Source organism: Oncorhynchus masou, chromosome 20 (assembly GCF_036934945.1).
Source record: "Oncorhynchus masou masou isolate Uvic2021 chromosome 20, UVic_Omas_1.1, whole genome shotgun sequence".
Taxonomy (NCBI): domain Eukaryota; kingdom Metazoa; phylum Chordata; class Actinopteri; order Salmoniformes; family Salmonidae; genus Oncorhynchus; species Oncorhynchus masou.
In genome coordinates this window covers 635,569-779,747 of record NC_088231.1, presented here as the reverse complement: position 1 = coordinate 779,747, position 144,179 = coordinate 635,569, and the positions used below count along the sequence as shown (strand labels likewise).

Here is a 144,179-nt window from a genome sequence, read left to right as displayed (position 1 = left end):
TTGTTTTGCTTCACTGTAAAATAAATACAAATGTAACTGTTAAATGTCTAAGTTTGCTGGACTAAAACATGTTGAGCTGACATGGAATACTTTACTAGCCAAGGCAGTTTGTTCACTTTAAGCTGAATTTAAAAAATTATGTTGTGTGAACTTACTGAACTTATTGAAGTTTGACTTTGCAACTACAGTAGCTGAGTCAACCACACAATGTGTTTCGTTTGCAGAACTAATTTAGACCCTCAACTTTGCTGCAACTGAAAATATTGTGTTTTGTTATCTAAAGTAATCATTTGCCATTTGACAAGACATGATTTTCATCTTTATTTCCACAGAACTGAGAAGTCATAGTAATTCTAAATTTGTTTTAATTAATCATGTTTTACCTAAGCTCTTTTGATGAAAAAAATTACTCAAAATATGAATAATTGATTGGTGTTTAGATATAATGATATTATAGTCTATAACAAAAAGGCTTTTAATCTGAACTTTTTTCCCGACAGAATAATACTATTCTTCAGGCAATGTCTTGGGAAATGACTCAAAATGCATTATATGCCCCCAGTTCCTGTGAGCATCTCTCAATGGTCTCACAGAGTTATGGAATGCATACTGCCTCTTTGTCTTACCACCGTGTCAAATCAACTGATTCATCTTTAGTACTTCTCAGATGTCACACAACCCTGTCTCTCCTCGTGACACAAGTGCCCCTTGTTGTGGCGCTACATGATAACCAAAGCCACCCTCGCGATACTCACACAGTCATACGCACTGATCTGAGGGTCGCTTTGGAGACCTTTTGTCCACAAAAACAATGGCCATCAGAAGCACCACTTTCTCCTGGCAAATGATGCCTTAATTGTGGGAGTTAACAAGCCTGCTCTTTTTTTCCCATGAATAACAAAGCGTTTACTGTGATTTTGTTTTTCTTGAGAGCACAGGCAGACCATTTTCTATGGCGTATTGCACGCTTGTTTTGGTGTTCCCATGTCATGCTCTGTTCTGCATTGGGCTCCATGTCTATCAGAATCCCACTACCAAAGAAGAGTGACAAAGACGGAGAGACTGGGGATACCTTTTCAAAGTTTGGGGAACATTTTGAAAAAATGCATTGTTCATTTATCTGAGTCTTCTTTTGACCCTTTCCCACTTGTTTTCTCCTTTATATCGTTTCCCTCCTTTATCTGTCTATTCATTTTTTGGCTGGAATATCCCAGTGGCTGCCCTAAATAGAGGTAGTGTTGAATAGAACATCTCCATGGATTTGCATAATCTCGGGCATTGGGGTTCTCAGTGCGGGTGAGTACATTGAGGGTCGTGCCAACTGCGAAAAGGTAAACCCTTCATCCCTTGGCAGGGGGGACACTCACCCTACCCTTCCAGAGTCTTAGTACAATAACTTAGTAGTCAGAATCCACCAGGTCCACAGCTAATATACCACATCTAGCCAGTTAAAACTTTCCCTTCTGAGATACTCCCGCTATCTGTAATATTTTCCACTCAATCCAGGTTTTTTTTGGATGTTATATATATATTTTAGGATTTGTCATTTGAAAACATTTTATATCTGACATATATCCATCTACATGGGTCATATAAAAATTTAATAACGAAAATAGTTAAATTATCAGGGTCAAATCTGTTTCTCTTCAAAGGACTTCTTTACTCATCAATGACATATTCTCAGGGTGCTGAGAGTCAGGCAGTATAACTGTGTAGATGTTTATTTTTGTATTTTTTTTTACATTTCTTACAGACCCATTCATGTCTGCTCTCTTACAGTGCTTCCCATTCTTTGGCCTCCGGTCGATGCCAACAAGGCCTAAGATAGCTGCTTGCTCTCTGATGGGAAACTGTTGCTTATGTGCTGGGTTGGCTGCCAAGTTTTGGCATTGTTATTGGTGAAGTGGGGATTGGGGGATGGGTGGGTGGGTGAGGGGGATTGGGCAAGCAAAAAGGGGGCCCTTAAACCCTGTGAGATAGTAGTTATTCATCTATATGTAGTGGGAATTGTCCCCCTCTTCTTTCTCCATCCCTTTCTCCCCCTTTTCTCACTCTCTTGTTCCTTCTCTCCCTCTCGCTCTGTCTCTCTCTTTTCATCTTTTCATCCTGCAGATTTGACATCCACCCCGAAGTGAGCCGGGGAGATCCGACATCTTTGGGTCACTTTGATTACCAACCAGGACAGGACGCTGGATTTCTTGCAGCTTGCGCGCCACTTTGGCTACTCTCCCAAGTCCTCGTGCTTTCCCAACGCCAAGCGCAGCCCCCCAAAGAAAGGGGATGAGAATCTCCGGCAGTGCTCCAGAAAGCTCCACTGTGTGTCTGACATACTTGCAGATGGAGTGCGTGCCAAGGTAGGGGTAAGGGGGCAGGGGTGGGAAGATAAGAGCGGGGGTAGAGGGGACTTACAAAGCAAACCAGGGTAAGCCCCTATCGCCTTCAACACACACACACAACACTGTGCTACCCACGTCTGTCTAATGGGACCTCAATTGCGAGTTTGTTTAAGGTTACAGCATAGTGTGTGTTAGGAGGGACTGTTGGCTGTTGGGAGGGTATGAGAACAGGGGGCCATGGAAGTTCACTAGGGGGACTTGCTGCTCACACTCACCCAGCAGAGAGAGCATTGTCCTTCACATGGGAGAACCAGAGGACCTCCACTGCTGTCTCCCTACCAACATATCCCCACTCATGTGAGTTTGGATGGGGAGGCCTCTCAGCTTTGGTGCAACTCTCAGAGAACCTCCCAACTGCCCCTTCCCCATCTTCCTTCCCTGTGATCATGATAATAATAATCATCCCACTTTAAACAAAGCACAACTTTTAAGGATTAATGAAGCCTTTATAACCCCTTATTTAAAGGATAGTGGAATTCCACTTATATATTTTCCAGATTTGACATTTTTATTTTATTTTACCTTTATTTACCAGGCAAGTCAGTTAAGAACACATTCTTATTTTCAATGACGGCCTGGGAACAGTGGGTTAACTGCCTGTTCAGGGGCAGAATGACAGATTTGTACCTTGTCAGCTTGGGGGTTTGAACTTGCAACCTTCCGCTACCCTGCCGCCCCAGAGGGGGATACAGATTGGACAAACAGATTGAAGGGTTGGAGCTGGGTTTGAACCTCGATCTCTGGTGGAGAGAGTGGTATAGCTGACATATGTGTCTTGAGCCAGGAGATTTACCACGAGACCACCGGCTCGTTACACTATAAACCATTTATAAGACCTACTGTATATAGATGCTTCCAAAATCTTTGGAAGCAAATATCATTCTGTATTGTCTCAGTTGGTACTAGATAGAACATGGCCCCCGTCCCAGTCTGTGGAGAAAACAACCTGTGGTTACCTATGTTACCTCATTGGCACCAGGAAAAAAATATATTGTTGTCTGCTTGTTTTAGTCAATTACAAAACTACATTTAAGAAAAGTACAGCATGTCTAAAGATTACTTTCCAACATTGCCTGCTCGCAGGCTTTAACACTACTTAGAAAAACATAATATTGTAGGGCTTCCCTCATGCACCTTTTAATACTTTTACTCAAGTATGACATTTGGGTATTTTTTCCATGACTGCAAAAACGACTTGGCTGTTATGGAGAACACTCTCCATTGAGCTAGAGATCAGTCAGTCTAGTAATTTAATCGAACTTTACTTTCTGGATCTTAGGGAAAAGGCGGCGAGCAATCTGGTACGCTCGAGTCCACAAAGTTTTGACTTTTCCTCATCCCATTTTGTTACTGTGATTAGCTACTGCCTGCTCTGCCTCCCCATCTTATGGGAGCGAGCAGGTGAGGAGCTATCTTCGCTCTTGACAACCCTCCTCCATGGAGCAGGGCCAAGACATACAGTACCAGTTACGTAGCTGTCCTACTGCCCAGGATTATATACAGTATATTCAGTACCAGTCCAAAGTCTGGACTCACCTACTCATTCAAGGGTTTTTCTTTATGTTTCCTATTTTCTACATTGTAGAATAATAGTGAAGACATCAGAACTATGAAATAACACATGGAATCATGTGGTAACCAAATAAGTGTTAAACAAATCCAAATATATTTCAGCCACCCTTTGCCTTGATGATAGCTTAATGCAGTCTTGTCATTCCGGTGAGGCAGCGTAGCCTAGTGGTTAGAGTGTTGGACTAGTAACCGGAAGGTTGTAAGTTCAAACCCCTGTTCTGCTATGTAACCCACTGTTCCTAGACCATCATTGAAAATAAGAATTTGTTTGTAACTGACTTGCCTAGTTGAATAAATAAAAATTCTCTCAACTCACTTCACCTGGAATGCTTTCCCAACAGTCTTGAAGGGGTTCCCACATATGCTGTGCATGTTTTGGTTGCTTTTCCTTTACTCTGCATTCCAACTCATCCCAAACCATCTCAATTGGGTTGAGGTAGGTGATTTTGGAGGCCAGGTCATCTAATGCGGCACTCCATCACTCTACTTTTCTTGGTCAAATAGCCCTTACACAGCCTGGAAGTGTGTTGGGTCATTGTCCTGTTGAAAAACAAATCACAGTCCCACTAAGCGCAAACCAGATGGGATGTTATATCGCTGCAGAATGCTGTGGTAGCCATGCTGATTTAGTGTGCATTGAATTCTAAATAAATCATAGACAGTGTCACCAGCAAAGCACCCCCACACCATCACACCTCTTCCTCCATGCGTCACGGTGGTAAACACACATGCGGAGATGATCCGTTCACCTACTCTGCGTCTCACAAAGAAATGGCAGTTGGAACCAAAAATGTATAGTCTGGACTCATCAGACCAAAGGAAAGATTTCCACTGGTCTAATGTCCAATGCTGCAAGTCTCTTCTTCTTATTGGTGTCCTTTTTATAGTGTTATTTTTTGCATCAATTTGACCATGAAGGACTGATTCACACAGTCTCCTCTGAAAAGTTGATGTTGAGATGTGTCTGTTACTTGAACTCTGTGAAACATTTATTTTACCTGCAATTTTTGAGGCTGGTAACTCTAACAAACTCTAACAAACAATCCTCTGCAGCAGAGGTAAGAAAGAAAGAAAGAGAGAAAGAAAGAACGAAAGAAAGAAAGAAAGAAAGAAAGAAAGACACTCTACTTGTCCTCTTGCTCAGTTGTGCACCGGGGCCTCCCACTTCTTTTTCTATTCTGGTTAGGGCCAGTTTGCTCTGTTTTGTGAAGGGAGTGGTACACAGCATTGTATGAGATCTTCAGTTTCTTGTCAATTTATCTTATGGAATTGCCTTCATTTCTCAGAACAAGCATAGACTGACAAGTTTTAGAACAAAGTTCTTTGTTTCTGGCCATTTTGAGCCTGTAATCGAACCCACAGATGTTGATGCTCAAGGTACTCAACTAGTCTAAAGAAGGACAGTTTTATTGCTTCATTAATCAGGACAACTGTTTTCAGCTGTGCTAACATAATTGCAAAATGGTTTTCTAATGATCAATTAACATTTTAAAATGATAAACTTGGATTAGCTAACACAACGTGCCATAGGAACACAGGAGTGATGGTTGCTGATAATGAGCCTCTGTACGCCTATGTAGATTTTCCATAAAAATCATCTGTTTTCCAGCTACAATAGTAATTTGCAACATTAACAATGTCTACACTGTATTTCTGATCAATTTGATCTTATTTGAATGGCCCAAAAAAATGTGCTTTTCTTTCAAAAACAAGGACATTTCTAAGTAACCCCAAACTTTCGAACAGTGGTGTACAATATATATTGCCTGACATCTTAGGTCATGGCGCTAGATGCTGATACTTTCAGAATCTATCCAGACAGACTTGCTGCAACCTGGTATAAGCGATGGCCCTATGAGAGCCCTGGGAGACCACATCCCAAAAGACCGTGCCCATGCCGTTTGGGGTGGACGAGCTGACACACCCAGGAAAAAATGGGTGATGCCATATACTTTCTCTCTTCCACCCCATTCTTTAGAAACTAAATCCACTACACTGGATCATTTACTAAGTGACAGAAGCCAATCCATTTATCTAAAAAATTGCGTTTCAAATGACTGACTTGCGTCATTAACTGCTCTCAACATGTGCAGGAAGTGGCTCAGGGATTAGCCACTACATACATAGAATTTCCCCATCAGCTGGTGTGCGTTTAAATTGGGGGACAGACTAATTGAGCCTTTCCTCTGATTTAAAGTCACACCCGACTTCTATGCTAACTTGGCTGAGTTTAGACATGCAGCCCAATTCTAGTCTTTTTTTCACAAATTGGTCTTTAGACTAATCAGATCTGAAAACTTTAGACTAATCAGATCTGAAAAAGATCTGATGTGATTGGTCAAAAGACCAATTAGTGGAAAGATCAGAATTGGCTGCATATTACATGACCAGTGACCCTTGACCCAGCAAATAGTGCCCTCCAGTTTACAAAACAAGTTCAAACATCCCTAGCCATACGACATATACCCAACACATAAGTCAAGCCAAAACGGTTCCAACAAGGTAGGCTATAAGATATTTGAAAACCATTGCATGTGGTATATACAGTACAGTGTAGAACTGGTATAAATAGATGACAGCTTTGCAGTTTATGGTGATCATATCAAAAACAAAAGTTTATTTGAATTGTCACTTCAGCAAACTACCCTGATTAAAAGACAGCAAAGGTATTTATAAGGAACTACTATGACATACAATATATATACAAAACTTTAAATGAGTGGTTTCGGCTATTTCAGCCACATCCGTTGCTGACAGGTGTATAAAATTGAGCACACAGCCATGCAATCTCCATAGACAAACATTGTCAGTAGAATGGCCTTACTGAATGCCACCTTTGCAACGAGGCAGGTCGTTACATTTCTGCCCTGCTTGAGCTGCCCCAGTCAACTGTAAGTGCTGTTATTGTGAAGTGTAAACGTCTAGGAGCAACGGTTCAGCCGCGAAATTGTAGGCCACACAAGCTCACAGAGCGGGGACCACCAAGTGCTGAAGCACGCAGCAATTAAAAATTGTCTGTCCTCGGTTGCAACACTCACTACCGAATTCCAAACTGCCTCTGGAAGCAATGTCGCCACAATAACTACTCGTCAAGAGCTTCGTGAAATGGTTTTCCATGGCTGAGCAGCTACACACATGCCTAAGATCACAATTCACAATGCCAAGCTACGTCTGGAGTGGTGTAAAGCTCGCCGCCATTGAACTCTGGAGTGGTGGAAGCTCGTTCTTTGGAGTGATGAATCATGCTTCACCCTCTGGCATCTGGCTTCACCATCGGACGAATTAGGGTTTGGCGTATGCCAGGAGAAAGCTATTTGCCCCAATGCATAGATGCAAATTATAACGTCTGGTGGAGTATGAATAATGGTCTGGGGCTGTTTTTCATGGGTTGGGCTCGGCCTCTTACTTCCAGTGAAGGGAAATCTTAATGCTACAGTATACAATGACATTCTAGACAATTCTGTGCTTCCAACTTTGTGGCAACAGTTTGGGGAAGGCCCTTTCCTGTTTCAGCATGACAATGCCTCTGTGCACAAAGCGAGGTCCAAAAATAAATGGTTTGTCAAGATTGATGTGGAAGAACTTGACTGGCCTGCACAGAGCCCTGACCTCAGCCCCAACATCAGTGCCCGACCTCACCAATGCACTTGTGGCTGAATGGAAGTAGGCCCCCTCAGCAATGTTCCAACATCTGGTGAAAAGCCTTCCCAGAAGAGTGGAGGCTGTTGTAGCAGTAAAGGGGGACCAACTCCATATTAATGCCCATGATTTTGGAATGAGATCATTAATGATAAATAAAATAAACAAGTTGAAAAAGAGTTCATCAAGTCATTTCAACACCAACTCAAAATATAAAATATATTTTATATCTTGTCATTCTGATATATTCAAATCATAAAGCCAATATTTTCATTTCACAGGCTAGAGTATACTGTGCACATACAGTTGAAGTCGGAAGTTTACATACACTTTAGTCGCAGTCATTAAAACTCGTTTTTTCAACCACTCCACAAATTTCTTGTTAACAAACTATAGTTTTGGCAAGTCGGTTAGGACATCTACTTTGTGCATGACACAAGTAATATTTATAACAATTGTTTACAGACAGATTATTTTACTTATAATTCACTGTATCACAATTTCAGTGGGTCAGAAGTTTACATACACTAAATTGACTGTGCCTTTAAACAGCTTGGAAAATTCCAGAAAATTATGTCATGATTTTAGAAGCTTCTGATAGGCTGATTGACATAATTTGAGTCAACTGGAGGTGTACCTGTGCATGTATTTCAAGGCCTCCCTTCAAACTCATGGTAAAATCAAAAGAAATCAGCCAAGACCTCAGGAAAAAAATTGTAGACCTCAACAAGTCTGGTTGATCCTTGTGAGCAATTTCCAAACGCCTCTGAAGGCACCACGTTCTGTACAAACAATAGTATGCAAGTATTAAACACCATGGGACCACGCAGCCGTCATACCACTCAGGAAGGAGACGCGTTCTGTCTCCTCGAGATGAACATACTTTTGTGTGAAAAGTGCAAATCAATCCCAGAACAACAGCAAAGGACCTGGTGAAGATGCTGGAGGAAACAGGTACAAAAGTATCTATATCCACAGTAAAACGAGTCCTATATCGACATAACCTGAAAGGCCACTCAGCCAGGAAGAAGCCACTGCTCCAAAACCGCAATTTAAAAAAAGACTACGGTTTGCAAATGCACATGGGGACAAAGATTGTCCTCTCAAAAAATGTTCTCTGGTCTGACGAAACAAATATAAGACTGTTTGGCCATAATGACCATCGTTATGTTTGGAGGAAAAAGAGGGAGGCTTGCAAGCCGAAGAACCCATCCCAACCGTGAAGCACGGGGGTGGCAGCATCATGTTGCGGGGGTGTTTTGCTGCAGGAGGGACTGGTGCACGTCACATCATGAGAAAGGAAAATTATGTGGATATATTGAAGCAACATCTCAAGACATCAATCAGGAATTTAAAGCTTGGTCGCAAATGGGTCTTCCAAATGGACAATGACTCCAAGCATACTTCCAAAGTTGTGGCAAAATGTCTTAAGGACGACAATGTCAAGGTATTGGAGTGGCCATCACAAAGCCCTGATCTCAATCTCATAGAAAATTTGTAGGCCAAAATTCACTCAACTTATTGTGGGAAGCTTGTGGAAGGTTACTCAAAACATTTGACCCAAGTTAAACAATTTAAAGGCAATGCTACCAAATACTAATTGAGTGTATGTACACTTCTGACCCACTGGGAATGTGATGAAAGAAATAAAAACTGAGAATTCATTCTCTCTACTATTATTCTGACATTTCACATTATTAAAATAAAGTAGTGATCCCAACTGACCTAAGACAGGACATTTTTACTAGGATTAAATGTCAGGAATTGGGAAAAACTGAGTTTAAATGTATTTGGCTAAGGTGTACTGTATGTAAACGTCCGACTTCAACTGTATAATATTGGCATTTCAAATCACATTACCAGCTTCAATTAAGCCATTTCATACCAGTTTGAATTGCTTGAAGAAGGTGAATGGATTGGTGTAGCTCTTATCAGAGATCAACTACAACGGGGTATGATTGCATTTCAGAAATACAGGTGCAGTGACCCTTCTATGACCTAAACGAGCGCAGTGGGGTCTCATGATGAGCCACCCTCTAGTAAAAACCCTCTCAACCAGTGCTGAGGAGACAGGGATTGATAAGACCTTCATTGCCCATGTGTATAGATTTGGCAATCTGTCTTTGAATTTAGCCCAGAAGATAAGTGCAGCATCTGTGTCAATGTCTTGGATGACATCAAAGTATTTGCTTATCTGAGTAGAGATGCTTGCATCCCGGGCTGAGTAGCACTGGTTCCTGTGAGTTTGATAACGGGTTAGGAGCCGAGGACATGTGATTGGGGGAGAATCCTTGGAACGATCGGTGCCAGCTACCAAATCCAGTGACGTTTCCCCATCCACCATGGTCTCGGGTTCAGTGATCAAGGTGTCTGGAAAACATAAAGGAACAAAACAAACATAATTGATTAGGCTACCACAGAACTTTCCCTAATCTCACTTCGCTTGTAAGATTTTATACACATTGATAGCTTGCAAGCAAACATCCTCGCCTATTGATTTATTATAGTAGCAGGCTAACAGGATGCAGCAGCAATCTAAATGATCAGACCCGAAACATGCTGTGAGAAGTGATCGGGTAGATTATGAAGTGAGTGAACTGAGACAGCTTGCGTGAAATATGAAGCGAGTGAATGGTGACAGCTTTGCTTTATCCAATCAGAGCAGCAGGACTCACGTACAGCCCGCTTGGGTACCAACGCCCAGCAGCGCATTTGTCTTGGCCCCTTAAATTAGGGGGGGGGGGAACAGGAAAAGCGGCTCTCAATACTTTGCTGTTTGTGTTTTTAAAATGCTAATAACTGGGCAATTAGGAAAAGTCAGGGAAGGAGAATGACTTTGATTTGAAAAAGGCAGATTTATCTTAATTACAAAATCAAACCTCATGGGGCGTTGGCCTATGGCGGTTCTAGTGTAAGGTCCTTTTATGGCCCAGAAAGTGATCGAGTTTATCCAGAACTGTTGTGTTGTCTTTAAGTGGAACACGTCACTTACGCCCAATCTCTAAGCCTTTAGTTCATCCTGAGACGTGTCTATTGTGCTTCAGATCCTTTCACAGCAGCTACTAGCCGCTGAAAAATGTGGAGATGTAATATTCCTACATCTTTAGCTTTGATAATGCCCTTGGCATCCCTAAGTGTATATGTGGATTGTGCTAGTCACTGTTCACATCTGCAGTCTGTCCAGGGTTTTTTCAGGTTAATGTACCTAACCCCATCTTTGGCCCAGGTCAACTTTTTCTCATTGTCGCCATTATTTCCCTCCCTCTACACTGGCCTAGGTGGAGCTGTCATTGGATGAGTTGCGAGCGGAGTTCGAGGAGTTGGATCCTTATAGGACGGGGTTTGTGAGCCAGGAGGAGTTCCAGGAAGTGCTGAAAGGTCTGTGTGTGCACCTCGATGGCTACGAGTGGGAGATGCTGGCTCGAAAGTTTGACATCAACAGGGATGGAAGGTGGGTGTATTGTCAGAAATTCTGACTAGTTGACATACAGGATGGCCTATCCCTGTTTAAGTTTTTTACACAAACCTAACATTTTTGCACAAACATAAAATTGCTTCTAGAGTCAGAGCGTGGATCTGGAACCATCAGACTGATGTTCCATCTGATTGTGCCTCAGCTACATTCCTCAAGCGGCTATGGCCAATGGTTTTGATCCTTATATTTTGAATGAGCAGCAACACTCCATCCTCAGGGTTTCCTTCGTTGAGTTCCTGAGGCCCTTTGGGAGACGGAAACAGCCGTGGAGGCATGGATCCAACATGGCCGGCATACTGCAGTTCCATAACGAAACAGAGGATCTGTCTGCAGAGAAAGGCTCTTCCTTGTGTGACCAAGTACCACTGAGCTCAAGACTAAGGAAGAAGGTACACTGACTAACTTTTAATCAGTGCGATCCACCATAGATTTAGGATATTTCAATCCACTTCCATATCCTCATAGACTGCAAGATCTAGTTAACCCCCATTCTGTATGATGAAAACCTTACACTGATTCAATTTCATAATGAGCTTTATTGAATAATTGCTGCTAAAAGAAAATTATAACACTCCTTTGGAAAAAGTTAGAGTTTTGCGAGACTTCTTGTATGAGAACCATATTATTATTGTTTTTTTTCAGAACAATTGTTTTTACTGAGTCACATAAGCAGAACGATTAATAAGAATTACACTCTAGTTTTATTAATGTTGCTTTGAGTTGAAAACCTCCCCATCTCCCCATGACACCCTCCACCCAGCTCCAGCGGCAGGGCAAGATTCTGCGTCGGGCCTTCCACAGGCTGGACAGCTCCGACAGTGGCTACCTCTCCCCAGGCGAGTTCCGAGCGGTTCTGCGGCTGTGTGACGTACCCTTGAACCCGGAGGAGTACTACCATGTCTTGGCCTGGCTGGACCGAGACCTGGCAGGCCGGGTGGCCTATCGCCGGCTGATCCAGGACATACGCAAGAGAAGAACCTCTGGGACTAGAGTAAAGTAAAGAGTCATCATCAACCATCATAATGACGTCATTTCCGGGTTGAAATATTTTTTTCTGGTTGATGTGACGTCAGATTATACAACAAATTTAAGACGTATTTTCCTGTTCACTAAAAAGATGTCTAAATAACGTCCTTTTACAATCGCCTTACAACCTGACTGTGATGTTACAAAATATGCCAGCTTGTCATTGCAACCAGATTTGCCTGCTGGGCAAATTAGCAGGGGCAATTTGCTTTGCATTAGGTTGTCAAAATGACATACAAACAACATTTAGACATCAAATCAAATGTATTGGTCACATACACATGTTTAGCAGATGTTATTGCGGGTGTGGCGAAATTCTGTACATGACTGTATTTATTTAGTGTCACTCCACAATAATACAACCCAGCTATCACATAATGTTTTGAGAAACACGTTTCTTAGAGCTTGGTGAAAGTGTGGTTGTCCTCTGGTTGTTTTGCATTTCCATTCTGGGAATGTTGCAGGATACCCAGCTAGCACATAACATTCTGAGAATTATGTTATAAATTAAGAAACAATGTTCTTCTGTGAGAGTGCCAGTACTTCAGCGTAACGTTTTCTATAGGTTTCCTCATTGTTCAATTAAAAATAATATTCTCAGGATGTTCAGAGAACTTCAAAAAACAATGTTCTTCTGTGGAAATTTCAGTACTTCAGCGTAACATTTTCCGCAAGTTTCTTCATGGTTCTATTTAATGTCATGTTCTCAGAACATTCAGAGAATGTTAAGAAACAATGTAGTTGCTAGGACTTTCTGGCAGTGGTCTGAGAGGAAGGGGGAAACTGAAAACTAGCTGTTATTGACAGAGAGGTTTGGAACTCTCGCTCTTAGTAGTCAATTAACTAATTTACCAATCTTTTCAAACACGTCTCACACTGAAAGGGCATTGTCATAATTTTCATGATTTCCCAATATTATTCCAACATCATAGTGTGAAAATATATACAGTGCCTTCTGATAGTATTCACACCCCTTGACTTTTTCCACATTTTGTTGTGTTACAGTCTGAATTAAAAATGATTTAAATTGAGATTTTGTTTCACTAGTCTACACACAATACCCCATAATGTCAAAGTGGGATTTTGTTTGTAGATTATTCTTTTTTTATATAAATCTGTAATGTCATGAGGCAATCAATCAATCAAGTATTCAACCCCTTTGTTATGGCAAGCTTAAATAAGTTTAGGAGTAAAAATGTGCTTAACAAATGGCAAAATAAATTGCATGGACTCATTCTGTGTTCAATAATAGTGGTTAACATTATTTATAACTACCCCATCGTTGTACCCCACACATACAATTATCTGTAAATGTCCCTCAATCGAGTAGTACATTTCAAGCACAAATTCAACCACAAAGACCAGGGAGATTTTTCAACACCTCGTAAAGGGCACCGATTGGTAGTGTAAAAATAAAAAAGCAGACGCTAAATATCCCTATGAGCATGGTGAAGTTATGAATTAGGATTTGGATAGTGTATCAACAGGCATCCTTCCTAACTCAGTTTACAGAGAAGAAGGAAACTGCTCAGGGATTTCACCATGAGGCCAATAGTCACTTTAAAACAGTTACAGAGTTAAAAGGCTCTGATAGGAGAAAATTGAGGATGGATCAACAACATTGTAGTTACTCCAAAATGCTAACCTAAATGACAGTGTGAAAAGAAGGAAGCCTGTGCAGAATTTTTTTTTTTTACAAAACATGCATCCTGTTTGCAATAAGGCACTAAAGTAAAACTGCAAAACTTGGCAAAGAGATACATTTTTCGTCCTGAATAGAAAGCGTTGTTTGGTGCAAATCCAACACAACACATCACTAAGTACCACTCTTCATATTTTCAAGCATAGTGATGGCTGCATCATGTTATGGGTATGCTTGTCATCGGTATGCTTGTCATCAAGTAATAGGACTTTTTGGGGGGGATAAAAATAAATGGAATAAAACTAAGCACATTTGGTCCCATATTCATAATTTGTTCATGATTATCCATACGTGTTCAGAAACATCTTCTATTCTTATTTACAATAAAAGTGACGCCAAAATGACACAATACATTATTCACCATTCAGTTCCTATTGGGAAAAACATTATCCAAAACACAATTAAAACAAACTTCAAATGGATCCAACAAGTTTGTAGAGTCAATTGTTTGATGTCGTCATTACGTGCTAGGAATATGGGACCAAATACTTAACTTTTGACTGCTTTAATACACTATTAGTGAATTTTTCCAAATACAAATAATTCTTCAAATGAGGGCACTAGATACATAGTGTTTTCATTTTCAGCGGTTAAACAGATATGTATGAAAATGTATGAAAGTACCCTCATATGAAACATTTGATCTCAAATTCAAAATGCTTGAGGAAAGAGCCAAATGTAAAAAAAAAAAAAAAAAAAACTGTTCAAATAAATGAGGAGGGGAGTGTATATATTTCAGCCGGATCACCCGTGATACAAGTCAGTATTTGACATCCATCCATGTCTGAGGACAATTGGGAGATGACGTGGAAACTGGCCACAAGGGGCAACAGTGTTTTCTTCAAGTAGGTTTCGATTTAGTTTTGGCGTTGTATCTGCCTCTGATTCCAAAGATTGCAAGTTTGAATCCAGTAATAGAAAGTTGTTTTTCATATTTTTTGTTTTAAGACTATCGCAAACCTTAACTCTTACCTTAAACATTCAGAGTTAATGCCTGAACTTAACACTAACCTTAACATTTTAGAGTTAATGCCTTAACTTATTCTTATACACTTTGAAATTTGACGTTTGGAACAACTTTGAAATTTGACGTTTGAGAAACATGAATGAACTTCTAATTCTGATGTGAGACTGTGAGAGCTAGAAGCTACATATATGAGTGAGAAAGTTAGACCAAAAAATTCCAACCTCCCATGCAAGAATCTGCCTCTGATTCCGAAGGTTGCAAGTTTGAATCCAGCGATAGAAAGTCGTTTTTTATATTTTTGTTTTAAGCCTATCCCAAACCTAAACTCTTACTTGTCTCCCGAGTGGTGCAGCAGTCTAAGGAGCTGTCTCAGTGCTAGAGGCATCACTACAGATCACAACCAGCCATGACCGGGAGTCCCATAGGGTGACGCACAATTGGCCCAGCGCTGTCCGGGTTAGGGGAGGGTTTGGCCGGGGTAGACCGTCATTGTAAATAAGAATTTGTTCCTAACTGACTTGCCTAGTGAAATAAAGGTTAAATAAAAATAATTTTAACGATTGAGACTGTGAGATCTGGTAGATATACAGTACCAGTCAAAAGTTTGTACACACCTACTCATTCAAGGGTTTTTCTTTATTTTTACTATTTTCTATATTGTGGAATAATAGTGAAGACATCAACACTTGTTGAGAGAATGCCAAGAGTGTGCAAAGCTGTCATCAAGGCAAAGAGTGGCTAATTTGAAGAATCTAAAATCTAAAATATATATGGATTTGTTTAACACTTTTTTGGTTATTATATAATTCCGTATCTGTTATTTCATAGTTTTGATGTCTTTACTATTATTCTACAATGTAGAAAATAGTAAAAAATAAAGAAAGACCCTTGACTGAGTAGGTGTATCCAAACTTTTGACTGGTACTGTACATGTGAGTGGGAAAGATATCAAATATCCCCCCCCCCAAAAAAACAATGCTAATCTTCCCTGTTATTGTAATGGTGAGAGGTTAGCATGTCTTGGGGGTATGATATTTCTGCATCTGTAGCTTTCTCACTCATCATTATTCACGATTCATTCAGGACTATCCGTAATCATGGTCTAGAAGTGTTTAGAAACATATTCAATTCTTGTTCATGATAAAAGTGACTCCAAAATGACATAATACATTATTTACTATTCGTTAGTATTCATTTGAAACACAATCAAAAAATACAGCAATTGTTTGTGGTACCAAATATTAAACATTTGACTACTTTAATACACATGGAAATGAATTTGCCCCAATACTTTTGGTCCCCTAAAGTGGGGGGACTATGCTATAATTTCTAAACAGTTAACCTGATATGGATGAAGAAAACACTCTCAAATTAAAGCTGACTGTCATTTCAAATCCAAAGTGCTGGAGTACAGAACCAAAACAACAAATAGTATGTCACTGTCCCAATGCCTTTGGTGCTCATATGTAACAAACACTCCATGTGCTTCAGTTTCAACATTCCTGTAAAGAGGTAACTCTGAAAGAGTGGATTGTGAAACTTCAGTGTGTGATATTAATACAAAAGATGAACATTCTCTAACCAGTGAGACATGCAAAGCTCACTCATTGAGAATCAGTTTACATAACAATAAATGTTTTTGGGGGGGATCCTTTGTTTCTGTGTTCAATTTATTATTATTCATGGTGAGTGCTGTTGCTAAATCTTACTCATCTGGCTGAAAAGGGAGTCTTTTTTTCTGCACTAAACTCTGTTTTTAGAGCACGGATTTAAACCAATATTGGGGCTGTTGGGACCAAGTATTCCTTCAAAAGCCCTCCTCTTTTATCTTATTATCACTTTTCCATCTGCGTGGGCACTTTGTCTTTCTTCCCCTTTTGGTCAGTAGCTGGCGAGGCGATGAACGTTGTCCATTTATCCATCCTCTAGTCCACACAAGGACACCTGCAGACTCCTCACTCTCTTTGGTTTAACTCGCACCCATGGGACACTCTGGCTAATTAGTGTGTGTGTGTGTGTGTGTGTGTGTGTGTGTGTGTGTGTGTGTGTGTGTGTGTGTGTGTGTGTGTGTGTGTGTGTGTGTGTGTGTGTGTGTGTGTGTGTGTGTGTGTGTGTGTGTGTGTGTGTGTGTGTGAAAGTGTACTTGTTGGTGGAAGCAGGAGAGGAGAATGGTAGCAGGGCTCCCTGACCTGGGCAGAAGAGGGGAGAGGGCCTGGGGGAGAGGGGCCTGGGGTGCCCAGCAAGCAGCTTTAGTCCTTCCCTTCTACAGAGAACACTTTGATTTCATGGGGGTGATTATTTTTCTTCCGAATCACTCAAGGATGAAGCCCAAGGAACCAAAGATTGTCCTCCCATTCAGGCCCACCACAATGGGGCAACCCTAGCAAAAACCACTATGAGTTTCTCACTTTCTTTTTTACCTCTCTTTTCTCACCGCTCTTTTGGAAAGCAATGCCATACAACTTACTTAAAGAAAGAGTGAAGGGACAGGGGTTGGGGAGGAGATTAGTTGAGTTATTGAGAGACAAGGGAAGAGCATTTAAGGCACAAGCTGGACAAAATCAGCTCCCTACTGGTTTGAAGACATTTTATTTTCTATGTGAGGGAAAGTCAGAGGCCCTGCCACAATTGAGTTCTCAGAGTCTAGCTAAAAGTTTTTCCAAATTGAAATGGGTCCAAATATTTTTAAAGCAGGGAAAGAAGGTTGAAATGGTCTAAATTTAAATTGAAGGTTCGAAGATTTTTTAAAGAATGGCAATAGGGCTGAAAATGTACAAAATTTTCATGGCAGGGTTGAAATATACATATATTTTCATGATGGCATAAGACGTGGACCATGGTCGAGGCAAGAGCACTTTTTTAGTTGGCTTGCAAATCCAAGGTTGATTTTATCTCTCTGCTGATAAAATGGTTGGGCTAGAGCACTGTCCTCCTCCAATGTTGGATCAACAATGCACACCATGGCTCACTGACAATTGTATGCAAATGAAGGGCAACTTTTAAACCAAGGTGGCCCTCATCTTGTTCTCGGAACTGCAAACCTTAATCCGACCCACAATGATGAATAGTCTACCCTAATTTGCCTAAATAAATGGAAATTATGCAACTTGCCTATGCCGAAAGTGTGTGAGAACTCTCATATTTCATCTGTAATCTTTGAAAATCCCATCATGAAGAATCCCCAAATCATAATCTTAAAAAACATTTGCATTACTGGTGTTGTGGAACATTTTCACTTCATTGTCAGAATACATCAAGAGACCTCTTTATTTCTTACTGGCATGAAGAACTGATCTTTTCCCTACTAACAATAGTTATAATCATGAATAACAGTGTAGATACAGACATGGATTGATATTTGTGGCAAAAGACTGTTGTTGGTAATTGAAAGCTCATTGATAAACTTTAGCTTGGCTGAGGGAGCGAGGGGTGAATGGGACCTAACATGCAAGCTTGTTTAAGTTAGGGGCTTAAAGCATGGAGTTGCCCCCCTTCCCAGAAACCCCTGTTTCTCATGATGTTAACGGACAGAGATGAACCCTTCCCTAGAAGAACCTCCTCTTTGAGAGGGAATGTCGACAAATCGTGTTTGTCATTTGAATTATATTTAAATATAGCTGGAAGTGCCCCAAGAAACCATTGCTTCTCTCTATGTTGAAAAAAGGAGATTAATCCTTTCCTTTAGCCCTCAACCCTCTCTGTGTGTGAGAGAGAGTGTCGCATATTTGTATTTGTTATAAGCAATCTATTTAAATATAGGTGGAGAAAACTAGGGAGAGTGCAACCTTGCATGATGGTAAAAGGCCAAGGGCCTCACCATATCCTACAATGCCATGCAAATTGGCCACTTGGTGGAGCTATAACAATTTATTTAAAATGCAAACTTTGAAAGGTCATGCACCTCACCTCATCTGTGTGACATAGTCCTGAAATTTGGTACTCAATTCCCTCTCCTCACAGTCAACAAATTTGCCTCATGTCACACCCTGACCTTAGTATTCTTTGTTTTCTTTATTATTTTGGTTTGGTCAGGGTGTGACAAGGGTGGTTTGTTTAGTTTTAGTCTTGTCTAGGGGTTTTTGTACATCTATGGGGTTTTGGTTTGTCTAGGTAAATGTATGTCTATGGTTGCCTAGATTGGTTCTCAATTAGCGGCAGCTGTTTATCGTTGTCTCTGATTGGGAACCATATTTAGGTAGCCATATTCTTTGGTTTATCTGTGGGTTATTGTCTATGTGTAGTTGCCTGTGTCAGCACTTAGTTTATATAGCGGCACATTTGTTAAGTGTTCTTCGTTTATTAAAAAGCAGTATGTATTCTCATCACGCTGCGCCTTGGTCTCCTCTATACGACGAACGTGACACCTCAAGGACCCATAATGTCCACCATGATGGATTTGGAGATGAAACTTTGTCTGTAGCATCTATGGACCAAGCTCTCTCAAGGCAATATTATATAGCACACATGCTAAGGGATATGAGTAGCTAATTTGTCAATTAAAGTATGGCTCAGTTTGGCTGCATGGTGACTTTATTGGACAGGGAAAAACATTCATGCAGATTCATTGGCTTATTGCTGCCATATTGTTTGAGCAAGAGTGTTGTAAAATGTTGTGTTTGAAGATGTGCATCCATAGTGCCTTCAGAAAGTATTCACACCCCTGGACTTTTTCCACATTTTGTTGTGTTACAGCCTGACTTTCAAATAGTTTTTTTATGCCACTGATCTACACACAATACCACATATCAAATGGAATTATGTTTTTAGTCAAATTAAAAACTGAAATGTCTTGAGTCAACAATTATTCACTACAAGAGTCGATACAAGAGTCCTTCCTAACTCGGAGAGGAAGGAAACCACTCGGGGATTTCACCATTGGGCCAATGGTGATTTTAAACCAGTTACAGAGTTAAATGCCTGTGATAGGAGAAAACTGAGGATGGATAAAGAACACTGTAGTTACTCCACAATACTAACCTAAATTACAGAGCGAAAAGACGAAAGCCTGCACATAATACAAATATTCCAAAACATGCATCCTGTTTGCAATGTCACTAAATACTGCAAAAAAATGTGGCAAAGTAATTAACTTTTTGTCCTGAACACAAAACATTATGTTTGGGGCAAATCCAACACAACACATCACTTAGTACCACTCTTCATATTTATAAGCATTGTTGACGCTGTGTCATGTTATGGGTATGCTTGTCGTTGGCAAGGACTAAGCATAAAAAGAAAAGGAATAGAGCTAAGCACAGGCAAAGTCCTAGAGGAAAACCTGGTTGAGTCTGCTTTCCAACAGAAACTGGGAGACAAATCCACTTTTCAGCAGTACAATAACCTAAAACACAAGCCAAAATGCACACTGGAGTTATTTACCAAGACAACATTGAATGTTCCTGTGGCTGAGTTACAGTTTTGACTTGAATTGTCTTGAAAATCTATGGCAATCTATGGCGACTTTTTAAAAATAATCATGGGAAAATATTGTACTATCCAGGTTTGCAAAAGTCTTAGAGACTTACCCAGAAAGACTCACAGCTGTAATCACTGCAAAAATGATTCTAACATGCAATGATTTAGGGGGTTGAATACTTATCTAATCAAAATATATTAGTGTTTTATTTTCCATTCATTAAAAAAAAAGTTCAAATTTTTCTTCCACTTTACATTACAAAGTATTTTGTGTAGATCATTGACCAAAAATACAATTAAATTCATTTTAATCCCACTTTGTAACACAACAAAATGTGGAAAAAATAAAGGGGTGTGAATACTTTCTGAAGGCACTGTACATACCAAATGTGGTGCTGACTGGTGTAGTGGTTCTGGAGAAGAAGACTTTTAAAGGAGTCAACATCATTAAAAATAGTCCAAAATGTGCATATTGCATGATCTGTTTAATTTGGAGTTTGGATATTTGGCAAGCGTGATAAGGAGCACAGATTTAGCTCATTTTAGGGCGGTGTGTCAAATTTGTCCTGATGGTGGCACATTGGGCCCACAACTTGAACCCCGGCATTGCTGCTTGCAGCTTTATTTTGTTATTTGCCTTTTATTTAAATATAGGTGGAGAAAACTAGGGATGGATGGATGGTGCACTGTGAATATGCACTGTTATTAATGGATCACCCAGGAAAGAAGCTTAATGTCAATCATGGTGTTGGAGTTCAACAGACCATTGCATAAAATGACACTTATTCCAATCACCTATTCTGATGGATAATATGATCAGCTTGTTAATTTGTGTTTAACCAAGAAGAAGTGCACAATACCTTATTGACCCCATCTTAAAAAATGTGTAGCCCAAATCTGGCAGAAGTATATGATGGAGCTTGTGTATGACCTAATATGTTGTCATCAATATTTTCATAATCATATTTCATAATGTGCTATTATTTTACTCAGTGATTTTAAATATATATATATATATATATATATATATATATATATATATATTATCCCATCACTTAACAAGACAACACCTCTCACTATAGCCATTGGTTGCACTGATGCACTGCCTTTAAATAACAGTAAAAGCATTGATAAATATGTAGGATCTTAATTTGAGCCAGTACGCTACAGCTGGAAAATAATACTGCAGCAACAGGAAATGTGAATTATTATGTGGATTATAATTCATGGAAATGTTGGTAGGGGTGATAGATTTTTGTAAGGAAAAATCAAGCCTGAAATTTAAAAGTGAAAATTACAAACTCAGAAGTGTTTTTAAATCTCACATACACTACAAGTTTTTGTAATCCTGCAACAGGGTAGTCAGTTTTAGGTCTTACATCTGTACTTCACCCAGAAGGGTGCCAAAACATTAGTTCAGCAATGAGTTATAATGAATGATATGTATTTTGGAGTGTGACTTTCTTTCTTTTTTTTCAACTTTCAATAGCCATTAAAAATCTTCAATTCATAGAAAAGCAACCTCCAGCATGTGTATGCTGGTACATATGCTTTAATAAGTAAGAGGAGTAACTGATGAGGAAGAGGAAAGAAACTGTCTGATGAGGAAGAGGAGAGTAGCCTAACTGTCAACCTCAACATATAATTCATATTTGACTTAACAAGAGTTCATCCTTCACAGAAGAAGAGAAGTCCCAGTTTAGTGAGTTAGTTCGGTGTTTATTTAATTGTAAGCTCCTAAGGTCCTATCGATACATGACACCTGCCTATAGAGGTTAAAGATAAGTGGACCACGGTTGCTTGTCAACAAGCATCTTACTGGCAATTAAATAGGGCACAATCCGTGTCCACTAACATTGCTATACGCTCCAAAAATGCTAGGATATTCTGGAACTTGCTAAATAACCTGTTAAGGACGTTATATATATTTCTTAATTCCATTATTTTACTTTTAGATGTTGATGTATTGTTGTGAATTATTATATGCTACTGCACTGTTGAAGCTTGTAACACAAGCATTTCGCTACACCCGCAATAAACACCTTCTAAATGTGTGCATGTGACCAATAAAATGTGATTTAATTTGATTAAAAACGGTTTGAATAAAAGCACCACATCCTTGGTTAGTTGAAAATAAGCTGTGAATAAAAGTTAACTAGCCTATCCCTTTAAGAAATAAAAATATATATTTGTGTAGAAATGGGCAGAGCTCTTCTGTAATAAATTATTTAGAAGAATTAACAATTAGGCCTATTCATAATCAATAGACCAACGCTATGATACCATCAGGTTTTTAGGGAGGTTTTCACGAATTGATGAACAATGTACGTTATAACTCCACAAGAAAACAACAAAGTGTGGGAAATAAACATTTACTTTTCTTTAAAAAAGAAAGATGTATTGTACAGTATACAATATCCACAATCTTTAAGTATTTATTATGAACACATATATAAATAAAGACAACACAAAATGGTAACCGGATTCTATTTACAACGCATGTTGCGTACTGTGCAAACTGAACGCATTCGCGTGCGGGTGGCCGTTGAAAAAGTTGAAGTAGTGATGGTCAAGTCCTTGCACTGGTGACAGGTAGCCACCATGGTGCTGTTGCGTCGGTGCGGAAAGCGGCACCGTTGGGTACGAGATGGTCGGGCTGCGCGCCGTGCTGTGCCACGAGAAGTGTCCGGGTGGGCTCTGCTGAAACACGGAGTCGTTGGGGCTGTGACTCTGGAGTGACTCCGGGGAGGAGTGCAACTGGCACAGATAATCTGCCTGGTCTGGAAACGCGCCCAGTGAGCCGAACACCGGCTCGGTGGCGACCCGGGACTTGGACTGAAGAAAGGCCAGGATCCTTGCGTACTTGATGTCTTTGGTCTCAACCCTCTCCTCCGTGGTCAGGTAGTGCACCAGGTTCTTCATGCACTCGTGGTAGCCGTAGTGGAAGTAGTTGGCGAACTCCCCCAGTAGCTCACCTAAAAGGAATCCGAAGAAGGTGACGATTAGAAAACACACAGAAACTCCAATATTCTTTACGCTATTACTTTCAAATGTGAGCATATATTTACGATATAGACTACAGTGATGATGATTGATATTACGACGATAAATATGTCAACGAGACAGCCGGAATGGAGTCAAGGAAGGTGGAACAGGATACGGATGCGCTCTGGGTGAGAGCCCCGAGTCTGTGCGCTTTGGAGCGGACAGGAAAACGCACCCTTTTCTCTGCCTCGGGGGAAGTCTGCAGAGTGGAGCGCTCGTAGATACTGAACTGTCATCTCCAGAATCTCGGCCTTCTCCAGCTTTCCAGAGTTCTATCATCATAAAAAAAATATTAGAGAAATAATATTACTTCGTTTAAATACACAAAATCAAACAGATGGCAGACATAATGTAGGCTACGCTATTTGTCACGCATAGCAAGGATTTAATACTGCAATAATAAGACATATTTTTAGCCAATATAAAACGTTGAATAAGATAATTTAGGCGATTGTTTATGAATTGTGAATAAGATTATTTAATTGTACAACTGCATGCTACCTGTTTCGCGCGCGCCATTGGCACGGTTTTCCCCAGTTCATTTAGGCAGCGGTTGATGCGATCTCGTCTTCTTTTTTCTATTACTTTATGGGAGATGGGAGTTCTCTGTTGAAAAATAACAACGCAAATGATTAGACAAACAAAAATAATCAACAGTAGGCCATGTCTAAAGTGTATAGCTCTGGAAACCTAGAACAAAAAGCTGATTGAAACTAGAATGAAGACGAAACTACTTGGAAACCAAACGGCAAAGAGACGTTGCCTTGCCTAGCCACCTTGGTGCGCTTTGGTGCACTAGAGCGCAACAGCGCTACTGAGCATCACATGGGCCAAGGCAGGTGCCAAAGCTCAAACACAACCATGGAGTATGGCACTAATGTGCTTCGAACCGTCAATTATACTATTGCAGTGACAACTTCAGCCACTTTTCTTCTTTAAAATAATTATTTACATTTTTTGTCGTTTTTGCTAACTCAAATGTGTACTATATTGGTTACGTTTTCGCTCAAGTGCGCAAAAGCATAGTAGGCTATCAGATCAATTTCCATGGAACCAAATTTCGCCTTTGACTACACATATACATAATGATTGTACATTATGAGTACCAAAGTAAAATATTGTAATAAATATTCAAATAACGACTAGAAAAGGCCACGGTTTCCGAGTAGGTTTCCATCCCAGAGCGCAGAAGGGGAGCGCCTACCTTGCGATCCTTCATCTTGGATGCCATCCTTTAGCAAAGTGCCGATAAAGTTCTAATTCAAAATAGTAATGCCGTGAGGCAGTTTGGATGTGTTCCTCAGCTTGTAGACTAGGTAGACTGAGAGGTGAGCTGAGAAGCTGCCCCTTATAAAGCGATCATCCGAGGGACTCCAGCATTCATGGTCTAAATTATTCCGTAGGATTAAAGAGCAAGCTTCTAGTAAATGTGTGCATTTAGGATCAGTTAAAGAACAAGTAAAAAGTCTGAAGCCAACGGCTAGCAGGGGGGCAGACTTGCTTTGTTCATCCACGTGGCTGTTCAAAAGACATGCACGTGATTGCTTTTAGAATATTATTTGCATAGTAACAACCCAGGCGGGAAATGTGAATTGAGCGTTGGGTTCGCCTGATCCGACCAGGCGCAGTGCGCGCACTGAAAACAAAGCCGCCGAAAAAAGACCCCTCTTTTTTCCAACTCGCGTTTCTCACACGATCGCCTGTTTACAAATCCCAGCAAGCGAACTTAACTTCCACCCAAGCCCTGTCTGAGTTTTAAGGCCTGTCCAGTGCCATTAGAGTAATTAAGTAAGCCTTTAATAGGCTGTTCCGCCAAGTTCAAGGGAGATCTCTTGGAGACGGAGTCCCCCGTTTGTTCTCCTCGTTTCTCACACGACTTGGTGACACGTCCATCTTTTATGAGAGATGGCAAGCTTTTTGTTTACATTCTTTTTTTCGTGTGAGTCCTAGGCAGGTGTGTGATGGGCCTGGCACACGAGCGTCGCCTGCGTACCGGCCGGCGTCTCCAGCAGTCTTTGGCACACGAGGGTTGCCCACCACTGAGGACTCTTTGGAGAGGCTCAATTTGTATCCTATTATCCTATAAGAAAATGTCTATTGAGTCGAGTGAATAATTTCATTGGCCTAAATTTTAATAATGCTGTGAAAGAAAAGGGAGAAATAAAGAAGAATGCAGCTGGTGTGAACGTGCATTATCCCCGTCACCTGCGTCAGGGGTAGCCTGGAGACCCCTATTCATTTGCCTAATTTCGGTCAACTTAACAAACTTTGGGAGAAATTATTCTGGTATTGTTGTGAAGGGTGAAGCTTTCTGATCGAATTAAGAGCATGTTTTGATCCGGTAAACGTCATTAGAAAGAAAGAAACAATCGCGTTTAAAGGGGCCTGGGTAATGCGCCAAGTGGAGACGCCAAAGCGCAAACTTCACAAAGGAGCCTAGTAAATACCACAGGGGACTTTTGTACCCTCACATTGCTCAAGTTTTCCCCAACAAAGGGCATTATTTTATACTTGAATACATTTCGTACAACAATTGTCTATTTTCTTCAAACATATTTTCACAGCAAGTTTAACAACAGGTTTATTGTGTACGCTCCGTCTCACAGATTCAGCCTTGGGTCTCATGCGCCAAAACCGTTTGCTCGTCTGCTTTTTTTCATCAGGACGTTTTAATCTTGAAAGTTTCGCCGTGTTTCATATAATTGATCCTGTGTGCAACTTTGGAGAGAAAAAAAGAAATAAAAGAAATGGAGATTAAATAAAATATAAAGGATCCCAGGACTTCTAAAGTGTTGGAGACTTTTATAGCACCACTAGAGAAAGGCGCCGTTGAACAGAACTGGGGCATTAAATCCCATTACTTATATTGTGGATTTTTTAACACGTCTTTATACATGTGGTCTTTGAAATAAGAACAACAACGTTTTTAAGACTTTTTATTCGGTTTTATAGTATGACTATTTTCTGTCGAAAGTCTAAAACGAGACTTTAGGAACAATAAACGTTGGTTAAAGACGATGCGTCAGAGAGTTTTCTTACCGATCATTGACACGTTTTATAACTACATTTTATTTTTTAAAACGTTAAATGACATGTTTTCTAATCACTGTGGTAAAAATCGAGTTATGAGTTTGCTTAATGATTTGTTATTGTCATTTGTACGATTTACATAGATGTAAAACAGGCATGGTGCACTGGTGGATGTTTGGGCACTAGGACTACTGCATCTCCATGCTGTATACTCCATATACCATAATGCTCCGTACTATACACATTTTAAATGTTCAGATCACGTGGGATGTTTAAAATAATGATAAATATCTTTTCATATGGCGTTATTTGTTCAGTATTCCAACCACAATAAAACAAATATCATATTCAGTCATCTGATGTATGAAGCCTAATTATTTATTAATACCATAAAATACAATAACTTAAGGGGAGCTCAGATTGTATATTAGGTTCTGCATTAAACAAAAATAATAAGTGCATAAGAGCAGATCAAGTCCATGACAAACTCTAATATTTTGCAATAAATAAATAAAATGTAAGCACCAAATGCCTTATATAGGTCATGTAAAATCTACCTGGTCTCAGAGCATTTCATTTGATTCTGTATGTAAATCAGAGACACACCATTTAGTATGATATGTTACATTTTGTATGGGATGTATTCATTTTTGGATGTCCATGATATGTTATGAATTACAATTCATATTATATGTTACAAATTTGAAAAATGTATATGTTAAGAATTTGCAAAACGTACAATATGTTTCAAATTTGGTTAGGTGGCTAACAATCATGTTAGCTAGGCTAGGCTAGGGGTCAGGGTTAGGGTTAAGGTTAGGGTTATTTTAGGAGTTTGGTTAAAGGGTTAAGGGAAGGGTTAGCTAAAAGGGTTATGGTTAGGGTTAGGGGAAGTGTTAGCTAAGGTTAGGGTTAGGGGAAGGGTTAGCTAAAAGGGTTAAGGTTAGGGGAAGGGGTAGCTAACATGCTAAGTAGTTTGAAAGTAGCTAAAAAGTAGTAAGTAGTCAAAAAGTTGCTAATATGCTAAAGTTGACCACAATGAGATTTGAACTTGCAACCTTTGGGTTGCTTGATGTTCACTATACATGCTCACCCATTCACCCTGACCAACCACCCTACTTTCATTTTGCATTAAGTAACCATCTGTTTTATGTAACCATTCAAAACATAACATATCATACTAATTTGAGTGTCCCAGATTTACATTCACTATGTTACGTCTAGTCTGTGAGACCAGGCTGGTAAAATATGCCAATAGATTATTATCTGAGCAACATAATACCACCAACAGCAAACACATAGTATTTTCTTAAGAAAATGCACAGTTATACATTAGGAGCTGAGTCATATTAATTTTCAATGCAAATAATGCAAATAATGCAAATAATCAGAGGCATAGTTGTGCTATTGACCAATCAAAGCTCACTATAGCTTCCAGCCCCTACTAGACTAAGTGGAGTTGCAATTTTAAACCTAGCTTCCTTTTCCTCTGAAAACCACATGTAGAAACTCTGCTCAGGCGTTTCTCTTACACCTGCTACATTAGGTTAAACCCCTACTGGATTAACTGTTGATACCTAACACTACCAAGTATACTTGCTAGCACCCACATGAGGGCAAAGCTATCATGGTTATCCAAATGTTCGCTGAAAGTTAACATGAGTAGGGTTGATCCAAGTGTAAACAATTTAGATGCAATGGCAGGTTAAAGTGGGTGAAAGGAAGAAAAGGTCTAGGCTACCTAACAGCCTGCATCCATGTAAAACAAAATCATATTGGCAGTGTTTGCATCCCACTGGGCACAAATGTCAGTTCAACATCCAGTTTTGATTTAAATTTGGTTGTTGTTAACTAATGTGAATTCAGCAACAAATGTCATCCTGTCATTGGATTTAGGTTAAATGTTGGGTGAATTTTTTTTGCATAAATCCCATAATAAATTGCATAGACTCATTCTGTCTGCAATAACAGTGTTTAACATGATTTTTTAATGAGTACCTCATCTCTGTACCCCACACATACAATTATCTTTAAGGTCCTTCAGTTGAGCAATGATTTCCAAACACAGATACAACCACAAGGACCAGGGGAGGTGTTCCAATGTGTCACAAAGAATGGTACCTATTGGTAAATGGGTAAAAAAAAGAAGGAAAAAAATATGAAATATCCCTTTAACCATGGTAAAGTTAATCAATACACCGAGTCACTACAAAGATACAGGCGTCCTTCATAATTCAGTTACCGGAGAAGAAGGAAACCACTCAGGGATTTCCTTCCTCTCCGGCAAACAGTTGCAGAGTTTAATAGCTGTGATAGAAGAAAACTGAGGATGCCTCAACAACATTGTAGTTTCTCCACAATACTAACCTAATTGAAAGAGTAAAAAGGATTAAGTCTGTACATAATACAAATATTCCAAAACATGCATCCTGTTTGCAACAAGGCACTAAAGTAATACTTCACAAAATGTGGTAAAGCAATATTTTTTTTCCTGAATACAGTGTTATGTTTTGGGCAAATCCAATGCAACACATTACTGATCACCACGCTCCATATTCTCAAGCATATTTTTCATAAATGTAATCGTTATGGACTGAAGAAATGGAATGGCTTCAAGCACAGGCAAAATCCTAGAGGAAAACCTGGTTCAGTCTGCTTTCCAGCAGACACTGGGAGATGAATTCACATTTCAACAGGACAATAACCTAAAACACAAGGCCAAATACACACTGAAGTTGCTTACTAAGAACAGTGAATATTCCTAAGCAGCAGAGTTACAGTTTTTACTTAAATCTGATTGAAAAGTTATGGCAAGACCTGAAAATGGTTGTCTAGCAATGATCAACAACCAATTTGACAGAGCTTGAAGAATTTTGAAAATAATAATGGGCAAATGTTGCACAATTCAGTTGTGAATAGTGCTTAGAGATTTACCCAGAAAGACTCACACCTGTAACAGCTGCCCAAGGTGATTCTAACATGTATTGACTCAGGGCGTCGAATACTTATCTAATGAAGATTAGTGTTTTATTTTTCATAAATGTTTAAGGCACTGTATCATAATCCCCCTGCATAATGTTATTATTGAATATTCCAGCAAGTACCATCACATAAAATGAGAATCAACCAATGTTTCTCCCTAAGTACAATTTAACATACTCATCAAACTAATGTACTAAACCATGCAATTTTTATTTTTATTTTCTTTCATTACAATAATATTCTACTCATATAGGTTAAAAACCTAATTCTAAGAACTGCGTAGGCATATGAGGTAGTCAATGTTTTTAACCTATTTCTGAAATTATTAGTTGTAGGTATAAGAATGATTCTTACAAAACTAAAAAAAATCCAGTCCTTATGGTAATGAAGTGTCAACCACTGGACGCTGCGTTGTCATGCGCTGCGCTGTGACCCGCAATGACCTATCCGTGAGTCCCAGACACCAATCCTTTAGCTTCTCGCGCCACCCTGAGTCTGATCTGCCTCAGTTCACACGCTCACCATTGTGTGTGAAAATCAAATAAATAAGGAATACAAACAGAAATAATACATGGTGAAAATAATGATGGTTGAATGTAAATCATCAATGTTATCATATTACCGTTTTTTTTTCAATCACTTTGGCACATTTTTTAGATGTATGTGGTACTATATAAAAAAAACTAAGTACAAAACTCTAAACTGATAACAATTATAATGCCCTATCTTTTGATTGCGCATTCTTTGCGTTTTTCACAGTTTTTTCCCTGAGTCATTCATGCAAAATCAAGTTATTCTGTGAAATACCATGAGAACATTTTGTTTAGTCACCAATTCATCAGATAATGAATGATAGGCTGACCATTTAGTCATTTTAACTAGGCTCCAATTTACAGTTTTTTTTCAATGGCTTTGGTGCTATTTTCAGAAGTATGCCTATGTGGGAATTTTCAAAACTCCAAACTGGTAACCCTTGTAAAACAGCAAGCCTTGTATTCAAAATATGTTATTGTGTATTCATATTGTTTGGAGACATCTTTCACCACACAACCTTTGATCCAAAATATAAGTTTACTGTGGAATACCATGAGAACATTGAGTTAATCACCAAAACACAACATAATGATATTGGTCCTTTAACAACCATTTAATCCAATAGCAAAAAATGTGTGTTTAAAAATTGCCCTTTGAATATAATATGCTACAGTACTGTAAATTACAGTACATTACACTGTTTTCACATTACACATTGCACTACCCATAACATTTCCTGAAAATCAAATTTCCATAATTTCTATGCCATGTGTGGTCAAAGGTGAAGACATCATTCACAATCAGGGATGCAACATAATAAATGTATTGCTCAAATATAATGACAACATAGGTGTACTGTAATCAAATGAAACAAATTAAAGCCTGACAAGCCTCTTTTGAGGATTAGCAACACCGGAGGGTTTGTTTTATTTATAGGGGAGCCATATTCTACAGGCAGACCACCGTCCAGATCCGAACCCAGAATGCGGTCAATGCGGACTGCGTGTTTCCCGACTTTAACAATTGTTTTTATTTTTTAGGAACTCAGTCGGGCTTTCAATTTAATGCAGTTTGGGGTTGCATGGGTGGGTCGCAAGGTGGGGCTTGGTAACTAAACCGATAATTTACAATATCCATACCTTTGCCACCTAGGAAATTTGTGGCAAAGGTATCTTCTCAAATAGTCGTTGATTACCCCTATACCCCTTGGTATAGGAGATGCATCTGTTACATACTATACAGTAGACTACATCTCTGATTTGTAAATATATATAAATATTTTACTTACTGTGATGTAAAATCCTAATGGTTATCATCATCATCAAAATGTGCTTATAGTTTTGAAACATCGACAGATGTTCGACAGATTTTTCACATTGTCGCCTCTGGTATTCAAACCAGCAACTTTTCAGTTACTGGCACAATGTTCTAACAACGAGGCTACTGCTGCCTGTAACCCCCCTTGGGTTGTGACGTGGCGGAGACCTTTGTGGGCTATACTCGGCCTTGTCTCAGGATGGTAAGTTGGTGGTTGAAGATATCCCTCTAGTGGTGTGGGGGTTTTGCTTGGCAAAGTGGGTGGGGTTATATCCTGCCTGTTTGGCCCCGTCCGGGGGTATTGTCGGACGGGACCACAGTGTCTCCCGACCCCTCCTGTCTCAGCCTCCAGTATTTATGCTGCAGTAGTTTATGTGTCGGGGGGCTAGGGGCAGTCTGTTATATCTGGAGTATTTCTTATCCGGTGTCCTGTGTGAATTTAAGTATGTTCTCTCTAATTCTCTCTCTTTCTCTCTTTCTTTCATTCTCTCTTTCTTACTTTCTTTCTTTCTCTCTCTCTCTCTCTCTGAGGACCTGAGCCCTAGGACCATGCCTCAGGACTACCTGGCCTGATGACTCCTTGCTGTCCCCAGTCCACCTGGCCATGCTGCTGCTCTAGTTTCAACTGTTCTGCCTGTGGCTATGGAACCCTGACCTGTTCACCGGATGTACTACCTGTCCCAGACCTGCTGTTTTCAACTCCCTAGAAACAGCAGGAGTGGTTGAGATACTCTGAATGATCGGCTATGAAAAGCCAGCTAACATTTACTCCTGAGGTGCTGACCTGTTGCACCCTCGACAACCACTGTGATTATTATTATTTGACCCTGCTGATCATCTATGAACATTTTAACATCTTGGCCATGTTCTGTTATAATCTACACCTGGCACAGCCAGAAGAGGACTGGCCAACCCTCATAGCCTGGTCCTCTCTAGGTTTCTTCCTCGGTTCTGTCCTTTCTATGGAGTTTTTCCTAGCCACCGTGATTCTACACCTGCATTGCTCGCTGTTTGGGGTTTTAGGCTGGGTTTCTGTACAGCACTTTGTGACACCAGCTTATGTAAGCAGTGCTTTATAATTGATTTGATTGATTGTAATGGCAGGTTGTGAGCAAGTTGAGAAATGTGTGTCTTACAGTTTCATTATCGTTATACAGTACATACGTAAGACAAATCATCAGAAATAGGGGTATTGGCTACTGTGAAAACGTAGGACAGTTATGTATATTCCATTTCTGCCGCATGCAACATTGTACTAAATCACCTTTTCCACATGACTTGTAAACTGATGCTGTACTGTATCCCCTGCTTGAAATGAATCAGCTCACAGTGTATCATTGACATTTAGATAATGAGTGGAATATATTATTAAATACAACCCAGGTATTACAGAAGTGCATGGTACATACATAACACTATAATTCATAATGGTAGCAACAACACTCTAAAAAATGTGGTGTTCTACAAGGGTTCTTCTAAGATCATTAAAGTTTGAGAAACCTTAGGGTTCTTGGCACTGAAAATTACCCCCAAAGGGTTCTTCAAGAACCCCATAGGAGGTGGGGTTCATTGAGAAACCTCCTTAGTTTTTTTTTTTTTTTGCAGGAACCCAACTGCCCAACTGAAACATTTGGATTTGAATATGAAAGGAGAGCAGGCCCAGACACTTAACTGAAAAATGTAAAGATCTCAATTTAAGGTAAGGTTTGTCCCTTATATGATCTAAATTGATATTGTTTTATGATGATACCATCTTTTCATATTTGTGCAAATCTTTGTAAAACAAAAAATTGACAAATTTCAATGGATATCAATCAACAGAGGTAAGAATATGTATACTATAAGAATATGTTGAAGGTTAGCTGTATTGGGTAGAGGTGACTGAACTGCTCACTTTTGTGTCTGTAGGTATATAGAGGGGGCACACAAAGGTATGTCAATTGGTATTGGTATGTACCATCCTTCTCCCTTACCTCTTCAATGAAAATCCCATAGGTCTCTACATTACAGACAAGGTATGTGCACGAAAACCATTATCAAAACAGTTTTTTTCATTCACTACAAAAACCAAGGTATCGTGTGCATGTTCTGTCAAGTGTGCATGTTTTTTAAATTAAACACCTGTACTATTTTTTGCGATTCACAGACTTCACCCTCCCTACACCACTGATTAATGTATGTCACGACCGTCGTATGAATAATTGGACCAGCGTTTCACATTTTATTGATAGTGACATCATAAACAACAACGCTATAACGATCGCGACCTACATAGTCATATGTAGGTCATACAAAACAATATCCCACATCGCAGGTGGGAAAAAGGACACACTAAGTATGATCCCCAATTAGAGGTAACGATCATCAGCTGCCTCCAATTGGGAACCACACACACACACAACATAGAAATATAATACCTAGAAACCCCCTAGTCACGCCCTGACCTAAAACACTCAGGGCGTGACAATACAACAGGAAACTTGTTCGATCACCATACAATGCAAACTCACTCATTCTGTCTATGGATATGGAGAACATCAACACATTAACATGTCACTAAAATCATTATAAACACTGACAACTAAAATATTGTGTTACTGCTATGCATATTAATGATAATAATAATAGGGCAGGGGGGATAGTTCAAAAACGAACCCCAAAAGGTTCTTCAAAATGTTTTTCGAGTATCCATTTAAAGGGTTCTTTGAATAACATATAGGGGTTCCCCCACAGTTTCAATTTGAAGAACCCCTAAAGGATACTCCAGGAACCTTTTCTTTTTAGAGTGTAGAGTGAATCTTTCCACTTTGTCCTATTGGAGCAGACTGGTGGATGGAGAATAATGATGTAGTACTTACAGCCACATCCATATACTCATGTCAAATTGATATGAGGTCAACATATAGAAATGTACAGTGTTCAGCAGTTAGCAAACTATACGTTAACTAAGCACTATATAATTTGAGTTCAGTAGTTATCCATTTTGAGCAGTTTGATTAGGTGATCATTGTATCGTTAACAAATAACAAGAAAATAATATTAAAAGTAATGTGAATATTGCATTTTGAGAAAAGCAGATACTTTGATTGAATATGTAGACTTTCCTAATTGAAAGAGTGATTTTCTGCAATGAACAAGTGACTTTGTAAATGTATTTGTTTTACTCAGTCAAAATGTGCTTATAGTTTTGAAACATAAGCCATTTTGAGAATCTACTTTGATTTTTTTGCTTAGAGTTAAAATGTACAACATACTTGCACCAAAGTGATTGTAAAAACTGTAACGCTACCTATAATTGAAGTGTTGATAATTTTTTATCAGAAAGAAATGCCTATTTTGTAGCCTACAGATGTCAGATCTTAATATGACCCATTTTGTCGCAGGAGGAAAACAATCCTGCTGCAGGGGGATTTGAATGAATATTGAATATTTAGAATCGCCAAAAGGGGGCAATTAGAAGTGAAGTTTGCACTACCGTACCTAGGGGTCTATGGTTTAAAACAATTCTTGCATTCACATGTTTATGAATGTTATGCATTTTATTGCAATACCGAATAAAGTAATATGTAGTCAGCCATTCAAATAGATAATCTTCAAATTGACAATGAAATAATGACTAAATTATCCTCTTTAGTTTAAGCTTTAGATTAGAACCTTTTGTCTTTGACTTTTCATTGAATAAACATAACTGATAGTCTGACATCAATGATTTGCTGAGTCTCACTTTGATGGGTCCTACTCTAGAGTGCGCCATTGGTCTGGTCACATTAAATAATGAGCAAAACAAATAATGGGGTTCATCATTTGATCAAATAACAGTTTTCCATAATCAAACATTTATGGTTCGAAAGAAAGGCAAAGCTTTCCAATGATGTAAAATTAAAAGCCTGTAATTGAATGTAAAAAAGTTGATTGATAAAACACTTTGTACTATTGATGATGTACCTGTATATGAATATGAAATATTGTTATTACAGTATGAACAGATTCCAGTTATGACCACAATAGGAAGAAAACATACATTGTAGACATTAAAATCGTCAGTCATCTGTGTGGCCATGCACGCCTCCAACTCAATCATCAAGTTTGCAGGCGACACTACAGTGGTAGGCTTGATTACCAACAACGATGAGACGGCCTACAGGGAGGAGGTGAGGGCCCTCGGAGTATGGTGTCAGGAAAATAACCTCATACTCACCGAAAACACACACAAACTTTTACAGATGCACAATCGAGAGCACCCTGTCGGGCTGTATCACCACCTGGTACGGCAACTGCTCCGCCCACAACCGTAAGGCTCTCCAGAGGGTAGTGAGGTCTGCACAACGCATCCCCAAGGGCAACCTACCTGCCCTCCAGGACACCTACACCACCCAATGTCACAGGAAGGCCATAAAGATCATTAAGGACAACAACCACCCAAGCCACTGCCTGTTCACCCCGCTATCACCCAGAAGACGAGGTCAGTACAGGTGCATCAAAGCTGGGCCCGAGAGACTGAAAAACAGCTTCTATCTCAAGGTCATCAGACTGTTAAACAACCATTACTAACATTGAGTGACTGCTGCCAACATACTGACTCAGATCTCTATCCACTTTAATAATTAAAAATTGGATGTAAATGTATCCCTAGTCACTTTAAACAATGCCACTTTATATAATGTATACATACCCTACATTACTCATCTCATATGTATATACTCTACTCTATACCATCTACTGCATCTTGCCTATGCCACACGGCCATCGCTCATCAATATATTTATATGTACATATTCTTATTCATCCCTTTACACTTGTGTGTATAAGGTAGTTGTTGTGAAATTGTTAGATTACTCGTTAGATATTACTGTACAGTCGGAACTAGAAGCACAAGCATTTCGCTACACTCGCAATAACATCTGCATGTGACCAATTTGATTTGATTTGATTTGATGGCAGACCTTGGTGATGGATGAGTTGAGTTGACACCCATTCAACTCTAAGTGCATTGAGCACCTCGTGGAAAAGCACTATAGAAATCCAATCCATTATGTTCATAATTATTGTTTGTCATCAGCTTAAAGGGGTAGAATATGTACTGTCAGGGATGGCCCCCACATCAGCCCATTTTTCCCCTTGTAACATTAACCAGAACTGCTCTATGGAAAGTCCATTCAACCTACTGTTTTTCCCAAGTGGGAAAAAGTGAGAGATGGGATGTAGTGGTGGGTTGCTTTATGACTTTGCGGTTGTGGCTGCAGATGGGGCTCTGCACTGAACTATTGGCCAGATATACCCAAGTTTGCACTAGATGCCATATTGGCACCTGTTTCTTTCAGTAAAGGATAAAACACCAAAAACTATCTTCATCTACACTATTACTACACATCTACACACATACATGTATTCTTTCTCAAAACTTTTATTTGCTATTTATGTACTGTCCTTTACGTTCAGTCCTCTGCAGCTGGTAGTTGGTAGAGCATGGCTTTTGCAACACCAGGATAGTGGTTTAATTCCTGGGTTCTCCCTAACGTAAAAATTGTATGCATACTTTACTGTAAGACTGCTAAAAGGCATATATTATTATTATTATTATTATATTATTTCATAAAACAGGTGGACATGGAACATCCTTTTCTCAGACAAACAGTGTTGTACACAGATTGTACACACATTTTTTAAATGTACGTATTTGGACAATAGTACGTTTTTTTACTTTACATTCATTCCCCATCATTGGGATCAGCCACTGGCTTGGTTGAGGCACCTGCTCGGGATGTTGTTGACCAATCCTAGGGAATGTCACCAGCTCCCTCAGATTTCTCTGTGCTCTTTTGTTGAATGCTTGCTTCCATGAGTCGACACACCACAATTGCTCTATTGAATTGGAGATCTGGACACTGATGGCCGGTCAAGAACAAGAACAAGTTTGTGTTCCTTTTTGCCATTTATCAAATGGGATTGAATGTGTTTGATGATGTATATGTTGGTTTGTCAATATGTGATCAAACTTTCAATTCTTTTCAGGGAGCTTTTTGGCACAATAGAAGCACAGGTTTAGGGCACAAGGCTAAAGGGATTTTTTTTAAAGGATTTTAAAGCGACATTAAAGCATAAATTCATCCTGTAAATGTTAGTTGTCACCATCAGATCACAGAATACAGTGTGTGAGTAACTTGACTGTTGACTGACAATCTTAATATTAGTTGGTTGGATGAAGTTAAGTTAGGCTAGACAGCATAAGCAATTGAGCAGTTGGCTCCATACAATGTCCTTTACATACTGTAGGCTATAATGTCATTTAGCCTGGTGGAATATCATCGTTTGTCCATATGAGAAAAGGGGTAGGCCTAATTAATGGATGTCTGATAATGTGGCAAAACTGTGTGGTCAAAAACAACAAAAAATGTAATAAAATCGTAGGCTACATGAATTGTTCTGATAAAGATTGTATTGAAATTGAATTTGGAACACAATTGAACTTGTCTGAACAAACTTGCATCCGAAGCATCTTTAAAAAACAAATACAAGTTGTTTGAGCAAATTTGAATAATGTGGCGTAAATAAAGTGTGATGGAATGTGCAAAAAGATGGACGCGTACGTAACGTTCAATAAAAATTGTCCAATGAAAACACGCCTTTGAAAATTGTATGGGGAAAATATTAGACAGCATCACTGATTGGCCAAGCAGCTGCTTTACAAGTGAGATCCACTGTTGAGCGCTACATCCTCTTTAAAGATTGTGAATGGTTCACGCCTAGGAGGCTGCCTGACACAGGTTTGTTGGATGTTTAACTTTATACTTTGCCTGTTCAATTATGTTATTCCAAGTTTGTACTCAATAACTAAGTAAAAATAAGAAATGCATTGTGTGTTTGTTTGCGCAATAACTGGGTCATTAAAACAACAGTCGCTCAGTTTTCAAAAGGCGTAACGTTAGATGTCTGATGGTGGATTAATTCGTTTTAAATGTAGATAATATCCATCATATTGTCAATACAGATTACGTGCACATCGCTGGCTGGATAGACTACGCATTTTAAGACGTAGGCCTATACAAAAACAATATTTATATTTTACAGGCGTTCCCTATTTCGTAGCATGCTCGGTGAATCAACACGTCGTCATAAAAATAGCTATCTGCTGTATAACTTTTTCTTCCTCTATACTATATCAACTTCTTGCGACCGCAAACTAAAGTCGAAATTTTCAAGGCAGTCTAGTGGAAGAGATTGAGTAAAAAGGTCGTATGAGTTGTGAACTGAAAGGAGATCCTACGTTTGTGAGACACTCAACTTTGTTTAGAAACGTTTATTATCTTGATGCACGCTTTTAGAACTTGTGAAAGGAGCCCGAATGACGCCATTGTTAGTTAATTCGCTAATATTGTAATAGAAGTTTAAAAGGAGACAATGTATCCATTGTCAAACTCGTGTTGTGGCATCCCCGCCTTGTCATTTGCTTCGACAGTTTTCTGAGTTACTATAAGTGAATCTCAAAAAATATTTTTAGGTCAATTGATTTACTTTTAAAAAACATTTATTTAAACAAACAACATAAAATACAATATTTCCACTAGAAAAGCGATAGGCTACTCCGATGCATAGAGAAACCATTGAAATACTTTTGATTTTGAAATGAACAGTAACTTTCTTTATCATGTTTCATTTTTAAAGGGAAATTGGGATACCCATTTAAGTGATCGTGCAAGGTTCTGTTGAAATTGCAATGTAGCAATTTATTTTCAAAGAGTAGCTCAAAGCCTATTAATGCTGCATTAGCATACTCAGGGTTTCAGTCTTAGTGACCTTTTCAAATTAAGGTTTATTTTTTTCTTTCTCTAAACAGTTCATTCCTAAGCATTATTAAGCTTAGTACAGGTGGCAAGATTTAGACCTGTTGGTGTTACTAAGTCCTCAATGTTCTTTGCCAGAAAGCTGTAATGCACACTTTCTTAACCCTGCCCTGCCCAGGCCAGTCCAGGGTGGCTTCAAGTTCACAGCAATTTCAAAGGCATACACTTGCTACCAATGGTTGTAGCCTACTTATTAGGCCCAAGTTCAAATATTGACAGGTGCCATTGAAACTTGGTTTGGTAGAACACCTGAACATTTGACGTCATAAGCTAGGCCAATACCTGGCTCGTCGTGGTACAGCAGACAACCACATTAGAGGAATTGTGTGGAATGTTGCCTGGAGTCTGTTTTTGACATTGATTCACTGTCTGAGTGCACTGCTTTTAACCGGCTCTCCTGTTGACAATATTCTTGAGATGCAAACCCTTTTTTTTTCTCCACTGGATTGGTCTGCCGTGTGGTTATCTGGCATAGCATTGTTCATATACTACAAAGGGGATAGTATTTTGTCAGTATTACAGTACTGCTGTTCCTTTCTTTAGGTGAAAGTCTCCTATGGAGAGTTGACTACAACCCCCAGGGACAGTGTGTTCCTGAAAATCTGGAGTAGTCCGCATAATAAAAAAAATGTTGTCAGTAGTAGCATGCATTCATGCCTCTTTGAATTCAGATATGAAGTGATATGTTGACTGACAACCATGTGGTAACTTCTACAGAAGATCTTCTCACGCCTTTTACAATATATTACAAAGGGATTCTGCTACGACGTCTGGTTCGTATTTGTATGTTACAGATGGTATATCTCTCCAAATGTGCCACAAAATAGATCCGGAAACATATACACTGCTCAAAAAATAAAGGGAACACTTAAACAACATAATGTAACTCCAAGTCAATCACACTTCTGTGAAATCAAACTGTCCACTTAAGAAGCAAAACTGATTGACAATAAATTTCAAAATCTGTTGTGCAAATGGAATAGACAACAGGTGGAAATTATAGGCATTTAGCAAGACACCCCCCAATAAAGGAGTGGTTCTGCAGGTGGACCACAGACCACTTTTCAGTTCCTATGCTTCCTGGCTGACGTTTTGGTCACTTTTGAATGCTGGCGGTGCTTTCACTCTAGTGGTAGCATGAGACGGCGTCTACAACCCACACAAGTGGCTCAGGTAGTGCAGCTCATCCAGGATGGCACATCAATGCGATGTGGCAAGAAGGTTTGCTGTGTCTGTCAGCATAGTGTCCAGAGCATGGAGGTGCTACCAGGAGACAGGCCAGTACATCAGATGTGGAGGAGGCCGTAGGAGGGCAACAACCCAGCAGCAGGACCGCCTTTGCAAGGAGGAGCACTGCCAGAGCCCTGCAAAATGACCTCCAGCAGGCCACAAATGTACATGTCTGCTCAAACGGTCAGAAACAGACTCCATGAGGGTCCGACGTCCACAGGTGGGGGTTGTGCTTACTACAGCCCAACACCATGCAGGACGTTTGGCATTTGCCAGAGAACACCAAGATTGGCAAATTCGCCACTGGCGCCCTGTGCTCTTCACAGATGAAAGCAGGTTCACACTGAGCACATGTGACAGTCTGGAGACGCCATGGAGAACGTTCTGCTGCCTGCAACATCCTCCAGCATGACCGGTTTGGTGGTGGATCAGTCATGGTGTGGGGTGGCATTTCTTTGGGGCCCCACAGCCCTCCATGTGCTCGCCAGAGGTAGCCTGACTGCCATTAGGTACCGAGATGAGATCCTCAGACCCCTTGTGAGACCATATGCTGGTGTTGTTGGCCCTGGGTTCCTCTTACTGCAAGACAATGCTAGACCTCATGTGGCTGGAGTGTTCCTGCAAGAGGAAGGCATTGATGCTATGGACTGGCCCGCCCGTTCCCCAGACCTGAATCCAATTGAGCACATCTGGGACATCATGTCTCGCTCCATCCACCAACGCCACGTTGCACCACAGACTGTCCAGGAGTTGTAGGGAGGTCATACAGGCACGTGGAGGCCACACACACTACTGAGCTTCATTTTGACTAGTTTTAAATCAAAGTTGGATCAGCCTGTAGTATGGTTTTCCATTTTGATTTTGAGTGTGACTCCAAATCCAGACCTCCATGGGTTGATAAATTTGATTGATAATTTGTCATTTTGTTGTCAGCACATTCAACTATGTAAAGAAAAAAGTATTTAATAAGAATATTTTAATTCATTCAGATCTAGGATGTTATTTTAGTGTTTATTTTTTTAAGCAGTGTTTTTTTTTTTTGTGTATGCCTGAAGTAGGAGATGGACTACAAGATGGACCACAATGTGTCTATTTTTATTAATCAAAGGTGGAAATCCTCAGGAAGTTTAGGTCTAGTTGTTGCTTAATCTTGAATCTAACTGCAGTTAGCTGTCTAAAGTTAGACATGACACACTTTAAATCTACAATTGCTACATCCCTTTGTGGACTTAAATTGAGATGGATAAACTCAACAAAAAATATGTCCTCATTGTCAACTGTTTATTTTCAGAAAAGTTAACAAGTGTAAATATTTGTATGATCATAACAAGATTCAACAACTGAGACACAAACTGAACAAGTTCCACAGATGTGTTACAAACAGAAATGGAGTAATGTGTCCCTGAACAAAGAGGGGGGTCAAAATCAAAAGTAACAGTCAGTATCTGGTGTGGCCACCAGCTGCATTAAGTACTGCAGTGCATCTCCTACTCATGGGCTGCACCATATTTGCTAGTTCTTGCTGTGAGATGTTACCCCACTCTTCCACCAAGGCACCTGCAAGTTCCTGGACATTTCTGGGGGGGAATGGCCCTAGCACTCACCCTCCGTTCCAACAGGTCCCAGACGTGCTAAATGGGATTGAGACCGGGCTCTTCGCTAGTCATTGCAGAACACCGACATTCCTGTCTTGCAGAAAATTACGCACAGAGCGAGCAGAAAAGTTGGTGGCATTGTCATGCTGTCAGGATGAGCCTGCAGGAAGGGTACCACATGAGGGAGGAGGATGTCTTCCCTGTAACGCACAGCGTTGAGATTGCCTGTAATGACGACAAGCTCAGTCCGATGATGCTGTGACACACCGCCCCAGACCATGATGGACCCTCCACCTCCAAATCGATCCCGCTCCAGAGTACAGGCCTCGGTGTAACGCTCATTCCTTCGACGATAAACATGAATCCGACCATCACCCCTGGTGAGACAAAACCGCAACTCGTCAGTGAAGAGCACTTTTTGCCAGTCCTGTCTGGTCCAGCGACGGTGGGTTTGTGACCATAGGCAACGTTGTTGCCGGTGATGTAAGGCAGGTCCTCACCAGACAACAGGCCTACAAGCCCTCAGTCCAGCCTCTTTCAGCCTATTTCAGTCTGAGCACTGATGGAGGGATTGTGCATTCCTGGTGTAACTCGGGCAATTGTTGTTGCCATTCTGTACCTGTCCCGTAGGTGTGATGTTCGGATGTACTGATCCTCTGCAGGTGTTACACGTGGTCTGCCACTTCGAGGACGATCAGCTGTCCGTCCTGTCTCCCTGTAGCGCAGTCTTAGGCATTTCACAGTACGGACATGGCAATTTATTGCCCTAGCCACATCTGCAGTCTTCATGCCTCCTTGCAGCATGTCTAATTCATGTTCCCGCAGATGAGCAGGGACCCTGGGCATCTCTTTTTTTTCAGAGTCAGTAGGAATGCCTCTTTAGTGTCCTAAGTTTTCATCACTGTGACCTTAATCGCCTACCGTCTGTAAGTAGTTAGTGTCTTAAAGACCGTTCCCACAGGTGCATGTTCATGTATTGTTTATGGTTCATTGAACATGCATGGGAAACGGTGTTTAAACCCTTTACAACTTGACATTGGAGATCTGTGAAGTTATTTGGATTTTTACGAATTATTTTAAAGACAGGGTCCCGAAAAGGAATGTTTCTTTTTATTATCAGGTTTCTATTCTTATCACTTGTGAATGATGCCCAGCATGTGCAGTAAGGCAACTTTTTCAAATCATAGGCACACACATGTAGCCTAGCCCATAGGCCTATATGTTTTGATAAGGTTGGTATCTAACTAAACAGGCCAAATAACTCCAAATGTAGCCTATAGTCCTAGGTTCCCTGGAACACTGTTGGAGAACACAGCCTAGTGAAACATCTTCTTATAAACCCAGTCATTGCACAAACGCATGTGAAAACTGCGCTATTACAATGACAACTAAAGGATACCAAAAAGCCTGGCTTTTTTTGCATGGCTTATTTCTTTGCATCGGGAAAAATATGGCTTTTCATTATAAAAAGACATTTCATGCAATTCTACTACACTTTTTATATGACTGGAGACACTAGCAGAATCTTTTTTTTAAATGACAAATTACAGGGTAGCCTACTCTGCTGAAACTGACAAATGGCTCAATAAAAACTACATTGTCCATATAATAGGCCTACAAGAAAGGGAGAGACAAAGTATATGATGTCCATCTAAATTGGAGGAGGAAATAATAAAAAAAGTAAGTACCACTGACCCAAACAATGATGATAAATAGTGAATGTGCGCACTCACCTGGGATATTGCCGATGCTCTCCGCTGGTGCCAATAAGATGGGCTATACTGTTGTTCGCTCAGTTAAATTGAGAATTTTGATAACTAAAAGACAGATGAGTTGTCTCATTATCTTCTCTTTACAGCATTTACTTTCCAAACCATGTTTTCCTGACATTTGTATTTTGAAATATTGCCATATGCCTGGCTTGGTGCCTCCTACTTTTCAGACAGTCGCAATTTTAACAATAACCTTCCCCAATTATGTCTGCTGCATTTCCTTCCGACTATGCAATACGATTTAAAATCAAATTATTTTCTGTGGCCAAATCATGCTTTACTAGCCTATTTTGTATAGACGAGAGTAGGCTATATAATTTTAATTCAATTTACTTTAGGAAAAGCTTCCCCTAGCCTTATGGATGCACTGCCTCTGCTTGCATATTAATAACAACCTAATTCGCTATTTGAGTACAGGCTATGGATTACTTTTTTTTTTTTGTAGGCCATTGTAAATAAATGGTTCCATCCATAGGCTCTATGTAAAGACTAGATTAAATTAAGGGGTGAGAATTATCAAGTGCTTGTCAAATTGTGAATGAGAGACTGAAGTGTGTGCAGCCTGCGCAAGAAGCAGAGCTCATTACTTTTTTTTTCGCCTTCAAATCATCCTTCGTCGCATCATGCAGGCTTTAGAAAGTATTACAAATCTAAAAGTATAGCCTAATGCTTGTATCACAACTGAAGTGTCACAAATAACTCTAAATGAAGCATATAGGAGGACCTGTTTCTTTGTTAATTGCTCAACACAGAATAGCCGCATGTGCGCACTCGTTTGGAGAAAATATCAGTTTTATTCAGCTATGTTTATTTGTCTTCCACATACTGTAAAATAATGCCACATAATTCTAAGCAAACCATGTCTGCTAAATTAACTAGTGTAGCCCACAGCCATATGAAATAGCCAGATCAGGGCCTAACATAAGGTAAACTCAGAATATTTTGTTCTTCTGAAATGGGCTACATTTTCTTTAGTCCTGTCTAAAATAAATAATGGATTTATTGTGATGTAGGCTATATTAAATGGATATTAGACTTTTTTTTAAATATAGATGTTCCTACGGTCTGCATCAGTGGTTTGAAGGAAGCTAGGAGATGCTAAACATGTTTATTAATTAAAATGGTCAGTTACTTTGAGACCGACAGTTTCGTGACCCTCTTTCCATTTAACCAGCAGCCTCACCCAAAGAGCACTGACTGACACCGGATGTCCGTGGACATATTTTTTTTAAACTCCAGGTGTCATGTCATAGTTGACACCTCATTCTTTCTGCAGACATTTTTTTTATTATTCATTCAGAGCAGATATTTGAGCGTTTATGGAAAACGTGGTCACCTAAAGGGGATTTTACTGAAATTCTTTACCAAACTTTGCACCTGCACAGTACTTCCAGTAAATGTTTTTGTAAAAATGTCTGTAAATTGTTAAGTAGTCCTTGTGCATAGAGTTGTATGGTTCGTTACTTTTAAATCAATTATTTATTTTTTTCGCCATAGATTAAGTTGCATTGCCGCTATCGTGGAATTGCCCAACAGTAACACGGGTCTTGTTGGCTCGTAACCAACCATGCAATTTTTTTTTTTGCTTTGTTCATAACTTGTTTTGTGCATGGTGTTGCTGCTACCGTCTCTTATGACCGAAAAGAGCTTCTGGACATCAGAACTGCGATGGCTCACCTTAAACTGGACCAAGAGTTCTTCTTCAATGAGTCGCAGGGGAAGGATATAATACAGACACCAGGCCCAGATCCCCGTTATTCGCTGAAGAAGGAAATGCAGATTTCGCGGAAAGAGATCGGGGTGCCTTGTGCGGATCAGGCGACGAGTGGCTCATCTGCCTTTGCCTTCCATCCTGCTAGCTAACGTTCAATCGCCGGAAAATAAAATGTGACAAACTGAAAGCATGTTTATCCTACCAACCGGACATAAAAAATGGCAATATCTTATGTTTCACAGAGTCGTGGCTGAACGATGATATTAAGAACATACAGCTGGCGGGTTATACACTCTTTCGACAGAACAGCAGCCTCTGGTAAGACACGGGTCGGGGGCCTATGCATTTATGTAAACAGCTGGTCCACAATATCTAAGGAAGTCTTGAGGTTTTGCTCGCCTGAGGTAGAGTATCTCATAAGCTGTAGACCACAATTCTCTAAGTAGATAGTTTCATCTGTATTTTTCATAGCTGTCTACAAACCACCACAGACCGATGCTGGCACTAAAACTGCACTCTGAGCTGTATACCGCAATAAGAAAACAGGGAAACACTCATCCAGAGGCGGCGCTCCTAGTGTCCGGGGACTTTAATGAAGGGAAAACTTAAATCAGTTTTACCTCATTTCTATCAGCATGTTAAACATGCAACCAGAGGGAAACAAATTCTAGACCACCTTTACTTCACACACAGAAACGTGCACCAAGCTCTCCCTCGATTCTTCTGATGGCATTGAGGAGTACACCACATCAGTCACTGGCTTTATTAATAATTGCATCGATGACGTTGTACCCACAGTGACCGTACGTACCCCAACCAGAAGCCATGGATTACAGGCAACATTCGCACTGAGCTCAAGGGTAGAGCTGCCGCTCCGACACACGTCGGATGTGACGGGGCCTGCAAACAATTAGACTACAAAAGGTAACAGAGCCGAGAGCTGCCCAGTGACCCAAGCCTACCAGATGAGTTAAATAACTTCTATGCTCGCTTCGAGGCAAGTAACATGGAAACATGCATGAGAGCATCAGCTGTTCCGGACGACTGTGTGATCACGCTCTCCACAGCCAATGTGAGGAAGACCTTTAAACACGTCAACATTCACAAGACCGCAGGGTCAGACAGATTACCAGGACGTGTACTCTGAGCATGCACTGGCCAACCTGGCAAGTGTCTTCACTGACATTTTCATCCTTTCCCTGTCTGCGTCTGTAATACCAACATGTTTCAAGCAGACCACCATAGTCCCAGTGCCCAAGAACACGAAGGTAACCTGCCTAAATGACTACCAACTCATAGCACTCACGTCTGTAGCTATGAAATGCTTTGAAAGTCTGGTCATGGCTCACATCAACTCCGTTATCCCAGAAATCCTAGAACCCCTCCAATTTGCATACTGCACCAGCAGATCCACAGATGAATCTGTATTGCACTCCACACTACAGTTTCACACCTGGACAAAAGGAACACTTATGTGAGAATGCTAATTCATTGACTACAGCTCAGCGTCCAACACCATAGTGCCCTCAAAGCTCATCACTAAACTAAGGAACTCAGGACTAAACACCTCCCTCTGCAACTGGATCCTGGACTTCCTGACAGGCTGGCCCCAGGTGGTAAGGGTAGGTAACAACACATCCGCCAAGCTGATCCTCAGCATGGGGGCCTCTCGGGTGCGTGTTCAGTCTCCTCCTATACTCCCTGTTCACTCATGACTGCACGGCCAGGCACAACTCCAACTCTATCATTATGTTTTCTGATGACAACAGTGGTAGGCCTGATCGCCAACAACGATGAGACCGCCTATAGGGAGGAATTCAGAGACCTGACCGTGTGGTGCAAGGGCAACAACCTCTCCCTCAATGTGATCAAGACAAAGGAGATGATTGTGGACTATAGGAAAAGGAGGACCGATTATGCCCCCATTCTCATCGACGGGGCTGTTGTGAAGCAGAATAAGCGCTTCAAGTTCCTTGGCATCCACGTCACCAACAAACTAACATGGTCCAAGAGGGCACGACAAAACCTATTTCCCCTCAGGAGACCGAAAAGATTTGGCATGGCTCCTCAGATCCTCAAGGTTCTCGAGCTGCACCTCCGAGAGCATGGTTGCATCACTGCCTGGTATGGCAACTGCCTGGCCTCTAATTGCAAGGCACTCCAGAGGGTAGTGCGTATTGACCAGTACATCACCGGGGCCAAGCTTCCTGCCATCCAGGACCTCTGTACCAGGCCTTAAAAATTGTAAAAGAAACCAGCCACCCTGGTCATAGACTGCTCTCTCTGCTACTGCACGGGAAGCGGTAACAGAGCGCCAGGTCCCAGAGGCTCCTAAATAGCTTCTACCCCCAAGCCTTAAGACTCCTGAACAGCTAATCAAATGGCTATCCAGACTATTTGCATCCCCCCCACCTCTGGAATGCTGCTGCTACTCTGTTATTATCTATGCATAGTCTTAAAGTGACTATATGTTGGGCTGGGCTATATGACTATATAATATATATAGTGTGATTAAACATCTATGGTATCCTATTTTGCTCTATCGTTTATTTTGTTGTCGCAAATCACACTTTACAGCAATATTTTTTTTGTCAATTGGACGACGCTTTGCGTTCTTCCACGTGCTGTGTGGAAGAATTTGCATCACAAACAAACATGGAGGAGAGTGAATGTGACAGATCACGGTGACACGGAACTTGTACCTAAAAGAGCACACACCACGGCACACCATATGGCAAAGAATCACGAAGATGGAATGAAATATTCCCTCCCCCAACCCATGGGCTCAAACACCACTAACCTCTTACCACCTACGAACAGCTGCCATTATAACTTACATCTGCAAAGACATGGCCCCAATTTACACGGTCGAGTAACAGGTTTCGTGAATTGGTGCTAACACTCAACCCAATGTACCAAATGCAAATTGATATGCGACTTATTAATGCCAAAATAACACGCAAAACAGGCAAGCCACCCCCCTAAAAAAGTTTTTTATATATATATATATATATAAAACACTTTTTTTAGGGGGGGGGTGGCTTGCCTGTTTTGCGTGTTATTTTGGCATTATGTCGCATATCAATTTGGATTTTTTTCCCCTCATTGTGTGTCATAGTTGCACATTTGGTGGCTGACTAAATACTTTTGTCCGTGTGTGTGTACACACTCACTCACTCACTCACTCACTCACACGGACAAAAGTATTTAGTCAGCCACCAAATGTGCAAGTTCTCCCACTTAAAAAGATGAGGCCTGTAGTTTATCATAGGGACACTTCAACTATGACACACAATGAGGGGAAAAAAATCACGTAGGAGGTTTCATGAATTTATTTTCAAATTATGGTGGAAAATAAGTATTTAGTCTAACAAAAGTTTCTCAATACTTTGTTATATACCCTTTGTTGGCAATGACAGTGGTCAAACTTTTTCTGTAAGTCTTCACAAGGTTTTCACACACTGTTGCTGGTGTTTTGGCCCATTCCTCCATGCAGATCTCCTCTAGAGCAGTGATGTTTTGGGGCTGTTGCCCGGCAACACGGACTTTCAACTCCCTCCAAAGATTTTCTATGGGGTTGAGACTGGCTAGGCCACTCCAGGACCTTGAAATGCTTCTTACGAAGCCACTCCTTCGTTGCCAGGGCGGTGTGTTTGGGATCATTGTCATGCTGAATGACCCAGCCAAGTTTCGTCTTCATTGCCCTTTCTGAAATCTTACGATACATGGCCCCACTCATTCTGTCCTTTACACGGATCAGTCGTCCTGGTCCCTTTGCAGAAAAACAGCCCCAACGCATGTTTCCACCCCCATGCTTCACAGTAGGTATGGTGTTCTTTGGATGCAACTCAGCATTCTTTGTCCTCCAAACACGACGAGTTGAGTTTTTACCAAAAAGTTTTATATTTTGGTTTCATCTGACCATATGACATTCTCCCAATCTTCTTCTGGATCATCCAAATGCTCTCTAGCAAACTTCAGACGGGCCTGGACATGTACTGGCTTAAGCAGGGGGACAAGTCTGGCACTGCAGGATTTGAGTCCCTGGCGGCGTAGTGTGTTACTGATGGTAGGGTTTGTTACTTTGGTCCCAGCTCTCTGCAGGTCATTCACTAGGTTCCCCCCCTGTGTGGTTCTGGGATTTTTGCTCACTGTTCTTGTGATCATTTTGACCCCACGGGGTGAGCTCTTGCATGGAGCCCCAGATCGAGGGAGATTATCAATGGTCTTGTATGTCTTCCATTTCCTAATAATTGCTCCCACAGTTGATTTCTTCAAACCAAGCTGCTTACCTATTGCAGCTTCAGTCTTCCCAGCCTGATGCAGGTCTACAATTTTGTTTCTGGTGTCCTTTGACAGCTCTTTGGTCTTGGCCATAGTGGAGTTTGGAGTGTGACTGTTTGAGGTTGTGGACAGGTGTCTTTTATACTGATAACAAGTTCAAAAAGGTGCCAGTAATACAGGTAACAAGTGGAGGACAGAGGAGCCTCTTACAGGTCTGTGTTACAGATTTGTTTGTAGGTGACCAAATACCTATTTTCCACCATAATTTGCAAATTAAGAAAAATCACAGGATTTTTAATGCTCATTTTGTCTGTCATAGTTGAAGTGTACCTATGATGAAAATTACAGGCCTCGTCTTTTTAAGTGGGAGAATTTGCACAATTGGTGGCTGACTAAATACTTTTTTGTGTATGTGTGTGTGTATGTATGTATGTATGTATATACACACATAGTATTTAGTATTTTATATATTCAAATCCTGCAGTGCCATATATATATATGGCACTGCAGGATATATATATGTGTGTTCTGTTATGCTTAATTTAAAATTTGCACCAAGGTTCTAAATAAAAGGAGAAAGAATCAAATATGAGTAAGTGTATTTTTACATGTTGAGTATAATTCAAAAGGTAATTAGAAGTAGGCCTTTACATGTGGTCATTTTATATAAACCATTTATTCATTGATTTTACAGAATGTGCAATATCGTGATATGAAATGACCTATATCATGATATGAGATTTTGGCCAGATTGCCCAGCCCTACCTGCACATATTACCTTGACACCGGTGCCTCCCGCACATTGACTCTGTACCGGTTCCCCTTGTATATAGCCCCGCTATTGTTATTTACTGCTGCTCTTTAATAATTTGTTATTCTTATGTCTTTTTTTTAGGTCTTTTCTAGAACTGTCTTGTTGGGTAAGGGCTTGTAAAGTAAGCCTTTCACTGTAAGGTCTACACCTGTTGTATTCGGCGCATGTGACCAATAACATTTGATTTAATTTGCTGCGGTGCACACAGACCAATTGCTCTAGTTTACAAACTTGTGATTATCATGCGGAGGATTCTTGTCCTGTCAGCTTTGAAGTACAATGACCGCATTCATCCCAAACCATTCAAGGGAATCTAGAAATGGAGGCATGTGGTGTGGAAACTCTTGGTCCTTTCTCTCTCTTTCGTCTCGAATGTTCGGCGTCTCTCACATGATAATCTAGCATTTTCCACTTCAGATTACGGAGCTCTCGCTCTCCTGTTCTCTTCCTCCCTCCCTTCTCACACCACTCTGTGGAACAGGGCCAAGGGTGCACTGCCTCTCCACCACGACCCGCCTGCTCCGCTCATCTTTGGCGGGGGTTACTAACGGCCAAAGCCCTCAGGCCACGGCAAGTCAGTGAGCCTTTATTTACACAACACTTCTACCAAGGCTCTGACCACGGCCTGGTCAAACAGGAAATCGGCACTCGGGTAGGGTCGAGCTGTAAGGTATTAGCGCGTCATTGGCAAGAGCCCCATTCCGTTGAGTGAAAAGTTAGAGCTTACCTCTGTCTCTGTAAATGGCTAAATGAGCTAAAGCTGATGAGATTAAGGGTATTTAATGCTTTCCATTGATATTTAGATGTTAAATGGATATTAGTCCAAATTGTTTTGAGTTTTGTAGCATTTCGGTGTGAAGACGTGGTGATTTTAAATAGTTTGCGAAGAAAATCAATAGTCCCTAAAAAAATGATGATGATAATGTATAGCCACAGTGGGATCTTAGTGCTGTAACGAACTGTTATTTTTATATGTATGAATGTGCGTTATAACATTTGGGGTTTAGGCCTAATGGTTCTTCACCACTGGATGACAATTTATCCTGTGACACAAAGTCTTTTTGAGCTGAGGTATGAACCGAACCATGACGAAAGGATTTAGCAAACATTTGCACGCCTGCATTTGATTTGAATGTTAAGACCGCAGGTTTGGCGCTTTGTTTGATGCTACATGTAGAGAGATGCGTACAGAGCTATTCTCTTTTGGATCATGGTTATGAATGGCTTTTTTGACAAACGCACATGCAGTTTGAAATTAAACTAGGTGAAAATTGGGTCTGATTTTATCAAGTATGACTTTGAAATTGTCCTCTACCATGTTTTTAGGATTCATAGCCCAGACTCAAATACTTAAGTGCAATCTGTAAATGTCATTTCCAAATAAAAGTGCTGACCCTGGTTTTATTTGTAAATGGGAGTGATGGGTCTTGGCAAATAAAGGGATTCTACACTCTGCAGTGTGTTGGTGGGAGCCTCATGGAAACTTGGCAGGTTAGGAAAGCCTGGTCCCACATCTGTTTGTGCTATATGGCTACAGTTAGGCATGAGAATGACCATAGGAGTTGGGAAGATGGCACAAACAGATTTGGGACCGGGCTATGGCTAGTTTTGAAGCCATTTTAGCAGACTGTCTTTCGGTCCTTTTGACCGGGAGGCTGCAGTCACCGAGCCATGCCTGCAGTGCGGACAACCTTCCCTCACATTCACCCCTCCCCAATGTCCCATCTCTCTATGACCCTGTACAGTGTGTTCGTGACCCAGCACATTTGATTTCCTCTCGGGTCACCTGCTGTCCTCATGAATGCCTCTCTCCCCACCAAAGTCACCTTTGTCCAAAGCGGCTGAAAGATGAGGCTGTGTCCGTGCGGGGCTAATTATAGAAGGATGGATTGCTTTGCAGTTACCTCCACCTCCCCACCCCCTACACTCAGTCCACAACTAGCCACCTCAGTCACACTAGTCTGGATTGACCTCCCTGCTATCCTTGCAGTAAAATACATCTATTATCCTTCCCCTACGCGTGTGTGTCTCGTACGTTAACTTTGTATGTATAGAATGACGATTCCCCCTGCCCCTTTACTACAACATCATCCAGAGCTATTTGTAGCTAATGCTGTTTAATTATCAATGAAGCATCAGCGCTTAACAAATCACAGCACACACGCACACACAGCCTATTCAATAACTGAATAGTGCATGGCAGTTGAGTTTTTTTTTCTGTATGCCAAAGGTTGCACTATACTGTGCTAATTCAGGAGAGAATAAATATGCTATAGGGATGGTGCTGCTGATTTCCTCCAATTTATGGGAATTTTCACCTCCACTGAGACTGGAAGCCTGTTGGTTTTGGTCCTGAGAATTCAAGGTGGCTTCATGAGGGGCTTTTCAGGAGGGTGTAATGTTACAGAATTGCATCTTCCTGAATGTTCTATCTCAAAGTGAGCTCTATTTGAATTAGATTTGTCAATTTTCACTGAATACACTACATCTAGAAGTAGAGTTGCTGGTATTGTGACAGTGTAAGCCCTCTGGTCATTTCTAACTGTAAACAATTGAAACTGAGCTAGCACGCTGCTTTCATACACCTATAGAAGTTTAAATCCCTAGTCTTCTAAATAATTCCCTTAATTTTAGCTTTAGAGGATATGTTTCTGGACCAGGCCTTGGAGTGGGTAGGGGCTAGGGGTTGTATCTGGAACAAGCCTAGGTGTGGGAAAGGTTTAAAAGCCTGGCTTCAGGACTTGGGATAGTGTGCTTAATACAGATCCCAGTCGGCAAGCTGACAATCTCTGGGGCTTTCACTTCCTTGAAGTCTAACACACTTAACCTGAGTAGACTGGAGAGTATTGTTTGCGTGCCTTTTCAGACCTGGGTTTCAAATAGAGGTTGATCGATTACGCCGATACCGATTTTTATTGGAGGACCAAAAAAGCTGAATCCGATTTAATCCTCCTTTAATTTATTTGTAATAATGACAATTACAATACTGAAAGAACACTTAACTTAATACATCAATAACATCAATTTAGCCTCAAATAAATAATGAAACATGTTCAATTTGGTTTAAATAATGCAAAAACAAAGTGTTGGAGAAGAAAGTAAAAGTGCAATATGTGCCATGTAAGAAAGCTAACGTTTCAGTTCCTTGCTTGGAACAGGAGAACATATGAAAGCTGGTGGTTCCTTTTAACACGAGTCTTCAATGTTCCCAGGTAAGAAGTTTTAGGTTGTAGTTATTATAGAACTTTTTCTCTCTATACCATTTTGTATTTCATTAACCTTTGACTATTCTTATGGGCACTTTAGTATTGCCAGTAATAGTATAGCTTCTGTCCCTCTCCTTGATCCTCCCTGGCATCAAACAAGGAAAACATAGACAACAGCCACCCTCGAAGCAGCGTTACCCATGCAGAGCAAGGGAAACAACTACTCCAAGTCTCAGAGCGAGTGTTTGAAACTCTATTAGCGCGCACCCCGCTAACTCGCTAGCCATTTTACATCAGTTACACCAACCAAATCTCGGGAGTTGATAGGCTTGAAGTCATAAACAGCGCAATGCTTGAAGCATTGCGAAGAGCTGCTGGCAAACGCACAAGTGCTGTTTTGAATGAATGCTTACGAGCCTGCAGGTGCCTACCACCGCTGTCACTGCTCTATCAAATCATAGACTTAAATATAATAACACACAGAAATACGGGTCTTAGGTCATTAATATGGTCGACACCTACCATTTCGAAAACAAAACGTTTTATTCTTTCAGTGAAATACGGAACCGTTCCGTATTAGACTTAGGGATGCCACCCGTTAGATATAAATATTGCTGTTACATTGCATAACCTTAAATGTTATGTCCATAATTATGTACAATTCTGGCAAATGAGTTCTCAGCGAGCCAAGCGGCCCAAACTGTTGCATATACCCTGACTCTGCGCGCAATGAACGCAAGAGAAGTGACACAATTTCACCTGGTTAATATTGCCTGCTAACATTTCTTTTAGTGTATTGATTTTAAGAAAGGCATTGATGTTTATGGTTAGGTACACGTTGGAGCAACGACAGTCCTTTTTCGCGAATGCACACCGCATCGATTATATGCACCGCAGGACATGCTAGATAAAGTAGTAATCTCATCAACCATGTGTAGTTATCACTAGTGATTATGATTTTTTTATAAGAAGTTTAATGCTAGCTAGCAACTTCACACGGCTTCTTACTGCATTCGCGTAACTCCTCGTGGATTGCAATGAGAGGTAGAAATCTGTCGTTCTGCCCCTGAACAAGGCATTTAACCAACCGTTCCTAGGCCGTCATTGAAAATAATGTGTTTTTAACTGACTTAACTCATTTAAATAATGTTGTAAAAATAAAAAACTGCAGAATCGGCGTCCAAAAATACCGATTTCCGATTGTTATGAAAACTTGGACTCGGCCCTGATTTAATCGGTTTACCTCTCGTTTCAAATACATTAAACATTATTTCCGTGCCGGGTTGAGTTTGTCTGGTTTGATAAACCAATAGAAAAGTCCCAAAACTGCAAATCCCGCCCACCCAATCTGGCACTCCAGGCAGACTCAATCAAATGCTCAAAATTGTTGAAATTGTTAATATATTTGAACCCAGGTGTGGTACTTGTCTGTTGGTCTGTCTCAGGTGTAGGGGAGTTGACTTAATTCAGAATAAGCTCATTCATGGACCTAATCATGTACAATGGAGACTTTCCTTGAATTTCTTTGTTTGTGACTGGGTGTGAGATGGCAACACTTAAACTTATTGTTCAGTATTTTAATTCTCTTTTTTTATTAAGACACTGTACATTTCCATCTCTTTGCATTATATGCATTTTTTGCATTATGTACTGCATAGTGCACAACAGTGCATGCTTTAGGTGCTCATAGTTGCTTCATAGCTTTCCAAATATTGTAAAGCTGCCTCGGTCATCCCCCTCTTCAAAGGGGGTGACACTCGAGACCCAAACTGCTACAGACCTGTCTTTCTAAAGTTTCCGGAAGCCAAGTTAACAGATTACTGACCATTTTCGAATCCCACCATATCTTCTCCGCTATGCAATCTGGTTTCAGAGCTGGTCATGGGTGCACCTCAGCCACGCTCAAGGTTCTAAACGACATCATAACTGCCATCGATAAGAGACATTACTGTGCAGCTGTATTCATCGACTTGGCCAAGTCTTTCTACTCTGTCAATCACAACATTCTTATTGGCAGACTCGACAGCCTTGGTTTCTCAAATGATTGCCTCGCCTGGTTTACCAACTACTTCTCTGAGAGTTCAGTGTGTCAAATCAGAGGGCCTGTTCAGAACTCTGACAGTCTATGGGTGTGCCACAGGGTTCAATTCTTGGGCCGACACTCTTTTCTGTATACATAAATGATGCTGCTATTGTTGCTGGTGATTCTCTGATCCACCTCTACGCAGACGACACCAACTCTCCTTCCAGACTCACATTAAGCATCTTCAATTCAAAATTACATCAAGAATCGGCTTCCTATAGCGCAACAAAGCATCCTTCACTCATGCTGCCAAACATACCATTCTACTGATCCTCGACTTCGGTGTTGTCATCTATAAAATAGCCTCCAACACTCTACTCAACAAACTGGATGCAGTCTATCACAGTGCCATCTTTTGTCACCAAAGCCCCATACACTACCCACCATTGCGACCTGTACCCCACCTTTGGTTGACCCTTGCTTCATACTTGTCGCCAAACCCACTGGCTATCTACAAGTCTCTCCTCGGTAAAGCCCCGCCTTATTTCTGCTCACTAGTCACCACAGCAGCACCCACTCGTAGCACGCGCTCCAGCAGGTATATCTCAGTGGTCAAACCCAATTCCTTTCCTTCCAGTTCTCTGCTGGCCATGACTGGAACAAATTGCAAAAATCTCTGAAGCTGGAGACCCACATCTCCCTCACAAGCTTTAAGCATCAGCTGTCAGAGCAGCTCAAAGATCACTGCACCTGTACATAGCCCATCTGTAAACAGCCCATCTATCTACCTACCTCATCCCCATACTGTTATTTATTTATTTTGCTCCTTTGCACCCCAGTATTTCTACTTGCACATTGTGACGTCCCTGAATTTTTCTGAACCGTCTCAGTGCAGCTCCTTCCAATAGGGCGCTTTCCCTTTAATTCCCAATTAAATAGCCAGCATCAGCTGCGCAAAAGTGGTTATTTTTATGGAGACGTGAATGAGGATGTGTTCAACCCTCAGTTCCGACGTTTCTCAATTCCGTTGTTTTGTTGCAGTTAAACTTGTGTTTTGTAGCCAAATTGAGTTTACCCAGGATCGGATCCACTCTTTGCTTCCGTGGACTACCTCTCCGTTCTTCGTGGCCTTTCTCCGCTGGAGATCTATTGGCGGATTGGATTGTCTGACTGACCGACTGACTACCACCTTTTTGTATACGGTATTTCATTTGTTTTGATGTCATGTATACGGTGATGATTTATGTAGTTGTAGTTGAGGACTTAGTAAGAGTTGATACGCTTTAAGGTTCTGTGGTAAAATAATTGTTATATTGATTGTATGATTAATACTGGGTTTGCGCTACACTTGAATGAACGGACAAACATTGCGTGACTAAGGTCACGGGAGTTCCCTGAACTCCTTTACCGGGCTGGACTCTTTTTAGGCCCGAGGTACAGGACATTTCTAGAAGAACCAGAACTCATTGTGATATAATAATATGTGTGTGTAATCATTGATGTTGCTAATACAACCCACGCAAAATAATATAGTTGTTTTTGAAGTTCTTTCCAATGTTTTAAGGGTTTATGAAAAGTTAATTTCCATCCTGACTTTTGCACAAGTCCTTTGTATTGGTGTAGACTTGACGGACCAGATGGGACTCATTCCCTCCTAAACTAAAAGGAGAAACCAATGTTTTCTCTGGTAGGCACAACCTACCTGGCACCCCTATAAATAATAACCTCAAGTCAAAACCGTTACAACATTAATCTTCTGCCGATCTACCATTCCAGTGTTTAATTGCTATATAGTAATTACTTCGCCACCATGGCCTATTTATTGCCTTAACTCCCTTATCTTACCTCATTTGCACTCACTGTATATAGACTTTGTTTTCTTTTTCTACTGTAATATTGACTGTTTTGTGTCGAATTGCGACGCTTTATCTTTGCCAGGTCACAGTTGCAAATGAGAACTTGTTCTCAACTAGCCTACCTGGTAAAATAAATAAATAAGAAGTGTTACCATTTCAAGTCTTAAATCTCCTTTTCGGATATGGGAAGTCACGCTTTCTTTTTTCTTAGATCAATGTACTTTTTTTTAATCATCTTAGACCTGGACTGGTGACGTCATCTGGCTTCACTGCCCCGTGTTTTTCTAGGAAGAGCTTTCTCTGAATTGTGTACGTTATAAGCGAACTCATAGCTTTCCCCCCATAACAAGGGGAAGCCATTGTCTACAGCTAAACTAAGCTACACTGAACAAAAATATAATGCAACCATTTCAAAGATTTTACAGTTTAAAGTTTGTATCAGGAAATCACTCAATTGAAATAAATCCATTAGGCCCTGATCTATGGATTTCACATCACTGGGAGTACATATATGCATCTGTTGGTCACAGATACCTTAAGTGTGGATCAGAAAACCAGTCAGTATCTGGGGTGTCTACCATTTGCCTCATGCAGTGTGATACCTCTCCTTCGCATAGAGTTGATCAGGCTGTTTCTTGTGGAATGTTGTCCCACTCCTTCAATGGCTGTGAGATGTTGCTGGATGTTGGGGCCTCTCGAGCGGTGCAGTGGTCTAAGGCGCTGCATCGCAGTGCTTGAGGCGTCACTACAGACCTGAGTTCGATCCCAGGCTGTGTCACAGCCGCCCGTGACCTGGAGGTTCATGAGGCAACACACAATTGGCCCAGTGTTGTCCGGGTTAGGGGTGGGTTTGGCCCTTGTCCCATCGCACTCTAGCGACTCCTTGTGGAGGGTTGGGTGCTGACTTAATCTGCAAACTTCATCTGCAATGTTTCCTCCATCACATTGGTGTGGCTGGCATCCAGGTTAAGCGAGCAGTGTGTCAAGAAGCAGTGCTGCTTCAGAGGACGCATGGCTATCGACCTTCGCCAAGTCCCGTCGCTGCAACTCCCCTATGGAAAAGACTAACTACAAATTTGCTATCATAAAATCAGCGAGAAAAAGGTCAAAAGAAACTTGCTGGATATTGGCAGGAACTGGAACATGCTGTCGTACACGTCAATGCAGGACATGGAAGAACTGGGACATTTTCAGCTTCCTGGATTTGTGTACAGATTCTTGTGACATGGGGGCATGCATTATGTTTAAACATGAGGTGATGGTGGATGAATGGCACGACAAAGGGCCTCAGGTACTCGTCACTGTCTGTAGCCTGCCCATACCATAACCCCTCCCCCACCTTGGGCCACTTTGTTCACAACGTTGACATCAGCAAACTGCTTTCCCACTTCACGCCATACATGCTATCTGCCAGGTACAGTTGAAACCGGTATTAATCTGTGAAGAGCACACTTCTCCAGCATGCCAGTGGCCATCGAAGTCTGTTTTTCGGCGTCGTAACAGTCAGGTCGAGACCCTGGTGAGGACGATGAGCACTCACATGAGCTTCCCTGAGACTGTTTCTGACATTTTGTTCAGAAATTATTTTGTAAAAACCCAGTGTCAGCTGTCCGAGTGGCTGGACTCCGATGAGCCCACAGGTGAAGAAGCCGGATGTGGAGAGGCTGGCTTGGTTACACGTGGTTTTTGAGGCCGGGCTGTGTCGCAGCCAGCCGTTATTGGGAGGAACCGTGAGGCGACGGGTAATTGGCCCAGTGTTGTCCGGGTTAGGGATGGTTTAGCCGGCCGGATGTCCTTGTCACATCACGCTCTAGCGACTCCTGTGGGAGGCCCGGCGCATGCACGCTGACACGGTTGCAAGGTGTACAGTATTTCCTCCGACACATTGGTGCGCCTGGCTTCCGGGTTAAGCGTCAAGAATCAGTGCAGCTTGGCGGGGTTGTGTTTTGGAGAACACACAACTCTCGACCTTCAACTTTCCCGAGTCCCATTGCTGCAACTCCCATATGGCCAAGACTAACTACCAATTGGCTATGACGGAAAAGGGGGTAAAACAATTACGGAGGCGGCTTATGGTAGAGAAATGAACATTGAATTCTCTGGCAACAGCTCTGGTGGAAATTCGTGCAGTCAGCATGCCAATTGCACATTCCCTCAATTTGAGACATCTGTGGCATTGTGTTGTGACAACTTCACATCTTATTGTCCCCAGCACAAGGTGCTGTGTAATGATTATGCTGTTTAATCAGCATCTTGATATGCTGCACCTGCGAGATGGCTAGATTATCTTGGCAAAGGATGCTCAGTAATAATGATGCAAATTTTAGAAAAATAAAAGCTTTGTGCATGGAACAATCTGATCTCTTAATTCAGCTCATGAAATATGGGACTAACACTTTACATGTTGCGTTTTTATATTTTTGTTCAGTACAGTTGATCCTTCTCTTGTCAATCCCCTACAGTTATCCTGTATGTGAATACTTTGTTGCAGCGTATTCAAAACTTGTGCAGGGCACCAACAAGGAAACTACCATTTTAACAACCTGAATTTTACAATTTTATATTTTGAACATGGCTCAGGTTAACCACTCTTCTGTTTTAGTTTTCCTAAGTAAGTAGCTAGTAAGTTACACTCCATATTTTATTAACATCCCACGCCATATTCCGGGGATCTGCAAGAATGTTTCTGTATAAACCTAGACCGTCTGACTCATGCACTTGACTTGCCCTGAAATGACTGAACCACATACCACTTTCTTTTTAGCTGTTGACAGCGCTGTTTTCTGTGCGTTCTGCGGTCAAACAGACCAGCTGGATTGTGAACCCCCCCCCTCAGTTTTTTCCAATGTCTTCAGTTTTCTGGCTGAGTGGGGTAACTGGTGGGCGAGTGCTGCCATTGGCCCATCATCCTCCCAGGCCAATTATGGAGGGGCTGACTGGAGGGGGAGAAGCAGCGGAGGGTTACCTTTAGCCTGGAAACGAGTCCCAGCCAAGCCATGTGATGCCTGTGGCATGTCCCTTTTCCCTGCCCCCCCCCCCCCCGTCCAGCTGACTGAGGCGTGCACATATGCGCCTTATGTGTGTGTGGTATACATGCATACAGACGCTTGTATGCACATACCACACACTTAGGAGAGTGGGCAGGTTGGTATGGAAACAAAGATAAGAGTGGGGCTGAGAGGGAAATGACAATGGTTTTAAGTATAGCGAGCATTCGGCTGTGGTAGTTACCCTAGTCTTAATAATTCCACCATTTCGTTTGACCTAAGCAGTTTTCCATATCTAGAGGTTGTTCAGGAAAAACAGCAACATTTACCCTCTACCTCTTCTTTGTTATAATCTCTAATTTCCCTGGCAGTGTGTGTGTGCGTCATGACACCAGCTATTCCCGTGAATGGTCTTCCCCGGGGCCTGTTTACATGAGACTAGATTCTTCTTCATTAACATGTTTTCAGATGTGATGGCTCTGCCATTAGCAACATTAGCATCCTGGACTAAATCTTCAATCACTATGATGGGGATCTGTTCGGGCTTTTGTGGTTGGGGCTGGCACGGTAATTCAATAATCGTGTAACCGACGATAATGGATTAAGACATCATGAAAATATTTTAATACATTCATTTTAGAATTTATATTAGTCGAAGTTTACTTAGACCTTAGCCAACTACATTTCAACTCAGTTTTTCACCATTCTTGACATTTAATCCTAATAAAAATTCCCTGTCTTAGGTCAGTTAACTTTTATTTTAAGAATGTCAGAATAATAGTGATTTTTATTTATTTCAGCTTTTATTTCTTTCGTCACATTCCCTATGGGTCAGAAGTTTAAATACATTCAATTAGTATTTGATAGCATTGCCTGTCAATTGTTTAACTTGGTTCAAACGTTTCGGGTAGCATTCCACAAGCTTCCCACAATAAGTTGGGTGAATTTTGCCCCTTCCTCCTGGCAGAGCTGGTGTAACGGAGTCAGGTTTGTAGGGCTCCTTGCTTGCACATGCTTTTTCAGTTCTGCCCACAAATGTTCTATAAGATTGAGATTGTTGTGTTTGGAGGAAAAAGCCCCAATGGTCATTATTGCCAAGCAGTTCTATTTTTGTTTAATCAGACCAGAGGACATTTCTCCAAAATGTACAATCTTTTTCCCCATGTGCAGTTGCAAACTGTGGTCTGGCTTTTTTATGGCGGTTTTGGAGCAGTGGCTTCTTCCTTACTGAGCAACCGTTCAGGTTGTCGATATAGGACTCGTTTTTACTGTGGATATAGATACTTTTGTACCTGTTTCCTCCAGCATATTCACAAGGTCTTTTGCTGCGGTTCTGGGATTGATTTGCACTTTTCGCACCAAAGCATGTTTATCTGTAGGAGACAGAACATGTCTCCTTCCTGAAGGCTGCATGGTGACATGGTGTTTATACGTACGTACTGTTTGTACAGATGAACGTGGTACCTTCAGGTGTTTGGAAATTGCTCCCAAGGATGAACCAGACTTGTAGAAGTCTACAATTATTTTTTTCTGAGGTCTTGGCTGATTTCTTTTGATTTTTTTCCCCATGTTGTCAAGCAGAGGCACAGAGTTTGAAGGTAGGCCTTGAAATGCATCCACACTTACTCCTCCAATTGAGTCAAATGATGTCAATTAGCCCATCAGAAGCTTCTAAAGTCATAACACCATTTTCTGGAATTTTCCAAGCTGTTTAAAGGCACCGTTACCTTAATGTATGTAAACTTCTGACCCACTGGAATTGTGATAGTGAAATAATCTGTCTTAACAATTGTTGTAATGCACAAAGTAGATTTCCTAACTGACTTGCCAAAGCTATAGTTTGTTAACAATTCATTTGTGGAATGTTTGAAACACTTAGGTTGGAGATATTAACTTGTTTATGTGTGTATATAAATTGTACTTTATGTTAAAGCTGACAACTGAAGAAAAATGTATTTTACCTTTTTTAACTAGGCAAGTCCAGTTAAGGAAAAAATAGCCTGTTTTTATGAATTTGGTGTTGTGGAACGAACCACTGACTGAAGAAGGCCAGGCATTAAAATAGACGAGAGACGTGTGGTTTAGTCCATTTTGTGGCAACATGTATTCTTTACAACATGATGAAACTTTGCTGCTTGTTTTAGCAAGGTGTTGTAGCAAACAACTATCAGCAAATACATGCACCCGATGGCTTACCACAAACAGGGCACACTGTCACTTCACCGAGATATCAGCAAGTTAGGCTAGCTATCCCCTAGCTGTCAGTTTAGGAAAGGGGATACCTAGTCAGTTGTACAACTAAATGCATTCAACTGAAATGTTCCTTCTGCATTTAACCCAACCGCTCTGAATCAGAGAAGTGCGGGGGGCTGCCAGTAAGTAAACACAGAACAGTCTCTGATTTTAGTCTTTGGTTGCTTAGACAATACCCCACCCCTGAAGCAGCAGCACATGCAGTCAAGATTGAAGGAGAGGACAATGTATTTAATTTAATAAATATATTTTTATAACGATGGTCACTTCAAAACGTCCATGATAGTCACAGCCCTATTCGTGGTCCTAACCCAGACCGGCACACGCTTTTCAAGGACTGCCTCCTTGAGCGGAGCTCCAATGAGTGGCTCAGAAGAGGGTCAGCGCCTCATGCGCCTGCTGTTTTGAAAGTGAGCGTCGCCCTGTTCATAGTTTTCATAACTAAGAGATCTACTGTAGCTCAGTCCCCTCTGGGAGCAATTGCTACTACATTTACATTTAAGTCATTTAGCAGACGCTCTTATCCAGAGCGACTTACAAATACTTCAGGTATACAAGGTAAAGGTACTTCTACTGATACAGAGCAGTTAGTCTCTCCTCTTTTTTTTTCTTGTGGCTATTTTTCAATGATTGTCACAATGTGAATATCATTTTATTTTTGAATATTTTCTTAGGCTAAAATGTGACTGCCACTGTTCTTGGAAGTCAAAATTGAGCCACATCTCCCTGTCTAACTAAACATTCTGTCATCAATAGTGGCAGGCAGTCTAGGGGCAAAGGGTGACCTATTCATTCTTTCCTGTTTCTCTCTACCTCTCACGCTGATCTCTGTAATTGTGCCAAGACAGGATGAAGCACCTTTGAGACTGCTGTGCAGTTTCCAATGGTAACAAACCTGCCCTGCAAAGAAGTGCTTTTTAAGAACAAACGGGATCATCCAAAAACTATTGTCACAATTGAAGGGAAATGAGAGTAGAATGTAGTCGTCTTTAGTTTTAAAGACCCTTCACAGTTTTAATGCTAAAAGGTGTTGGTTCATGGTGTTGAATTGACTCAAAATGGCTTGCTTCTGAAGCTAAACAGGGTTGGTCATGGTCAGTCCCCGGGTGGGAGACCAGATGCTGCTGGAAGTGGTGTTGGAGGGCCAGTAGGAGCACCCTTTCCTCTGGTCTAAAAAAAATATTCTAATTCCCCAGGGCAGTGATTGGGGACATTGCCCTGTGTAGGGTGCTGTCTTTCAGATGGGATGTTAAACGGATGTCCTGACTCTCTGTGGTCATTAAAGATCCCATGGCACTTATCGTAAGAGTAGGGTGTTAACCCCGGTGTCCTGGCTAAATTTCCAATCTGGCCTTCATACCATTGCCACCTAATCATCCACAGCTTACAATTGGCTCATTCATCCCTCTCCCCTGTAACTATTCCCCAGGTTGTTGCTGTAAATGAGAATGTGTTCTCAGTCAACTTACTGGTAAAATAGTAATACAACTTTCAGTTTGGCTGAATGTCGTTGTATTGACAGAAAAGCTGTTGACATTAAACATGTTGTGAGGTGACTTTCCTTCAGACTGTGACCTATGACGGTCACACTGGTCTCCAGAGAGTGAGTGACTAGAGCCTCAGGGCCTTGTACTATAAGATGCCTCTTTCTGAAAAAAGTATATTTCTTTGTATTTTCATTGTTGGACATATGACTTAACACCAGGAAATCAATTTTTATTTAGGAAATATGTTCCCAAGTATTCTCATGCGTTATAGATGTTTGAAATGTTTTAGTGAAATATATTATATCCGTTTGGGCTTCTTGTGGTCAATTTGCAGTCTACAAATTATTTTATTTTTATGCTCCAGAACCCAGACCAGCCGCTCAATCGGTCCGCTGCTGATTAGTGTTGACAATCCCTGCTGTAGAAAGTACCCCCACAGTTGTCACATGTTGCCTTACACCCTGGACTATCAATCCACCCCCTTTTACTTTGATCAATTAAACCGTGCTGGATCATGAGATTTAATGCTGATTTCAAGGAAGTGTTTATACAGGGCTCTGGCCTTGTGTGCAGGGAAGAGGGGATTCCAGTGAGCTCACTATCAAAGCACTCCAAACAGGAAATGTCACCACGTCTTACTTCCCCACAGAAAATGAGATGTGCCATGTGTGGGTGTCCTGATAACATGATGGAAACCTGTGTTCAGGATTGGTTTGTGGAATGTTTTGAGTATCAGTTTGCCTCCCCCAAGGCATTCATTATGTTTGCACAAGTGTATGGTGATGGGGAAAATAATAGAATATAATACAAGGAGCTATGAGGCCTCCCGGGTGGCGACGTGGTCTACGGCACTGCAGTGCTACTGTAGCTGTGCCACTAGAGATCCTGTTTCAAGTCCAGGATCTGTCACAGCCTGCTGCGACCGAGAGACCATGCACAATTTGGCCCAGCGTCATCCGGGTTAGGGGAGGGTTTGGCCGGCAGGGAAGTTCTTGTCCCGTTGCCCACTAGCGACTCCTGTGGCGGACCGGGCGCAATGCACGCTGACGTTGTCGCCAGGTGTACGGTGTTTCCAACACATTGGTGTGGCTGGCTTCCGGATTAAGTGGGCATTGTGTCAAGAAGCAGTGCGGCGTGGCTGGGTTGTATTCCGGAGGACCCACTGCTCTCGACCTTCTCCTCTCCCGAGTCCGTACGGGAGTTTCAGCAACGGGACAAGATTGTAACTACCAATTGGCTACCACGAAATTGGAGAGAAAAAGGGGTAAAATTTAAAAAGGAACTATTTTCCTCCCTTGGATTCAGTTTGGTGAGGTGTTGCGCTAAACCCTTTCTCTTCCATATTGTTTACGTTTTTCATGAAATGTGTAGCTCTGTCAATGTTCTGAGGTGACTTCCTCATTTCCGTCAGCTGCACTGGTCTAAGATTGTATGCGATCAAGGAAGTCGATTTTTAGCAATCTACTTATTATAGGTGAGTGCAGACAAAGGAAAGGAAGCCATTTGAGAGTAATGGGACCAACCAATTTCAGTAGTATTGACTATAATGTTTCTAGAACAAAGGGGATAAGATGGGTACAAACTGTTGGTAATAAATGTAGCTCCACCCTCAACCAAAGCTCCTTGAAGTAAAACATGTCACCCCAAATGTGCAGGTTTAGGCGACTGGAACCGGGCACAAGGCCTCTGACGATTATTGCTTTCCCCTATGCAGTTCTTTCATGTCTTTACATATTGAGGAGGTAGTTAGGTGCTAGGGGAGATGGAAATGTAACTTTTCAAAGACTACAGATGTGTTACACGAAATGTTTGTTCTCTCTCGATCTCTCCCTCTCTCTCTCTCTACAACAGAGAGAAGATGCAGGCCCAGGAGCTCCTGAGACAGCTGCGGATCCCAGAGTTGGAGGATGTGCGCCAGTACATGCACAGCCTGCCCACCAACATGCTGATGGGTGTGGGCGCCCTTGCTGCCCTCACCACCTACTGGTACGCCACGCGGCCCAAGGCCCTCAAGCCGCCCTGCGACCTCAACATGCAGTCAGTGGCCATGGCGGTAAGGGAACGTTTTCGTTACTTCTATTTCTTTATGTTCAAATCCCAGTGTGCCCCTTTTTTAAAAAATGTTCCAGCACAAGTCCAAAGAGCATAGGTTTCCTTTGTTTCTGAGACAACTTGTCTAACAGCATAGGAGGAAGTGATGAGGAAATAATGGCTGGATTTGTCATCAAAAAAAGGCTACACGTGACAAAAGACAACTGTCTATAGATGCATCAGTCTTCATTACTGTATGGCATTGTACTTGTCCACAGTAAGTTATTCTTGTGTACATTTCTAAAGAGTGTTGTAATGTTAACTTGGTTTAAGGCGGTTCAAAAGTTCAGACCGTTAATATGGGTGCTTTGGAAAATGTGTCATGTATTTTTAGTACTGTAGCCATTGGTTTGTGTCTGCACAGGTTAATATACAGGTTAATTTTATTAACAACACTTTGAAGTGGTGGACCAGATTTTTCTCTTTCTACTTTCAAAATATTATATCCCAGTAACGGAGTAGGAGGCCAGACAACAAGTGTGCTTGTCTGAGCATGTAGTTTAGATTTTTGAGTGAGTCACTGATTGTGTGTACTAGTACAGATTGAAGCATTTTACGGGACTCCCCCGATTTCAATTGGATACCAAGTAAGTCCCTGTATTTATCTTGCTTAAGAAGTGAGATTAATGGGTGTGTGTGAGTGAGTGCACACACCCCGGTGTTGGCAGTGGGAAGACTTGAGAAATCTGTTCCTGCTCTGACCTACGTAAACACAAGAAGTTCTTTACTGTGCCAGCACTGCATTCCTACAGTCCTCATCTGTTATTGTGTGTGTGTGTGACGACAATGAAAATGTGTAATAGAATTGTGTGGTGTAATGAAAAACACTAGTGTCTTCGTTCTTTCAGCCAGCCCTCTATTCAACGTACAATACAAAGTCATTATGCAGGCCGATAATCATATCATGATTCATTACCAATGGTAAATACTGGGGTGGGGGCAGTCTTCTCTTCCAGCATCTGCTGCTTGTTTTTCTATGTGACGTTTGAAAAGGTAAAAAGTCCGTCTTTGTCTTGTTTGAGAAGATGTAGCTGTGGTTTGAACACAAATACACTAACCCTAATGATATACAGTTCTCAAAGCTGGTCCCAAGGAGGACCAGGGTGGAATTACACTCTAGACACTGATTTTGGGTCAGTTTGACCAGTTTAGCATTTTCCCTAGAAATGTTTAAGTTTTGGATTGGGTGAGAGGAAGCTGATCCTAGTTCTGTACCTTGAGGAAACTTCACCCAGAGCGGAGAATCTGAGAGACCACAATATAACTGGGCCTGTCAGCATGGGCCCCTTTGTCACCATGACAACCATCTAGGCTGTGTTCTATTCCAGAGAAATAGCCACCACTCCTCACTCACCCCCTCTGTCCTTGTTCACTCCACTTCACCCAGCTACAACTTGCCTCTTCTCTGCCCCCCTTCACTCGCACTCATTCACTGAGTGGAAGGTGACCAGTTTCTCTAACCTCAGCCACCCCAGGTAGCCTAGCTAGCTTTACCCTAGCTTTATTTAGTCACTTCAGATCCTCAAAGGGGGAGTGAGCTAGGGCAGGTGGGTAGGAAACAACAATTTTCTGCAATGAAAAGCAGGCTTGGTGTTTTGTCTAGTGCAGCTGTGGCCAACAGAGCGCATAGCAGTTTTTAGTCGTTTTTGTTGTTTTGCTCTGTGGTTGATGGCTGCAGAAACGGATTGGCCATAGGGCAGTTAAGACAAATGCCAGATGGACTGGTCCACCTTAAACCCGTGGACATTTGTAAATATATGTTTTGCATAGAATTTTATGCTAATTTGGTTAATAATGGGGGCCCAAAAGAAAAAATGGGCCAAAGTATCTGGTCAAATTTGGGGTTCTTGGAGGGAAATGATTGAGGAGTAGGTATTGATAGAGAGGAGAGGGAAGGAGTTTGATGTACACACTACAGTTTCCCCACCCTTAATACTCAAAACAAATAATTGTGTTCCTTAAATAAAAAGGTTAACTAAATAAAACATTTAAAGAATTAAAAAATAAATGAGTATACTGATTTTTGAAATGCGCTATGTAACCAAAAGTATGTGGACACCTTGTTGAACATCTCATTGCAAAATCACAGGCATTAATATGGAGTTGGTTCCCCCTTGGTCTCCATTCTTCTGGGAAGGCTTTCCACTAAATCTTGGAACATTGCTGCGTCATTCCAATTAATCTCGAAGGTGTTTGATGGGGTTGAGGTCAGGGCTCTGTGCAGGCCAGTTAAGTTCTTCCACACCGATCTTGGCAAACCATTTCTGTATGGACTTCGCTTTGTGCGCTGGGGCATTGTCATGCTAAAACAGGAAAGGGTCTTTCCCAAACTGTTGCCACAAAGTTGGATGCACAGAATTCTCTAGAATGTCATTGTATGCTGTAGCATTAATATTTCCCTTTGCTGGAACTAAGGGGCCAGGCCCAAACCATGAAAAACGGCCCCAGACCATTATTCCTCCTCCACCAAACTTTACAGTTGGCACTATGCATTCATGGCAAGTAGCGTTCTCCTGGCATACGCAGAACCCAGATTTGTCCGTCTGACTGCCAGATGAAGAGTGATTCATCACCCCAGAGAACGCGTTTCCACTGCTCCAGAGTCAAATGGCGGTGAGCTTCACAACACTCAGCCAACGCTTGGCATTGCGCATGGTGATCTTAGGCTTGTGTGCGACTGCTCGGCCATGGAAACCCATTTCATGAAGCTACCAACGAACAGTTCTTGTGCTGGTGTTGCTTCCAAAAGCAGTTTGGACCTTGGTAGTTAGTGTTGCAACCGAGGACAGACAAAAAAAAATTCCGCTTTAGCATTCGCCGGTCCCGTTCTGCGAGCTTGTGTGTGCTTCCACTTCGCGGCTGAGCCGCTGTTGCTCCTAGACTTTTCCACTTGACAATAAGAGCACTTACTGTTGGCTGGGCCAGCTCTAGTAGAACATTAATGTAAATTACTTGTTGGAAAGGTGGCACCCTAGGATAGTGCCACGTTGAAAGTCACTGAGCTCTTCAGTTAGGCCATTGTACTGCCAATTTTTGACTATGGATATTGCATGGCTGTGTGTTTTGATTTTGATACCTCTCAGCAATGGGTGTTGCTGAAATGGCCAAATCCACTCATTTGAAAGGGTATCCACACGTGTTTGTGCGTATAGTGCCTTCCGAAAATATTCAGACCCCTTGACTTTTTTCACATCTTGTTTTCGTTACAGCCTTATTTCAATATGGATTATAAAAAACCCTCAGCAATCTACACACAATACCTCATAATGACAACTTGAGAATAGGTTTTTATAAATTGTTGCTAATTAATTACAAAAAATGCCATTTTTACTTAAGTATTCAGACCCTTTTCTATAGGACTTGAAATTTGATCTCCGGTGGATCCTGTTTCCATTGATCATGCTTGAGATGTTTCTACAACTTGATTGAAGTCCACCTGTGGTAAATTCAATTGATTGGACATGATTTGGAAAGGCACACACCTGTCTACATAAGGTCACACAGTTGACAGTGCATGTCAGCGCAAAAACCAAGCCATGATGTCGAAGGAATTGTCCATAGAGCTACGAGACAGGGTTGTGTCAAGACACAGATCTGGGGATGGGTACTAAAAAATGTCTGCAGCATTGAAGGTCCCAAGAACACAGTGGCCTCATCATACTTAAATGGAAGAAGTTTGGAACCACCAAGACTCTTCCTAGAGCTGGCCGCCCAGCCAAACTGAGCAATCGGGGGTGAAGGGCCTTGGTCAGGGAGGTCACTCGGACAGAGCACTAGAGTTCGTCTGCAGCGCTCCACCAATCAGTCATTTATGGTAGTGGCCAGACGGAAGCCACTCCTCAATAAAAGGCACATGACAGCCCACTTGGAGTTCTCCAAAAGGCACCTAAAGACTTTCAGACCATGAGAAACAAAATGTTCTGTTCTGATGAAACCAAGATTCAACTCTTTCGCCTGAATGCTAAGCGTCACGTCTTGAGGAAACCTGGCACCATTCCTACGGTAAAGCATGGTGGTGGCAGCATGCTGTGGGGATGTTTTTCAGGGACTGGGAGACTAGTCGGGATCAAGGGACAGCTGAACAGAGCAAAGTACAGAGATCCTTGATGAAAACCTGCTCAGGACCTCAGACTGGGATGAAGGTTCACCGTCCAATAGACAACGACCCTAAGCACACAGTCAAGACAACGCAGTGGCTTTAGGACCATTCTCAATGCCCTTGATTGGCCCAGCCAGAGCCTGGTCTTGAACCTCTCTGTGAGACCTGAAAATAGCTGTGCAGCGACGCTCCCCATCCAACCTGACAGAGCTTGAGAGGCTCTGCAGAAAAGAATGGGAGAAACTTCCCAAATACAGGTGTACCAAGCTTGTAGCGTCATATCCAAGAAGACTCGAGGCTGTAGTTGCTGCCAAAGCTGCTTCAACAAAGTACTGCGTAATGGGTCTGAATAGTAATATTTTCATTTTTTATATTTGTTATAAATGTACACTTTTTTGCTTTGTCATTATGGGTGTGTTTATAGATTTAGGGGGGAATTTTTTTTTTTTTTTAGAATAAGGTGTAAGAATGTGAAAAGTCAAGGGGTCTGAATACTTTCCGAATGCACTGTATAATGTATGTTCAAAGATTCATCCACCCAGGACTTATCCATCAACATTGCGGCATATGCATTGTAAGTCACAGGCTTCATTAGGAAATGTGTTGCTTATACCCACAATAACAATCCGGACATCCTACCCCAACCAAAATCCCTGAATAAATTAAGATATCTGTACAATACTGAGAGCTTGTTCTGCAGGGGTCAATGTCAGCAGAACGAACCCCACTGACTCGTGGCACGTGACTCGTACAAGGCAAGCAGTTAAGAGCTCTGTAAATCTATTAGGGCCACAAAAAGACAACACATATGTTCGACAGCTAACTCTTGTTGCATGTGGTAAGGACTACAGACTACAAAAGCAAATCTATCTGTGCGGTTCCCATAGAAGCCTCCCCCTCAGACAAGCTTAACACAGTCTATGGTCAATTTGAGGCAGAAAATACCGAGCCATCCTGGAAGACTCTCGCTGCTCCGGATGTCCAGATGTTTTTGTTCACTGAGGCTGACGTGAGAAACTCTCGAATGAATTAATAAATACTCAGTCGCCTGTCATGATGGCTTCCCTGGCCAGTGTGCTGACCAGCTGGTGGGTGTCTTCTCTGACATTTTCAACCTGTCCCAGGCTATAGTGCCCACCAACTTTTTAAGGAGGCAACCATTGTCCCGGTGCCCAAAGAAAAACTAGGTGACATGCCCAAGAATCTCACCTCCGTCATTAAGTGCTTCGAGTGGCTGGTCATGGCCCACATCAAGGCCAGAATGCCAGGCACACTCCAATTTGCCTACCGCTCCAACAGATCCACAGAAGATGGCTTTTTCATCACTATGTACATGACAATAACACATCTGGACAATATGAACTCCTGTGTGAGAATGCTGTTCATTGACTACAGTTCAGCATTTAAATATTTTGTCCTGGCAATTCAACCTCTAAATGGCACACCTGCACAATCCATGTCTCCGTTGTCTCAAGGCTTAATCCTTCTTTAACCTGTCTCCTCTCCTTCATCAACACTGATTGAAGTGAATTTATTAAGGGATCATAGCGTTCACCTGGTCAGTCTGTCATGGAAAGAGCAGGTGTTAATGTTTTTGTGTGCTCCATTCATGCAGTTTTATATTCATGCTACACTCACAGATCACAAATACTGCTACCAGGCTCAATTTATATACTTGCACATCCTTCTCCAATACACATGTAAATATTAGACTAAATTGTGCCTTCCTGTATTATACTTTCTGTTCATATTCTTATCTTTTATTGTTTACTTGTTGAAGGAACATGCATTTCGTTATATGTATAACACAGGTTTCCCATACGTATGACTAATAATGTGAACCCATGCTATTTGGAGCATGCTAACATGGGTCCTAACATACATATTGTTTTGCACTAAACCATGCTGCTGTAGCCAAGTAAATAACCTGAAATCTTTGAATCTTTTGCTCCATAGAATACTTTTTACGTGTCCATAAGAAAGGTTGAGTGTGTGACCGAACTGCCATTATAAATATGACACACAACCACGATGATCAAGTTTCTGTGTGTCTCTGTCTGTCAAGTCAGCCTGAATGGTCTCATTGTGACCGAAATAGGATCTGGGGAGTGCCTTTGGATGTTTGGCTTATTTCTTAAAGCTACATAAAAGCAATTCCTGAGTGCAGCAGCTAGGCCACTTGCAACATGTTAACACAAGGGTTACACAAAGAGCATGACACCATTTACTCTATTTTAGTTAAGACAGACATTTGTTCATGGTTGGTTTGAATGCAGGAGGTTAAGTGTGGAATTATGAAATGTGTATTCAAAATCTTGGTAAAAATATTTCTTTCTACCTTTTTTTTTTCCCAGACTAACATTTTTATAACTATGGTTTTTGACACACACACACACACACACACACAGTAAGCAAGCATTTTCTTCCTGCCTAGCAGTAACGCTTTCATTTCAATCGATCCAGCCCTTGATTCATTGAATCAGGTGTTCATACGGTGTTGACAAAAGCCAGCACATCCTGTGGGTCCCAGGACTAAGATTGAATAAAACTGCTCTAATTGAGTGATGGGCAATGAATCTTCCCCCTGCAAGGACTGGTGTTGGTGCATGCCTTTGTTCCAGCCAAGCAGTTACTATTCTACTAATCACCTGACCATAATTTTCAATTAAGAATTTGATTATTTGAATTAGGTGTGTTGCTGCTTGGCTAGAACAGAATTCTGTACACACACCAGCCCTCATAGGGTAAAACTGCCCTGTCCACCCCATATTGCCTGCTAATCTGGATTTCTTTTAGCTAAATATGCAGGTTTAAAAATATATACTTCTGTGTATTGATTTTAAGAAATGCATTGATGTTTATGGTTAGGTACAGTCGTGCAACGATTGTGATTTTTTTTTTTTTTTGCAAATGTGCTTTTGTTATATCATCCCCTGTTTGGCAAAGTTGGCTGTCGTTGTTAGGAAGAAAGTCTTCACACAGTTCGCAACGAGCCAGGCGGCCCAAACTGCTGCATATACCCTAACTCTGTTGCAAGAAGTGACACAATTTTCCTAGTTAAAAGATGTTAGCAGGCAATATTAACTAAATATGCAGGTTTAAAAATATATACTTGTGTATTGATTTTAAGAAAGGCATTGATGTTTATGGTTAGGTACACGTTGGAACAACCCAACGACAGTCCTTTTTCACGAATGTGCACCTCATCGATTTATATGCAACGCATGACACGCTAGATAAAGTAGTAATATCATCAACCATGTAGTTTTTTTTTTTTTTATAAGAAGTTTAATGCCAGCTAGCAACTTACCTTGGCTTCTTACTGCATTCACGTAATAGGCAGGCTCCTCGTGGAGTGCAATGAGAGGCAGGTGGTTAGAGCATTGGACTAGTTAACCGTAAGGTTGCAAGATTGAATCCCTGAGCTGACAAGGTAAAAATCTGTTGTTCTGCCCCTGAACAAGGCAGTTGACCCACCGTTCCTAGGCCGTCATTTGAAATAAGTATGTGTTTTTAACTGACTTGCCTAGTTAAATAAAGAAAAAAAATGGCCAAATCGGTGTCCAAAAATACAGATTTCCGATTGTTATGAAAACTTGGAAGCGGCCCTAATTAATTGGTCGACCTCTATTTCAAAATGTTCTTAAGACCCAACTTAACTATGTCTCTCTCCTCACAGGGTGACGGTTATGTGAGGCGGTCTATTCTGAATAACGACGATGAGCACATGACACACTACTACAGTGACGCGCGGACCATGTACGAAGTATTCCTCCGAGGCCTGCGGGTGTCCAGTGAGTACTCCAACAAACACAATGGTTTCTTTTTTTTGCGGGGGGATGGGCGGTGTGTTTTTAAAAAAATCTTTTCTTTATTTAGTTGATGTGTAGACTCAAAGGACAACAGGCATGCAGCCACAGACAAGTCAGTCTTAATAGTAAGAAACCTTATTAGTAAATCAATATTTTGATAGTTCTTTTGAGTAATAGACAGTTGAGGGAGATGTATGTTATGCTGATAAATAGTCTGTATATATTGCAAAAACATGACAAGGGAAACCACACCACATCACAATGATTTGATGGTAATGTGCCTAATTCAATTGAAATCACCACATGCAATATTATACAGTTATCATCTGAAACTCTACCTCTAGGAATTTAGGGTTTCTTAACTTTTTTCATTAAAGTTGTTCTACTAAAACTGTCTGCATCATGCTATTATTTTCAGCAGCACACTATTGGGATGTGTGCATTATTCTCTGCAAGATTGGTGCAATCCTGCCGACCTATTTTTGTAACCAGACCTAGGTTCCAATACTATTTGAAATCTTTCAAATACTTTTAGCCTTAGCTTTTGTCGCCTGGAGCGCCAGATGGAAGGATTTGTACGTGTGCGTTCTATTGGTTCCATTGTGCCAGGCAATCTCAATCAAGCACCGACAAAAATGAGTTTGAATAGTATGTTACCCCTGGTCTGGTTCTAACTGACTTGTGGCTTATTATTGGTCGCGTACACAGATTTGCACATTATCGCAGGTGCAGCAAAATGTTTATGTTCCCGAGGGCCAACACTGGAGTAATAATGAACAATGTAAACAAAATTCTACAACTTTTTTATTAAGTTGTGAGAAGAATATCATATAAGGACCATGGTTTTCCATCAGTAAGCATTTAGAGAACCGCAGTGTTGTCATCACAAGGGCACTGTCTTTTACTTTCCAGATGATGGGCCCTGTCTAGGATCACGAAAACCCAACCAGCCTTACGAGTGGCTGTCATACCGAGAGGTGAGCTATGCTGGCATTTTTTTTTAGATGGAAAAGGTAGTTCCAGTTGGCTTCTCTTTGAGCAACGGACTTTAGACATTTTTATGGTTAATTAGTTTTGTTCTTCAGTCAGTTTTTTAACAATTAACTGAATAGGATATATACGCCATTAACAAATGAGAGATTTGCATAGTGCCCATCTTTATATAGATGTTTCACTTTTTTATCTTTAATTCATAATGAATTCCCTCAAACTGGTATGGGTCAAATGATTGTACAAATGGGGGAAAGTAAGAGCGTCTTTGCTATTTGTTTTGTGAAGGTTGCAGACAAAGCCGAGTGCATTGGCTCGGCTCTCCTCCACAGGGGGCACTCCCAGACTGGAGACAAGCATATCGGCATCTTTTCCCAGAACAGGCCAGAGGTAAGAGGAATGAGCAGCAACAATTCTTTCTCTCCCTCTTTCTTGCACACACTTGCTTTTACTTGTGCGCACATCCCCTTTTAAATATAGGCCTGTTTTAAGGCCGGTCCTCAATAGACATCGCCAGCAACAACGTCTCCTATGGGCACAAACCCACCGTCGCTAGACCGGACTGGCAAAAAGTGCTCTTCACTGACGAGTCGCGTTTATAGTCAAGGAATGAGCTTTACACAGAGATCTGTACTCTGGAGCGGGATCGAGGTGGAGGGTCCTTCATGGTCTGGGGAGGTGTGTCACAGTATCATCGGACTGAGCTTGTCATTGCAGGCAATCAACGCTGTGCGTTACAGGGAAGGCAACTTGCAGGTGCCTTGGTGGAAGAGTGAGGTAACATCTCACAGCAAGAACTGGCAAATCTGGTGCAGTCCAGGAGGAGAGATGCACTTCAGTACTTTAGTATCTGGTGTGGCCACCAGTCACATGTCTGTGGAAGTTGTGTAGTTCGTTTGTTGAATCTTATGTTCATACAAATACTTAGACATGTTAAGTTTGCTGAAAATAAATGCAGTTGACAGTGAGGACGTTTCTTTTTTGCTGATTTTAGTATATGCTTTTAGCAAGAACTATTTCGGACCTCTGCGTCAAACCTTGATAAAATTTTACCCCTGTACTGATGTTATCCATGTCCTCTCCTACAGTGGACCATTTCAGAGCTGGCCTGTTACACATACTCCCTGGTGTGTGTACCACTGTATGACACGCTAGGCCTTGAGGCCATTGAATACATCATCGACCAAGGTATGTCACAGGACAACCACAAACACTATTTGGAACAGGTCACAAAAGTGCGGGCTGATATCCAAAATCAACCCCTAGACTTTTCCTTAGAAATAGAATAACTAGAACAGGAAAAGCCCCTTAGTCTGTCAATTTTACTCATGGGTACCACACACACAATATTCTATATTATAGATCTACATGTGCGAAGGGGCTACAGTAGCTACATTCCACACTGGCAAATGTCTGTCTTGGCTTCCTCACCAGCTGTAGAATGAACTAGTATCAACCCTCAAATATTTGTTTATGATATCGAAGTTATTATTTCAAACATTACTTTAGATTGTCATAAACTTATGAAGCATTATGATGCACTGAAATCTCACAATAACACAAAATGTAATTTTGTGATTATATGTCATTAGATGACAAGTCATGGTTATGTCACTACTGTAGGCATTATACAAGAACGTTCAATTAATGTGTAACTAAATAACCCAGTGCCATCCCATGGTTTCAGCCGCCATCTCTACTGTGATTTGCGACTTGGCGGAGAAAGCGCGGCTCATCCTGGACTGCGTGAGCGGCAAGGAGCACACATTGAAGACCATCGTGCTCATGGAGGCCTTTGACGAGGAGCTGATGGCCCGCGGGCAGCAGAGCAGCATCGAGATCCTTAGCCTGAAGGATGTGGAGGTAAGCTCTAAAATGTAATGTACTTCTATGTTTACAGTATTCCCGTTTAGCCAAGGCTCTTATCCAGAGACTCATTGAGAAAACCAGCTTGTTCGAGCAGGGTCCTCATTTTGATCTTTTCTCTAGTTTTGTTTGGTTATGCATATCCCAGATATGTTTTCTTATGTTAGAGCTGATGTTTCAATGCGGGAAAAAATGTAACTGAATTGTGTCATGTTTTCTTTACTGTTCCTTTGTCACCCTCAGGCTGTTGGCAAGGCCCACCACCACCAGCCATTGGTGAGTAGGACTGTTCAAATCCATATTGCGGTTCATTCAAACAGTGGTGATTTAATGAATCCCAAAGAAACAAATAATATAAGTATTAGGTTACTACTGTCTTTACTATGTTATTTGTTTGTGAATATCTGGTATGTCTGTACTGTTAAAATAACGTGCTACTAGTTTGCTCTTAAATCTCCTTGTGGTCTGCTATAGCCCCCAACACCAGAGGACCTGGCACTCATCTGCTTCACTAGTGGAACCACAGGTGTGTGTGCATTAATTCTGCCTTCATGTCATTACTTGGTATTTCAGAATTTGCATATCCCACATTAAAACAATCAAATGTATTTCATAAAGCTTTTTTTTTTTACATCGGTAGTTGTCACAAATTGCTTTACAGCTTCTACCCCCAAGGCATAAGACTGCTGAAGAAATTAATTAAATGGCCACCCGGACTACTTGCATTGCCCCCCCCCCTTACACTGCTGCTACTCGCTGTTTATTATCAATGCATAGTCACTTTACCCCTACCTACATGTACAAATTACCCAATCCTACTTGAGTAAAAGTCTAGAAGTATTTGGTTTTCAATATACTTATATACAATATACTTAAGTAGCAAAAATACAAAAATACATGTAATCAAATATACTTAAGTGTTAATAATTTCAAATTCCTTATATTAAGCAAACCAGACAGAACCATGTTTACATTTTTTTTTAATTTACAGATAGCCAGGGGCATGCTCCAACGCTTAGATTGTGAATTGAACCATTTTCATGTCCTGCTAAGCATTCAAAATGTCACGGAAAATGTAAGAAGTAAAAAGTACATTTTGTTTAGGAATATAGTAAAGTAAAAGTTGTCCCAAATATAAATGAAGTACAGATGCAAGTAAAAATACTACACCACTGCAAATTACCTCCACTAACCTGTACCCCTGCCCATTGACTCATTACCGGTACCCCTGTATATAGCCTCGTTATTACTTTTTATTTGATTTTAGTAAATATTTCCTTTTCTATTTCTTGAACTGCATTGTTGGTTAAGGACTTGTAAGTAAGCATTTCACGGTAAGGTCTACCTACACCTGTTGTATTCGGCGCATGTGACAAATAAAATATGAATTGATTTGAGATACCCATCCTAAAACCCCATAGAATAAGCAATGCAGAGGTAGAAGCACTGTGGCCAGGAAGAAACTTAGAGGGATGACCAGTCCTCTTCTCGCTGTACCGGGTAGAGATTTAAGAGTACCATTTAAGTCCCGATTTTGTTTTGCCAAGATGTTCATAGGGGACCAGCAGGGTCGGAGAATAACCATAATGGCTATAGAGGGTTCAAACACTTCAAGACTCTTAAGGTCAGGCTTTTCATAGTCAGGGATTCAATGTAGAGAATAGACATTTTAAAAGTATGAACAGTCTTATTTCAAAAGCAACACAGTAGAAAAATAGGCCAGGACACTGACATGTATAATGTAATACAAATAGTATGATCGTCAAGTGTGAAGAAACACTCACTGACATACTGTGCACATGCATGATCAGGAGGATGTGTTTTACACTTGTGACAATGATCCAGTTGATAAACTGTACTAATCCTTTTCCATGAATGGAGACTCTCCCACACACATTTGAATTACTGACTCTTTTTATTAGTGATATTGTGTACTGAAAACGTGAAGCATCTAACCTTCAAGATTTAATAAATGGTCACTTGTTTTCTTTTACTCTCAGGAAACCCAAAGGGTGGAATGCTTACACATGGCAACGTTATTGCCAATTGTGCTGCTTTCATCAAGATAACAGAGGTAAACTAACCACCCTTTTGATGAATTTGTTCCTTGAAGGGCTTATCAAAGGAAGTGTAAGCATTGTGAATATCAAAAGAAATATAGGTATCGTGAAACTAAGTGTTTTCTTATAACAGTAAGTAGAATTTATTCAACCCGGTAACAATAGAAAACAAGTTCTTATTTGCAATAACAAACCTGGCTTAAAAACAGCTATTTTTATCTTAACATTTTCCTCTGCTTAGATGGTCAAGTAAAACAAAATGGGCACTTATTATGCTTAGTGTCATGTTAATATGCACTGTTGTATTCCACAATGTGTGGAAAGCTGCTATTTACCAAGCCTTTTTTGCACTTCCTTACCCACCCCCCCTGCTAAATGCCCTTTAAAATCCAGGCACTTATTCTTTTTCTCGCTCTTGTTCCTCAATCTTCATGTTGACTGACTTTCCTGTCTGTCCTCTCCTATCCGGTCCCTTTTTTTCCTTCCATATCTTTTCCCGCTCTGTCTACTCAGAGCGTACTCAAGCCCAGCACTAAGGATGTGCTCATCTCCTTCCTGCCATTGGCCCACATGTTTGAGAGGGTTTTTGAGGTAATGCAATGCCTGACGCGGGTGGGTGTGTCTTCCGCAGGTGCACTGCATGCTGAACCTCCATGACATTCACATGTCCTACCTACCTCTAGCACACATGTTTGAGAGGGTAGTGGAGGTACGTACTGAAACTGATAGAATGACGAGAAGCAGGAACCCCTCGTTTCATTTTACCCTTGTTAACTGAGACTGCAAGGATTGACCATCCATGATATCAGAATTTGAGATTTAACCTTGTTTTGTGGCTATATAGTGTTTTGTTTACATCTTCTTTGTTTATAAATGTTGGAGTAAAATAAGCTTATTTTGGATTCTGATGGGGTATGACAGTTGGACGAAGCTCATCAGGCATAAGTTACATTCTTCAAGAATCCGTGTGTGTGTGTGTGTAGATAATTATATTTATTTTAAAAGGCCAAAAATGGTTGTAGCAATTGTGGATTGCCCCCTTTTTTTAAATACAATGTCAAATAATTGAGCTTAGCTTGATTTGGTTTGCCCACTAACACAAAAGTGCAAACTCAAAGCTAGATCACCTAAAATTTATTGGAACATATTTGACACGTGTACTTGACAGTTAACAGACACTTCCTTTTTCATCTGCCTCCTTCTCACACCTCCACCCTTCTCCAGGGAGTGATCCTGGTGCACGGTGCACGGATTGGCTACTTCCAGGGGGACATTCGGCTCCTGATGGACGACCTGAAGACACTGCAGCCAACAGTCTTCCCTGTCGTCCCCGCCTGCTCAACCGCATGTTTGACAAGGTCAGATATACTGTAGACCCTGAAGGATGTTTTCAACAATAATATGACCGTATCATTTAGTACCAGTAGCTGGATTTATTTTAATAGGACATGCATAAAAGATGAATACAAAAATGTCTTAGTTGTGGAATAGTTGTACATGTGTATTGAAACCTTACTTAAAGCATGGGTAGGTGTGGGCAATGGTATGAAAACCAAGACGCTTCATAAACATTGCAAAGGTGGATTGAACTGAATTTGACCACAAAGGTTTCAAATAGCTCAGTGGCCTAGATTGCTTTGGGGTTTGATATATTGTTGAATACTTTCTTTTCTTTGGAGAAGGGGTGGTAGGTAGCCCAGAGGTCAGACGGGTGGACCAGTAGCTGGACAGGCACTGGTTCAAATCCTGGGCTGGGCTATAAAAGAGCAAACTGAACTGTCAACCAATGGGCTGCTGCTTTCCAGATTGTTGCTCTCCATCCACTCCAGTTTTGCCCTTGATGAAGGCACAAGGTTGGGAGCTGGGCATAAGACCAATATCCTTTGCAAGATAAATAAATAAGATTTATTTTCCTCTCTCCTTCAAAGATCTTCGGACAGGCCAACACGCCACTGAAAAGATGGCTGCTGGTTTTCGCCTCCAGGAGGAAGCATGCCGAGATGATGAATGGCATAGTCAGGAAGGACAGCTTGTGGGACAAGCTCATCTTCCAAAAAGTCCAGGTACCCATGGATAGGAACCTGATGGTCGTGCTAGAAAGGACAATGTTGACTTTAATGTTGCAACTTATATGAGCCAAGTTTTGGTTTCGGGTTCTGGGTGAGGGTTAAGGTTAGGAACGGCAGGTAGCCTAGTGGTTAGTGATGGGCCAAAGGGTTGCTGGATCGAATCCCTGAGCAAGGTAAAGGTAAAAATATGTTAAATAAAAATGGTTTTTAGGATTGTGGGTATTGTAAAGATGAGGGTTAATGGTAAAAATAATTGGTGGTAAGTGCCACACATTAGTATTTTTCATCATGGCAAATTTGTATGAAGCATTATAATGCAACACTTAAAAGGATTAGCCCCCTTTAAAAAATGCCTGAAATGACATACCCAAATCTAACTACCTGTAACTCAAGCCCTGAAGCAAGGATATGCATGTTCTTGGTACCATTTGAAAGGAAACACTTTGAAGTTTATGGAAATGTGAAGGGAATGTAGAAGAATATAACGCATTAGATCTGGTAAAATATAATGCAAAGAAAAAAATAATATATGTGTATGTGCCATCTTTGAAAGGCCATGTTATTCCAGCCCAGGTGCAATTTAGATTTTGGCCACTAGATGGCATCAGTGTATGTCACGTTTTAGCCTTATCCAATGAACCATTGCATTTCTGTTCAAACTTTTGCATCAAGACTGCCCAAATGTGCCTAATTTGTTTATTAATAACTTTTCATGTTCAAAATTGTGCACTCTCCTCAAACAATAGTATGATATTCTTTCACTGAAATAGCTACTATAAATTGGACATTGCAGTTAGATTCAATTCTTGTTATCCGTCTGCCAAGATCAGATATGTCTGTCCTGAGAAATGTTCTTGTTACTTACAACTTCATGTTAGCTCAACCGTCCCGTGGAAGGCACACCGATCCCAAAGGAGTTTGATTGGGGGGAAAAATGCACTGAGTAGAATCCAGAGGATAACATGTTTCCAACATCGTCCCCGATTGAATACCCCCACAGACCCCAATATCAAAAAATACTTTAATCTTAAGGTTGTCTATTGCAGTGATTCTCAATTGGTTTTGCCTCTGGACCCATATTTAACCAAGTTGTCTGTCGCGACCCAGTATTTGCATTGCAAAAAACTGCTCGAAATGCAATCTGTAAAACTATACTGAACAAAAATATAGATGCAAAAATGACATTGATTCTACTGAGTTACAGTTCAGATAAAGAAATCGGACAATTGAAATAAATGCCCTAATCTATGGATTTTACATGACTGGGCAAGGGCACAGCCATGGTTTGGCCTGATAAGACATAGGCCCAGCCAATCAGAATTTGTTTTTCTCTACAAAAGGGCTTTATTATAGACACACCCACTCAGATGAACCCGCAGGTGAAGTCTGTTGCGGTCCTGGGCTGGTGTTCCATGTGGTCTGCGGTTGTGAGTCTGGTTGGACATGCTGCTGAATCGTCTAAAACAATGTTGGATGCAGCTTATGGTAGAGAATTAACATTAATTTAACATTTCTGCAGTCAGCATGCCAATTGCATGCACCCTCAACTGCATATTTTAGTGGCCTTTTATTGTCCTCAGCACAAGGTAGACCTGTGTAATGATCATGCTGTTTTAATGAGCTTCTTGATAGCCACACCTGTCAGGTGGATGGATTAACTTTGCAAAGGGGAAATGCTCATTAACAGGGATGCGCACACAACTTGAGAGAGAGAAGCTTAATGTGTATATGGAACATTTCTGGGTTCTTTTCTCAGCTCATGAAACATGGGACCAACACTTTACATGTTATGTTTTTATATATTTTTTTCTGTCTGTTTTAAATGCTGTATTTTCATTTAATTTCTACATTTAATATCATGGGAACAACATTCCCAACACGTTCATTGTTAGGAATTTACCCATTCTTGATCAGTGATGATTTTGGCATGTAAATCTTGGTGGGGCAGACTCCCCACTATTTTTTTTTTTAATGCTTGGCAGCAAAGCCGCTACACAACACAGCACTAAACAATACATGAATTGGTCTATAATGGTGAAAGTGCCCACAATGTTAAGGCCTACACAAAGCTGTCCCAACAGCAGTCCCAAAGTCAGGTGTAGTAGCAGTGGTAAGGTTCTCTTGAACTCACTGAAGTCTGAAATGTCCAAGTTTCCAGTTGTTTTGAATGCAGCAGAAGTCGTGCTGGATTTACAGCATGGCCAATGTTGAATGTTTATCCTTTGAAGCTTGGAAAAGAGACTCTTAAACCCAGACTTGGCCCACACACACCAACTCCCCTGAATAGCAGGCTAGTGACTGTTTAGCAGATGCTTGCAGTTAGCCACTAATTTCTTCCAAACCACTCATTGTTGAATTTGCGATTTTCAACTTCTTGTGTAATGTTTATGGCCGATGAGCACCAATTCGCTTTATCGATAATTTCTCTTCATATGACAGAGATAGAAAAGGATTTGCCAGTAGATTATCGACTTGATTCCTTCATGATGATCAGTCCAATCATATTTATTTTTATTTTTATTTTACCTTTATTTAACCAGGCAAGTCAGTTAAGAACAAATTCTTATTTTCAATGACGGCCTGGGAACACTGGGTTAACTGCCTGTTCAGGGGCAGAACGACAGATTTGTACCTTGTCAGCTTGGGGGTTTGAACTCCTTCCGGTTACTAGGCCAACACTCTAACCACTAGGCTACCCTGCCGCCCCATAGCTACGGTAGATATGTTATTTGATGTAAATTTTATCTGTGGCCAATGACCTTTTGCCTTCTTGGATGGGCACTTGTAATATAACTATGGCAGCACCCAAGGGGCTTGAATTTTCTAGCACTCACCTTAGATTTGAGGTGATGTAATGTCCCTATGAGTGACAGAACACTAAGTCAATCACGTGGCAACTAGAGAACATTACCAACCCTTACGCTCAGTATTTTCTGCTGGCTGCCCCACCACCACAGATATCAAAAAAGAGACTGTTTCTATGCGGCTTTATTAACTCCATGATTTTATATATTTATTTATTTTTTTGTTATTTGTCGCTTACTTACAAGCCCTTAACCATCAATGCAGTTTTAAGAAAAATACCTAAATAAAAAATAAGATAATATAAAAGTAACAAATAATTAATGTTGAGCAGTACAATAGCGAGGCTATACCGGTACCCCCTATTTACAGGGGGTACCGGTATGGAGTCAGTGTGCTGGGGCACCGGTTAATTGAGGTAATGAGTACAGTACAAATATTAATTTTCAGTCTGCCTCAGTTTGTATGATGCAATTTGCATATACTCCAGAATGTTATGAAGAATGATCAGATGAATTGCAAAGTCCCTCTTTGCCATGCAAATTAACTGAATCGCCCCAAAACATTTCCACTGCATTTCAGCCCTGCCACAAAAGTACCAGCTGACATAATGTCAGTGATTCTCTTAACACAGGTGTGAACACAGCACTCTGTCAAAGTTTGAATAACAGACTGGAAGCTTCAAAAAGGTGCTTGGAATCATTGTTCTTCCTCTGTCAAACATGGTTACCTGCAAAGAAACACGTGCCGTCATCATTGCTTTGCACAAAAAGGGCTTCACAGGCAAGGATATTACTGCCAAGTAAGATTGCACCTAAATTAACCATTTATCGGATCATCAAGAACTTCAAGGAGAGCAATTCAATAGTTGTGAAGAAGGCTTCAGGGCACCCAAGAAAGTCCAGCAAGCACCAGGACCGTCTCCTAAAGTCGATTTTTAGCTGCAGGATCAAGGCACCACCAGTACAGAGCTTGCTCAGGAATGGCAGCAGGCAGGTGTGAGTGCATCTGCATGCACAGTGAGGCGAAGGACTTTTGGAGGTTGGCCTGGTGTCAAGAAGGGCAGCAAAGAAGCCACTTCTCTCCAGGAAAAACATCAGGGAAAGATTGATATTCTGCAAAAGGTAGAGGGATTGGACTGCTGAAGACTGGGGTAAAGTCATTTTCTCTGAATCCCCTTTCTGATTGTTTGGGGCATCTGGGGAAAAAAGCTTGTCCAGAGAAGACAAGGTGAGCGCTACCATCAGTCCTGCGTGATGCCAACAGTAAAGCATCCTGGGACCATTCATGTGGGGTTGCTTCTCCGCCAAGGGAGTAGGCTCACTCACAATTTTGCCTAAGAACACAGCCATGAATAAAGAATGGTAACAACACATCCTCTGAGAGCAACTTCTCCCAACCATCCAGGAACAGTTTGGTGATGAACCGTGCCTTTTCCAGCATGATGGAGCACCTTGCCATAAGGCAAAACTAAGTGATAACTAAGTGGCTCGGGGAGCAAAACATCTATATTTTGGCCAGGAAACTCCCCAGACCTTAATCCCATTGAGAACTGGTCAATCCTCAAGAGGCGGGTGGAAAACCAAAAACCCACAAATTCTGACAAACTCCAAGCATTATACAAGAATGGGCTGCCATCAGTCAGGATGTGGCCCAGAAGTTAATTGACAGCATGCCAGGGTGGATTGCAGAGGTCTTGAAAAAGAAGGGTCAAAACTGCAACTATTGACTGTTTGCATTGACTTCATGTAATTGTTAATAAAAGCCTTTGCCACTTATGAAATGCTTGTAATTATACTTCAGTATTACATAGTAACATCTGACAAATATCTAAAAAAAATTAAATGAATATTTGGTTGATGTATTTTTTTTTAAATAAAAAAATTTAACACTGAACAAATTCTTATTTACAGTGACAGCCTACTGGGGAACTGTGGGTTAACTGCCTTGTTCAGGGGCAGAACGCCAGATTTTTATCTTGTCAAAACTAAGGATGGTTTCTGGGTGTTGGTGAGCCATGACCAGCATTTTAAAGAATTTCATGCTACATATGTGAGTGCTACAGGTCGGTAGTCATTTAGGCAGGTTACCTTAGTGTTCTTTGGCACAATGACTATGGTGGTCTGGTTGAAACATGTTGTTATTACAGACTCAGTCAGGGACTGGTTGAAAATGTCAGTGAAAGCACTTGCCAGTTGGTCAGCACATGCTCTGACTACACGTTCTGGAAATCAGTCTGGCCCTGCGGCTTTGTGAATGTTGACCTGTTTTAAAGTCTTACATCGGCTGCGGCGAGCGTGTTCACAGTCGTGTTTCACTATTACTTGCCTCAATGCGAGCATGGAAGTAATGCTGACACACATTAATGCCAAAATAACATTTAATACAGGCAACAATAAAATAACTGGTAGGCTTCAAAACTGGTTGTCACTGTCGTTGAAGGTTAACTCACTGGTTTGAGACCAGAAAATCAACCAAAAATGGCACTGCTAATAGCTCTATATTAAATTATTTAAAATTGTAAATTCATTATCATTTCTGCACGACTGGCATATTGTTTTTCTCTTTTCTTAAATTTTATCCCCCCCCCAAAAAAATATATATATATTAATATATATATATTAATATTACGTGCGACCCAAATTTGAGAATCGATGTTCTATTGTGTGAGGTACAACCATGGATGTCAATAACGTCTTTCCTCCTTTGTGTTCTCCAGAACAGTCTTGGGGGTCGTGTGAGGCTGATGATCACAGGAGCGGCCCCAGTGTCTCCAACCGTCCTGACCTTCATTCGGGCCGCTCTTGGCTGCCAGGTGAGACTTCCCTTCATGGATTTACAAATTAAATGACAGGTGCAAGGAAGGATAAACTCCCTCTAATCCATGCTTCCACCAATCCAATGCTTATAAATGCGTGGGGAAGAGTGCACAAATGCAAGCTTTCTCAGAAATTTGGATGCGGAGCCTGGTTGTGTTCCAATTCTCTAACCTAATTCTCATGCCTTTTTAAAAGCATTGTTTGGATTGGTGCAAGCATGGCTGAAAGGAGTTTCCCCCATATTCATCACACCTTTTAAATCCTTCCGGGGGAGTTTACAAGTAGAGAATTGGAATCTAGCCTGTCTCATACCCTAGAGAAGCAGGTCCCTCTGACCTTTTCCTGTTTGTTCAACAGGATTCGCCTAAGAACGAACATTATTGCCAATCTTTATCAGTCAAAACAATCACGTCATGCTTGGGAATCAACCTCACACCTTTCGGCACTCAGGCTGCTGTGGTGCAGAAAGATAGATGATACTAGCATGAGAAACACAAGTTACTTAATTACAATGCTTTCAAATAAATATCTGCTGCCTCTACTTGACAGTTTTATGAAGGCTATGGTCAGACTGAGTGCACAGCCGGGTGCACCATGTCCATGCCTGGGGATTGGACAGCAGGTAATACACATATTCAAGCGTTGCTGAAGCATTCAATTGCTACCACATCGCACAATGCATACTTGTTTAATCCAACAAACAAGTCACACAAATGTCCCTACTCTGATTCTACAATGAACAAGAACAGTTTTACTTCGGTGTCTTGTATGGCTCACTGGAACCTTCATGAAACCTTATGAGACCATGTTGGTATTATGAAAGAACAGACAAATAAAGTGTTACTGGAATGTGACAACTCATCTCTTTTTGCCCAGGTCATGTGGGGGCTCCACTGCCCTGCAACTATGTAAAGCTGGTGGACGTGACTGAGATGAACTACTTTGCTGCCAATGGCGAAGGAGAGGTGAGGTGTTTAGACCAATGGAAGTCCCACCTCAGTCTCACATTGCTCCCTGTCCCTCCCCCTTGGCCCTAACTAGTCGATGTTAGCATATCTGAAGGGTCTGGATAGGTATAAGCACTACAGTGGAAAAGCTTCCACCATACTGATCTGCAAACATTGAAGAATAAGGGCTAAGCCCAGTGGTAGGGTTTTAAGTTTGTTTGGAGTTTGACAAAACAATGTAAACACCATGGAAATTCCACACATGGGGCCACCGTGTTGTTGATAGATCAGAATCTCCTCATTAAAACCCATCAAAATTAGCCTGTCAACTCCAATACATGTTCATGTCATCGTCACCAATCAACTGCATTACACTTAAAAATGACTTCATATACCACCATCGCTCTCTATATGGCTAGCTATGCTACCAGCTTATCTGAACAGGAGTTAGCATTTAGCAGACAGACACTATATATACAAAGGTATGTGGACACGCCTTCAAATGAGTGGATTCAGCTATTTAGTCACACCTGTTGCTGATGGGTGTATAAAATCGAGCACACAGCCATGCAATCTCCACAGCCAAACATTGGCAGTAGAATGGCCTTACTGAAGGGCTCCATGGCATTCAACATGGCACCGTCATAGGATGCCACCTTTCAGTTTTGTAAAACTTCTGCTCTGCTAAAGCTGCCCCAGTCAACTGTAAGTGCTGTTATTGTGAAATGGAAACGTCGAGGAGCAGCAACGGCTCAGCCACGAAGTGGTAGGCCACACAAGCTCACGTAACGGGAGTGCCGAAGCATGTAGTGCGTAAAATTGTCTGTTGGTTGCAACACTCACCGAGTTCCAAGATGCCTCCGGAAGCAACATCGGCACAAGAGACTGTTTGTCGGGAGCTTTGTGAAATGGGTTTCCCTATGGCCAAGCAGCCGCACACATGACTAAGTACACCGTGCTCAATGCCAAGCGTCGGCTAGAGTAGTGTAAAGCTCACTGCCATTACTCTGGAGCAGTGGAAACTCATTCTCTGGAGTGATGCATCATGATTCACCATCTGGCATACAGACGGATGTGTCTGGGTTTGGCGGATGCCAGGAGAACGCTACCTGCCCCAATGCATTTGGTGGATGAGGAATAATGGGTCTGTTGTTTTATGGTTTGGGCTAAGCCACTTAGTTCCAGTGAAGGGAAATCTTAATGCTACAGCATACAATGACATTCTAGACGATGTTGTGCTTCCAACTTTGTATCAACAGTTTGGGGAAGGCCATTTCCTGTTTCAGCATGACAATGCCCCTGTACACAAAGCGAGGTCCACACAAATGTTTTGTCATGATCGGTGTGGAAGAACTTAACTGGCCTGCACAGAGCCCTGACCTCAACCCCATCAAACACGTTTGGGATGAATTGAAAGGCCGACTGCAACCAGGCCTAATCGCTCAACATCAGTGCCCGACCTCACGAATGCTCTTGTGGCTGAATGAAAGCAATCTCCGCAGCAATGTTCCAACATCTAGTGGAAAGCCTTCCCAGAAGAGTGAAGGTTTTTATAGCAGCAAAGGGGGATCAACTCCATATTAATGCACATGATTTTGGAATGAGATGTTTGACCAGCATGTGTCCACATACTTTTGGTCATGTAGTGGATTTTCTAAACCCTAAAGAACAACTTCTAAACATTATGCAGTGAAAACAGCCAAATCAGATTTTAGTAACCACGTTATGGGCCTGCTAGAACGGATTTGATTAATATCCACATTGTTAGATACGCTTTTTTGAATGGGCGCCAATGACTATGTCCTTGGTCTCCCTTCCATTGATCTCTTTACCGTGTGTATTGGGACCTACTGGGGTGGGGGTGTTCCCAGCTTGCTTTGATACTTCACAATTGAGGAGGTGGGTTTGTATTTGATGTGTATATATAATTCTGCTTCTTTGCAGGTCTGTGTGAAAGGACCAAATGTATTCAAGGGCTACCTGAATGACCCGGAGAAGACAAAGGAGGCCTTGGATCAGGATGGCTGGCTCCACACCGGAGACATTGGGAAGTGGCTGCCTGTAAGTACTGTCAACTCTACATTCAACTCTACGCTAGTGTTTTTTTTTAAATCAGCTAGCTCTGTTTCCCAATTCTGATCCTGGAGACCGAATCTTTAGGCATGATGACTTGATTAGTTGAATCAACTGTTAGTGCTATGGCAAAAAACAAAATGTGCACCCCTTTGGGTCCCCAGGACCAAGATTGAGAAACATTGAGCTAGCCTATAAGGCGGGGATGGGAAATTGTCCTCCGGTGGGGCTTGCATGGTTACCATTTTTGTGCCAGAATTAATTAATTTATTTTTAACACTATTTAACTAGGCAAGTCAGTTAACTTCTTGAAACTCCCCATCCCGGATCCGGGATCGTGACTAAAGCCTCAGGCTCATTAGCATAACAAAATCGCAAATAAAATGAAAATAATGCGCCTACTCTCAAGCTTTGAAGAGCTTCGGATGTTTTCAATGAGGAGACTCTCAGTTACATAGCAAATGTGCAGTTTTTCAAAAAAATATTATTTGTGTAGGACAAATCGCTCCGTTTTGTTCACGTGAAATGCGTCGATTTCTGAAAATCGCAAATAAAATGAAAATAATGCGCCTACTGTCAAGCTTAGCCTTTTCTTAACAACACTGTCATCTCAGATTTTCCATTTTTGTGCCAGAATTAATTTTTTAAAAATTTTTAACTCTATTTAACTAGGCAAGTCAGTTAAGAACAAATTCTTATTTTCAATGATGGCCTAGGAACCGTGGGTTATAACTGCCTGTTCATTGGCAGAACGACAGATTTTTTTTTACCTTGGCAGCTCGAGGATTCGATCATGCAACCTTTCGGTTACTAGTCCAACACTCTAACCACAAGGCTACCTGCCGCCACAGAATGCCCAAGAATATTCACCACACATCGGGTGGAGAGGTGAGGAGTGAAATATGCCAGTTTGGAATAAGGGGGATGATTAGGTGGCCATGATGAAATGAGGCCAGGTTGGGAGTTTAGCCATGACAATGGGGCTAACACCCCTACTCTTATGATAATTGCAATGGGATTTTTAATGACTACAGAGGGTCAGGACACCCGTTTATTGTCCCATCCAAAAGATGGCACACTACGCAGGGCAATGTTCCCTTCACTGCCCTGGGGCATTGGGATCTCCTTAGCCCTCCAACACCACTGCCAGCAGCATCTGTTATCCCATCCAGGGAGCGACCAGGACCGACCCTGCTTAGCTGATGACCCAGGACCTACCCTGCTTAGCTGATGATGAAATAAGTACCAGGCAAAAGAGATCAGCAGACATGATGCCTCAATCTATGACTGACTAAGAGTGGGAAAGTAGTAATGGGGCGAAATCTGATGTAGTTAACTAAGTACTGATTAAGTTTGCTTACTCTACTTTCAGAATGGTATTCTGAAGATCGTGGACAGGAAGAAGCACATCTTCAAGCTGGCTCAAGGAGAGTACATTGCCCCGGAGAAGGTCGAGAACATCTACATCCGGAGCGACCCGGTGGCCCAGATCTTTGTCCATGGCGATAGCTTGCAGGTTTGTGACAAACCAAATCATGTGTGCCAAGTCTTCTGCTGTGCTATTGAAACACTTTGTGGTTGGGTATGTACATGCATAATGTTGGTTGTGGATGTGTGCACCATCTAATTGAAACTTGTTTGGGTGACACTTATGACTTTCATATGTAAACCACTGCTTGTAAATGTTGATACATTTGTAAATTAGTATAAATGCTTATGGAATTCTAAAAAGCTAAATATTTTAAAATGTCTTGTTTGACACAGGCATGCCTGGTGGGCATTGTGGTGCCTGATCCAGACTTCTTACCAGGATGGGCAAAGAAGAAGGGCATCGAGGGTTCTTATTTGGAGATGTGTGCAAGCAAGGTTAGCTAGCTTCAATGGTATGGCAGATTTACCTGACAGTGTATTCAGTGGCTGATATCCACAGTCCATGCTAGCATACCTCTTACACTTCAACAAGTGTTGTCCTCAGCAAAATGTCACTGGATCTTGCAGAGCCTCTACAGTAACTCATGGTCCAAACACAACAAGACAGTCGCGAAGAGGGCACGACAACGCCTTTTCCCCTCAGGAGACTGAAAAAATATGGCATGGGTTCCAAAGATCCTGAAAGTTCTACAGCTGCACCATTGAGAGCATTCTTCTTGCATTCTGCTTGCATCACTACGTGGTATGGTGATGCCATACCCCCTTACAGAGGGTAATGCGTATGCACCAGTACATCACTGGGGCCAAGCTTCCTGCCATCCAGGACCTACTGTATATACTAGACGGTGTCAGAGGAACGCCCAAAAATGTATTTTCTAGACTGTTGTCTCGACTACCGTAGGGTAAGAAGTACCGAAGCGCCAAGTCAAGGTCCAAAAGGCTCCTTAACAGCTTCTACCCCCAAGCCATAAGTCTGCTGAACAATTAATCAAATGCCCCCCCCCCCTCTTGTTTTTACACTGCTGTTACTCTTCTTATTATCTATGCATAGTCACTTTACCCCTGCCGACATGTACAAATTACCTTGACTAACATTCCCCCCCGCACATTGACGCGGTACCGGTACCCCTGTATATAGCCTTGTTGTTTTTTATTTTATTCAGTTTATTTAGTAAATATTTTCTTAACTCTATTTATTGAACTGTTGTTGGTTAAGCATTTCACAGTAAGGTCTGCACATGTTGTGTTTGGCGCATGTGACATAAGATTTGCGTGTAAAGCCTTAGAATGGAGGCTTGCACGGTTACCATTTTTGTGCATGCTAGTGTGGATATCAGAACAGAACCAATCTCATCTCAAACACATCAATTTTGTACTGAAAGTTCTCCATATAGAAAATGTGACTTCTGACATGCACATTTTGGGTGGGATTGTATTAATGATAGACTAATGAACAAAATACTGAAAGATAGTTTGAGTGAACTTTTTAAGTACAGCCATTAAGATGTATTGTCTACACTGCCTTGTCTGAAGTGCCTATCTTTCCAGGAGATGAAAAATGCCATTCTGGAGGACATTCTGAGGCTGGGGAAAGAAGGGGGGCTGAAGTCTTTTGAGCAGGTGAGGAATCCTTCCTAACGATCCACACATTCCTTAGGGACCATTTAGACACGGTAACACTCACAAGTGATGTTGGTTCCAAATTGTGCATGATTATAATGCCGCCTCTAGCCCAGAGTACTCTTGGAGGGAAAAAATGAAACAACATTTGCATCTCAATGGGATGCTAAACACATAATAAGCTGAATAATGAATAACATGCTGTCTCGTGCAGGTGAGAGATATCTCGCTGCACACGGAGATGTTCTCCGTCCAGAACGGCCTCCTGACGCCCACGCTAAAGGCCAAGAGGACCGACCTCCGCAGTCACTTCCGAGAGCAGATTGACCTGCTCTATGCCAAGATCAAGATGTGAATCCCAGGTAGAGGGGAAAGGGAAGCAAAGGGTGACAATCTGGAAACCATAGCCCGCTCCCCTTGACTGTAAATGCTCATCGGAGGTGACGGTTGTGGCCCTCTCTTGTCTACTGTGACAGTGTCTTTGGTCCCCTTGTGCTGTAGAAGAGATGGAGTGTGTGAGAGTGACTTATGTTAGAAACCGGGATTCAAACAAGCGTAGGTAGACCCATGCTCTGTGATTAGACTTTTTTTAAAGGTGATTTCCCAGAGATCACTTTCGCCATAAACACAGCGCATGTCAGCGCAATCACTTTTAGGAGTAAATTGCAGTGCACAGGTTATCTACATTTGTTTATATTTAGGCCATAGTGAAAGGGGGAGAGGTTCATGCCTTATTGTCCATGTGACTCTGTCAACCATTCCTGTCAGCCATTTCAAGTGCCGATCGAGTCGTCTCGACTATCTGTCGGTAATCCCTCAATTGTCAGTTTCAATTAACCCGTTTTTACTAATCATCTCTAAGTTCTGACAAACTTTAGTTTTATTCTCTTTTGTTTGTATATCTGCTTTTTTATGTTTCAAGACCACACCCATGCAGACATTTCAGTTGTTGAAAGACTGACAAATCACCATACGCAACATATTAGTACTGTCTTGTTCAACTTGAGAAATACAGTAGCTATTTATAGCAGTCTAATGTTTGTTTCTTTTAATTTAAGTTGATATTTAATATCATTGAATGTTACTGTAAATAGTGTAACTGTAGAAAAGTCACGAGGACTTCAATGGGTCATGGTTGATACAGTAGAAGTGCATGTTTTCTTTCCTTTTTTTCTGCATTCCCTTGTTTTTCAACGTTGTACTGTCAGAAGGCCTGGTCTAAACCTTTCTGAACCTTCCGTAACTATTTCAGCACAAGACACGTAGGAAGATGTCCATTCAGAAAGGTGTTATGATCTTGAATGGCCGCAAAGGAAATAAGCCTCCCACACAGCAGGGATAAGACTGCATGTGCAATACCAGAACAAAAATACACAACCTAAAGTGCCACCAATGTCTCTGCTCTCACACAGAAACATCTATTCCGTAAGTGTCCTTTTAAAACTACAGTGGCCTCAATGTGCCAAAATGCACACGCTGTGACCTGTTCTATCCATAGAAAACAGTCCTGCCGGCCAAGGGATACCAGGGTCATATTCAGCAGGCAACAATCAGGAGCCTAGCAGCCCAATTCCAATTCTCTCACAGAAATGTGCACTTGTCCCCCCCCCCCCTCATGGATGTAAAATGTAATAATTGGGTGTAAAATGGTGCAAGGTATTTCTAGATAGCCCATGTTTACACAAATCCAATGCTTCAAACGGAGGTGGTGGAACTGACTTTTGTCCATTTGGAATGCACACTCACCATCCGTTTTGAAGATGTTTTCTCCCATTTGATGCCTAATGAAAGATAACCTGATCATTCTCCAGGGTAAGCTGGCCAGTATCAAGCCATGGCTCGCTTAGTTTTTTTTTTTTTTTTTTGACAAAAATAGTGACTTTGTTAGGCCTAACCATCATTTACCTCTATATAAGGAACCACATTATAGACATTTCAGTCTCCTTTGAGATCTAACAAAGAAAAAAAGGGTCCTTTATGAATTCAGGTTAATTAACAATGAATTAAGTGCTCATGATGCATATTGACCTGTTTGTTAACATTGTTCTGTACATGATTGGGTTTATCTGCTTGATCATGTTTCGAGAGACAGACGGCCAATACTAGGAACTTGAGCTCTCCTTAAATCGACAGTGTTCGGTTTCAATGTGTTTTTGTACAGGAGTAAAATTCATACCTTTCACTTACTCCACTGTACCAAATAAACCTGTTTGTCCTACTGTAGCCCTCTCTGCTTCATTGTACTTTTTTGTTGTTGTATTGACATTATTTGAGATGTATACAATATGATGAAACTGATTTCAGTCATCACAAAAAACGTTAAACATTCATTATTTGTTTATTTAGATTCCCATTAGCGTTTTCAGAAGCATCTGCTACTCTTCCTGGGGTCCACAAAAAACACAGTACATGACAAGTAACAAAACACTGATAGACAAGGACAGTCACAAAATTAAAAAAAATACAATATACAAACAATGCATTTAAATGTTTGTTGCCTCATAGTTCCCTCTGCTCCATGAGATGTTTAATCCGTTTCCAAAATGTAATTTTGATATTTGCTTGAGTAATTGTAACTGGGAGTTCCATACATTCATGGCTCTGTATAATAATGTGCGTTGCTGTGAATTCGTTTTGGACTTCGGGACTGTGAATAGACCCCTGGTGGCATGTGTTGTGGGATATGTATAGGTGTCTAAATTAAATGCTATTTGATAATGCATACAATCCTGGAATTTTCATTTGCAGTAATATTTCTCAAACTAGAAGAGAAGCAGTTAATCTATCATGAACCCTCACCCAGGATAGACTGGCGTGCATCTTATGTGAGGCCGTCATTGAAAATAAGAATTTGTTCTTAACTGACTTGCCTGGTTAAATAAAGGTAAAATAAAAAAATAAAAAATGTATGGGCTGCTGTGTTTGGAGCCAACTGCAGCTTTGCTAGGGCTTTCTTTGCCGCACTTCACCATATTACCAGATGGACAGTAATCAACAACTTGTACAGTTGATTGTTGTATAAACATTTTTTTAAATACATGCACCATTCCCCCATCTTCATGACTTGATAATTGACCCTCCAATGTTATACCAAGGAGTTCGCTTCCTCAACCTACTCAGTGGTCACACCCTTTATGCACAACTCCAGTTGAGGTTGAGGTCTTACTGTTTTGAAGCAAATAAAATGCTTTTAGTTTTATGTATTTAAGACTAGTTTATTATTAACCACCCATTCTGATACTAAATCTTTTTATTTAGAATTTCAGTGAGCTCACTGGCTTTTGGGTGCTGACATGTTAAGTGTGGAATCATCTAGTCATTTTAGCTTCGTTTAGGACCTGTGGCAAATCATTTCTAAAAATAGAGGCTTAACGGAACGAGGGACACTGCACTTTACATATCTGATGTTAAACATCCATTTGACACTGGGTTCTATTGGCTAACTATCCAACCATGTGCTTGCAGGTGACGTAAAGTCATAGCAAGTGAGTTTCTTTAACAATTTTAAGATCAAAGGCTACACTGAAATCTAACAATACAGCTCCAACTATCTTATTATCCATTTATTTTAACCAATCTTTCATTTTCGTCAATGCAGTACTAGTTGAGTGCCTGAAGAATTCCCTTGTGTGGCTCAGTTGGTAGAGCATGGCACTTGCAACGCCTGGATTGTCGGTACGATTTGCACGGGTGACCAGTACAAATAAATGTATCCACTCACTACTGTAAGTCTGCTAAATGTAAAATGTATTTGGTCAAACACAATTTTCTCCATCAGTTTACTAAGAACAGGCTGCAAACTGATTGGATGGCTGTTAGAGCCAGCAAAGTGTGCTTTACTATTTTTAGGCAGTGGAATTACTTTAGCTTCCTTCCATGCTTGGTGACTCAATTTGCAGAAATAGTTCGCAGTCGTATCACCCAGAAAATAATCCAGAACAAACAAGGACCAGAAAACGGGTAAGGAGTTGGTAAACGTTCAGTTATCAGAAACATCCTATATACAATTCTACGCTATCAGAACCAGTAGGGCCGACATTCAATGCAAGGTGCTTTATTGTGCAGCGCACTACACAGCTGACGATGCTCTTTTTAATGGCATATTCCCAGACATTTGTGGTAATTGTCACACTATAACGCGTCCAACATTTTCTACCATGAGAGCTACTTAATCTAAAAACATTAATTTTTTGTTGTTGCATTTTCACTCAAATACAATTGTTCATATAGAAACATAATTGGATGTTCTGAGTCCATGGCAATGCTTGAATCTGGAGGAAACAAAAAAATCCATGTGTAATTAACCTTTAATTGCATATCTATGTGGAATGTGTACTGCTGCTGCTCATTTCATGGCAAAGTTTGCAAATAAAGGTTTTGGGAAAGTATTTCTGGCTACACAGTGATAGACAAACGCAAATTTATATGGCAGATATTGTGTTAAGTTTGGGTTTTTAATCCAATCGTGGCTGACCAGGGGTTTGATAATGTCAATGCGGCATTGGCTACGTCCCTTCCGTCTTCAAGAGAGCGAGAGTTGCACCCCTTCTGAAAAAACCTACACTCGATCCCTCCGATGTCAACAACTACAGACCAGTATCCCTTCTTTCTTTTCTCTCCAAAACTCTTGAATGTGCCGTCCTTGGCCAGCTCTCCCGCTATCTCTCTCAGAATGACCTTCTTGATCCAAATCAGTCAGGTTTCAAGACTAGTCATTCAACTGAGACTGCTCTTCTCTGTATCACGGAGGCGCTCCGCACTGCTAAAGCTAACTCTCTCTCCTCTGCTCTCATCCTTCTAGACCTATCGGCTGCCTTCGACACTGTGAACCATCAGATCCTCCTCTCCACCCTCTCCGAGTTGGGCATCTCCGGTGCGGCCCACGCTTGGATTGCGTCCTACCTGACAGGTCGCTCCTACCAGGTGGCGTGGCGAGAATCTGTCTCCTCGCCACGCGCTCTCACCACTGGTGTCCCCCAGGGCTCTGTTCTAGGCCCTCTCCTATTCTCGCTATACACCAAGTCACTTGGCTCTGTCATAACCTCACATGGTCTCTCCTATCATTGCTATGCAGACGACACACAATTATTCTTCTCCTTTCCCCCTTCTGATGACCAGGTGGCGAATCGCATCTCTGCATGTCTGGCAGACATATCAGTGTGGATGACGGATCACCACCTCAAGCTGAACCTCGGCAAGACGGAGCTGCTCTTCCTCCCGGGGAAGGACTGCCCGTTCCATGATCTCGCCATCACGGTTGACAACTCCATTGTTTCCTCCTCCCAGAGCGCTAAGAACCTTGGCGTGATCCTGGACAACACCCTGTCGTTCTCAACTAACATCAAGGCGGTGGCCCGTTCCTGTAGGTTCATGCTCTACAACATCCGCAGAGTACGCCCTGCCTCACACAGGAAGCGGCGCAGGTCCTAATCCAGGCACTTGTCATCTCCCGTCTGGATTACTGCAACTCGCTGTTGGCTGGGCTCCCTGCCTGTGCCATTAAACCCCTACAACTCATCCAGAACGCCGCAGCCCGTCTGGTGTTCAACCTTCCCAAGTTCTCTCACGTCACCCCGCTCCTCCGCTCTCTCCACTGGCTTCCAGTTGAAGCTCGCATCCGCTACAAGACCATGGTGCTTGCCTACGGAGCTGTGAGGGGAACGGCACCGCAGTACCTCCAGGCTCTGATCAGGCCCTACACCCAAACAAGGGCACTGCGTTCATCCACCTCTGGCCTGCTCGCCTCCCTACCACTGAGGAAGTACAGTTCCCGCTCAGCCCAGTCAAAACTGTTTGCTGCTCTGGCCCCCCAATGGTGGAACAAACTCCTCACGACGCCAGGACAGCGGAGTCAATCACCACCTTCCGGAGACACCTGAAACCCCACCTCTTCAAGGAATACCTAGGATAGGATAAAGCAATCCTTCTCACCCCCCTTAAATGATTTAGATGCACTATTGTAAAGTGGCTGTTCCACTGATGTCAGAAGGTGAATTCACCAATTTGTAAGTCGCTCTGGATAAGAGCGTCTGCTAAATGACTTAAATGTAAATGTAATGTAAATGACTAGATAGTAGCTGAGAGCTTGCAGTGTCTGATACTTGTGAGATTTGTTTATGACCGTTTGCAGTGGAACACATGACAATTGCATGTACTTTCAGAATTGTTTGGCTTGCTACTCATAGTTGGGCTGCAAGCTATCTGCACCATGCGATCGACCTGTTGGAGACCCCTGCTATAGGCCTAGGTAATAGGGAAAAACCTCTTATGAAGTGCATTAACAGCCAGTAATTGAAATTGAGGATTGTACTGAATTTCAATGTTTTTATTTAGCCTTTATTTAACCAGGAAAGTCAGTTAAGAACAAATTCTTATTTACAATGACTGCCTACCCCTGACAAACCCTAACCCGGGACAACAATGGGCAAATTGTGCGGCCGGTTGTGATGCAGCCTGGAATCGAACCAGAGTCTGTAGTGACTCCTTTAGCACTAAGATGCAGTGCCTTAGACCACTGCGTCACTCAGGAGTCTGTATTACAAATGAGAAATGAACTGTTGGACAAGTATAACCTCCCTCTAATGCAGTCTTCTTCCATTCTGCTCCTGTAGACTCACAGGCTGGCAGGCTTTTGTTCCAGCCCAGCACCTCAACACACCATCAAGCTCTTGAATAGTTGAATGGGGTGGGTTCCCCCTGAGCTGGAGCAAAAGCCTGGTCACCCTGTCTCTCCATGAACAGAATTGAAGGAAAATGCACTTAGCGCTTAGTGGCCGACAAGCACACATCTTTGAGGGACTCAAACTCACTCATGGTTTGGAGCAGAAGCTCATCTGGGACATCGTCCTCTGCCAAATCGCCTGTGCTTCTCTCAACATCCTCCAGGGCCTCCAGGTAAGCCTGGTCATCCCCCCAGGGATCGCGGTCTTCTCCCTGGGGAAGTTTTGCTGCCGAGCCCCCCAGGTACTTCTCCACTGGGAGTGTCTGGCTGAGCTCGATGTTCCCCACGTCGTCCATCAGATATGCCTGGTCCTCCTCATCCTGCCACCAAATAGACAAACACACAGCTTAATAGCTTTATTTTTTACTTTTGTTTTTGTGGGATTCTTTTTTGAGACACCACATGTAGCCAGAGGAAGTCAGGTACCCAACAGTCTTTGTTTCTTGTGGTGATGTGGCCATTTTAATAGAACATTACAAGTGTGACTGAGGCGAATCACACTTTTGTAGCACTGAGGGGAACAGGTGCAGAACTCACCATTGTTATGAGGTAGCTGACGCAGATGTCCTGTGGTAATGGGTAACCTGGAAGAGTAGTGACTGGTTTAAAAGGCACAATCTGTAGGATTTCCTGCTGTTCCAGTCATTTCAATTTCAAACACCAATCACCTAAAACACATGCTCTTGATTGTGGTGATAAGACTACGTGTGTCAATAGTATTAGATCTATCAAAGTCAGCACTATTTTTACTTCAATAATAGTTCAATGTTAACCAGCGCATACTAGAAGATCTGAAGCTCTTGCAAGCAGGGTCATGACACTTCTGGTACCAGACCTCCTGTTTAAGATCCACCAGAATCCTGTGGGGGAAAAAGAGAACAGTCAGGGGGACAAAAGTAAATTCCATGTGTTGTGAGGAGGAGGCAAGGATCTCCTCAGATGCATTTTGAGGAGGTGGTTAAGGAATCAAGAAAACGTTAGAGATTCACCAAAGAGTATCAATATACTGACGAGACGGGATTGAGGGCTCTCACAATTGGAACAGGTGGGAACATTCTAGCCAATGAGAGGGCAGATTTGCATGTGAACAACAGGCACAACTCCAATATATATACACTGCTCAAAAAAATAAAGGGAACACTTAAACAACACAATGTAACTCCAAGTCAATCACACTTCTGTGAAATCAAACTGTCCACCTAGGAAGCAACACTGTGACAAATTTCACATGCTATTGTACAAATGGAATAGACAACAGGTGGAAAGTATAGGCAATTAGCAAGACAAGGAGTAGTTCTGCAGGTGGTGACCACAGACCACTTTTCAGTTCCTATGCTTCCTGGCTGATGTTTTGGTCACTTTTGAATGCTGGAGGTGCTTTCACTCTAGTGGTAGCATGAGATGGAGTCTACAACCCACACAAGTGGCTCAGGTAGTGCAGCTCATCCAGGATGGAACATCAATGCGAGCTGTGGCAAGACGGTTTGCTGTGTCTGTCAGCGTAGTGTCCAGAGCATGGAGGTGCTACCAGGAGACAGGTCAGTACATCAGGAGACGTTGAGGAGGGCAACAACCCAGCAGCAGGACCGCTACCTCCGCCTTTGTGCAATGAGGAGCAGGAGGAGCACTGCCAGAGCCCTGCAAAATGACCTCCAGCAGGCCACATGTGCATGTGTCTGCTCAAACGGTCAGAAACAGACTCCATGAGGGTGGTATGAGGGCCCGACGTCCACAGGTGGCGGTTGTGCTTACAGCCCAACACCGTGCAGAACGTTTGGCATTTGCCAGAGAACACCAAGATTGGCAAATTCGCCACTGGCGCCCTGTGCTCTTAACAGCTGAAATCAGGTTCACACTGAGCACGTGACAGACGTGACAGAGTCTGGAGACGCCGTGGAGAACGTTCTGCTGCCTGCAACATCCTCCAGCATGACCGGTTTGGCGGTGGGTCAGTCATGGTGTGGGGTGGCATTTCTTTGGGGGCCGCACAGCCCTCCATGTGCTCGCCAGAGGTAGCCTGACTGCCATTAGGTACCGAGATGAGATCCTCAGACCCCTTGTGAGACCATATGCTGGTGCAGTTGGCCCTGGGTTCCTCCTAATGCTAGACCTCATGTGGCTGGAGTGTGTCAGCAGTTCCTTCAAGAGGAAGAAATTGATGCTAGGACTGGCCCGCCCGTTCCCCAGACCTGAATCCAATTGAGCACATCTGGGACATCATGTCTCGCTCCATCCACCAACGCCACGTTGCACCACAGACTGTCCAGGAGTTGTAGGGAGGTCATACAGGCACGTGCAGGCCACACACACACTACTGAGCCTCATTTTGACTTGTTTTAAGGACATTACATCAAAGTTGGATCAGCCTGTAGTGTGGTGATCCACTTTAATTTTGAGTGTGACTCCAAATCCAGACCTCCATGGGTTGATAAATTTGATTTCCATTGATAATTTGTGTGATTTTGTTGTCAGCACATTCAACTATGTAAAGAAAGTATTTAATAAGAATATTTCATTCATTCAGATCTAGAATGTGTTATTTTAGTGTTCCCTTTATTTTTTTGAGCAGTCTATATAAAAAAAAATCTCAGTTGCAGGGATGCCATGTGTCCACTTACAGTGCATTCGGAAAGTATTCAGACCCCTTGAATTTTGACATTTCGTTACAGCCTTATTCTCTTTTTGTCAATCGACACACAATACCCCATAATGACCACGCAAAAACAGATATTTTGAAATGTTGAAAAACTGAACTATTACATTCACATAAGTATTCAAACCCTTTATTCAGTACTTTGTTGAATCAATCAATCAAATGTATTTATAAAGCCCTCCTTACATCAGCTGATGTCAAAGTGCTGTATAGAAACCTAGCCCAAAACCCCAAACAGCAAGCAATGCAGGTGTAGAAGCACGGTGGCTAGGAAAATCTCTAGAAAGGCCGGAACTTAGGAAGAAACCTAGAGAGGAACCAGGCTATGAGGGGTAGCCAGTCCTGAAGCACTTTGGCAGCGATTACAGCCTCGAGTCTTCTTGGGAATGACGCTACAAGTTTGGCACACCTGTATTTGGGGAGTTTCTACCATTCTAATCTGAAGATCCTCTCAAGCTCTGTCTGGTTGGATGGGGAATGTCGCTGCACAGCTATTTTCAGGTCTCTCCAGATGTTGGCTCGGGTTCAAGTCCGGGCTCTGGCTGGGCCACTCAAGGACATTCCTGTGTTATCTTGGATGTGTGCTCATGGTCATTGTCCTGTTGGAAGGTGAGCCTTCGCCCCAATCTGAGGTCCTGAGCAGGTTTTCATCAAGGATCTCTCTTTAATTTGCTCTGTTCATATTTCCCTCAATCCTGACTAGACCCTGCCACTGAAATACATCTCCACCACCATAATTCACCATAGGGATGGTGTCAGGTTTTCTCCAGACGTGAAGCTTGGAATTCAGGCCAAAGAGTTCCGTTCTTATGGTCAGAGTCCTTTAGATGCCTTTTTTGCAAAGTTCAAGCGGGCTGTATTTGTATTTAGTACAGATGCCAAAGCAGCAGCTAATCTTCTTGGGGTCCAAAATTGAGGCAGTTTATACAATAAAAAAAAACATAATACATTCACAACACACTGTGTGCCCTCAGGCCCCTACTCCACCACATATCTACAGTACTAAATCCATGTTTATGTATAGTGCGTATGTTATTGTGTGTGTGTGTCTGTACCAATGTTTGTGTTGCTTCACAGTCCCCGCTGTTCCATAAGGTGTTTTTTAAAATCTAATTCTACTGCTTGCGTCAGTTACTTGATGTGGAATAGAGTTCCATGTAGTCATGGCTCTATGTAGTACTGTGTGCCTCCCATAGTCTGTTCTGGACTTGGGGACTGTGAAGAGACCTCTTGTAGGCATGTCTTGTGGGGTATGCATTCAACATGTCAATACGTCTCATAAATAAAAGTGGTGATGAAGTCAATCTCTTCCACTTTCAGCCAGGAGAGATTGACATGCATATTATTAATATTAGCGCTCTGTGTAAATCCAAGGGCCAGCCATGCTGCCCTGTTCTGAGCCAATTGCAATTTTCCTAAGACGTTTTTTTTTGTGGCACCTGACCACACGACTGAACAGTAGTCAAGGTGCAACAAAAGGTGCAACGAGGCAGGCCTGTAGGACCTGCCTCGTTGATAGTGTTGTTAGGAAGGCAGAGCATCACTTTATTATAGACAGTCTCCCCATCTTAGCTACTACTGCATCAATATGTTTTGACCATGACAGTTTACAATCCAGGGTTTCTCCAAGCAGTTTAGTCATCTCAATTTGCACATTATTTATTACAAGATTTAGTTGAGGTTTAGGGATTAGTGAGTGTTTGGTTCCAAATACAATGCTTTTAGTTTTAGAAATATTTAGGGCTAACTTATTCCTTGCCACCCGCTCTGAAACTAACTGCAGCTCTTTGTTGAGGGTTGCAATCATTTCAGTCGCTGTAGTAGCTGACGTGTATAGTGTTTAGTCATCCTCATACATAGACACTCTTTACTCAAAGTCAGTGGCATGTCGTTAGTGAAAAATTTAAAAAGTAAAGGGCCTAAACAGCTACCCTGGGTGATTCCTGATTCTAACTGGATTATATTTGAGAGGCCTCCATTAAAGAACTCCCTGTGTGTTTTGTTAGACAAGTAACTTTCTCCACATTATAGAAGGGGATGTAAAGTACACATACTTTTTTCCAGCAGCAGACTATGATCGATTATGTCAAAAGCGGCACTGAAGTCTAACAAGACAGCCCCCACAATCATTTTATCGTCAATTTCTCTCAGCCAATCAGTCATTTGTGTAAGTGCTGTGCTTGTTGAATGTCCTTCCCTATAAGCATGCGTGTGTGTGTAGATTTATGAAAATTGTAATTTCAAACATTTTAGAATAGAACGTAACAAAATGTGGAAAAGGGGAAGGGATCTGAATACCTTCGAATCCACTGTTTATGTACATTTGTAACAACCTAAACATTACAAAGCTTCAATTCAATCAAATAAGCCTCAAGTAGCAAATTAGCAATATTTTTTTTTATGTTGACCAAACAACACTCTTCCATTGACCTCTATACAAAAATCCCCACTCCCACTGCTTGACGCTATATTTTCGCGTGGACAGATGCTTTGCCTCTTCCTCTCTGGATTCAGTAACAAAGGGCTTTATCACAATGCATTTAAAATGGCTTCCTCTCCTTCAACTGCACTGATCTGAAAGAACATGGTGACCACCTATAGGGCTATTTGCTTTCACCTGTCCAGTTATTTTAGATCAATACATAATCCAGTAAGGAGAAAAGGAGAGGAAGGAAGGATGACACTTTGGACTACTGAGACAGATCCCCTCAATTCCAAACTAGACACTCACATGATGTTGTTGCTTTTGTGGCACCGGTGAACATTCTGACACCAGCGGTACTTTAGGATGTCGTAGACAAGTAACTGCTCTGAAACAAAGTAATTCCACCGTCGTATGCCTGTTAGGGAAAATATTGGAAACTTTTATATTTCAACACTTTCAACTTGGTTAATTAATTTGATACACTACAGATCTTTAATGCAGCAGCAGTTAGATTGTTTTATTATATACTAGAGGTCGACCGATTAATTAGGGCCGATTTCAAGTTTTCATAACAATCGGAAATCTGTATTTTTGGACACCGATTTAAAACTTTTTTAAACACCTTTATTTAACTAGTCAAGTCAGTTAACCTGTTGAGGGCAGGGGGCAGTATTTTGATGTTTGGATGAAAAACATACCCAAATTAACTTCTTCGATATAGGGGGCGCTCTATTTAATTTTTGTATAAAAAACGTTCCCGTTTTAAACAAGATATTTTGTCACGAAAAGATGCTCAACTATGCATATAATTGACAGCTTTGGAAAGAAAACACTGACGTTTCCAAAACTGCAAAGATATCTGTGAGTGCCACAGAACTGATGCTACAGGCGAAACCAAGATGACATTTCAAACAGGAAATGGCCCAGATTTTGAAGGCGCTGTGTTCTAATGTCTCCTTATATGGCTGTGAATGCGCCAGGAATGAGCCTACACTTTCTGTCATTTCCCCAAGGTGTCTGCAGCATTGTGACGTATTTGTAGGCATATCATTGGAAGATTGACCATAAGAGACTACATTTACCAGGTGCCCGCTTGGTGTCCTCCGTCAAAATTATTGCGCAATCTCCAGCTGCGTGCATTTTTCCATTTTCTTCAGGGGAGAAACAACTGCCACGAATGATTTATCATCAAATAGATATGTGAAATACACCTTGAGGATTGATTCTAAACAACGTTTGCCATGTTTCTGGCGATATTATGGAGTTCATTTGGAAAAACGTTTGGCGTTGTAATGACTGAATTTTCGGGGGGTTTTCTTAGCCAAACGTGATGAACAAAACAGAGCTATTTCTCCTACACAAATAATATTTTTGGAAAAACTGAACATTTGCTATCTAACTGAGAGTCTCCTCATTGAAAACATCCAAAGTTCTTCAAAGGTAAATTATTTTATTTGAATGCTTTTCTTGTTTTTGTGAAAATGTTGCCTGCTGAATGCTAGGCTTAATGCTATGATAGCTATCAATACTCTTACACAAATGCTTGTGTAGCTATGGTTGAAAAGCATATTTTGAAAATCTGAGATGACAGTGTTGTTAACAAAAGGCTAAGCTTGTGAGTGAATATATTTATTTCATTTCATTTGCGATTTTCATGAATAGTTAACGTTGCATTATGCTAATGAGCTTGAGGCTATGATTACGCTCCCGGATACGGGATTGCTCGACGCAAGAAGTTAAACTGCCTATTTCTCAGGCCAGTATCTAGAATATGCATATAATTGTCAGATTAGGATAGAAAAAACTCTAAAGTTTCAAACTGTCAAAATATTGTCTGTGAGTAAAACAGAACTGATATTGCAGGCGAAAACCTGAGGAAAATCCAACCCGGACGTGCTGTTTTTCCTGAAAGCTCTCTGTTCCATTGCCTGCATTCACTCCATTTAAAGGGATATCAACCAGATTCATTTTCCTATGGCTTCCACATGTTGTGAACAGTCTTAGACATAGTTTCAGGCTTTTATTTAGAAAAATGAGCGAGAATTTTCGTCTGCCCAGTCGTGACCGCTCGAGCTTGAGAATTTCTGAACATAACACGCCAACCAAATGGAGGTATTTTGGATATAAAAATAATCTTTATGGAACAAAAGGAACATTTATTGTGTAACCGGGAGTCTCGTGAGTGCAAACATCCGAAGATCATCAAAGGTAAGCGATTCATTTTATTGTTTTTCTGACTTTCGTGACCAATCTACTTGGCTGCTAGCTGTTTGTAATGTTTTGTCTACTGAGAGAGATGTCCTTACATAAAAGCTTTTTTGAAATCTGACATGCCAGGTGGATTAACAACAAGCTATGCTGTGTTTTGCTATATTGCACTTGTGATATCATGAAAATTAAATATTTTTAGTAATTGAATTTGAATTTGGCGCTCTGCAATTCAGCGGTTGTTGACGAAAATGATCCCGCTAACAGGTGCATCAAGAAGTTAAGAACATTCTTATTTCCAATGACAGACTAGGAACGGTGGGTGAACTACCTTGTTCAGGGGCAGAATGACAGATTTTTACCTTGTCAGCTCGGTGATTCAGTCTTGCAACTTTACGGTTAACTAGTCCAACGCTCTAACCACCTGCCTTACATTGCACTCCACAAGGAGCCTGCCTGTTACGTGAATGCAGTAAGAAGCCACGGTAAGTTGCTAGCTAGCATTAAACTTATCTTATCAAAAAACAATCAATCATAATCACTAGTTATCTAGCGTGTCCTGCGTTGCATATAATCGATGCGGTGTGCATTAGCGAAAAAGGACTGTCGTTGCTCCAACGTGTACCTAACCATAAACATCAATGCCTTTCTTAAAATCAATACACAAGTATAGATTTTTAAACCTGCATATTTAGTTAATATTGCCTGCTAACATGAATTTCTTTTAACTAAGAAAATTGTGTCACTGTGTGAAGACTATTTCTTCCTAACAACGACAGCCAACTTTGCCAAATGGGGGATGATTTAACAAAAGTACATTTGCGAAAAAAAAGCACAATCGTTGCACGACTGTACCTAACCATAAACATCAATGCCTTTCTTAAAATCAATACACAGAAGTATGTATTTTTAAACCTGCATATTTAGGTGACATTGTGTCACTTCTCTTGCGTTCATTGCACGCAGAGTCAGGGTATATGCAACAGTTTGGGCCGCCTGGCTCGTTGCGAACTAATTTGCCAGAATTTTACATAATTATGACATAACATTGAAGGTTGTGCAATGTAACAGGAATATTTAGACTTATGGATGTCACCCGTTAGATAAAATACGGAACAGTTCCGTATTTCACTGAAAGAATAAATGTTTTGTTTTCGAGATGATAATTTCTGGATTCGACCATATTAATTACCTAAGACTCATATTTCTGTGTGTTATTATATTATAATTAAGTCTATGATTAGATAGAGCAGTCTGACTGAGCGGTGGTAGGCACCAGCAGGCTCGTAAGCATTCATTCAAACAGCACTTCCGTGCGTTTTGCCAGCAGCTCTTCGCAATGCTTCAAGCATTGCGCTGTTTATGACTTCAAGCCTATCAACTCCCGAGATTAGACTGGTGTAACCGATGTGAAATGGCTAGCTAGTTTGCAGGGTGCCCGCTAATAGCGTTTCAAACGTCACTCCCTCTGAGACTTCGAGTAGTTGTTCCCCTTGCTCTGCATGGGTAACACTGCTTCGAGGGTGACTGTTGTCGATGTGTTCCTGGTTCGAGCCCAGGTAGGAGCGAGGAGAGGGACGGAAGCTATTACACTGGCAATACTAAAGTGCCTATAAGAATATCCTATAGTCAAAGGTATATGAAACACAAATCGTAGAGAGAGAAATAGTCCTATAATTCCCATAATAACTACAACCTAAAACTTCTTACCTGGGAATATTGAAGACTCATGTTAAAAGGAACCACCAGCTTTCATATGTTCTCCTGTTCTGAGCAAGGAACTGAAACGTTAGCTTTCTTACATGGCACATATTGCACTTTTACTTTCTACTCCAACACTTTGTTTTTGCATTATTTAAACCAAATTGAACATGTTTCATTATTTATTTGAGGCTAAATCGATTTTATTGATGTATTAAGTTAAAATAAGTGTTTATTCAATATTGTTGTAATTGTCATTATTACAAATAAATTGTAAAATATCGGCCAATTAATCGGTATCTGCTTTTTTTGGTCCTCCAATAAATCGGTATCGGCTTTGAAAATTCATAATAGGTCGACCTCTATTACATACAGTGCATCCAAAATAATACATACAGTATTTATCTAACAGCTGCTTTAAAACTTACTTCCTTGGATGCCATCCTTTTTCACCACAGAAAGAACAAAGTTGTCCACTTCTTTGTGGGGAGAACACTGGTAGCCTCCCAAAGAGTCTTATATTGAAGGATGACAAACAAAACAATATCTTTCTTAGAAAGGCTATTAAATTCAATAACCCCTGTTTTCTTCAGTCAAAACCAGTATTAGCCAGAAGTTTAACAATGGCAATGAAATCTTCAGACCTGGGTCAAATACATATGTCATATTCCTTAAAATACTAGACGTGAGCTTGACATAGCCTGCCTGGCGAAATGGAATAGTCCCAAAAGTGCATACAAAATAAAAAAGTGTATTCATCTGTGTCTGTATATATATATACACAGTACCAGTCAAAAGTTTGGACACACCTACTCATTCCCGGGTTTGTCTTTATTTTTACTCTTTTCTAGAATAATAGTGAAGACATCAAAACTATGAAATAACACATATGGAATCATGTAGTAACCAAAAAAAGTGTTAAATCAAAATATACTTTATATTTGAGATTCTTCAAAGTAGCCAACCTTTGCCTTGACAGCTTTGCACACAGAGTATTCATTCCCTTTACTTATTTCACATTTTGTTGTGTTACAGCCTGTAAAAAAATGTATTAAACAGATTTTTTCTCTCACCCATCTACACACAATACTTCATAATAACAAAGTGAAAATATGTTTATTTTTTATGGCGCATTTATTTAAAATAAAATGCAGAAATAATTTTACAAAAGTATTCACACCCCTGAGTCTTACTGGGTACGTCTAAGAGCTTCCCACATCTGGATTGTGTAACATTTCCACATTATTTTCAAAATTCTTTCAGCTCTGTTCAACTGGTTGTTGATCGTTGCAAGACAACTATTTTCAGGTCTTACCAAAGATTTTAAAGTAGATTTAAGTAAAAAATGTAACTTGTTCACTCAGGAACATTCACTGTCTTCTTGGTAAGCACCTCCAGTGGAGATGTGGCCTTGTGTTTTAGGTTATCGTCGTGGTGAAACGTGAATTAATCTCCCAGTGTCTGATGTAAAGCAGAATGAAGGAAGTTTTCCTCTAGGATTATGCCAATTTTTTTATTATGTACATGCTTCATTCTTTTCACTTTGTCATTTAGGTTAGTATTGTGGAGTTACTACAATTTTGTTGATCCAGCCTCAGTTTTCTCCTGTCACAGCCATTAAACTCTAACTGTTTTAAAGTCATCATTGGCCTCATTTCACCATGAGTGGTTTCCTTCCTATCTGGCTACTGAGTTGGGATGGATGCCTTTATCTTTGTAGTGACTTGGTGTATTGACACACCATCCAAAGCCTTATTAATAACTTCACTATGCTCAAAGGGATATTCAATGTCTGCTTTATTTTAAAAAATTAATTAATTAAGACCTCTCTACCAATAGGTGCACTATTTTGCGAGGGTTTAGAAAACCTCCCTGGTTGAATCTGTGTTTGAAATTCATTGCTCGATTGAGGGGTCGTACAATTATGTGGGGTACAGAGATGAGGTAGTATGGTGTTTAAACACCATTATTGCACACAGTGCGTCCATGTAACTTATTATCTGAGTTGTTAAGCAAATTGTTATGAACTGATTTAGGCTTGCCATAACAAAGGGGTTGAATACCTATTGACTCAAGACATTTCAGCTTTTCAATTGTAAACATTTCTAAAAACATAATTCCATGACATTATGGGGTATTGTGTGTAGACCAGTGACAAATAATCTCGTATTTTATAGAATGATTCACCTGGTTTGGGTGAGGTCATTAACAACTTTGCTCGCACGTACACAACACACACACAGCTCTGTTTTCTGGGGTCAGTACCTGAAACACAGTGTGAAGTCGAACCCAGCTGAGCATGAGGCTTGGGGCATATCCCGTCCCTCTCGTCATGGAGGTCCCATGTCAGAATCTTCTGACCGGAGAAACTGCAGACCAATATTGAAATTAGAGGTTGACCGATTAATTAGGGCCAATTTCAAGTTTTCATAACAATCGGATTTGCCGATTTAAAAATAAATAAATATACCTTTATTTAACTAGGAAAGTCAGTTCAGGCAGGGGGAGCCTAGTGGTTAGAGCGTTGGACTAGTAACCGGAAGGTTGCAAGTTCAAACCCCCTGGAGCTGACAAGGAACAAATCGTGTCGCGCTGCCCCTGAACAGGGTAGTTAACCCACTGGTTCACAGTATCGGGCCGTCATTGAAAATAAGAATTTGTTCTTAACTGACTTGCCTAGTTAAATAAAGGTAAAAAAAAGTAATCTTATTTTCAATGACGGTGGGTTAACTGCCTTGTTCAGGGACAGAACGACAGATTTTCACCTTGTCAGCTCAGGGGATCCAATCTTGCAACCTCGCAGTTAACTAATCCAACGCAATAACGACCTGCCTCTCTCTCGTTGCACTCCACAAGGAGACTGCCTGTTACACGAATGCAGTAAGCCAAGGTAAGTTGCTAGCTAGCATTAAACTTAACTTATAAAAATCAATCATAATCACTAGTTAACTACACATGGTTGATGATATTACTATATATTATCTAGCGTGTCCTACGTTGCATATAATCTGACTGAGCATACAAGTATCTGACTGAGCGGTGGTAGGCAGAAGCAGGCGCGTAAACATTCATTCAAACAGCACTTTTGTGCGTTTTTTTGCCAGCAGCTCTTCTTTGTGCGTCAAGCATTGCGCTGTTTATGACTTCAAGACTATCAACTCCCGAGATGAGGCTGGTGTAACCGAAGTGAAATGGCTAGCGAGTTAGCGCACGCTAACTAGAGGGACGGAAGCTATACTGTTTCACTAGCAATACTAAAGTGCCTATAAGAACATCCAATAGTCATAGGTTAATGAAATACAAATGCTATAGAGGGAAGGGAAATAGTCCTATAATTCCTATAATAACTACAACCTAAAACTTCTTACCTGGGAATATTGAAGACTCATGTTAAAAGGAACCACCAGCTTTCATATGTTCTCATGTTCTGAGCAAGGAACTGAAACTTTAGCTTTCTTACATAGCATATATTGCACTTTTACTTTCTTCTCCAACACTTTGTTTTTTCATTATATACTTGAGGCTAAATTGATTTTATTGATGTATTATATTAAGTTAAAATAAGTGTTAATTCAGTATTGTTGTAATTGTCATTATTACAACAATAATCGGTATCGGCGTTGAAAAATCACAATCGGTCAACCTCTAATTGAAATGTCAGAATATTAAGCATGTTGAATAGTCAAGCACTTCCATCTCAATCCAAATGTTAATCTTCAACACACACCCCTGCTCTTCCTTCCTCCCACTTAATGTCGCATGACGAAACCAGCATTCAGTGGGCTTGTGTGATAGCATTTTTTTAATGATTTCAACCAGCTTTGCCAGGTCAGTACACAGTCAAGTCACCTGTAGTTCCAGGGTAAAGTTTCCCCTAGGTACAGATCTAGGATCACCATCCCCTGAGACATCCCAATAAATGCCAACCTGCCCAGTACTGGGGAAAATGCTACACTGACCAAAGATCAGCATCTAGGGGCAACTCCACCCTTCACTTCATCTGTACCTTACGTTGCTGATTAAGGAGGACTGGAACAAGCTCTCCTCTGCAGAGACGTTCCTTTTAGGCTTAGTGATGAACTTGTTGTCCTCTGCGACAGTGAAGGCTACATTCTTCCCCACCTTAGATGACTTGTAGAGACGGAAGTTTCTGTTCTTGGTGTACACACCTACATTTCATCCATTGTAACATAAATGAACACAAACAAGTGGAAATTAGTATTACTGACACAATTTACAACACATTGACAAGATAAATCAAATTCCATACAACTATAGACTGGTTGTAAAAAATAAATAATTGATGGACAAACACAGCAATAAAATCAAATCAAATTTTATTTGTCACATACACATGGTTAGCAGATGTTAATGCGAGTGTAGCGAAATGCTTGTGCTTCTAGTTCCGACAATGCAGTAATAACCAACAAGTAATCTAACTAACAATTCCTAGTCTACTGTCTTATACACAGTGTAAGGGGATAAAGAATATGTACATAAGGATATATGAGTGAGTGATGGTACAGAGCAGCATAGGCAAGATACAGTAGATGGTATCGAGTGTGAGATGAGTAAAACAGAACAAAATTCAAAGATAACAAAGATTAGTTGTCAATGCTTGTATCTACTATTTACTATGAAAGTAAAGGTAAAATCGACTTTTCAAGATGCTTCAGGTGACACTTACCGAGGTCAACAAAAAGCCCACCCTGTCCGTCCTTGTTTTTCACCAACAGGAAGCTGAGGTCCCTCTCTTCCTGTCTGGGCCTCTTGGCCTGTGGACTTCCAATCAGCCCCCTAATAATAATAATAATAATAATAATAATATAATACATAGGATTTACAGTCAGGTCCATAATTATTGGTACCCTTGATAAAGAACCATAAAAAGACTGTATAAGATAAATAATACAAATACTGAGCTATATTGTATGCTCAATTTAATTCCATTTTTTTTTAAATTATATTATTTCATACTAATATAACTGCACAGGGAAAGAGATTTTGTTTCATAAGAAAGATAGGGGTCAAAATTATTGGCACCCCCATTTTCAATGTATGGAGTATAACAAAACTGAGCCTTTTCGAAAATGTTTAATGAGATTGGAGAACACGTTGAGAAGGATCTTAGACCATTCCTCTATACAGAGTCTTTCAAGATCCTTGATATCCTTTGTCTTGCTCTTATGGATTGCCTTCTTCAATACAATCTTATTAAACATTTTAGAATGAGGCTCAGTTTTGCTATCCTCACAAGGGGAGGGTGCTAGAGTACTGAAAAGAGAGGGGCCAATTATTTCGACCCCTATATTTGAGAATGTTTGTATTACTGTTTAAACAAAATATATTTCATTAAGAAATTGTATTAGAATAAAATATAATTTTCCCATTATATGGAACATGCAAAATATCTCAGTATTTGTATTATTTATTTTATACAGTATTTTGTGCCAATATTTATCAAGGGTGCCAATTATTATGGACCTGACTTTTCTAAACTCATGTTGTAGTATTGAATGAATCTATCAATTAGTTTCTTAGTTACTAATTGCGTTAAATCTCTTGGAATAATAAGATAAAGTGTTACCAAAATTTGTTTTAGAACATCAAATGACAGACCTTTTGCCACTGTCCTCTGTGACTCCACCCATGTCATTCTCAAGTTCACTTCCCCTCCTATTCACGCTCAGCACTGGTTGCAGAATCAAATGGATAAATTGCCCTTTAAAAAAGACAAAATGCATACTTGATTTACTGATGAGATATTTTTTAAATCTGCACAAGCCTACAATTAATTTTCTTTTCTACCTCCAATATAAAGCAATAATATTGTGAAGTTGAGTTTAATATCTATACTTAACAAGAATATAAAAGCAACATGCAACAATTTCATTGATTTTACAGAGTTACAGTATTTCATGAGGAAATCAGTCAATTGAAATAAATAAATTAGGCCCTAATCTATGAATATCACATGACTGGGAATACAGATATGCATATGTTGGTCACAAAAGAAATGGGCCTCAGGATCTCATCACTGTATTTTTGTGCATTCAAATTGCCATCGATAAAATCGAATTGTGTTTGTTGTCCATAGCTTATGCCTGCAGAGAGGAATTAACATGAAATTATCTGGCAACTGCTCAGGTGGACATTCCTGCAGTCAGCATGCCAACAGAACATTTCTGGGATCTTTAATTTCAGCTCATGAAATATGGGACCAACACTTTACATGTTGTGTTTATATTGTTGTTCAGTGTATACAGTTGAAGTCGGAAGTTTACATGTGTAATTAAAACTCATTTTTCAACCTCTCCACAAATGAATTGTTAACAAACTATATTTTTGGTAAGACGGTTAGGACATCTACTTTGTGCATGACAAAAGTCATTTTTCCAACAATTGTTTACAGACAGATCATTTCACTTATAATTGTAACGATTCTCGTCTGGTGAAGGAGAAGTGGACCAAAATGCAGCGTGGTATCTTTGATACATGTTTAACCTCTTGAAACTCTGGGGGCGCTATTTCATTTTTGGATGAAAAACGTTTACCGTTTTAAACAAGATATTTTGTCACAAAAAGATGCTCGACTATGCATATAATTGATAGCTTTGGAAAGAAAACACTCTGACGTTTCCAGAACTGCAAAGATATTCTCTGTGTGTGCCCTAGAACGTGAGCTATACAGGCAAAACCAAGATGAAACGGCATCCAGGAAATCAGCAGGATTTTTGAGGCTCCGCAAAATTCCATTGTCTCCTTATATGGCTGTGAATGCAGAGGAATGAGCCTGCCCTTTCTGTCGTTTCCCAAGGTGTCTGCAGCATTGTGACGTATTTGTAGGCATATCATTGGAAGATTGACCATAAGAGACCACATTTACCAGGTGTCCGCCCGGTGTCCTGCGCCGAAATTGGTGCGCAAACCTCAGCTGCAAGTATTTTTCCATGGAATTCAGAGAAGAAAGCAGGCTTCCACGAACGATATATCAATGAAGAGATATGTGAAAAAACACCTTGAGGATTGATTCCAAACAACGTTTGCCATGTTTCGCTCGATATTATGGAGTTAATTTGGAAAACGTTTGATACGTTGTTGGTGACTGAATTTTTTTAAAGCCAAATGTATGATTAGAAAACGGAGCGATTTCTCCTACACAAAGATTCTTTCAGGAAAAACTGAACATTTGCTATGTAACTGAGAGTCTCCTCATTGAAAACATCCGAAGCTCTTCAAAGGTAAATGATTTTATTTTATTTTTATTTTGACTGGTTTTTGTGTAAATGTTGCTCATCACTGTATTTTTGTGCATTCAAATGCCATCAAAATGCTAAGCTAGCTTAGCATACTCTTACACAAATTAGTGAATTGCTATGGTTCAAAAACATATTTTGACCAACACTTTGCATTTGTGAAATCTGAGATGACAGTGTTGTTAAGAAAAGGCTAAGCTTGAGAGCAGGCGCATTATTTTCATTTTATTTGCGATTTTCAGAAATCGTTAACGTTGCGTTATGCTAATGAGCCTGAGGCTTTATTCACGATCCCGGATCCGGGATGGGGAGTATCAAGAGGTTATTAATTAATGACCAAGAAAAAACGAACAATACAAAAACAACAAACGGAACGTGAAAACCTATACAGCCTATCTGGTGACAACAAACACAGAGACAGGAACAATCACCCACGAAATACTCAAAGAATATGGCTGCCTAAATATGGTTCCCAATCAGAGACAACGATAAACACCTGCCTCTGATTGAGAACCACTCCAGACAGCCATAGACTATGCTAGATACCCCCACTAAGCCACACACCCAACACCTAACAACACCCCAAGACAAAACACACCACAATAAACCCATGTCACACCCCGGCCTGACCAAATAAATAAAGACAAACACAATATACTACGACCAGGGCGTGACAATAATTCACTGTATCACAATTCCAGTGGGTCAGAAGTTGACATACACCAAGTTAGCTGTGCCTTTAAACAGCTTGGAAAATTCCAGAAAATTATGTCATGATTTTAGAAGTTTCTGATTGACATCATTTGTGTCAATTGGAGGTGTACCTGTGAATGTATTTAAATTCCTACCTTCAAACTCTGTCCCTCTTTGCTTGACAACATGGGAAAATAAAAATAAATCAGCCAAGACCTCCACAAGTCTGGTTCATCCTTGGGAGCAATTTCCAAATGTCTGAAGGTACCACGCTCATCTGTACAAACAATAGTACACAAGTATAAACACCATGGGACTACGCAGCCGTCATAGCGCTCACCAAGGAGATGCGTTCTGCCACCTAGAGATGAACGTGCTTTGGTGCGAAAAGTGCAAATCAATCCCAGAACAAAAAGCAAAGGACCTTGTGAAGATGCTGGAGGAAACAGGTACAAAAGTATCTATATCCATAGTAAAACAGGTCCTATATCGACATAACCTGAAAGGCCGCTCAGCAAGGAAGAAGCCACTGCCCCAAAACCGCCATAAAAAAAGCCAGACTGCGGTTTGCAACTGCACATCGGGACAAAGATTGTACTTTTTTGGAAAAATGTCCACTGGTCTGACGAAACAAAAAATGTAACTGTTTGGCTATAATGACCATCGTTATGTGAGCAGGAAAAAGGGGGAGGCTTGCAAGCCGAAGAACCCATCCCAACTGTGAAGCACGGGGGTGGCAGCATCATGCTGTGGGGTGCTTTGCTGCTGGAGGGACTGGTGCACTTCACAAAATAGATGGCCTCATGAGGGAGGACAATTATATGTAAATATTGAAGTAACATCTCAAGACATCAGTCAGGAAGTTAAAGCTTGGTCGCAAATGGGTCTTCCAAATGGACAATGACCCCAAGCATACTTCCAAAGTTGTGGCAAAATGGCTTAAGGACAACAAAGTCAAGGTATTGAAGTGGCCATCACAAAGCCCTGACCTCAAACCTATAGAAATTTGTGGGCAGAACTGAAAAAGTGTGTGCGAGCAAGGAGGACAACAAACCTGTTTCAGTTACACCAACTCTGTCAGGAGGAATGGGCCAAAATTCCCCCAACTTATTGTGGGAAGCTTGTGGAAGGCTACCCGAAATGTTTGACCCAAGTTCAACAGTTTAAAGGCAATGCTACCAAATACTAATTGAGTGTATGGAAACGTCTGACCCACTGGGAATGTGATGAAATAGAATATGAAATAAATCACTCTACTATTATTCTGACATTTCACATTCTTAAAATAAAGTGGTGATCCTAACTGACCTAAGACAGGGAATTTTTACGAGGATTAAATGTATTTGGCTAAGGTGTATGTAAACTTCCGACTTCAACTGTATATCTCTATCTACGGTCTCATTTCCACTTTTTTCATCAGAGACAGTAGGAGATTACGTACCGACATGTAGGTTATCCTTAAAAGCTGCATTTGGTAAAATGAAGATGAGATGGCGACTGAATTTTTCCTCTGTGCTGGAGTCAAGGTTCAGAACATCTTTCCCAGAGCACTCAATCCCATACACCTCCTCCAGCTTCTCACACACATACTGTAAACACACAGGAGAAAACAGCGTTACCAAATATAAATATTAATAAACATGTTGAAGTATGTACCATCGACATTAAAGGTTCAATCTGTGATTGCTACATCCATTTTTGGACTTTTAAATTAATTATATACACTACCATTCAAAAGTTTGGGGTCACTTAGAAATGTCCTTGTTTTTGAAAGAAACCACATTTTTTGTTGATTAAAATAACATCAAATTGATCAGAAATACAGGGTGGACATTGTTAATGTTGTAAATGACTTTTGTAGGGAAACGTATGATTTTTTATGGAATATCAACATAGGCGTACAGAGGCCCATTGTCATCAACCATCACTTCTGTGTTCCAATGGCAAGTTGTGTTAGCTAATCCAAGTTTATCATTTTAAAAAGCTAATTGATCATTAGAAAACTTTTTTGCAATTATGTTAGCACAGCTGAAAACTTTTGTCCTGATTAAAGAAGCAATACAATTGTCCTTCTTTAGACTAGTTGAGTATGTGGAGCATCAGAATCTGTGGATTCGATTACAGGCTCAAAATGGCTAGAAACAAAGCACTTTCTTCTGAAACTCGTCAGTCTATTCTAGTTCTGAGAAATGAAGGCTATTCCATGCGATAAATTGCCAAGAAACTGAATATCTTGTGCAGCGCTGTGTACTACACAGAACAGCACAAACTGGCCCTAACCAGAATAGAAACAGGAGTGGGAGGCCCCGGTGCACAACTGAGCAAGAGGACAAGTACATTATAGTGACTAGTTTGAGAAACAGACGCCTCACAAGTCCTAAACTGGTAGCTTCATTAAATAGTACCCGCAATGTCAACAGTGAAGAGGCGACTCTGGGATGCTGGGCATTTAGACAGAGTTGCAAAGAAAAAGCCATATCTCAGTGGCCAATAAAAAGAAAAGATTAATATGGGCAAAAGAACACAGACACTGGACAGAGGAAGATTGGAAAAAAGTTTGAGGTGTTCAGATCACAAAGAACAACATTCGTGAGATGCAGAAAAAATGAAAAGATGCTGGAGGAGTGTTGACACCATCTGTCAAGCATGGTGGAGGCAATGTGATGGTCATGGGGTGCTTTGGTGTTGGTAAAGTGGGAGATTTGTACAGGGTAAAAGGGATCTTAAAGAAGGAAGGCTATCACTCCATTTTGCAACGTCATGCCATACACTGTATGTGCGTAATTGGAGCCAATGTTTTCCTACAACAGGAACCCAAAGCACAGCTCCAAACTATGCAATAACTATTTAGAGAAGAAGCAGTCAGCTGGTATTCTGTCTATAATGGAGTGGCCAGCACAGTCACCGGATCTCAACCTTATTGAGCTGTTGTGGGAACAGCTTGACTGTATGGTACGTAAAGAAGTGCCCATCAAGCCAGTCCAACTTGTGGGAGGTGCTTCAGGAAGCATGGGGTGAAATCTCTTCAGATTACCTCAACAAATTGACAACTAGAATGCCAAAGATCTGCAAGACTAATTGCTGCAAATGGAGGATTCTTTGAAGGACACAATTATTATTTCAATTAAAAATCGTTATTTATAACCTTGTCTTGACTATATTTCCTATTCATTTTGCAACTAATTTCATATATGTTTTCATGGAAAACAAGGACATTTCTAAGTGACCCCAAACTTTTGAACGGTATTGATTCTTGAAGAATATAACTTATGCTGAACTGTCATACCATCAGAACCTAAAATATAAGCTAGTTTTTCTCCATTGTTTGTAAACAGTGTAGCTGTAAACAAACACTGTATAGCCTCAAAACATGATTAAAATTATGCAAGTGAGTCTTTGCATCCATAGCTCTGTCTATGAATTTGAGAGTGGATACATTAATATTTAATTCCTCAGAATGTACAACAAAAAACAACTTTCTACAGATCCCACTTCATTTGGACCATCAGTCATAAGGGCTACATAACACTGTCATAACAATTAAATAACATTTGTCCTAAACAGTCTTGGCAGCTGGCTTCACCTTATGGCAATTGACTTTACACTGTCATGCCACAAACCATTCATTTGATTAGCCAGTTTGCTAGCCAGTTTGCTAGCTAGTTTGCCTCGCCAATAGGCTGATCTAAACATTGTGTGTGTCATGTCAGTGTAAAGTAAATTGTCATAACAATGACATAACTAACATATTTGACCCAAGTCTATTTTGCACTTGAGAGGGAAGGAAGCATTCAATGTTTGCGTACCTGGATGAGGGAGGCCACCATGCACTTCCCATCAAAGCCCTTATTGGAGGGCCTGTGGAACTCCAAGTCAAAATATAGCTTGCAAACAGCCCCCTCTGGGATCACCTCATAGCAATGCATCAGAGATTGCCTGTAGGTACTAATTACAGTTGAAATTGAAAGGGTTGAAGTGCAGTAGTACCATTGGTTAACAGTCTTCAGTTATGACAAATAGGACTTTCTTATTTCTTAACTGCCTATGAAGGTATAAATACAGTTGTATTGAAGTGAATGGTGTAATCTTATACATACCTGTAGTAATGCCATAGCTCACTGTAACTGGTGACCAGGAAGATCCTCTGACCCATCTTTGCCTGTTCCTTCTCAAGTGCAAACACGTGTACGTCCTTTGAATTAGAGGGCAGTCAAAACTACAGTTAACTGAAAAAAATGTAATTTTTCTGTTATGACTCATTGGGGCGGCAGCGTAGCCTAGTGGTTAGAGTGTTGGACTAGTAACCGAAAGGTTGCATGGTTGAATCCCCGAGCTGACAAGGTACAAATCTGTCATTCTGCCCCTGAACAGGGCAGTTAACCCACTGTTCCTGGATCGTCATTGAAAATAAGAATATGATCTTAACTGACTTGCCTAGTTAAATAAAGGTAATATAAAATGGAAGTGCAATGAAACACACATCACACAAAAGGACATAAAGTCCTCCGGACATACAGTAGCCTGCTCACAGATCTGTTTGTGCTATCTTGTCAAATCCTATGGTCAATGTCAAACATGACAGCACAAACGGATCTGGCACCACGTTACTCCAGACATGCTGGTGCATACCTCTCTGCAACTCTGTGCAAAGTTTATAGCCATACATTGACGAGGGAAGAGCTTCCATATGGAGGATGGCTGCCATGGCCGGGACAGCCTAGGTTTGTAGCATGAGGTCAAAGGACACTGCTGGAAGGACTGAGCAAGTTGTTCCACCTTCTTCAATCTGTTTTCCCAATCACCCATGTTCATCTTCTATGTGATGCTGGCTGCCACCACAGTCATTTCTGCATGTAAGAAATAAAATAAAAACAAGTTAGGGGGCCAACTTTCAAATTCAGACACATTGGATGCAATGACTGACAGCTCGTGAGAATGACAAGGTTGTTTTAGCTACATTCATACATTTGTTTGCAAGCATTCGATTGTGTATGAATTGGTACCAATTAAATGTGTATACAGCCTGATTAAATCAGACTAGCCATACACACTGCACATTTAGCCGGAGTTGAGTTTAATATGTAATGTTGTTAATGCTAGTAACACTAAATATATAATAGTAATAATATGTCAAACCTGCTTAACGTTTTCTATGCTAAGCTAATTGGCTAGCTAGCTAACGTTACAGAATTCGACTTAAAGCAGGAACTGAATCTATCTACTTACAGGAACCCGTGTTGAAAACGTTGTTTTTCAGCGAAATGTTACGTACTTCATGGAAGAACGTATGGTGCGTTCCAGTGCGCTAGAAGTGTGCCTTACTATCCAATTATTTGAGCACATGCTGAATTCGTGCAATATGGATATGAAATATTGCAAATGCATATAGCCCACCAATATGGAGTCACCATTTATATGTACACGTTTATTATTATCAATATTATTTTTAGATGGGATCATATGAGTTGTGTGGAAGTGTGGAAACCGAACGCCCCCTTGCATTGGTTTCGATTGTGACGTATTCTAATATTGTTTACTCCGGACGCTACTATTGGTTGGTTGCGGACTGTTGTTTGTAACAAAGAACTATAGGAAGACATGTGCATACAATATATTGGCTTGATATAAGGGTGGCCATTTGCACGGTCTGACCAAAACTTTACTACCAACATTTTTATATAGTCACTGACATTTGTTTGAAATCGATTCGCAGAATACCATGTCAGCAGCAAACGATTTGAGTGCTGGGGACTGCGTTGACGCTAGGCGTGGCGATGGACAAGAGTGAGATTCTTTGTTATCTCAATGCATGTATTTTACGAAGTTGCCTAGCAAACCGTGGTAAAGTTGTTTTGAGTTGCGATATTCACCAGTCATTCGGACGACCACATGTAATTATACATTTTTGCAATGAAATCAGGACATTAGGCGACATTGTTACTTGATGATCGTGTTGCGGCCATGGAGTTTGATGCCTATATTTGGTCCATGCTAGACAACATACAGGAAATTGCCAAAATTGTTATTGTGTCACGCCTATAGTTGACACACGAACGCACAGCCATATATACGACTAAAAATATACGTTTTACAATAGGAGATCTATTGTATCTCTTTTGAAAAGGTATTGTATTTTTATTCATAGATATTGCTTAACAGTCAGAGAGAGAGAGAAGGCACAGGGTCAGCCACATGGCACCAGCCCTGGGAGAATTTGGGGTTAAGGGCCTGCCTGGGAAATGCTTTTGAAATGCATCCTTCCACCCTTTCTTAAAGTAATCACTGATTTTACAGATGAAAAGTAAGGGTACCACCTCACAGCTTCCACACAATCCATATGTCTGATCAGTTATTACTTTGAGGGAAGGATACTCAAAAGTATTTCAACGGTTCAAGTGTATACTTACTCAAAACCCAGTCTGAGATCTGACTTACACAGAGTATCAGCTTGGCGTATTGCTGTAATCTAACTAGTGTTCCTGTGTTTCTCAGTTGGTAAGAGCTACCAATGACAAAGTCGTACGTTCAATTCTCAGAGGGATTCTCAGTGTGCATGACACACGAAAATGTAAGTGACTTTGGATGAAAGCGTCTGCTAAGTGGCATCTATTTGTTTCCTAGGTCAGAGGGCCCCTGTGGTGGCTCTGGGTCTATGCAGGTGGATGCCAAGCCTCAGTCCCATAGCTTCAGGTACAGCCTCAGCTACCCCAGCATTGGCCAGTGTATCATCATTAACAACAAGAACTTTGACAGAAGAACAGGTATTGTGTTCGTTCATTTGTAGACTCCGGGTCTAGGCTATGGTCTAATACTTATGTTTTGAATTTGCATAAAGCTTGTTGTTCAGCTTCTTCTCAGTGGGAGAAACTAGTTGAAATTACATCATTATAACCTGATTATGTAAAATGGTTGTAATGACATTACCTCACCCAGCTTTGTCTGCTGGGTTACTACTGTAAGAATATTTGTAAAGGCAGTGATGTAAAGTACTTAAGTAAAAACTACTATTTAAGTATTTTTTTTTGCTATATCTGTACTTTACTATTCAAATCAAATCAAATTTTATTTGTCACATACACATGGTTAGCAGATGTTAATGCGAGTGTAGCGAAATGCTTGTGCTTCTAGTTCCGACAATGCAGTAATAACCAAGTAATCTAACTAACAATTCCAAAACTACTGTCTTATACACACAAGTGTAAGGGGATAAAGAATATGTACATAAAGATATATGAATGAGTGATGGTACAGAGCAGCATAGGCAAGATACAGTAGATGGTATCGAGGACAGTATATACATATGAGATGAGTATGTAAACAAAGTGGCATAGTTAAAGTGGCTAGTGATACATGTATTACATAAAGATGCAGTAGATGATATAGTGTACAGTATTTACGTATACATATGAGATGAATAATGTAGGGTATGTAAACACTATATTAGGTAGCATTGTTTAAAGTGGTTAGTGATATATTTTACATAATTTCCCATCAATTCCCATTATTAAAGTGGCTGGAGTTGAGTCAGTGTGTTGGCAGCAGCCACTCAATGTTAGTGGTGGCTGTTTAACAGTCTGATGGCCTTGAGATAGAAGCTGTTTTTCAGTCTCTCGGACCCAGCTTTGATGCACCTGTACTGACCTCGCCTTCTGGATGATAGCGGGGTGAACAGGCAGTGGCTCGGGTGGTTGTTGTCCTTGATGATCTTTATGGCCTTCCTGTAACATTGGGTGGTGTAGGTGTCCTGGAGGGCAGGTAGTTTGCCCCCGGTGATGCGTTGTGCAGACCTCACTACCCTCTGGAGAGCCTTACGGTTGTGGGCGGAGCAGTTGCCGTACCAGGCGGTGATACAGCCCGCCAGGATGCTCTCGATTGTGCATCTGTAGAAGTTTGTGAGTGCTTTTGGTGACAAGCCGAATTTCTTCAACCTCCTGAGGTTGAAGAGGCGCTGCTGAGCCTTCTTCACGATGCTGTCTGTGTGGGTGGACCAATTCAGTTTGTCTGTGATGTGTATGCCGAGGAACTTAAAACTTACTACCCTCTCCACTACTGTTCCATTGATGTGGATAGGGGGGTGTTCCCTCTGCTGTTTCCTGAAGTCCACAATCATCTCCTTAGTTTTGTTGACGTTGAGTGTGAGGTTATTTTCCTGACACCACACTCTGAGGGCCCTCACCTCCTCCCTGTAGGCCGTCTCGTTGTTGTTGGTAATCAAGCCTACCACTGTTGTGTCGTCCGCAAACTTGATGATTGAGTTGGAGGCGTGCGTGGCCACGCAGTCGTGGGTGAACAGGGAGTACAGGAGGGGGCTCAGAACGCACCCTTGTGGGGCCCCAGTGTTGAGGATCAGCGGGGTGGAGATGTTGTTGCCTACCCTCACCACCTGGGGGCGGCTCGTCAGGAAGTCCAGTACCCAGTTGCACAGGGCGGGGTCGAGACCCAGGGTCTCGAGCTTGATGACAAGCTTGGCGGGTACTATGGTGTTAAATGCCGAGCTGTAGTCGATGAACAGCATTCTCACATAGGTATTCCTCTTGTCCAGATGGGTTAGGGCAGTGTGCAGTGTGGTTGAGATTGCATCGTCTGTGGACCTATTTGGGCGGTAAGCAAATTGGAGTGGGTCTAGGGTGTCAGTTAGGGTGGGGGTGATATGGTCCTTGACTACTCTCTCAAAGCACTTCATGATGACGGAAGTGAGTGCTACGGGGCGGTAGTCGTTTAGCTCAGTTACCTTAGCTTTCTTGGGAACAGGAACAATGGTGGCCCTCTTGAAGCAGGTGGGAACAGCAGACTGGAATAGGGATTGATTGAATATGTCAGTAAACACACCAGCCAGCTGGTCTGCGCATGCTCTGAGGGTGCGGGTGGGGATGCCGTCTTGGCCTGCAGCCTTGCGAGGGTTAACACGTTTAAATGTTTTACTCACCTCGGCTGCAGTGAAGGAGAGTCCACATGTTTTTGTTGCAGGCAGTGTCAGTGGCACTGTATTGTCCTCAAAGCGGGCAAAAAAGTTATTTAGTCTGCCTGGGAGCAAGACATCCTAGTCCGTGACAGGGCTGGTTTTCTTTTTGTAATCTGTGATTGACTGTAGACCCTGCCACATACCTCTTGTGTCTGAGCTGTTGAATTGAGATTCTACTTGGTCTCTATACTGACGCTTAGCTTGTTTGATTGCCTTGCGGAGGGAATAGCTGCACTGTTTGTATTCGGTCGTGTTTCCGGTCACCTTGCCCTGATTAAAAGCAGTGGTTCGCGCTTTCAGTTTCACGCGAATGCTGCCATCAATCCACGGTTTCTGGTTTGGGAATGTTTTAATCGTTGCTATGGGAACGACATCTTCAACGCATGTTCTAATGAACTCGCACACCGAATCAGCGTATTCGTCAATGTTGTTGTCTGACGCAATACGAAACATATCCCTGTCCACGTGATGGAAGCAGTCTTGGAGTGTGGAATCTGGTCGGACCAGCGTTGGACAGACCTCAGCGTGGGAGCTTCTTGTTTTAGTTTCTGTCTGTAGGCAGGGATCAACAAAATGGAGTCGTGGTCAGCTTTTCCGAAAGGAGGGCGGGGCAGGGCCTTATATGCGTCGCGGAAGTTAGAATAGCAATGATCCAAGGTTTTGCCAGCCCTGGTTGCACAATCGATATGCTGATACAATTTAGGGAGTCTTTGTTTTCAGATTAGCCTTGTTAAAATCCCCAGCTACAATGAATGCAGCCTCAGGATGTATGGATTCCAGTTTGCAAAGAGTCAAATAAAGTTCGTTCAGAGCCATCGATGTGTCTGCTTGGGGGGTAATATATACGGCTGTGATTATAATCGAAGAGAATTCTCTTGGTAGATAATGCGGTCGACATTTGATTGTGAGGAATTCTAAATCAGGTGAACAGAAGGATTTGAGTTCCTGTATGTTTTTGTGATCACACCACGTCTCATTAGCCATAAGGCATACGCCCCCGCCCCTCTTCTTACCAGAAAGATGCTTGTTTCTGTCAGCGCGATGCGTGGAGAAACCAGCTGGCTGCACCGACTCCGATAGCGTCTCTCCAGTGAGCCATGTTTCCGTGAAGCAAAGAACGTTACAGTCTCTGATGTCCCTCTGGAGTGCTACCCTTGCTCGGATTTCATCAATCTTGTTGTCAAGAGACTGGACATTCGCGAGAAGAATGCTAGGGAGTGGTGCACGATGTGCCCGTCTCCGGAGTCTGACCAGAAGACCGCCTCGTTTCCCTCTTTTACGAAGTCATTTTTTTGGGTCGGCGGCTGGGATCCATTCTGTTGTCCAGGGTGAAAGGCAGAACACAGGATCCGCTTCGCGAAAGTCATATTCTTGGTCGTACTGATGGCGAGTTGACGCTGCTCTTATATTCAGTAGTTCTTTTCGACTGTATGTAATGAAACCTATGATGACCTGGGGTACTAATGTAAGAAATAACACGTAAAAAAAACAAAAAAAACTGCATAGTTTCCTAGGAACGCGAAGCGAGGCGGCCATCTCTGTCATTTCAGATTTTATACAACTTTTACTTCACTACATTCCTAAAGAAAATAATGTACTTTTTACTCCATACATTTTCCCTGATACCCAAAAGTATGTTACATTTTGAATGCTTAGCAGAACAGGAAAATGGTCCAATTCACACACTTATCAAGAGAACATCCCTGGGCATCCCTACTGCCTCTGACCTGGAGGACTCACTAAACACACATGCTTGTTTTGTAAATTATGTGTGAGTGTTGGAGTGTGCCACTGGCTTGCCAAATAAAATAAAAATGGTTCTGTCTGGTTTGCTTTATATAAGGAATTTGCAATTATTTATGTTTTTACCTTTTGATACTTAAATATATATTTATATTACCCCTTTTTCATGGTATACAATTGGTAGTTTACAGTATTGTCCCATTGCTGCAACTCCCATACAGACTCAGGAGAGGCGAAGGTCAAGAGCCGTGCATCCTCCGAAACACAACTCAGCCAAGCCGCACTGCTTCTTGACGCAATGCCCGCTTAACCCGGAAGCCAGCCACACCAATGTGTTGGAGGAAACACCATAGACCTGGCGACTGTGTCAGGCCTGCCACAGGAGCTTGTGAGCGATGGGACAAGAACATCCCCGCCGGCCAAGCCCTCCCCTTACTCGGACTACGCTGGGCCAATTGTGCGCTGCCCCATGGGTCTCCCGGTTGCGGCTGGCTGCAACAGAGCCTCTAGTGGCGCAGCTAGCACTGTGAATCAGTGCCTTAGGCCACTCGGGAGGCCCCTATATTTTTGGAATTACATTTACTTTTGATACTTAATTATATTTAAAACCCAAAACTTTTAGACTTACTCAAGTAGTATTTTACTGGGTGACACACTTTTACTTGTCATTTTAAGGTATCTTTACTTTTACTCAAGTATGACCATCAGGTACATTTTCCACTACTGTGTAAAGGCTGTATGTACACAATGATGACACACATTACATATCCAGAAAGCAAATTGAATTAGTCTAATAACTTTACTTTGTTTTTAAAGGTATGAATGTACGCAATGGCACAGATGTGGATGCAGGCAACGTGTTGAAGGTGTTTGGGAAACTGGGTTATAAGGTGAAGGTTTACAATGACCAGAAAGTGGACCAGATCAAGCATGTTTTAACCACAGGTAAGCATGTTTGAAAGTCAGCACCACCACTGACAACCACCACGAAGATGGGTTTGTCTTCGTATAAAGATCATACACAGAAGACACTCAGTAAATTACGTTTTAAAAGCAGCCCATTCACAATAAAAACAAGTGAAAGTACATGGTCTCCTGTACTTAAACTGAGAATCAACAATATTACGTTTCCACGAGCAACAGGGTTAAGCAAAAACATTGCAGGTGAGCTCGATGCAAAACGATCTGCTCTGTGTCTGCACATGTGCTCTGTGTCGTCTGCGCTTCATTCACTCACCTGCAACATGATAGCTGTGTAAAAACATTGGTGAAGAAAATGAGTGTCTCGTTTCTCACTTCTTGTTGTTCTGGAAATTGTCTCAATACTGCTCTTGTCTACCTTTTTAAAGTGGCAATCCGCAGTTGAAACAATAACAACGCCTTCCCCACAAAAGTTTCAGTAAAAAGTTGAGAGATGGGCCTGAAGAAATTTAACTATTCCCAACTCATAGACAGAGCTATGGATGCCAGGACTGATCACCCATGATATCAACATTATAGTTTTAACCATGTTTTAAAATGCTGTACAGTGTCTGTTTACATTTACTTTGTTTACAAACATTGAAGTAATGCAAGCTTATATTTTGGGTTCTGATGGAGTATGACAGTTTAACTAAGCTCATGAGGAATTTATGTTATGTTCTTCAAGAATCAATGGGTACATCAATAATCAATCATTTATAAGTAAAAAAAATAATATAAATGATTGATTATTGATGTACCCATTGATATAGCAGCAGATAGAGCCTTTTTAAATTCTGTGAAGGACCAATCAAAAACTTGATGCTTGTTTCCAGCCTCCAAGGAGGACCACAGCTGCTCCGCTTCGTTCGTGTGTGTCCTGCTGAGTCACGGGGATGATGGCGTGTTCTTCGGGACGGATGCCCCCATCGAGCTCAAGAGCCTCACCAGCCTGTTCCGGGGCGACCGCTGCATCTCGCTGGTGGGCAAGCCCAAACTCTTCTTCATCCAGGTACTGTGGCCATTATTATTTATTTATTTTTATTTCACCTTTATTTAACCAGGTAGGCAAGTTGAGAACAAGTTCTCATTTACAATTGCGACCTGGCCAAGATAAAGCAAAGCAGTTCGACACATACAACGACACAGAGTTACACATGGAGTAAAACAAACATACCGTCAATAATACAGTAGAAACAAGTCTATATACGATGTGAGCAAATGAGGTGAGATAAGGGAGGTAAAGGCAAAACAAAGGCCATGGTGGCAAAGTAAATACAATATAGCAAGTAAAACACTGGAATGGTAGATTTGCAGTGGAAGAATGTGCAAAGTAGAAATAAAAATAATGGGGTGCAAAGGAGCAAAATAAATAAAATAAAATAAATACAGTAGGGAAAGAGGTAGTTGTTGGCTAAATTATAGATGGGCTATGCAGCGTAGCCTAGTGGTTAGAGCGTTGGACAAGTAACCAGAAGGTTGCAAGTTCAAACCCCCGCGATCAAATCAAATTTTATTTGTCACATACACATGGTTAGCAGATGTTAATGCGAGTGTAGCGAAATGCTTGTAGATGACAAGGTACAAATCTGTCGTTCTGCCCCTGAACAGGCAGTTAACCCACTGTTCCTAGGCCGTCATTGAAAATAAGAATTTGTTCTTAACTGACTTGCCGAGTTAAATAAAGGTAAAATAAAAAATAAAAAAAATGCACAGGTGCAGTAATCTGTGAGCTGCACTGACAGCTGGTGCTTAAAGCTAGTGAGGGAGATAAGTGTTTCCAGTTTCAGAGATTTTTGTAGTTCCAAAACAAACCAAAGTACTAGAACAACAATATGAAGTTAAGGTTAAAAGAAGGTATAAGATAGAGGCTAATTGAATCCCCTACTGACAAAACAGGTTTGTCTCGTCCACAGTCAAATCAAATAAAAAATGTATTTGTCACATGCGCCGAATACAACACATATGCAGCCTTACAGTGAAATGCTTACCTATAAGCCCTTAACCAACAAAGCAGTTAAGAAAAAAATACTAAGAAATAAAAGTAACAAATAATTAAAAAGTAGCAGTAAAATAAGAATAGCGAGGCTATATACAGGGGGTACCGGTACACAGTCGATTTGCGGGGGCACCGGTTAGTTAAGGTATTTTAGGTAATATGTACATGTAGGGAGTTATTAAAGTGACTGCATAGAGATAATAGAGAGTATCAGCAGTGTAAAATAGGGGGGGGGGGGGGCAATGCAAATAGTCTGGGTAACCATTTTATTTGATGTTCAGGAGTCTTATGGCTTGGGGCTAGAAGCTGTTGGACCTAGAATTGGCACTCTTATACCGCTTACTGTGCAGAAGCAGAGAGAACAGTCTATGGCTAGGGTGGCTGGAGTCTGACAATTTTTAGGGCCTTCCTCTGACACTGCCTGGTAAGGAGGTCCTGGATGACAGGAAGAGGTGAGGGAGGGATTGTTCAAAAGGTAGCCTTTGCGTTCGTGTGTAACTGTGACTGATCCATGTCTCCTGTTCCCCCATGTGTGTGACAAGCAGGCTTGCAGAGGTACTGATTTGGACGGGGGCATCGAGGCAGACAGCAGTTCAGATGGGAGTTCAACCAAGATCCCTGTGGAAGCAGACTTCCTCTATGCCTACTCCACAGCTCCAGGTCCAAGACATGTTCCAAAGCCACACACACACACACTCACACACACATAGAAGAAGTCTCCAGTCAGGTTTCCTTGAGGTGTGCACAGATCTATAAGTAATTGGATCTGTGAATGCAAGGCTACCACCCTCTTACTTTACCAATCCATCCAATTTAGATCTGTTATTATCTGAGCATGGATGCATTTTCTGAATTATTCAAACCAGGCCCTTGACTCTTATGTGCTCTCACATGTCTTCCCACAGGCTACTACTCATGGAGAAACACTCAGACTGGCTCCTGGTTTATCCAATCTCTGTGTGAGATGATTGGCAAGTACAGCAAAGAGCTGGAGGTCCAACACATCCTGACCCGGGTCAACCACAAGGTGGCGACAGAGTTTGAGTCTGCGTCAAACTCTCCCGGCTTCGATGCCAAGAAGCAGATCCCCTGCATTGTATCAATGCTGACCAAAGAGATGTACTTTACATCCTGAACGGAGAAAGGTTTGAAGAAGCTCCTCATTTGCCTGGTCCCAGATTGGTTTTAGCTGTCTCACACTCCTGGTACCAGCTTCTATCTGAGTGAGGGCAATAGATGTGTGTTTGTTTTGATTGTGGATTGTATTAGCTGAATTTTTAACACCACTACTCAATCACTCTAGCTCAAGTTGGACTTGGTTTAAACTTGTAGGCTTAAGTATCACATTTTATGTTGGAGGTTGAAACCTCTGTCATGCTTTCAGCCTGATGTCAAGAAGTTGACTCTTCTTCAGGGTAGGGGTCAGTTCACATTTCAATTCCATCAACTGAGGAAGTGTGAAATCCTAATTGTAAATGTTAAATTTAAAAAACTTCCTAAATGCACTGATTGATTTGAAAGTTGAATTGACCCCAACCCTGTTTCTTACTGAATGATCCCTTGTGTGTAAAGTTTAACGGAGGATGTGTATAACGTTTTGGGAGTAGATTGCAGGGGTAGTGTGTAGTAATCAAATCGTGGATGTGCAACTCATCTACAAGCACCAGCATTTCTCCCTCATTTTTCTTTAAACTTTTTATTTGATTATTTTTACAATGTCTAGAACCACACATTTTGTTGGATACTTGAATGAGTAGTTGAAGTGCATTTCTGAAGGGATTATGTTACATTTGTCTTTTGTGTGGGTTTAAATTGATGATATTTTTTTTAATTGCCGGATATTGTGTAGATTTGTTATAGTTATTCTGTGAAAAAAACCCAATCCTGTTAAATTAATTCTGCAGAAATAAGGCTTGCTTGCCCTTCTGCCTTCTTTCATGAAATCAGTGTCTCTTTCAGTCCGCTCCAAAGTGGGTCAATTGAAAGCTCTTCCTGACCTGAACATGACCAAATGCTTACTCTGTTTTGTATGTTGAAAACATTTTCTCCTGTCCTGGCGTAACAAATGTGTGGTATGTTGATAGGATGTGTATGCTGATAGACAGGATGTGTCCTCTCTAACTTGGCAGAGACATTTTGTCTATATATTAAAGGCCCAGTTGTAGAAGCTTAAAGGTCCACTCCGGTAGTGATGTGCGGGTCAGCTGTTTTATTCACCCACCCGCAATTACTAATAACCCATCTGCAACCACCCAACTATATGTGATAAAGTGAAATTGTAATAAGATTTTCTGTGCAAAATGTACACATGACATCAGTTTGACAGGAATTAAAGCTGTGAAAATGACCAAACATGTTTCTGATAAGATTTCAGTTCAGCTGCAAGAACTGCTTAATTCTGCAGGAGTTAATTATATTATAAATAATCATAATGGTGCCAGAGGAGATGGCTCTTAACCAATTGTGCTATTTTGTATGTGTTTTTTCGCGATATTTGTAACTTAGTACATAATGTTTCTGCCACCGTCTATTATGACCGACACAAGCTTCTAGATATCAGAACTGATAATTCACCTCAAACTGGACAACACATTTGCCACACTGATCCTCACCCCTGAGGGGCTCCAGTGTTGTGTGCTTAGTATTCCCTGTTCTCTCACGACTGCACAGCCAGGCACGACTCCAACACCATTACATTTGCAAATAACACAACGGTGGTAGGCCTGATCACCAACAACGATGAGACCGCCCACAAGAAGGACGTCAGAGACCTGGAAGTGTCTCCCTCAAAGTGAGAGCTTCAAGTTCCTTGGTGTCCACATCACCAACAAAATATCATGATCCAAACACACCAAGACAGTTGTGATGAGGGCACGACGATGATCTTTTCAGTCCCCCTCAGGAGACTAAAAATGTTTGGCATGGGTAATCAGATCCTCAAAAAGTTCAACAGCTGCACCATCGAGAACATCCTGACTGGTTGCGTGGTATGGCAACTGCTCAGCTTTTGACAGCAAGACGCTACAGAGGTTAGTGGGTACGGCCCAGTACATCATTGGGGCCAAGCTTCCTGCCATACCAGACGGTGGGTGTCAGAGGAAGGCCCTAAATATTGCCACCCTAGTCATAGACTGTTCTCTCTTCTGCCACATGGCAAGCGGTGCCGGAGCGCCAAGTCTAGTTCCAAAAGGCTTTTGATCAGCTTCTACCCCCAAGACTGCTGAACAGCTAATCAAATGGCTACCCGGACTATTTGCATTTTTTACACTGATTGGGCACATTGTTACAGAGAACAGTTTATTGTGATAGCAGTTTACAGTTTATTATCCATCTGAACAGTACAGTTCCCCATCTTGTGACTGTCAAATTTGTATAGTGTCTCAAAATCATCACACATAACATCTTTCCCAAACATTAGGCCACTGTTCTGATCCTCACTTCTTTTAATTTTCAACTCTCCATTTTGCAGCTTTTCTCTTGAATTACACTTCAACATTGTCTCTTTTTTGTCAGTGGGTCGAAGTTAACTTTTCCTGCCCAAGTTTCCAAAAGCATGTTGAAATTGGCATGTATTTGCTGCGCGTACAGTTACATGCTGACCAGATGTGCGCCATCACACGCATGTTGATTTTGTCCATCCACACCAGATGCGGTCAGGACACAAGTTGAAATATCAAAACAAATTCTGAACCAATTACATTAATTTCGGGACAGGTTGATAAGCAAACATTTATGACAATTTAGCTAGGTTGCTGTTGCTAGCTAATTTGTCCTGTGATATAAACATTGGGTTGTTATTTTACCTGAAATGCACAAGGTCCTCTACCTTGACAATAAATCCACAGATAAAACATTCTTTTTCTAGTAATCTCTCCTACTTCAGGCTTCTTCTTTGGACTTTAAATAGTGGTTGGCAACCAACTTTAAGGTGCATTACCACTACCAACTGGACTGGAGTGTGGACCTCACTTCATCTTTCAATCACCCACGTGGGTATATGCTCCTAAAAACCAAAGAGGAGATGACACGTGGGTGCATGCCGTCATTGCCTCTTGATCACATTTATCATACTGTGATTGTTTTGAATTTCACTTCGTTGGTGAAGTTCTCGAAGCTCCAACAATTATAGTTACAGTTTTCGGTTCCGCTTTATAATAAATGGCGCAACAATCATATTTACATTATAGTCAGATGGGTAAAGCGTAAGTACAGATTAGGCACATTGTTACAGAGTGCAATTTATTGTGATAGCAGTTTACAGTTGTGTCATTAACAATGGGATATTCCCACATTAGATTAGCAAACATTGTACGATGTAGCGATGTGTTCGTTCCTTTCCTCCTTGTCAATCATTGGTCAAATTAGCATTTTGACCATATATTTAATTAAATAATTAAAAAACCTTTTAATGCAATTGCAGACAGAAGTTCACAATCAGGAACATAGCACGCATGTTTCAGAGTAAGTTCTGCATCAAACAAAAAGTCTCAAGTTGTTTTGTTACATCCTCAGTCTAGCCTGGTGATGTCACTACCTACGTCATTAGCTTTTTACTCCTGAGACCAAAACCCTGCCTCCCAAGCTATATAAACAATGGCTTTAATGTTATCTAAAGCTTAGCAGCAAACGTCCACTCCCCAAAGTTGATTTATTGTGGAATGTTTGACTGGTCTCATCTCCTCCACTCCCCTGCAGAGCTTCTTCTTCACAGTCACACATTACTCATCCTCCACTCCCCTGCAGAGATCCTTCTCCACAGCCACACATTACTCATCCTCCACTCCCCTGCAGAGCTCCTTCTCCACAGTCACACATTACTCATCCTCCACTCCCCTGCAGAGATCCTTCTCCACAGTCACACATTACTCATCCTCCACTCCCCTGCAGAGATCCTTCTCCACAGTCACACATTACTCATCCTCCACTCCCCTGCAGAGCTCCTTCTCCACAGTCACACATTACTCATCCTCCACTCCCCTGCAGAGATCCTTCTCCACAGTCACACATTACTCATCCTCCACTCCCCTGCAGAGCTCCTTCTCCACAGTCACACATTACTCATCCTCCACTCCCCTGCAGAGCTTCTTCTTCACAGTCACACATTACTCATCCTCCACTCCCACAGTCACAGACTCATCCTCCACTCCCCTGCTCCTTCTCCACAGTCACACATTACTCATCCTCCACTCCCCTGCAGAGCTCCTTCTCCAGTCACACATTACTCATCCTCCACTCCCCTGCAGAGATTACTCATCCTCCATCCTCCCTCCCTGCAGAGCTTCTTCTTCACAGTCACACATTACTCATCCTCCACTCCCCTACAGAGCTCCTTCTCCACAGTCACACATTACTCATCCTCCACTCCCCTGCAGAGCTCCTTCTCCACAGTCACACATTACTCATCCTCCACTCCCCTGCAGAGCTTCTTCTTCACAGTCACACATTACTCATCCTCCACTCCCCTGCAGAGATCCTTCTCCACAGTCACACATTACTCATCCTCCACTCCCCTGCAGAGCTTCTTCTTCACAGTCACACATTACTCAGAGGGGCCTCTTTTTAATGAGGCAAAGAGGTCTTATAGCCCCTCCCCTTCTATTAATACAACATGAGAATAATCAATTATTCTAATACATCAAACATCTTGGTACAACCCTTTTCATGACCCTTAGGTGAACCCGACAGTACCTACAAAGTAATTAGGCCTACCATGTAAATCAATTATGATATTGTAATTTTAAAGTAGGACCGTTTCTCATATTTACATTGTCAAATTTAATGCATGGAGTTATGATGGATTTTTGCTAATAACTTTTTAATACTGTCCTTTGGTGATATGGTTGTCCATAGAGAAACATGTATGTATTACCTTTGTCCATAAGCTGTCTCTGTACAACATGATTACATCGTGTCCAATGTTCCCACATTTTTTTAAATCACTGAGCAAATTTCAGGTCTGCTGAGCGCAAACTTTAATGTTGAGAAAATTCTGTGCAACGTCCGGCGTGCGTTTACTGTGAACACTGTACCTGCTTAAGGTTAGTTTTAACAGTGGTCAAGTAGGCTACTGTGGCTATTTGGTCATAATATAGGCCTAGCATGCGCACAGCTTAGAGGCAACATTGGTCATGTCTATTTTACACTGTTAGTTCTATTGAGTGCAATTAAAAAATACTCTGCTCCATTGTCATAGAAACTGTACCATCCTTAATAATTTAATGTCCTCACATTTTGTCTAGTCAGTACCACCTGCTGTCTACAGAAAATAAAAGTAGTTTTTTGGAGTTTGTAAAATTATTTCACCCTTCATCTGGTAAATGACCATGTAAATATTGTTTTTATTTTACCTTTATTTTATCATAAGACATATTGAGACCTAGGCCTCTTTTTCAAATGTGTCCTGCACAATACAACACAAATACCTACATTATACACAAAATATACATACATTAAAATACAGTCATGGGACGCACAAGTAAAACATCACAAATCACTCCGAAAAATGAATAATTACCCAATCAATACCGAACAGCACAAGAATATTAAGATGAAGTGTATTTAGAATTTTGTTCCAGCAATACGGTGCATTAAAACTAAAAGCATATTTCCCTAGCTCGGTGGAGACCCGAGGAACATCAAGAGTTAACCAATCCTGTGAAGGGGTTAGGCAACTCAGGTGTCTATACTTCAAGAGCAAAATTAGATAAGACGGAAGTCTATGAAGTAGGGCCTTGTATACAAAAATGGAGTAATGAAGAGATCTATGGGTCTTTAGCGAAGTCCAGCCAACCTTTTGATAAGCCTACAGGATGCAGTGATGAGTATCAAAATTGTCATCTATATTTAAAAAAAACACAATATAAGCCAACAGTAGAAATATTTGTACAATGTTTGAGGTCCAAACTGGGATGCAATTCAATCCGATCACACTTGCAGACAATGCATTTTTTAAAGGCAATGTTCTGGCTTTCACAATGATTGCATTAACATTTAAAGGTCATGTTCGCTATAATGCGAATTACATTGAATCCCGGCCCTAAGCAAAATACCTTTCTGATTTTGATGACAACAATATATGGCACTGGTGCTGTTACTTGTGCCACAAGAGGTTGCTGTTGCTGCAATTTCTGTTGGTTGGAGTGAAGATTAAGTTTTAATGGCCACATTCCATTTCAATGCCTAGCCCCTTTTGTCTCCACAGATCTGATAGGGCTGGAAACGTGAAAGCAATATGGAAGAATCCCCACTCTGCCGACTGCAGGTCTAGGAAGACCAACATATTGTTTACCCTTATCTAGTCCTTTCCGGTCTTTTATACTATATAGGGACTGAAATGGGACTAGGCCCTCATATTAGTTTAGTCATATGGTACGGGTACATCACTAACCTCTTAATGCAGTAATGGTGATTTCAAGACAACTGGGAACAAGGTCTAATCATGACATCGGTCATCTTCAGGTCGGAGCTTTGGAAAGATGCCTGAGTTGGATGACCGTTAAAAAAAAAATACCAGTCGGAGCTAGGTTTTTTCAGAGTTTCCAGTTCCCAGTTGTTTTGAACGCGGGATAAGCAGCGTGCTCCTTCAGTCACCAGATAGTAGTACTGGAAGGTAATTGGATTTGAGACTGAGGCCGATATTGGTCACATTCCCCGGCTCAGACGCTGCATATATCAACCAATGTCTGCGTGCCACGTCACTGACTGTGCAGTCGGGCATCAGATAGTTGCTGTGTTCAAGACAACTGAGAACTCAGGAATCTCCAAATTACGACTTCAGTGCGTTCAAAACCACTGGGAACTCAGGAAAAAACAGCTCCGGCTGGGAAATTTGAATGGTCAAGCAACTCAGAATTCCAACTCGGGAACTCAGGCCTCTTTCTAGAGCTCTGACTTTCCGACCTGAAGATCACTGACGTCATGATTTGACCTTGTATTTTTCTGAGTTCCCAGTTGGTTTGAAAAGCGGCATGCTATAACATATGGATCGCGTTCCCCTGCTCAGACCTTGCAGGCATCAATCAATGGTTGCTTGCCACGTCATCGACAGGGTCATCGACAAATTGCTATAACATAATGGATGTGGTTAGCTGATACTGAAAATACCTATCCAGGTGTTGCAAGATATGGAATGCATCAGCAATAGTCTGTCTGCTATTTGATTACATTACCACAAAATCATTCTGCTGTATTATTTGGGTAATAAAAAGGTACAGTTTATGTATTTGGGTAAAATAATGTACTGCATGTAAGCTTGATTGAATTGAACCCATATATTAATATACAGTGCATTCGGAAAGTATTCAGACCTGTTGACTTTTTCCACATTTTGTTACGTTACGGCCTTGTTCTAAAATGTATTAAATTACTTTTTCCCCTCATTAATCTACACAGAATACTCCATAATGACAAACTGAAAACAGGTTTTTATGAATGTTTGCAAATGTATAAAAGAAAAAAACAGAAGTACCTTATTTACATAAGTATTCAGACCCTTTGCTATGAGACTTGAAATTGAGCTCAGGTGCATCCTGTTTCCATTGATCATCCTTGAGGTGATTCTACAACTTGGAGTCCACCTGTGGTAAATTCAATTGATTGGACATTATTTGGAAAGGCACACACCTGTCTACATAAGGTCACACAGTTGACACTGCATGTCAGAGCAAAAACCAAGCCATGCGGTCGAAGGAATTGTCCGTAGAGCTCCGAGACAGGATTGTGTCGGGGCACAGATCTGGGGATGGGTACCAAAACATTTCTGCAGCATTGAAGGTCCCCAAGAACACAGTGGCCTCCATAATTCTTAAATGGAAGAAGTTTGGAACCACTAAGACTCTTCCTAGAGCTGGCTGCCCGGCCAAACTGAGTAATCGGGGGAGAAGGGCCTTCTGGTCACTCTGACAGTGCTCACTCCATTGGTCACTCTGACAGTGCTCCAGAGTTCCTCTGTAGACATGGGAGAACCTTCCAGAAGGACAATCATTTCTGCTGCACTCCACTAATCAGGCCTTTATGGTAGAGTGGCCAGACAGAAGCCACTCCCCAGTAAAAGGCACATTACAGCCTGCTTGAAGTTTGCCAAAAGGCACCTAAAGACTCTCAGACCACGAGAAACAAGATTATCTGGTCTGATGAAACCAATATTGAACTCTTCGGCCTGAATGCCAAGCGTCACGTCTGGAGGAAACCATGCACCAACCCTACAGTGAAGCATGGTGGCAGCATCATGCTGTGGATATGTTTTTCAGAGGCAAGGGCTGGGAGACTAGCCAGGATCGAGGGAAAGATGAACGGAGAAAAATACAGAAAGCTCCTTGATGAAAACCTGCCCAGAACGCTCAGGACCTTAGACTGGGGCAAAGGTTCACCTTCCAACAGGACAACAACCCTAAGCACACAGTCAAAACAACACATGAGTGGCTTTGGGACAAGTCTCTGAATGTCCTTGAGTGGCCCAGCCAGAGCCCAGACTTGAACCAGATTGAACATCTCTGGAGAGACCTAAAAATAGCTGTGCAGCGACGATCCTCATCCAACCTGACAGACATGAGAGGATCTGCAAGGAATGGGAGAAACTCGCCAAATACAGGTGTGCCAAGCTTGTAGTGTCATTCCCAAGAAGACTTGAGGCTGTAATCGCTGCCAAAGGTGCTTCAACAAAGTACTGAGTAAAAGTTTTGAATACTTACGGAATTTTCATATTAAATTTTCTTCCCTTTTTGTTTTTATAAATGTGCAAAAAAATTCAAAACTGTTTTTGCTTTGTCATTATGGGGTATTGTGTGTAGATTGAATCAATTTCAATGATTTTCTTTACACCCCGGGTGAATTATAGGACACAAACCTTTCTATGAATTACAAAGCAAAAAAAATGTTTACCATAACTCCATCATTAAACTCCACTACTAGTATAATTATTTCATCCAAAACCTGCAATTCAGGTTTTAGATGAAAATGTGTAACATGAATAAAAACTAAACTAACACCACGAAACCCTTGACAAATACTCCCCTCTGGTCAACATCCTGTCAAGTTCAAACAAAAGTCCTTGCAGCCAAGATTATAAAAAAATTGTTCCAAGTAGATGTTTGCAATTCCAAAAGGGTCAATGCAAGAATATATCCACAGAGAAAAGCAAACACAGGATATCAAAGTTATATGCTTAGTATTTTTATTTATTTAGAGCCAGCACATAAACACCCAAAGTTTCTACTAGGTATTTTTTAAGAGTGGGCAGCACACCTGTCAAGTCCAAACCTCACTAAACAAGTGATTTAAAAGGTGGTCATTTAAGTGTAATAATTTGCCAAATGAAAGATGTCAAATATAATTGTTTTACATGTGAAAGATCTTGCAACACCCACTGTAATATCTTGCTTTACTCTTCAAAAAGTTGGCCGATCTTAACATTCATTTTGTGTATAGGCAGATATCAAGAAAATGTGCAAATCTGATGGCCATGTTTATAGTGTTTTAAAATCAACAGCACCATTTAAAACCTATAACCAAAACCTATAACCAACACTTAAACAACATTTTTACACAAATAGGAACTTTTTTCTAATATTGTAGACATTACAAAAAAAATCCCTAATTTCACTCATTTACAGTATGGTTCAGTACTGTTATAATTTAGGAAGGTTTTATGCGGCGCTAAAATCCCAAATGTTCCCCCTCTGGGCAAAAACCTGACGAAATCTCAAATCAACATCATATTTTTGTGGATATTTAATTGAGTTGTCAACGAATTTGAAATTAACCATCCCTTGAAATCCAAATTGTTGATTTGTGGTTGAAATCTGGTTGAAATTAGACAAACTGTGTATGTTGCCCACTTTCTGTGAATTCAACCAAAAAATCTGTTGATATTCAATGTCAGTTTGATGGAAAACTTACTCAACATATTTTTTTATCTAGCAAACTGCGGGCTAGTCTCACATTACCATACATCCCAAATCTCGTTCATTACGCGAGGAAGCCTGGAAATTAAGGTTACTTAACCAATCTGTATATTTCAGCATTCCGTCCAAATGCTGTGTGACCATTTAATTGTACAGCAAACTACCACAGGGCTGGAATTACAACAAACCTGCGCTGCAAGAAATTGATGCCATTACTGCATCACATGAAAGTATATTTTGCGAAACATTTTAAAAAATTGTGCAGTGAAAGTCTCCCACAGTCCTTGGTTTGATTCTGCCCCAAGTTTCCAAGTAACATCTTAGATTAATAGCCATGCAGAGGTCTTAAAAATGGTATATTGTTGCAAACTCCTAAAATCAAGTGCTGGTAATTTCTGCAATTGAGGGGAACTGAATTTGAATTTGACTAGTCAACTTTGTAGGGGCTGATATATTTTAATAGATATTTATACATGACTGTGTATCACAGACACAGCACCTAGATGTTGACACACTGTCTTGCTCTGCTGTCAGAGAGGTGGTGGAGGTAGCTAGGTAAGTGCATGTGTGTGTATGAGTCTGGTGCATTGGGAGTTAACAAAAGCAACGAAAATAAAGAGAAAAATACAAAAAGATTGTGAACATACGTACAGTCTACGCTCATGATTGTGTACAAGAGCCACTCGTCTAATAAAATGCACAGGAGACCATATAGCACCTGGATATGTGAAATGTGGCAACTCCTAAATTCATTTAAATCATTTTCTTTGTGTGAAAAAAAATATACTTTTTTTTTTCAGTGATCTTTCCCTTCAAAATGATGACCAAAGAATCCTACAACTTGCTCCAGCTAGGAAGTGAACACCTTTAAGCAAATATGGTGCCAGTTGATATTCAGTACAATCACTAAACTTACTGTGGCTAGTTGCCCGTGAAACTGACACAGTCAGAATATGTTCTGTGACTTGTTAAAGCATAGTGCACCCAAATTACATATTAGTTTCCTTACGCTGTCAGCAGTCTATGGACAAGGTATGACAGCAACCCATGCTTTGGTTTTATTTACCTGGCCACTGTTTCCAAATGTAAACATTTTAATTAGGCCAAGATTCAAACAGATCAAGCGCAAGCGTTAACCGACGATAGCCGACACCCGCACAGCTGATGTTTTGGCGGTGTCAGAAGTGTTGGAGCTGTCAAATCGTTGAGCAGCTGCTCTTGTGATCATTATAACAAAGCCTCACCCACCCCACTCGCATTAGAAGTTCAGAACGAGAAAGTGTAGGCAATATAGAAATGATGAAGCTCAAATTGAAAATAATTTATCAAAATAATGATTTCTATAAGCCTAATCGAGGTGTAGATTACAAGAAACATCAATAGGCCTTCTAGGAAAGTACATCGTTGGACCTAAATGCAACATTAATAGGTTAAATATGTTCACTTCATATCTGTACTATTCTAGGACTTACCTCTATTTTTTGTAACATATTCTATGAATGGGAATTCTTAACATACACTATATATATAAAAGTATGTGGACACCCCTTCAAATTAGTGGATTCGGCTATTTCAGCCACACCTGTTGCTAACAAGTGTATAAAATCGAGCACACAGCCATTCAATCTCCATAGTCAAACATTGTCAGTAAACGCCTTACTGAAGAGCTCATCGACTTTCAACGTGGCACCGTCAATGGATGCCACCTTTCCAACAAGTCAGTTCGTCAAATTTCTGCCCTGCTCGAGCTGCCCCGGTCAACTGTAAGTGCTGTCATTGTGAAGTGGAAAGATTTAGGAGCAACAACGGCTCAGCCGCGAGGTGGTAGGCCACACAAGTTCACAGAACGGGACCGCGAGTGCTGAAGCGGTAGTGAGTTGCAACACTCACTACCGAGTTCCAAACTACCTCTGGAAGCAAAGTCAGCACAATAACTGTTCGTCGGGAGCTTCATAAAATGGGTTTTCATGGCTAGGCAGCCGCATACAAGCCTAAGATCACCATGTGCAATGCCAAGCATCGGCTGGAGTGGTGTAAAGCTCGCCGCCATTGGATTCTGGAGCAGTCTCTGTAGTGATCAATCACGCCTCCCCATCTGGCTGTCCGGACGGACTAATCTGGGTTTGGTAGATGCCAGGAGAACGCTACATGCCCCAATGTATAGTGCCAACTGTAAAGTTTGGTGGATGAGGAATAATGGTCTGGTGCTTTTTTTCATGGTTAGTAGTGTATGGGCTGTAAAAAAAAATCCTGCAATTCGGATATGTTACGAATTCCAATTCATGCGATATGTTGAATTTGTAAGTGCTTAAGATCCTGTAAAATGTATTTACGCACTTAAAAATTGGTAATAAAAACATGTTGTTGCAGGATTTAACATATCATACAAAGTGGATAACATTGTACATAATTGTGCCCACCTTTCGTGGACCCGCTTACGCTCGTCAACGCTACTTTCAAAACTACATACTGAAATTACACAAAACATTTATAATGCATCTTTAAGATTCTGTTCAATCTCTTTAACTAGCTGCTGCTAACCAAAAAACTATGGAAGTCAATGACAGGGACAAGATCTTCAAGTTCAAAATTAATTAATCAATTACTCACCCCATCCCTGGTCATAACAACACAAATACCATGTCATCCCAACAAAGCTATCAGGATTGCCACTTCATGAGATGTTTTTTAATATAAATTGCATAGGTTGGAGATGTCAGCTTTATCCACCAACAAACCTGGTCTCAGAGCATTTCATATTTAGAATGACATGTTATGTTTTGTATGGTATATTTGTGGATGTCCATCATCCATTCCGTATGATATGTTACGAATAACAATTTGTATGATATGTTACGAATTGCAATTCGGACAATATGTTATGAATTCCAATTTGTTGTGGCTAATGTTAGCCACCTATTTAACGTTAGCTACCTAGCTAACATTAGCTAGGCTAGGGGTTAGGTTAAAGGGTTAAGGTTAGGACTTAACATCTTAGCTAACCCTTCCCTAACCTTAACCGCTTAATCTAAGTAGTTGGAAAGTAGTTGCAAAATTGCTAATTAGCAAAAATGGTCAATGATGAGATTCGATCACTCAACCTTTGGGTTGTAAGA

At 41.2% G+C, this 144,179-nt stretch overlaps 5 protein-coding genes across 10 annotated transcripts in view; 3 read left to right on the top strand and 2 right to left on the bottom strand.

Annotated features, from left to right (window-relative positions):
- Positions 1-15,622, top strand: part of si:ch211-197n1.2 (EF-hand calcium-binding domain-containing protein 6) — a 65,567-nt gene extending 49,945 nt beyond the window's left edge. The window contains 5 exon segments of the mRNA XM_064925980.1: positions 2,113-2,136; positions 2,138-2,354; positions 10,886-11,058; positions 11,300-11,471; positions 11,843-15,622. Of these exon segments, the coding sequence (XP_064782052.1) occupies positions 2,113-2,136; positions 2,138-2,354; positions 10,886-11,058; positions 11,300-11,471; positions 11,843-12,082 (826 nt within the window). The 3' untranslated portion in view covers positions 12,083-15,622.
- Positions 15,623-22,548: 6,926 nt separating this feature from the next.
- helt (helt bHLH transcription factor) lies at positions 22,549-24,540 on the bottom strand. The gene is made up of 4 exons (XM_064925854.1): positions 24,442-24,540; positions 23,739-23,843; positions 23,413-23,509; positions 22,549-23,167 (listed from the first exon to the last, which is right to left on the bottom strand). The coding sequence occupies exons 1-4, from the start codon at positions 24,466-24,468 to the stop codon at positions 22,683-22,685; spliced, it is 714 nt and encodes a 237-aa protein (XP_064781926.1). The 5' UTR covers positions 24,469-24,540; the 3' UTR covers positions 22,549-22,682.
- A 13,235-nt stretch (positions 24,541-37,775) lies between these two features.
- Positions 37,776-95,064, top strand: acsl1a (acyl-CoA synthetase long chain family member 1a). The gene is given in 22 exon segments (XM_064925974.1): positions 37,776-37,864; positions 66,014-66,215; positions 74,032-74,146; positions 75,077-75,141; positions 75,443-75,544; positions 76,243-76,342; positions 76,842-77,017; positions 77,264-77,296; positions 77,495-77,546; positions 79,021-79,094; positions 79,712-79,789; positions 80,305-80,404; positions 80,407-80,438; positions 81,009-81,143; positions 86,671-86,766; positions 87,320-87,392; positions 87,647-87,735; positions 89,662-89,778; positions 91,163-91,306; positions 91,555-91,656; positions 92,770-92,841; positions 93,056-95,064. Coding segments are annotated over 21 exon segments (2,091 nt in total). The 5' UTR covers positions 37,776-37,864; positions 66,014-66,020; the 3' UTR covers positions 93,197-95,064.
- Positions 95,065-95,160: 96 nt separating this feature from the next.
- primpol (primase and polymerase (DNA-directed)) lies at positions 95,161-121,871 on the bottom strand. 5 transcript variants are annotated; one of them, XM_064925976.1, is made up of 15 exons: positions 121,725-121,871; positions 121,128-121,345; positions 120,596-120,690; positions 120,305-120,443; positions 117,940-118,087; positions 114,169-114,271; positions 113,237-113,346; positions 112,556-112,718; positions 110,815-110,918; positions 108,978-109,064; positions 104,947-105,055; positions 100,346-100,422; positions 100,100-100,146; positions 99,651-99,882; positions 95,161-97,112 (listed from the first exon to the last, which is right to left on the bottom strand). In XM_064925976.1, the coding sequence occupies exons 2-15, from the start codon at positions 121,308-121,310 to the stop codon at positions 97,024-97,026; spliced, it is 1,686 nt and encodes a 561-aa protein (XP_064782048.1). In that variant the 5' UTR covers positions 121,311-121,345; positions 121,725-121,871; the 3' UTR covers positions 95,161-97,023. The 5 variants fall into 5 exon arrangements, with proteins under 5 accessions (XP_064782048.1, XP_064782047.1, XP_064782050.1 ...); XM_064925975.1 differs by lacking the exon at positions 121,725-121,871 and adding an exon at positions 121,635-121,723; XM_064925978.1 differs by lacking the exon at positions 121,725-121,871 and having other exon boundaries at positions 121,163-121,234.
- Positions 121,872-122,025: 154 nt separating this feature from the next.
- Positions 122,026-132,514, top strand: casp3a (caspase 3, apoptosis-related cysteine peptidase a). Of its 2 annotated transcripts, none has more exons than XM_064925972.1 (6): positions 122,026-122,282; positions 123,120-123,259; positions 128,020-128,148; positions 129,000-129,175; positions 130,708-130,822; positions 131,068-132,514. In XM_064925972.1, the coding sequence occupies exons 1-6, from the start codon at positions 122,218-122,220 to the stop codon at positions 131,295-131,297; spliced, it is 855 nt and encodes a 284-aa protein (XP_064782044.1). In that variant the 5' UTR covers positions 122,026-122,217; the 3' UTR covers positions 131,298-132,514. The 2 variants fall into 2 exon arrangements, with proteins under 2 accessions (XP_064782044.1, XP_064782045.1); XM_064925973.1 differs by lacking the exon at positions 122,026-122,282 and adding an exon at positions 122,604-122,622.
- Positions 132,515-144,179: the final 11,665 nt, after the last annotated feature.

Coding starts and splice junctions, on each gene's coding strand:
- helt (XM_064925854.1), bottom strand. CDS start 24,468: ATGGCATCCAAGATGAAGGATCGCAAG. Junction 23,510..23,738: donor CAATGGCGCGCGCGAAACAG/GTAGCATGCAGT, acceptor TTATGATGATAG/AACTCTGGAAAGCTGGAGAA. Junction 23,168..23,412: donor CCCCCGAGGCAGAGAAAAGG/GTGCGTTTTCCT, acceptor GATTCCTTTTAG/GTGAGCTACTGGGGGAGTTC.
- primpol (XM_064925976.1), bottom strand. CDS start 121,310: ATGAACATGGGTGATTGGGAAAACAGATTGAAGAAGGTGGAACAACTT. Junction 120,444..120,595: donor GAGCTATGGCATTACTACAG/GTATGTATAAGA, acceptor AACTGTAATTAG/TACCTACAGGCAATCTCTGA. Junction 112,719..113,236: donor TGGGCTTTTTGTTGACCTCG/GTAAGTGTCACC, acceptor GATGAAATGTAG/GTGTGTACACCAAGAACAGA.
- casp3a (XM_064925972.1), top strand. CDS start 122,218: ATGTCAGCAGCAAACGATTTGAGTGCTGGGGACTGCGTTGACGCTAGG. Junction 123,260..128,019: donor GAACTTTGACAGAAGAACAG/GTATTGTGTTCG, acceptor TTGTTTTTAAAG/GTATGAATGTACGCAATGGC. Junction 128,149..128,999: donor CAAGCATGTTTTAACCACAG/GTAAGCATGTTT, acceptor GCTTGTTTCCAG/CCTCCAAGGAGGACCACAGC.